The 144,179-nt window shown below is 41.2% G+C and overlaps 7 protein-coding genes across 7 annotated transcripts; 4 read left to right on the plus strand and 3 right to left on the minus strand.

Annotated features, from left to right (window-relative positions):
• Positions 1 to 10,634: 10,634 nt before the first annotated feature.
• Positions 10,635 to 14,112, plus strand: cnrip1b (cannabinoid receptor interacting protein 1b). The gene is made up of 3 exons (XM_034101427.1): positions 10,635 to 10,813; positions 12,233 to 12,377; positions 13,414 to 14,112. Exons 1-3 carry the CDS (start codon positions 10,635 to 10,637, stop codon positions 13,576 to 13,578), a joined length of 489 nt encoding a protein of 162 aa, XP_033957318.1. The 3' UTR covers positions 13,579 to 14,112.
• Positions 14,113 to 15,433: 1,321 nt separating this feature from the next.
• On the plus strand, positions 15,434 to 52,870 carry LOC117460169 (calcineurin subunit B type 1-like). The gene is made up of 6 exons (XM_034101443.2): positions 15,434 to 15,649; positions 27,690 to 27,729; positions 40,667 to 40,843; positions 44,052 to 44,111; positions 48,746 to 48,930; positions 50,560 to 52,870. Exons 1-6 carry the CDS (start codon positions 15,647 to 15,649, stop codon positions 50,605 to 50,607), a joined length of 513 nt encoding a protein of 170 aa, XP_033957334.1. The 5' UTR covers positions 15,434 to 15,646; the 3' UTR covers positions 50,608 to 52,870.
• A 377-nt stretch (positions 52,871 to 53,247) lies between these two features.
• Positions 53,248 to 58,414, minus strand: pno1 (partner of NOB1 homolog). Its single transcript, XM_034101198.2, has 7 exons — positions 58,112 to 58,414; positions 56,279 to 56,425; positions 56,079 to 56,162; positions 55,819 to 55,879; positions 55,581 to 55,698; positions 53,677 to 53,747; positions 53,248 to 53,548 (listed from the first exon to the last, which is right to left on the minus strand). Exons 1-7 carry the CDS (start codon positions 58,307 to 58,309, stop codon positions 53,481 to 53,483), a joined length of 747 nt encoding a protein of 248 aa, XP_033957089.1. The 5' UTR covers positions 58,310 to 58,414; the 3' UTR covers positions 53,248 to 53,480.
• A 137-nt stretch (positions 58,415 to 58,551) lies between these two features.
• Positions 58,552 to 66,552, plus strand: dnaaf10 (dynein axonemal assembly factor 10). The gene is made up of 8 exons (XM_034101196.2): positions 58,552 to 58,911; positions 59,551 to 59,651; positions 59,891 to 60,021; positions 60,383 to 60,484; positions 60,603 to 60,718; positions 61,519 to 61,653; positions 63,451 to 63,548; positions 64,307 to 66,552. The coding sequence occupies exons 1-8, from the start codon at positions 58,726 to 58,728 to the stop codon at positions 64,512 to 64,514; spliced, it is 1,077 nt and encodes a 358-aa protein (XP_033957087.1). The 5' UTR covers positions 58,552 to 58,725; the 3' UTR covers positions 64,515 to 66,552.
• A 48-nt stretch (positions 66,553 to 66,600) lies between these two features.
• LOC117459434 (uncharacterized) lies at positions 66,601 to 80,974 on the minus strand. The gene is made up of 15 exons (XM_034100211.2): positions 80,902 to 80,974; positions 80,524 to 80,604; positions 79,622 to 79,736; positions 77,596 to 77,771; positions 76,540 to 76,761; positions 74,983 to 75,185; positions 73,990 to 74,112; positions 73,570 to 73,707; positions 73,157 to 73,391; positions 72,550 to 72,751; positions 71,495 to 71,756; positions 70,861 to 70,988; positions 69,659 to 69,813; positions 68,913 to 69,135; positions 66,601 to 66,842 (listed from the first exon to the last, which is right to left on the minus strand). Exons 1-15 carry the CDS (start codon positions 80,971 to 80,973, stop codon positions 66,703 to 66,705), a joined length of 2,475 nt encoding a protein of 824 aa, XP_033956102.1. The 5' UTR covers position 80,974; the 3' UTR covers positions 66,601 to 66,702.
• Positions 80,975 to 82,700: 1,726 nt separating this feature from the next.
• LOC117459780 (uncharacterized) lies at positions 82,701 to 86,301 on the minus strand. Its single transcript, XM_034100889.2, has 5 exons — positions 86,014 to 86,301; positions 84,352 to 84,559; positions 83,869 to 84,035; positions 83,348 to 83,478; positions 82,701 to 82,973 (listed from the first exon to the last, which is right to left on the minus strand). Exons 1-5 carry the CDS (start codon positions 86,170 to 86,172, stop codon positions 82,817 to 82,819), a joined length of 822 nt encoding a protein of 273 aa, XP_033956780.1. The 5' UTR covers positions 86,173 to 86,301; the 3' UTR covers positions 82,701 to 82,816.
• A 331-nt stretch (positions 86,302 to 86,632) lies between these two features.
• c1d (C1D nuclear receptor corepressor) lies at positions 86,633 to 88,966 on the plus strand. Its single transcript, XM_034100890.2, has 5 exons — positions 86,633 to 86,738; positions 86,998 to 87,130; positions 87,717 to 87,783; positions 88,047 to 88,102; positions 88,199 to 88,966. Exons 2-5 carry the CDS (start codon positions 87,002 to 87,004, stop codon positions 88,409 to 88,411), a joined length of 465 nt encoding a protein of 154 aa, XP_033956781.1. The 5' UTR covers positions 86,633 to 86,738; positions 86,998 to 87,001; the 3' UTR covers positions 88,412 to 88,966.
• Positions 88,967 to 144,179: the final 55,213 nt, after the last annotated feature.

Raw genomic sequence — 144,179 nt, forward strand, 5'->3', positions numbered from 1 at the left:
TGGTTGAATGCATAGCGATCATTGCTCTGTTGCAGTGAGTTTATGTTGGAGTCCGTCTCCCGCACGGGTCAGACATCACTCAATAGAGTTTGCCCTCAAAAGGAAGTGCAGAGAACCCCATCTAATGGACGTCATTCGACAAACTAAAAACATACATGTTCACTCACGTGAGTAGATACTATTACAACAGTCCACTTGACACTAACATTGTGCCCCGTTGAAACTGTTTTTTGGCATTTTAACATCTGAGATGCCAATGCCCATAAAACAACACAGCAAAGCAAGTACACATGTTCTGGGATTAGCAAACAATCTGCACTCCTTTAAAAACAATTCCTTTATCTGTAAATCTCCAGGTCTAAAGTGTAACGGTACATGAAGTCGATGTTTGGCTAATGATGTCATTTGTAGTCATCTCCAAAACAACTCAATTAAAACTCTCCCTTTGCAAACATTATTTTTTGGGAGTTCAAACGGTGTTGCATTTATCAGTACCACCGACACTAGAGCTGGTATCCAAATGATTAATTGAATGCAAGAAAACATCTATTATAAAGTAAATATCATCCAATAGCTAAAGAGAAGAATATGTCTGCATATCAAACTGAAAACACAGCTTTGGTTATCATCTGAATCCTTAAATGCCTTTTCCTCAAATCTTCCTGCCAATGTGCTCTCGATATAGGATTATATTCCTAATCTCACTGATGTTTCTTTATCTCACTTAAATGGTTTGTGTAAGGCCGTGGTTGTGAGCAGATGTAACGACTTAACCCCCGCAACCTCAGCTGTCCCGTCTGAGCAAATAAAAGGTCAACATCCGGCCTCGCAGCCCCTCCTCTGACAGTTCCACTTCCTCCTTCTCACAGCGCTCCCCTTCTAAAAGGTCTGCTGGGACGGGAAGGGATGTGGGGTTTCACCACCCTCACCATGCGGCGGTGGGTGGGCGTTCTGGAGCAAGTGTGTGAAACAGATACATAGACCCATGCATAATGTATTTGTTGTCTATATACTGCATGCAGTGATATAAAAGCAGACAGCGAGAAACAGGACATACAGTGTGTATTCTGTTAAAAGAACAGAGCCTGCTTTTCCATGAACCAACTCCCTGTCCAACAATCTGCCACATGTTCATATAAATAATTGTAACAAAGTCACACAGGATATGATGCGATTTATATTGCCAGGTGTTTCAAATCAACTGAGAAACTCCTTAACATGAGCATCGACTGCTTCCAACACTGAGCAGACTCAATCAAATCTCAGACTCATTGTCTACTACGTTTGATTGACAGGTGATCTCTTGGATGTGCAGTGCAGAAACAGCACAGCAAACAGTGCAACACAGAAAAGGATTTTGCAGATGACCAGTGTATTCCAAAGAACAAGACACTATCTCTAAAGATTCGAGCACAGCCAAGATACAAACAGTTGTGGATCGATATAGTCTACAGAAAGCTTGTGTCATGTTGACAATCCCATTGGGACCAAAACAGCATCAGGCAGAAGAGCAAACATGTGTTTGTTTAGACCAGGGGTGGGGAACCTTTTTCCTCTCAAGGGCCATTTCAATGTTATCAACATCCTCCGAGGGCAGTACAAATTATTGACCTCTGCTTAAAAAGACTAAAATCACAGCCCATTCATTTGGCCTTTCTTTCATGCTGTGCAAAGAAAAAGCAACCTCTTAATCCAGATATCTTACCATGACTCACGTATGCATGCACGGTGTGGCATGACCACCAAACAGAAAGATATGGACACAAGATGTGTGCAAATGTATTTAGTTTCCTATCCATGTGAACATGATTTAAGTGGGGAGGACCTAACCTCCTCTAGGGGGGTCCGGGGGGCATGCTCCCCCGGGAAGATTTGTTTTTAAATGTTGAAGTTAAAAACATCAATCTGGTGCACTTTGAGAGCAACATTAGGAGATCTATGGAAACATCTCTCAGCACCCATATGAAACAGAACTGTGAAAAGATTTTCTTTTTCTTTATGGATATTTTACAAATCACTCCCCTTTCAAACTGTATTCTTGTTTATTAATAACAACTTTTTTTTACTGTCATATAGTATTTTATACCTGTTTACTTTATTCTCTTATAACTATAATGATCATATAAAGATGTGCCTTTACCTCACTGGTTGTCGAAAAAGCTTCTTATATTCGTTAGCATAGCTAGCTAACCAGATGCTAATAACAACAAAGTTATTGACTGTATGATCAGTATGACAGATGAACAGATCGCCACTGGGCTTACAACTAAAGACACAGCCGCGCAGAAACTGCCGCATGTGTACGGTTCCTTATGGATACTGCAATTTTGGGAATTGCCGGAGCGGAGCTGCGTTCTGGTGCTCCCCGTCAGAACTACGCCCCTGACAGAGATACCACCTGATGACATGTTAGGCTTGTGTTGTGTTCAAGGACCCTGACCTTGGCCAGGAAAAACAGGCACTCACTTGTTTAATTATTTTGCGGTCTAGATTTCTTTAATTTTTGTCTTTTTTGCGTGTGTTTATAAATTACCTCGAGGGCCACACCAAATTGTCTCGCGGGCCGTATACGGCCCGGGGGCCGGAGGTTCCCCACCCCTGGTTTAGACGGACACGAACCAGAATAGCTCATCTCACATTTTTGGAATAAACTGCAAATGAGTTAATGAATCTGGATGAAAGAGAGGAAACTAAAAAGGAGAATTAAAATCAAATGTTGGCAATTTCACACCAGAGAAACCTATCTGTGGTAAACTGAAGGCAGTTTTAAAATCAGTAACTTAAACTGAATATAGCTTTAAAAGTGTCCCTCCAGGGCTTTTCCCAGAGCCACTCTTTTTAAAGCCAATGTCTAAACCAGTGATGAAAGACTCAAAATAATGCAGAAGTGGATGTTACTGTACATTCACCCTCGTTAACAGGTTGTTGGCCTTCTCCAAGAACCCCAAATCTGTTTTAGCTTCTCGTGCTGCGTAACAATTTGGAAGTGATTGGCCATTATAGGCTATAGTGTCTCATTTACTGACTCCATTGTTGCAATTGAGTCTGCAATACACACATACACACCTGTAGTGCATTCATTGTCATTCAACTCTAAATAATTCAGGTCTGTGTCTCCAGTGTTTTATGCACAGCACACTGTTGCTTGAGCAACAGGTGATCACATCCAAAAGAAATCGCACTGACATGCAGAGATGTAGCCAATACTTAAATCCACAGATATCAGATATCAGATATTAGATATATATGAAATGCAATTATCCTCATAGCCAGGACATCTTAACAGGCAACATCTACAAAAAAATGGTAGGAAAGATAAAAGTAACCCAGTCAAAAATGTATTTGTATGCTGAATGTGTGTGTTGGGGTGGAAAGACATGGATGTGCATGTGTGAGTGAAAAGAGAGTCCACAAAAAAAATGTAAACTATCATGTGTGTGGCCCAAGCTGGTTATTACCATCAAGGGAAAATCAGGTAATAATAAACCTATTAATTTGAAAGAATGAACAGGGGGAATAAAGTGTTGAAGCAAACTGCTATATAAGGATTTAAAGTGCGAGTACTCACACAAACGCATGGTAGACGAACGCCCATTCCCTCGGTCTCTCCAACACATTGTAGAGGTAATTCTGGAGCCGCCGGTATCGCGCGTTCCTGCGGCCGCTCTGCGCGCTGTAGATCAGCGGCTTCCCGAGCAGGCTGAGCCGGGCTCCCTGCTTCCTCTCCGACCCCAACGCACCTGCCGTGGAAGGAGATAGGAGACCGTCACCTACTCGCCCCGCGTTATTCATTTCCCTGCGCCCAGACTCCACATCTTTCAGTGCGTTGTCCTGCGCCCTGCTTCCAGTCGAGGTCTTCAGCCAGAGCCCAGTGCCGCTGCTCTCGTCTCCGGTGTGACTGCGCGGCATGGCATCACCAGCGCACACACACACATGTAGCCTCGTGCGCCAGAGGGTGTTTGACTACTTTCACTATACAGCAAGTAAAACAAAGCAGTGGTTAAAGAGTTAACTAGCTGCTCTCATCCTGTCATCCTGTGAGCAGATCCACCGTGCTGTTTGGGAACTTTGGCCATCTGCGAAAAGCTGGAGAAGAGTGGGGTTATGAAGGAGTGGGTCCATTGGAGACACTTGGCTGGGGGAGGGCTCTCTCCCACCCTCCCTCACTCTCTTTATTACCCTCACTCACTCTCACTTTCCGTCTTGCTTCTTTCTGTCAAAGTGTGTTGAGGCTGCCGGTGCCGGTGCTGCCCCGGACCATTCTCGCTTTTACGCATCGGGCAGAGAAAGCCACAGCTCAGACAACACCACCAGAAACACAATGTTAGGTGATCTCCACATCCAAAGTTGCGGCTTTATCTATAAATGTCCTTTTTGAATAACACATGAATTGAAAAAACGTTAAAAGACAAAAGTGCACCGATGACGCAGGTTTTACGCAGGCAATATTTCCCTATGTCCTAAACAACCAGCGTGATATTGATTTATTTATTTTTTAAAACATCAAGGCCAACACGGCGCATTCATCTGTCACTTAAGTTATGCTTTGAAAGACTTCTAACTGTGTTATTTTAGCATTTTATTAAGTCAGACTTAACTGTCAATTCAACTTAATCTCTAAATCGGTTGAACATGCATCATCAACTCGAGAATATACTCAGAGAATCGAACGGAACCGAACCGGCTTTATACATATTAACTGCTGCGTCACTGTCCACCGATCATGTGACCCATGGAAAGCACGGGCTACTTTGGCTTGTCTTCTGAGGCTTTCACGGTGTTACTGAATAGGCCGACCACACGAAATATCCTGCTCTAAAATGTACAGCTTGATGCATCCATTTCTATTCCTAAAGTTTTTATGAGTTGTTTTTTTCAATGTCTATGACTGATTTCTTTGACAATAGTTAAGACATATACAAACAGTTGTGATCTTAAGGCTCAGTTTAGTATTGTTCAATCAAATACCTAAGAACAGATTTGTTTTTATGCAAATGTTCCCATTGTTTTGGCTTCGTGCAACTGAGAGAATTTGTTGAAGAGAATTTTACAATTTTTTTATTTGGACTTTCCGACTTTATCCACCCAACACTCGAGATGGCGTCAGCAATATAAAGCCCTCGTTTTCTTTTTGTAAATGTGAGCCCATCACATGGCCAATATGAGCAAGACATGTTTTGTTCTCCTTGTTGGAATTTAAGACTGTGATTATAGCGTGACATCTAGTGGTCAAACATAAGCATTACACGAAGAGCCCATGGGACATCAATCTGGATTCAATTTGAAGATAACTAAACCGTAACTTTGATATAGAAAACAGCAATATAAATTAAAACATGGAACAACAAAAATAATAATAAAAACTTAATATTGACCAGCAGTATATTGCAATAGTATGCAGTGGCAGTTCTAGAACATTTGACATGGGGTGGCAAGAGGTCATGCCAGGGTGGCATGGGAGGGCCGACAGTACGTGGTATTTTATAATGTTTAAATAACCTATTTATTGTTAAATCATGCCCTAAACAAGGTGTTCAGACCAACAAACTCAAATATAGTATAACACTGCAGAAAATACTCATGATACCCTAGAATTCTGTTTACTGTAAGTACAGTAAAAGTACTTAAAGGTGGGGTAGGTAAGTTTCAGAAACCAGCTCGAGATACACTTTTTGTTATATTCCATGGAATCCTCTTAACATCCTGATAGCAATGAATATCTTAAGTGCTTTGACAAAAAATCCATTACAAAATGTCATCTGTAGAAGCCGTAATACTGTAAAAAGCACGACCAATCATCTGAGCCGGGCCGGCTAAACGGATTGGATGGCCTACCTGCCTGTCAGCCTTCCATCGGGGCACAAACTTATCTCGTGCCCTCATTGGTCATGTGCGCGTTCGTGTGTGTTGGAGGAGGAAGTGGCAGATTTTCTCCGGTTGTGTATTTTCAAATTCTAGCGATCTCGAGCCGGTTTCTCAAACTTACCTACCCCACCTTTAAGCTTATAATTAAGTACACAAATGACATCACCCATCTCTTAAGAGAGCTAAAGGTGACCTGTGCAGCAACACATTTCAATACATATATCAATACTAAGAGCCGCTAGATTGTGCTACTGTAATGGAATATGTAAGGAGAATAAGAACATACCATGTGGTCCAGCTGGAGCTTCATCTGCCTCTGTCCTTCTTTCTGACACCTCATCTTTATTCCTCACATACATTTCTTTTTCTCCACTAATGTCTTCATCTCCTCCTGGCTTCCTCCTGCTCTGACCCTCCTGGTCTCTCAGTGAACTCTCTTTTCCTTTTCCTCTTTCTGTTCGTCCTGATCACTTGCAATGTTTCCATGTTGTGATTGGACATAACAGACTCAACTTGCTGGACGCTAACAGTGTTTATTCACCAGTGCTGGCTCACACACGTTATACATGCTTACTGTGCACTTCATCACTGCTCGTGTATCTATATGCTGTGTAGACAGCAGGGGGCGCAGTTATACTGAGAGCACAATACATTCACATGGATATCACATTGCCCTTTTTTTAACAGCTTTAAACATTTGGCTGTTATACTGCATTTAATATAACAGTTATCTGGAACTAGTGCAATTCTGCTGTAACATATCTTTAAGACTTTTGCATTCACATTTTAGCTTTGAACACATCATCCACACAAAGTAGGCTACCTGTACTACGTAATGACAATACGTTGAATCTTCTTCTTCTTCTCAGATATGTCTTTTCGTTGTTGTTGACTCACTCCAGATACTCTGGCCTGCAAGAGTCTACTTGTGAAAAGCACTGGTACAAAATGCTTGTATAACTTCACACGTTAGGGCCAGCTAATAAGCAGGGCCGTCCCTCCCTACAGGCCGATCATGCAGACTGCGTGGGGCCTCATCTTGCGGAGGGGGCCTCATCTTGCGGAGGGGGCCTCATCTTGCGGAGGGGGCCTCATCTTGCGGAGGGAGCCTCATCTTGCGGAGGGGGCCTCATCTTGCGGAGGGGGCCTCATCTTGCGGAGGGAGCCTCATCTTGCGGAGGGAGCCTCATCTTGCGGAGGGTGCCTCAACTGAGCCGAAAATGTGACGTGCTTATGCGATGCAATTAGTGTGGGGCGACACGGTTTCGCCGCTGCACGGCTCCACATGAGGGAGGGGACAGACTGAGTGATGAGTAACACTGTGCTTTGTTTCAGGAGGAAAGTCAGTTATTCAATCAGGAGAGACGGTTTTGATGCAAGAACACATATTTATTGCAGGAATACACAAATGAATGTAATGGAGTTTTGGCGATTAGGCCCCGTTGTGCAGGAGTATATCATTCGGGAGGGGAGAACCGATCCGATGAAACCCCCCGGGGTCTAGAGACTGGTGGTGGTGAAGGATAGTTGGGTTGGTCTGAAGGGGAGGGGCTTAGCTTGACCCTGGATTCAGAGGGACAGGAGGTCAGAAGGCGTGGAGGAGGGTTGCATCAAGTCACCTGAAATGACAGCTGTCAGAGGAGGAGAGCAGATTTAAAAGGGTTAGCGGAGCGCTATGATAGACTTGTGAGAATAGAGCGAAGTGATTGGTTAAGCTGGGGAGTGACGCCCCCGATCACTTATTGAGAGGAGAGAGAGTAACATGGAAATAGTAAATGAATGAAGAATAAGGACGGCCTTCCTGTTTCTCGTTCGCACAAGATACTTTCTCGTTCGCACGAGAAAGTTACCGGTGCGCCAAGTAGGAAGTGGAGCGCACAGGAGACAACCATTTCATTGCAGACTGTTATGTTTGTGGGGAAATGACAATGCATACATTATTTGAGATATATTTCAAACTCGGACTTCATTTTAGGGACATTTCGGCCAGAGGTGTAGAGCCAGCGTTTCGGCCAGGGGGGCGTCTTGCCATCATTTGACGCCCTTATTCAGCTCGGGACGCCCTGAACTCGAGCCGAGGGCGGTCAAAAAATATTTCATTCCATTACATTACATTGCATTGCATTGAGCTGATGCTTTTATCCAAAGCGACATACAATTATTAATAATTCGAGAGAAGATCGATGATGTGTAAATAACCCAATTTGGGTTCTGTGAAACTGAAAAGGATATGACATTGTTTTTGTTGCTTTCGTGGCAGTTGTATATGTCTTAAATGTAATTTAGGTTAACTTTCTGTTTTATTTAGATGCTTTTATATTGAAGGAGAGTTTACGCTGTTGACACGAAGTTGTTGTTGCTATGGAAACGTGAAATGCTACATGATGTGTGTGTGTGTTCGGTGTATGTGTCCGACACCGGCATTTGTTTTCAAATGACCATGAACAGTAATTTACACACATCTGGCTAACTCCATATGTGTATTCCCAAGTGAAAGAAGTCCGTTTAATCTTAATCTCGAAGTAGAGTAGTGCTAAATGCTGTCGTAGTGCACCGGAACGAACGCCACTATCATAATATCTTCTGAAAACAAATGCCCACACATACACACACACACAAACACGCCCTGGCGACCGGACATCTTCTTCATAAAACTAATAATATGGCATAATAATCAGGCAGTTCGATGTGTCTATCCATAAGAAAGTATAGGCCTATCGTGCGAACGAGAAAGTATATCGTGCGCCTCGTTTTATTTAAATTGAGACCACGAATTACATCTTGTGCGCACAAATTAATAAAACGTGGCCTCATTTTATTTATGTTTCTCTCTATTTCCCCTTTCCTGTTGTGTGTCATTTAAGATTACTAAAGGCTAAAATCCCCAAATCTCCTCCAGAGGGAGTTCCTCTCCCTCACACTTCCCCCCTGCCTGAAATGCCTCAGATAGACTCCTTTGTTTACTTTCTTAAAATAGTGACATCACTATATAAGACTTGTGCTTCTATTGGCTAGCGCTGCAACACATTGTACATGATTGGCTAAGGGGCGGGCATCATCTCTTATCGGTTGACCAATCACACCAGAGCCGGTCAGCTAACCAATCAGAGCAGACAGGGCACTGGTTTCAGACAGAGGGTGAAAAGAGGTGCTGCAGCAGGCAGTATGGGAAAAATAAAGAGCTTTTTGAACATTAAAGCATGTAAACGTGTCAGGCTCAAAATACACATGAACATTAGCATAGCCTAACATTAAGCTAATCGTGCACCGCAAAAAAAAACATGTATTGCTCACTTGGTGGCCCGAAGTTATGTGATCACTTTATATAGGATCTGAAATACTATTAACGATATATATTGAAGTAAAGAGGTAAAGAAATGACTCTATTAAACCAGGCTTCATCCATCACATCTAATCTAATTAATATTTGTCTTTGATTAGTTTTCTCTGTATTTATTGTTTATTAATTCCATCATCCTGCAAAACAATATAATATTAAAAAGCCATGCAATAGATAGATAGATAGAGATAGATATATATACTTTATTAATCCCACATTGGGAAATTATTTTGTTACAAAACCAGTGTGCTGAACATTAAAATACAAATACTTAATATAGGTATTTATATTAGTATAGAGTATCCTGAATGGCTGCATCACGGCCTGGTATACTGCACCACCCTCAATCGTAAGGCTTTACAGAGGGTCGTGAAAACACAGAACATCACCAGGACGGAGCTGCCATCATGGAGGACCTTTACTCCCAGCGGCTCAGGAAGAAATCCCTCAGGATTATAAAAGACCCCCATCACCCCAGCCACAAACTGTTCAATCTGCTGCTGTCTGGCAGGCGCTACCGCAGCATCCTGACAAGAACAAACAGATTCAGTGACAGCTTCATCCCGCAGGCAATAAGACTGTTAAACAACTGAACTGCTGAAACAATTTCACAACATTCATCACTTAGTAATTATTTATCTATTATCTAATATATCATTCCAATAACTTGTATATAGACTCGTATTGCACTATTCCACTTTTTTCTCACTTTTTTAAGAACTATTTTTATTTTGTATTACTTTTAATATAATATACTTTAATATTGCTTTAATATTGTCTGTTTATCTGTATTGTGTTGCATTGTTGGAGAAGCTGTGACCTAAGATTTTCAACGACATAATTACTCTGTAGCTATGTTAGTTTGACAATAAAGAACCTTGAACCTTGAACCTTGAAGTAAAAAAAGTAGTTAACAATTACAAATTATTAAAAAATAGTATAAACAATAGGGTCATAAAGGTTCTTTATCACAAATCCTTTTGGATTACCATTTAAAAATAGTGGATTTTAACTTGTAATTGTTATTGTAGGCCTATTATTATTTATATTAGTAGCCTACCACATGCTTTACTATAATCCCCTCCCCAGTGTCAATTAATTTAGGCCTTATCGACAACTTTAATTGTCAGAATTTCAGCACTGCTAAATAGATTTAACTTCAAGTGATCCGAACTAACACCGTAATTAAGAATTAGAAAGGGAGTTAATGGCAAGAGAGAGAGGGGAGGGAGAGAGATAGAGAAAGAGGGATAGAAAGAGCGAGAGAGAGAGGGGTGGGATTACGCTCGTGCTGCAGGTTACACGGGATTACGGCTCGCGGAGTATTTCCCTGAGTTGCTCGCTCTGGTATGGAAATCTCTGCACGGCATTTCTCTGTTGAACTGATTTAACACATTTGATTCTGGGGATAAACAAGCTGTATAGAAACATGGCCGACATCCCTCAACTCGTCAAAATTGGGATTAATATGAAGATGCTCCCTAACAACACGGCGGTGCACTTCAAATCCGACGGTGCCCGGTTCGGACAGACCCGGACCATCAAACTGCTAACCGGATCCAAATACAAGATCGAAGTGGTCGTTAAACCAGGAGCGGTCCAGGCCACGTAGGTAGCGCTCATATTCTGTTTCATGCGTGGATCATCATGACATGGGCATGGACCAAAATGCCATGTTACATCTATTCATTTAAGGGAACAAACATCATGGTATTTTTACTTTACAAATCTCTTCTGAGAAAAAGCCACGGTGATTATTCAAGGCACATAGGAGTGCCAAAGAAACGTTTACAGTCAATTAGGAGATTGCAGTTTTCCCACGAACCTTCCAAAAATAGAGAATGTTGTTGCATGTTGCAGCCACCTATTGTCCCCTTAATATTATAGCGTGGAGTGGAATTAAATGACGGTAAACCTAAACTGGTATTTTAAAAACGTTTGAGCTTCTTACCATTTATTTGTTTTTGTCATGTCATTTCCTTTACAAAGGAAAGCATATGTCTGCTTCATTTCCTGACAATTAACACTTAAAGTATTCTGCTTGATAACACAGAGTCTATTTTACACGATAGGCTATTAGTTAATGGTAATTTCGAGAAAAACTTAAAATGAGGATTTCCTTCCATGGAATCTCAGTGATGACTTTAACAGAAAGCATGTGTGGAGTTAAAGGCACCATTCAAGGACATTGGGATATATAGCCCTTACCTCTCTATATAAAGTGTAAGAAAGAGGTTTTCGTGCTTTTTAAGCTACATAAAAAAAACACAAAACCCCTCAAAACACTTATACATTTTGTTCTGTACGTATCACAGTAAAATATATTTGCGATATATTGTCTGACTAAAAGCCATGCACTTGAACGCTCAACAAGTCATTTTTCCATGTGTAGCGATCGAAAGTAGAATTTTACACGGTGCACATGAAGGATCGGCTGCACATAAAATCCACACAGATTAGGATTCCGTGGTTTTGATTGTGTATAATTATTATTATTAACATGCTGTGAAACTGCTTGAACACTACGGTGTAAAAATAGGTCACATGTGCAATGATGCAAGGATATTTGGAGCATGCTCATAAAACACAGCTGCAGACATAGCTCACTAAAAGGATTTCTCACAATGAAATCTGGAACAAAATTGCATCAGTAAGTAGCTATGAAGCTTGAAGTATTTATCAGTTAGTGCTTTTAAAATTGCATGTGTAATTTCTTAATACATCCAATCAATGACATTATTTTGAATACATCTAGTCTTTGTTTTATTAAAATTAGAATCCGGTGTTATAACCAGGTTTTCACATACAAGACATTTGCTTGGGTGAAAACCAACAAATTAATGTTTACAAGAAATATAAATACACACAAATAGAAAAGTACAAAAAGAACATAACAAGTTACTCTGAGAATAAATATATGCAGTATTTTTGAATGTATTAACATTGACTCACTTGTTTTGAGGATCCATCTTCTGTGCACATGGACCTTTAATTTAAAGATTAGTCTGATGTGTTGTGTACCTGCAGCTCGATGAGTATCGGTGCGGTGACCTTCCCTCTGGAGCAACAGTCTAAAGACCCCCAGTCCGTCGTCTATAGCGGCCAGTACGACACAGAAGGGGTGACACATACTAAGAGTGGAGAGAGGCAACCAGTTCAGATAAACATACAGGTATGGATATACTGTGCACAGTGCACCAAACTACTAGGGATGCACCTAAACCTTTATTCGGGTCGATACTCACTCAAATAGCTGGATTGGTTTTGGCGACAATGAGATTTACCTATTAATTTCAATCTCATGTTTGTATATTGCATATAATATACAGTACACTGAAATGTACTTCCTGGTAAAGGCTTAACCAATGTGTTCCTGCATTGAAAAGGATAACACTAGTAGTACACATATATAGAAGTAATTCCGTTTTTTTTTACCAAGTTGCTGGTGTACAATTCAATATTCTAATAATTAACTATACAAATACGGATAGATTTACTGGAATGAAACACTGGTGTTGGATCAGTACCCAGTACAAACCAATGCTGTATGGGGACATTTCGAGATCCGCTCGTCTTTTAGAGATGTGCATACTAAAAATAAAACAAATATGTTCTTGTTTTTAGTGTTCAAGTCTCCTCAGCTAGCAGCAATTAACAGATGCTTTAAGCTTCAGTGATGTTTCTTAGTAGCATAAAGACAGGATCATTCTTAGTTACAACAAATTATTGCTTGACCTTGATTAAAGTTACATGACTTTCCGGTTTGTGGTGGAGGAACAAATATAATTTTTACTGACAACATACAATCTGCGTTTCAAATGTTTGTTTGAATTTTTATTTACGAGAGATCAAATGCATCAGTGCAGCCTTTAGACAAAAGTGTGTGTGTGTGTGTGTGTGTGTGTGTGTGTGTGTGTGTGTGTGTGTGTGTGTGTGTGTGTGTGTGTGTGGTCAGTATGCCTCCTCTTCATTTCCCCTTCACATGATGATATAGTGCGAGTGTGTGTGTGTGTGTGTGTGTGTGTGTGTGTGTGTGTGTGTGTGTGTGTGTGTGTGTGTGTTTGTTTATGTGTGTGTGTGTGTTCCGATCTGTCCACTCTGTATGTCTTGTCATTAGAGCATCAAATGATGCCACTAAGATGCTGAAAACATTTTGTGCATATGTGTGTGTGTGTCTTTCCTCATCTGTGCATGTGTTTCTCCTCCAGTTCACAGAGGCGGGTCTGTTTGAAACGGTGTGGCAGGTGAAGTACTACAACTACAACAAGAGGGACCACTGCCAGTGGGGAAACAGCTTCAACCGCATCGAGTACGAATGCAAACCCAACGACACGCGCACGCTCATGTGGATCAACAAGGAGATGTTTGTCTGACGGAGGAAGAGCTTCAAATGTTTAGTGTTACTCTGCAAAAACAAAACGTTATTATCCTTAATGTCACGATGAGGTATTGTCTTACCTTAAAAGGAAATGCAACCACTCTCCCTTTGTGCCGTAAATATCAAATGTAGTCTTTCCACAGGGGTTTATGGTGGTTAATCAAATGTGGCACATTACGTGTATTACGTGTAAGAGATTCATTCCAGAATCACTTTCCAAAGAGATCCAGAAGTGTTCTCCTTTGCCACTGACTGCACATGGATTAATCAAAAAAGGGACCATAGTGTTTTGGAATGAAACCCTCTGCAGCTGTGTGTATGAGTATTCTCTTGTGGTACTATTTTGTGTACTGTATGATACAGTGTTGGATGTAGGAATGTTGTATTTGGGTGAAGTCGTGCTGCTATTTACAGTGTGTTGTTTTCTCTACCTCTTCTGAAGGACCTAGCCATAATAATGAATTGTTTATTCAAGCTAAATAATTTATTTGGAATACTCAAAACGTACAAGATAATGACATTTCAGAATATATATTTGTAGTCGTTACTTGTATTTTGGACCATTTTGTACAGTGGAATATTTAAAAGTGTTTTCATATTATTGTTTGTATATTGGTAAAAGATAACTTTTTTATTTTCTTTAAAATATTGAAATGACCTATGCAAGAAACCAGAGCAACAGACATGATGAAATGGTCCAATAGTGGTGAAAATTAAATGTCACTCTGACCTTTTTGTGAAATTGCTGTTTATAATGTTATCAGTAAAATTGAAAATATTTTGTGGAAAATGTATTTTTTTGGACTGATTCATCGTAAACCTACTGTAAACTACATCAGATTTAGATCAGGAACACTGTACACAACTCAAGAAACAAGTATTGTAAACCACTACAACAAATGAAAACTATGTAAATGTATTATATAAAACAAAAACACTGCAGAAAGATGCAACTTGACAGGAAGGGAAAAGTCCAATAAAGCATGTTGATAAAAAGGTCAATCACGGCAGTTAGACGTTAATCGCACTGACAAAACAATTATTATGACATGTTCTGAATACTCAAAACAACAAAATGAGCAGTTTAGCTAACAGAAATTCCATTGTTGAGCTCTACTAGAATAGATTTACATTGTGCAATGCTCCAAAATCACATTGGTTTCTCATACCGCATCTCTGTATAATATGTTTATTCACTCTCTGTCCTACACGCCTTGTTGGAGCTCCTGCCCCCCCTGCCTGCTTTAAGAGAGAAACACACTCAAAGGTGCAGGACTATGTTTTCCTTTCCTTCATTATCTTTGTGAGTTTTCATGTTTTGAGAGATTTTTTTGTTCTTGCCAGCCTAAAGGGGACACCCCCAACTGCAAGGGACGAAAAAAAGGTCATGTGATCGAATGACTTCAAATAAATCATGCCTGCTCAAACTGCTGTCTAACTCAGAGGTTCATACAGGCACACCATATTCTGATCTCTGTGACACATGGGTTCAAATCTCCATCTTGGTAGGACATTTTGGGCTGTAGCCTATATTAAAAAAAAAAAATCTGTCTGGCTATAAAACATAATTTAAAGAAATACTCAAATTAAGTACCTCGAAATTGTACATTAGTACAGCACTATCCTAAATGTACTTAGTAGTAACTCTCCACCACTGCACACACAGTGCAGAATGGCCTAAGCAAGGTGTCGGGTATTCCTGCAGTACAGCCATAGCTCCAGTGGAGAGAGCCCAAGCACAAGCAGCCGTAGTGAACCTGTAGTTCCCGGATGTACAGTAGCCTCCAGCAGCACCTCCCCCTCCTCTCTCCTCCTCTCCGCCACCGCCTGCTTGTCAAGCCGAGCCTCCTCCTCCGTCCCCTCCCAGCAGGTCTGCCTCCCTTTGCTACAGCACAGAAAGCCTTGGTGAAGGAGCCTGAAGCTGGGTTTTAAAGCCAGGACGAGAGACCTCAGAGAGCACCACAACCATATATTTTGTAGTACTTCTCGCCACATCTCGGCGACCTACCAACTCCCCCTGTTGGACCTCTTTTCCGCCTGGATTTCATCATCCGACCTGCAAGATGGTAAGCACTTAATTTCCACCCCTCCGACGACTTGTAAACACACCAGTTTGCAGGCCTGTGTCGATAAATGTGGCTTTTTGACAGGTTGTTGTTGTTTTTGTACGTAAAGTTAAAACACGTAGAGTTCTCTTGAGAAGGAAACGCTTTCCTCGCCCACTTTGTGCAACACCCCGGGGCTGACAGTAGCCTAAAGCTTGTGGCCCATATACAGTATGTCTTATCTCCTCTCAGTATAGCCTTCACTCTTATAAGCAACACGGGCCTGTGCAAATTAGTTTTCGTGGCAAAAAATACACTCGTAAATGGCCTTTGCTTGGCGACTAATTGTGGCACAGTTTGCACCGCAGACAGGAAAATGTCACTTAAGTTTTGCTTTGCTTTCGCACTCACACATGAAAAGTGAATGCATGTCTGTTTTTTATCTCAATGAGTTTTCGGGGAAGCATGGCGCTGTGTTGATAGTTGCAACAGTGTTACATGTGAGCTTTAATAAATCGACTGAGGTTACACTTGTATGTATTTACAGCGGTTCTACTGGCATATCAGGCCACAGTGCTTTCAGAACCAGAATCTGTAGTAGCTTTACACAAACGAGTAATGTACTTTAGTGTAAATGGTGCATACAAAGACACAGAAAGAAGAATACGTTTTAGTCTATTTTAAAGACAACACATTTAAAAATAAAGACGGTATTTACACAAATATAAATATGATATAAACTATGACAAATACTATATTCAAAGTGGAGAGCTGTGTTATGTTCCTTTTTAATTGGTCAGGGGCCTATACAATGTATACCATATAAACTACATGATATGATGTTGTGTTGCCTAGTAACCGTAAGGCATCCATGTAGTGACCAATAGGAGTGTGTTTGACCAGGGCTTGATCCATATTTAATTTAGGTCTACTTAGGATTACATTTGACTTGTTGTCAGTGTTTATTTGCAAGGAGGTGTCCAGGAATTGTGGGTTATTTGTACACGATTTAAACCACCTTTGTACCTGCTTTCACTTTCCCTCCAATTCCTCCTTCCAAACATGATCACACACATGGATCCATCCATTTTCTGATCAGTTATTGATGTTCTTATAGCACAACATTGGCAGCAGCAGGCTTTTGTTCACTGATACACATTGTCCTGGGTGGACAGGAAAAAAAAAAGCTTCATTTAATTTCTTATTCCACTGTATTTGCTTTATTATATATTAAGAAGCCTTTATTTGTTTGGGGTTTTCTGGATCTGGGTCGCTCTGACCTTTTGTTGACTGTTAGATTTAGATGTCTATAAATATTGACTTGAGCAAATAAGCTGTCATTAAGTTTAACAACTTGAGCTGGGCGAATAAATCAAAAATGTAAGATGTATATTGGACCAACCTACTACTTGCAAAATATAAACAAAGGAATTGATGTTCATTATACAAGACTGCCGGTAAAAATGCAATGAGGAACAGTGTAAGTACAAAACATACAAATAATAGGGTTATTTAAAGAGAGAAACTAAAGAAAATGAACACATGAAGGCCAAAGAGCAGCATGTTCTGTTCTTGACAGCAATGAACGAGCCGTACCAGTGGCTTCTTTTCTGTCCTATACTAAATGAATTACCCGGAGATAGGTGAGCTTAAAATGATCAGGACACCTTGTTACATTTACCCTGCAGCACTCTTAACTCTGTGCCAGAGGGCAGAGACTCAGGGCAGGCATGTTGTACAGATAGTAACTTACGTCCAGTTGAAGTGTATTCTTCTCTGCTGAAAGGGGGGGTTGGGGGCAGGGACTCTCAGTCTCTTAAGCATGTAGTGGAATGATCTGATGCTAAGGAGACCATATGCTGCAGAGCAATCACGCGCCACCCACATAAAGATCGAGCCGGAGCTAATGTAAAAGAGATAAAAGCCACAGCGCACCACCAGCACAAGTGATGATCAACACGACGTGATCCACAGTGCACTCCCCAGCAGCCCACTCAATCTGGATGTATTCTCCTCATTTGTTATGGCATTGCTGGAGTGCTATGCTTGCACTGTGTCCAGCAGTCACCAGCACAGGACACACCATTGTCATTTGGAAATCTATTTTTCTGGTGTTTTTAGCATCTTTGACAAGTTAAAATATTCATTTTTAATGTTAAAAGTACATTAGAGACTGTTTGGATGTGCTCAAAGGTAAAAACAAAATGGAAGTATACACATGCAACACATACGCCACATTATGCCACTGACATAATGTAGGATGGGGGGAAGTTACATACACCTATAGGGTTGAGCAATAGGTTAAATACATCACCTGTTTGCGAGAAGCAGCATCTTTGACTAATTGGTTTTATATGGCTGATTTAAATATCAAAATCACTTTCTATGTCTGCCTTATCCGCATTTAAGACCTCAAATGTGCTGGCTAAATAATCTCTTCCATAAGTCAGGTTATGGTCATTTATGTCTTAGTTGACCAAGATGTCGATTAGTAGTTGTTTTAGTATTGTATCCATATTTCCAAGAACCTAATAACACATTATTATTAGATTTAAAGAGATTATTTTGTATAAAGTCTGCATGGATTACAGATCTGTTGATTAAACCAGATGTTCAATTACTCAACAAAATCATATATTGGTCAATTTAAAAATCTCTATATTTGAGACCCGACATGTTGCACACTTTCAGTGGAAGAATTGGAACCAACAACACAGGGCTTTGCAGACAGCTTTGCTTGCAGTGTCTTGCCCAGCATGAAGCAACAACTCCAGGCCAGACTTTAATGCCTACTATCAGACATTAACCACTTCCTATAGAGTAAAGAGAGATTTGTATATAAAAGTACAAGTAAAAAACAGTTGAAAATAGGGTTTTTATTGTCATTATACTGATGCATCTAGTGATGTGAGAAACATGATTTTTAATATCATTGTGTCCCTAATTTGACACCTCTGCTGGAATAGACAAGCGTTGATGTTGAGCTGTTATTGAAGCTGCTGTTTCAACACATTCATCTGCAGCTGTGACGTTTTGCATGAATCCAAATAACAATAGTGTTGGTTTCTGTTGAAATATAAGTACAGACAAAACAAGGAGATATACAGTTGTCCAAGTTCTCCAACCAGTAAAAAATAACTGAAGGAATGTGTCTCTTTGCTCCTTAAGTCACTGGATTGTGGCCCTGCACCATTAATATTAAGAAAAACACTTTTCCTCATGTTTTCAGCATTTAGGAAATACTTGGCTTTATCACCACGAGGTAAATGCATAAGACGATTTAGGCATTGTTAGTTTACATAGCATGAGGCATTCAAAACCCTTTATAAGTAAGCCTAAGTCAGGGATAGAAATGGCTGGCAGGATTAGCCCTAGTCGAGGTACTTCAGGCAGCTAAGATGTTGGTAATTATTTTCATATTTGCACTTGACTTCTAAATCTGGCACAGATCCTTCACTCACATGTCTGACAGCTCAAAATGTCCATAAATGATCTGAAGTGAACAGCTACTGATTTGAAACATTGGCCTCACATTGACATCTCACCTTCTTGTATTATTCACAAAGGAAAAACACACACATACAGTAGAAGGGAAGACAAAGAAAACACACCTCCACATGCAATATTTCAAAACAAGAAATGCAGGTGAGCGGTGATGCCTTAGGAACAAAGGAGAGTCAAATCTATATGTGTGAAAGACGACAGATGACTGTAGGCTTGTAGTAGCTCATCCAAATTCTTCCACACACCGCCCATGGCTTCTCAGTTGTGTCATACAGTGGTTATCTGCGATCTTTCGTCAGCTGGTTATTGGCCTGGCCTGGATTGCCGTACAAAGTTAGGGTGAGAAATGGAGGCTCTATTTAAAGACCAATCTGAAAGCTCAGCTATGCATGTGAATGTGACTCTGGAGGGTTGAGAATGTTTATCATGCGATAAGCTTGACACTTGCAGACACGTCTGTGTGACTGAGACTCTGGTGATCCTTGAACAAATCATGCAAGCAAGCAAAGTAGGAAGAAAAGGCACAAGCAACACACTTTTCAGTTCAAAAATAATGTGTCAATAACATGCTAACTTAACATGCCAAGCTAGACACACGTTTTGAATACATCCCCCACATTCAGTCATATTTGCTTATCGGCAGGGTCCTAGAAGACAACATCAATTTGAATGTTTTCATCCCTTTAACAGACCATTATATAACCTATTCAATTCACAATGACATAAAACAAAAAGAGAAAAGGCAGCGACCTTCAGATTTAAGAAGCTGGAAACAGGAAATTATGCAAACCGAATTCCTAAGGAAAGATACTGACCGTGTGTGTCTTGTATGTGTAGCTCAGGCTCAGCCAGTACTGGTACAGACTTTCTGAGATGTCCTGTAGTTATTGCTGAGATCTGTTATAATAATGAACTCAATGTAGGGCTGGGCGATTTGGCCTAAAAATAAAATCTCGATTTTTTTTCTAACTAATGGACAATTTTCGATTTAAACCTCGATTTTTTCTGTTTTTTTCTAAACAAACCAGACCAAGGCAACATTTCAATACATATTTTCTTTAATAACACAATAAAAATAAATGAGATTACCAAGTAGTCTAGGCCTATGTGAACAAATCAGTTGTTCAAGAATAAAAAAAATAAAATAAAAACAGCACCACGGCACTTGCCTGTCATTAATGTGCAAAGATTTTTTTTAAATCAAACTGAAAAAACTTGTAAAATGAAATACAACAAATAATAAATAATGATAATGAAATGAATAATAAAAAAATACCCTCAAACAAAATAACATCCCATTAACTTTCTAGGAAGTTGTCTTTCTACAGACCTTACACAGAACAGTTGTTTGTTCTAGATGTATGACCGCTTGTACCCGAACCACTTCCATACAACTGAAGTAGCACCTTTTTTAGGAATGAGTTCTTCATCTGTGTTCGTGGACATTTTTATGGTACGTCTGTCGGTGAAGCGGTGAATGTGATTGTAGTAGGCTATGTGACTACCCGATCTGCAGCTCTGCACATGCGCACAGTGTTATAAATTAAAATCAATGTTTTTGATGCCATAAAGTACCTTAAAGTACCTTAAACATACCGTCAGTTTAAATGCTGTTTTATACTGAAAAACCAGAAGTTCTCGTGCGCAGTTGTTAAGCTTTTATTCTGAAAATCCTTCATCTCCGGTTAGCATTTAGCATGTGGCTAATATACCATTTACTATAGAGGTGAATTTAGTAGCGATATGACACGGAGTGTTGCACACCGAAACCTACTGATTCCAACACTACAACTACTGTATAGACGTCGAGATATTATTATTGCTGAATATTAAATGAAGGTACAGTTTATTTGAATACGTTTGTTTACAGACGTGGGTAGCATGAGACAACATCCGGAACTACCAGAAATGAAACCAGCCGTGAAGTTTTTCCTGTCTTGAGTATTGATTACAGTGTTCAACACCATATTAAATGAAAAGTCATGAAAGAGATAAGGAGGAGAAAAGGCGTGTTTAGTTATATATGTAATGTACAATGTCTGAGTCCTCTGTTATGCTCAACAACGAACACAGCATAACAACAGCAGAGCTGCAGATCGGGTAGTCGCAGGCAATGTGGCTGAGTTTTGTGCGCGTTCTGGAAAGTGAGAGAGTAAGCTACTACGGAGTCCCTTAAAGCAAAACAAATCTGCGGAGTATAGAAATGTTTTAAAATCGCGATTTTTCGGTTCAGCCATTTCACAAACCGTAGGAAAGTAAACATGCAAATTAATCGTGAAAACCGAAAGAATCGCCCAGCCCTAACTCAATGGCATTTGATCACACCTTTCTGCCGCAGTGATTCCAGTCCTATGTTGGATACTGAATGAGGCGTTTTGTCTGAAGTGGCCCACAATGTGTCACCTATTTAAGGTTAGAGTTGTTGTGAGGGATGTTCACAGGACAGCAGCATCGCAAACCGAAAGCCTCTGTAGTGTTTGTTCAGCAAACCTCTGTCGAACACACAGATTTAGTTTAAAGCTCACAGACTTGACAGAGACACATTTCTAACAAACTTGGGTCATAGAACAAAACATATCAGTTCACACTCCGCTCGTATGCAGGTTTTTAAATGATACGGAGACGTTTAGTGTTTCTGTCATTTCATCCATTATGCACATTGTGTCAGTCAACACCGATGGGATTCAGGAAATGATGCTACCACTGCTTAGCATGTTCTACGTTATGCTAATTGTAATAATACACGATTATACATTTTTATAGGATCTTTGCAAGTCATTGCTTGATTCCAGCAAGCTCTAGGATGCACTGACGGCAATCAGAGGGCTGCACAGTGTCTAAATATCTACCGTACTTTTCGGACTATAAAGCCCACCGCATATAAGCCGCAGCAGCTAAATTGTCCTTCTGTCTTGCTCTCGCTCTGTCTCCCGGTTCCACTTTTACTTTGGCGCGCTACCTGTCTCACTCTTTTCCGGCCTCCAGCTTTTCCTGCTGGAGCCCGCCGCTTAAAGGTGGCGGGCGCGGACCGGTCCTAGAGCCCATAGAGTTAAAGGTGGTTCATTTTACCTGTAAAATCCATAGATTTAGGAGGTTCCCTAGTGGCCGTTAGCTGTACAAAAAAATGGGGAAAAAAGTCGCGGCTTATAGTCCGAAAAGTACGGTATATTATGCAACATTTTGAGTGCCACAAGTCAGGTTTGATGTCATTCTGATGTTTGTCTGTAAAGTGCGCAGTAGCTGAGAAGTTAGCAAAGCAGGCCTTTTATTAAGTTGGTGTAAAGGCCCTGACACACCAACCCGATTTTGGGAGTCAGAGGCCGTCAGAGGCTGTCGGGCATTCGCGGCGCCGTAGTCAGGTTGGTGTGTCCCGCACCGTCGACCGTGACACGCCTTATTTGGACTGCCAGACCCGATGCATGGCCGATTCAACATGTTGAATCGGCCATGCATCGGGTCTGGCAGTCGGACCAAATAATCACTCTGATTGGCTGTTCAGCTAGCAAATCAGTGCATGAGAAGCGAAGCGGAAGTGAGGGACGTAAACAAACGATTTAAGAAGGCACACACAGACTGCTATTCATTTTCATCTCATCATGGCGATCTGGAATGATGCAAACGAAGACCTGCTCATCACCTTGATCCAGGAGAGGCCAGCTCTGTATGATATTACGGAGAAAAGATACTCTTCTTCTTCTCTGTCTTCCGGTTGTTGCCTCTTTTGAATGACGAATACACACTACCGCCGCCTGCTGGTAAGGAGAGTTATTGCCACTCACGCACTGAAGTCGGTGCGGTGTGTTCCCGTGCGACACATGGCCAAAACGCAGGAGAACACGGCCAGGCAACAGCCGACTTCAGCGTTGGCTAGTCCTCTGGTGACTGCTTGGTGTGTCAGGGCCTTTAGATCAACACTTATGGCTGAGGAAGTGACTGATTGCCACTGATATGCCCTTTACTTAATAAAGAACTAAACAACCAAACTGCAGATAAGGCAGCCTCCAGTTTTGGTGCCTTGGATGAATAAGGATTGAATATGAAATAACTAGTTTTGCAAACAGTGTTCAGTTGTATTACATGAGAAAGATGGAACGTTTATGGCCTCCAACATATAATAAACTATCATTTATAACTTAAACTTAATATTTGAAGGACAGCAAATGGAAATATATAAGGATTTAAAGTTTATACTAGAGTACAGTTATCATGATAAAGGGCTCTCTTACTACAAACCAAATGTGAATTCGCTGCCATTTTATTTAGCTCATTGTAGAGTGAGACTGTCAGAGATGCCTCAGGAAAGCCCTCCAAGTCAGCTGCCCATGTCCTCTAGTCTTTCATGTTATGACTGGGTCTAAAATTAGCCGGCTTTTTGGGTCGGCCGTCGCGTTGCTGCTGAACCAGCCAGACTCTTCATTAAGCAAAACGTGTTTTGTGTGCTCCGGCCCAATTGATTCTGAATGAAGCTGCATTATTGATGAGCCAACACGAGCTCTCTATTCCTGTCAGTGCATGCAAAATGCTTTTTCACTTTGTTCACTTCCTTTTCAGTGTGTTTTTTTTATACAATAATCCCATCTGATTTGAGCCATTAGCATTTATGTAAAAAGGCCAGCTAAGCAAGAACGGCATGAAGTGGTTTGCCACGGAGAGCATGAGAGTTACTCCTGACCCAGGGTTAACCACAGCAGTGACCTAAGGCCCTGCTTAGTAAACCTGTAATCCTCAACACCAAATCTGCTTTGCTGTTACCCTGTGTACCTCCAGGGGCCTACAGACGGCGCTTACTGCGCATGAATGAACGGACAGACCCAACACTTGTCCATCATGTTGTTTAAGTATTTCTTTATTCACCGTAGATATATTTATCAAAGGATATTATTTAAAAGGTCAATACCGAAAGCAGACATTTTGAAATGCTTAACCCTAAATCCCATGGATGCATTTATAGATGTCTACATCTGCTTTCTCTTTCTTTGCATTCTTCAACAAATAAATTACATGTTCTTTGTTCTTTTGAAGTAAACGTATCACAACAAGTAGTTTGTTATTTGTCTTAAAGGTGGGGTAGGTAATTTTGGGGGAACCAGCTCTAGTGCGCTAGAATTTGAAAATACACAGCCGGAAGAAATCTGCCACTTCCTCACAGAGCCCCTCCTCCAACACACACGAACGCGCACATGACCAATGAGGGCACGAGATAAGTTTGTGCCCAGATGGCAGGCTGACAGGCAGGTAGGCCATCCAGTTACTTTAGCCGGGCCGGCTCAGATGATTGGTCGTGCTTTTTACAGCGCCACGGCTTCCACTGATGATGTGATTTTTTGTCAAAGCACTTAATGTATTCATTGCTATCGAGAGCATTCCATGGAATATAACAAAAAGTGTATCTCGAGCCGGTTTCTCAAACTTACCGACCCCACCTTTAAGCCACTTTTAAAAAGAACGTTCACAAAACTCCTGTTCAGAAGCTCCACCCTCACCGGCCTTTCTTCTTTACACAAAATACGGGTCAAAAGAGGCGTGACGTGTAACATAACAACGTGTGTGTGTGTGTGTGTGTGTGTGTGTGTGTGTGTGTGTGTGTGTGTGTGTGTGTGTGTGTGTGTGTGTGTGTGTGTGTGTGTGTGTGTGTGTGTGTGTGTGTGTGTGTGTGTGTGTGTGTGTGTGTGTGTGTGTGTGTGTTATTCTTATCTTTATTTGACATAGCATGATTAGCTTATGTTGAGTGTTGCCATGGATTTGTTCGTCAAACCACCAACACAGAAATGCACTTGAATGAAACTTCAAAAACTTGCCGTGTGAATCTTTGTTTGGTGTTTCAATAAACTGGTGGACATTATTTGTCAATGTTTTGATTTGGGAATCACTTTCATCTCAACTCTTGTTGGACGGCACAGGTCGACCCCGAGGCGAGTTATGGTGCTGTGATGACAAGCTTAGACACACATGATCAAACGGATGTTCCCAGTTTGTTTGCTTATCTATCGACTTCTATCCGTGCTACATATTTTATGACAGCTGAAGTAAAGGTGCAGTCTAGACTCATGACATGAAACACCTGCTATTTCTCCTCCTGGCCCCCAGCCAAGATAAAGAAAGTCTTCACACATAGCCTCTGTGCTGAATATGAAGCACTGACTTGTGTTTTTAAATATTATAACTCGGTTCACTTTAAGGATGCTGAAACGCTGTGCACTAAAGGCATCAATGAATACCGTTTCTTTAATCCTGACCCAGAAAAACTAAATAAAGATGTGAACAACGACTTAAGTCTCCTGGTCTCCTTCAGCTAGCTCAGTGTAGTGAAGCAAGCAAAGGGACCTTTTCCTACAGGGGTCAATACATGGTCCGAATGACCTTCAGAGCCACACCTGCAATGGGACTCCCAGCCCCAGTAGAGCTCTGTCACTGGAATACAAGCCCAGCAACAGCCAGCAAATGCTTCCACGCAGGAAAACCATGTCAACATCTGATCACCGTGCCCTCCTGACACAGTGTCAAATGCTAAGTCGCTATCCTGGCTAATCCTGTGTCAGCTCGTTCTCCTCACTGTTCTTAAAATACCCCAACCTCTCTGAGGTAAGTCTGCTTGTGTACGGCAACACAGAGATAAGCTACATGACATAACTAGCACTGGCTTTTTGTGACGAGCTCAGCGTGTATAGTGGAGCTGTGTGTCGCTTTAAGAGCTTTTCAAACCAACTTCCTTGACCAGAAGCTACAGTCAGCAGGGCGGTCAGGAAGTTATCAAAGTCTACTTTATTGTCAATCTCTCAGTTTGTGTGTACAGACAGAGAGATCGACATACCGTTTCACACAATCCCCAATACAAAAACAAATATATATAAAAATATGGATGCAAATATGTATATACCTATCAAAAGACACATTTACACATATGCACACATTAAGACCTAAATAAAAGCACAACAATCAATATACAAAATAATAATGATAATACATCCAGTTTGGTGTTCCTCGATGGAGCTGCAGTTGGGGTTGATAGCTTGCTGGCCTGAAGCCTTTCTCTCTCTCTCGCTCTCGCTCTCTCTCGCTCTCGCTCTCGCTCTCGCTCGCTCTCGCTCTCTCTCTCTCTCTCTCGCTCTCTCTCGCTCTCTCTCGCTCTCGCTCTCTCTCTCGCTCTCTCTCGCTCTCTCTCGCTCTCTCTCGCTCTCTCTCTCTGAGCTGTAGGATCCCCTCGCCCACACAGGAACTCCTCTCTGCTCCATGTGAGCGTTCAGCCTCCCTGCCAGCAATCAGACTCAGGCTCAGTGAACACTGCAGTGTTGTGATGTGGATGTGACTGCTGGACATGAGCCAGATCACACACACACACACACACACACACACACACACACACACACACACACACACACACACACACACACACACACACACACACACACACACACACACACACACACACACACACACACACACACACACACACACACCACTATACAGTCTCTGGATGGTATGGAGAGCACTAGAGTTCACCCTAATCTCAGGAAACATCAGGGTTTAACATCCCTCAACTTCAACACAAGTATAATTCAAACCGATATATCAATATTGGTATTTGTGGGATTTTTGGGGTCTTTTTTGCCTTTTTTTTAAGTTTTCTTTTACAGGTTAATGCCAAAATACACTCAGCACTTTCTCATTTTAACTTCAATCATTTTGATGAAAGAGAATGTCATACATAATCTAGAGTGACCATTACAAATATGCAACAATCTATCCCACAATCTAAAAGGTTGTTCGTATCCAATGTAAGCAGAAAACTGTGCAAAAATATTATCATTTAAACATAAAGTTCTTCTCTGTCCTGCCTCGTGATCTGCGGTAAATACGTCAAGGACATCTTTGCACACAGGCTATCTGAGGAATGCCGTCTCTAGACAATGACGGTTCACTTTGAAAGCACTGAAGCCTCGCGTGGAAAGATTGATGTTTTGATCAAAACAATATCTCAGAAAGTCTTAATGCTCGATTCAGCCGGAGCGTTTCTGTAATACCAACACGGCTTCATTCTTTGCTCATTCCCACAATTCTACATCAATACCCATCGTACTAAACAATACTGTCTGGAGTTACAATCCATCTTTTTATTTAACAGTACAGGGTCCAGAGTCTTAGCCGTTACACCTGCATCTCTGCCTCATGATCACATTCACAGCTGGATTGCTCCATTGTCTGCAGTGTTTCAGTTGTTGAGAAACCTGTGGTATGAAAATGAATTGAACCACCTGTCCTACTGTCTGTTCACTGTTTCCAGCAGGGGCCATTGTTCTTTTGAAGAACAAAGAAACAACTGTAGAAAACGGCAAAAAAACCGTGATGATTAAAACGATTTCAAAATGGGAAAGAATTTACATAATGACGTGTACTCGAATGCAAATAATATGCTATTTTAGATCATATCAAGAATGTATCCTATTGTTATATTTTAGTAATGACAGAAACGTCCCACAGTGTTTCATTCCAAATATTGAACATAATCTGAAGTTGTTCCTGTGCCTTTTTGACACCTCTGTCTCTCTGTTTTCTTTAGGGAAATGAAGGCAGTTTCCCGCTGGAGATGTGCACGCATTGTAAGTATTTTGAATATTTTCCTGCTCAATTTTCGTATCATATCCCCTTCTGTAAGAGACGGGCAGTCAATATATTTATTTTTGCAAAAGCGAGGAATATTACAAGCTGTGATCTTGACCCAAAAGTGCAGCAGTTTAAATACAAAGGCAGAGTAGAAGAAGATGGGAGAAAGGTTGCCTATATTAACTGATTATATTTGTCTTTTCTGCAACTCTGATATTTTTACGTGTCCAACAACACGGGCAGAGACTCGCTTCTGGTGCAAATCCGACAAGGAATCCAACTCAAAGTGGTCAACAGCCAATCAAATATCAGAGATCAGAATCAGAAATCTCTCATATTTAATATTCCATCCCTCACATACTTATGTATATCAAATAACATATATATATTAACTGACTATATTTGTCTTTTCTATTTTTTATTGTCAGTATAATGACAATAAAAACCCTATTTTCGGTTGCACATACATTTACGTTTTCCCATCAATAGTTGATGCCTGCTGGAGCTCAGTGATAGCGCAACAACAGAGGACTTACAGTACTTGTTTAAAGCTTAAACTCTGAAGCATGATGTGTCACTTTGGGGTCATCTGAGGCCTGTCCAACCAACACATACATTACAAACACAAACATATTTAAAATGACTCCTGTTACAGTTGTGAGCACAGTGGCCTCTACGCACTTGGCTTGCTCTGCTGTCCTCGGAGGACCCCGGTCTGCCTCTCGGGCGTTCCTCCTCCAGGATGTGCAACCCTGGTGAGGGGAGAGGGGTTTGGGTGACGTGTGACCCTGAACTGAACCCTGCGAGGACCTCTGCGTTCAGTCTGTGATTTTTCTAGCATCTCTCTTTCCATATTCAAGTCGATCTGTTTATCTCTTCTCCTTGACTGTCCTGCTTTCTTTCATTTCAGTAATCAATAGCTATTTAAGCATCACATAAAAGCTCTTTTCAGAAATGTAAAAACATCAAACAACTTTGTTATAATCAGATTAAGACAAACCTGCTCCAAGATCATCGGCGTGAAACAGAGAGACTTAAATTCCTTCTGGAACCAACAGATTCTGCGGAGAGTCGAGAGCGTTCTGAACTCTCCAGGTCGTGTTCTTTCGTCTGTTGCCATCAGGGCGTAGATATGCTCTGCCTGCTCAAAGGACTAATCGCTTTTCTAAATCATTTATCCCTTCTGCTCTCAAACTTTTGAATTCTTGAAAAGGCTTTTAACTTGATTATTTATTTATTTGTTATTGTGATGCTTTGAACTATTCATAGTGTAAATTGGAATTATCCACATCCGTGCTCCCGGGTGTATCTGTGTGTTTTCCTCTTGTATGTTCCTGCCTGTGTTCATGACATAAGCTGCTGCTCAGAACCAAGTGCCCCTTGCGGGATTAATAAAGTTGTTGGTTGGTTAGTTTTATAATATCCTCAATAAAGAACTATTTAAATAGACACACTTCTGACAAAATGCTAGACTAATAGTGCAACAGGTACTCAGTAATAGACAAAGGTCTGTTCCATGGAAACATTGGGTTTAGTAACGGTTGCTTTATTTATGAATACAATAAAATACAAAAATAATAGCAAGGAAGTAAAAATACTAGTAATAGTGAAATATGTATATAAACTACTATATTATAATAATATTGATATCAATGCTGAAAACCAGATTATTGCTCCACCCTGACTGCAAGCATATTAGCATTTACTTTATTATTATAAGATTTTTTATACCATACCATTTATATTTGTCGTTCTTTTTGCACTCCTCTGTCTCTGAGTTTCTCTTTCTTAGATGTATTTTCCTCTCTCTCTCTCTCCCTCCCCCTCGGTCTCTCTCTCCCTCCTCCCACTGAGCAGCTGTTCAGCTCCTCAAGCGCTCGGACAGCCGCTCATTGGCTGTGAGGAAATTAGCTGTGGCCTTCATGTCCGAAAGATTAACCCGCTGCAACCTCGCTGCCCTCAGTAAGACGGGACAGTCCAAGACCCGCTCACCTGTACCTGTCGTCACACAATTATGACCTCTTTGTTGATGTGCGGAAGATAGACACAAGGAGATCGTCTCAATAAAAGGGATCACAAAGTACGGTATAGAGCAGTGCTGCATTTTCATTTTTAAGAACACAACACATACACAGATGTTTGACTTTGTGCACTCTAGTGTATTGAAACACATTTTCTAATTCAGAAAAAGTCTTTCAAATCAAACGTGTTGTCAGATTATGCCTCTCTTCACGCTGACTGAAACCAGAGCCCTGTCTTCTCTGTTGTGATTGGTCAACCGCTTAGAGATGTCCCGCCCCTTAGCCTATCATGTACAATGTGTTGGAGCGCTAGCCAAGAGAAGCGCAAGTCTTATATTGTGATGTCACTATGTTACAAAACTAAACGAAGGACTACAATGGAGGCATTTAAGGAGGGGTGATTTTAGCCTTTGCAGACCATTTACATGCACACAACCTATACTAACTAACCTACTCTACAGGAAAGGGGAAACCCCAAAAAGCGCAATAGGGCCTCTTTAACTATTATATAATGTAATGCAAGCCATTTTGCCATTAGACAAATAAATATAAAACTTCCAAAAACTATGATTTGATGGAGTAAAATCGATTTTTAAAAGGCCTGTATCTTCAGTGTTTCACAACGCTTGGCTCTACCGAGTTTAGATCAGGCAAAATGTAATGGCCTACTTGTCGGATTTGGCACACACACCACATTGAAACACACACTTTTATAAACTACACATATTTCTCGAGTGCATGCACCCGCCCACTCTGCACCGCCACTCTTTTCACACACATGCCTCACCCCCTCATGCTCTCAGAGAGGATCGCCGCCTGATAGCATCTCAGGCTCGTCCGCTGCCGCCCAAAATAAACGGCGGGCGGCTCGCTGGAGTTCCTTGTAGGTGGGGGTTTCCCTGAGGGCGGGAGCCTCGGTCGGTGGAGGTGGAGGTGGCGGGGTGAGTTAGGGGTTTTCTGATCACAGCACAGCTATAAATACACAGCGTCAGTGTGCTGCCCCCGCCTGCGAGCTGTACATTATCAGAGCAATCAGCTAATGCTCAGCGTCCTGCAGCTCCACTCTGTGGCACACACACACTGTGAAACACACACTGTGAAACACACACTCTATGCTACACACACTCTGTGGCACACACACTCTGTGGTACACACACTGTGAAACACACACTCTATGCTACACACACTCTGTGGCACACACACTCTGTGGTACACACACTGTGAAACACACACTCTATGCTACACACACTCACACTCTGTGGCACGCACACTGCGGCTACTTTAAGGACACCTCTTATCGCCCGCCTAAATGAAACTGAGACTGAGGGACTGAAAGAGAGGAAGTTCAAAATCTTTCTATGACTTTTCCAAACGGTAACGCTTCTGCATTTTGTTAACTAAGAAAACACACGAGGGGAAACGTTCATGCCGCTTCGAGCACTGACACGATTCATAGAAAATCAGTTTGTTAGAATGAAAAAAGCAAAGAAAATTCCCTATCATATCTTGTTGTCATACTTGTGCTGCTCTTGCAAAACCATGTACACAAGTGTTGTTTACACATATTTACTCAGCTATTATGAAATGCCAATTTCCCCACGAGACACATTTAGTATTGTACTTCCATAAAACATATTTCTGCCCCCAGACCCACGCTGACTTTTCATTCTTCACCTGGTTACTTTCTTCAAACCCTTGAGGGCTACAGAAGCACTATTTTATTTATTTTATTTTGCCTTAATTCTATTTGTATTTGCTGAAGGAGCCTGGGATTGAACTTGTTCATTGCCACAAACTAAGCTGTAGCCTTGATGATAAAGTTGATTTGAAAACTTTAAATTAAGTCAAATTGAAAGCAAACGTTGTCTCACGCAAAGCAGTTCTGGTAAACTGATTTAGGAGTTCCTCTTTGATGCAATCTGTGGCTTTATTATCGTATCTGTCTGTATCTGTCTGTCTCCTGACAAGACGACGCTCCACCCTCATTGGCTCAGAACAGCCGGCTATAGTAACATGCACAGTGTCATGTGTCTCATGTGTGTGTAATTACTGAGCTGTGCCTGTAACCTTCTCATGTTCCCCCCCCCCTCACACCTTATCTTCTGGGTTGGGGGAGCTATATAGAGCGGAGGGTCTCGCTGTAACTATCAGTAACATGTCGGCTGACTCTCTCTCTGTGTATCACTTCCTCCCTCTCAGAGTTAATTCAGTCACATGACTCCAGCGCGCTTATGAGAGCAAATTCATTAATGACTTTTTGGAACATTGTGTTTTATAATTGAACACAAATGGGGAGGGAATGCCAGAAGCACTCGGTGTATTGCTTAGCTTCAGCTAGCTGTTAGCTGTGGTTGCAGTAATGATGGGCGGGAAGCAGGCTTAGAATTTCGTCATTTTAGGGGCAAGGCCATTTGGCCTTCCCGTTCACATTTTTTTTAAGGGCACAAAGGCCACATGACAGGGCACAAAGGCCACATGACAGGGCACAAAGGCCACATGACAGGGCACAAAGGCTGTTTGGTTAAATTACGCTGGTCAATCAACATGACTGAAAAGTGTAGCACTAACGTCAACACCAGTCGTTTTACAAACGGCTGAATAGCAATAGTGTTTCTTAAACGTATACGTTAAGTTCAGCCATAAACCACATAAGTCAGTCAGGGGTAGACAGTAAGGGTAAAATGGTATTGTCACTGGCCCCACCATTGTAACCACTGGCCCGGAGCATTCGTCCACCAAAAAAAATCGACTAATAATGAAGAAAATTAACACATTTGTTGCAATAATTTATGCACTAACTGCATTACTACTTGTACTACAGCATTTTAATCATCAGTTCTTCCTCATTTTCCTCAATTGTTCATATTTGGTTTATTAAAATAATGATATTGTGGTCATTGTTAAAAAATGTCTGCTAAAGTATTATTATTTGTATAATGCACTTTCTGCCTTCCTGTCATTAGGAGTTAGACATGTAATGGCTATGTAATAGATTTGATTAGAACCTTCATTATCCTAAACTGGTGGGACATTTCGCCAATACCTTTATATTGTCTACTCTTCACTTACTTGTCAGCATAGGTCGACATTGATGTACAGAGCCGACAGAAGACCTTGTTTATACTGGCATCATATTGAGAGGTGCAGTGACGCGTCCTAAAACCAGGAAGTAAGCTGCTGGTTCCCTCCACAAAAAGCAATGGGATTTCTCCACAGGGTTTTGGAAAATAGCTGGAAATAAGGTCTGTGGAAAACAAACCTGTTTGATAAATGCACATTTTGTTCAGCCGGATAATCTCCACATCCACGTCTACCCTACTGTTATAATTTTCGAATCATAAATCTAATCGATAGATTATAAAAGGGTTTTAGGACGCGTCACTGCAGCCAACTCCCTGTCACTCCTTTAACTCCTCCGGTGACTTTCTTTTATTTGAAGATTTTATTAAAAACATTTTGGCGAATGGTTAGGTGGCGCAATAATCTGTAGTGAAGAAGGAGCGCCCTCCCAACAGCTGTTTGCTTTTCCCCCCAACAACAACAACCGACTCACGAAACGCTATGTTGTAGCGTTGATAAACTTAACAATTTAACTAAATTGCTAGTCAAAATACCAATACCACAGGACATTGTTTTTACTTTTGACAGGGGCACAAAGGCCACTTTGGCCGTGAATTGCATTTTTTTTAACAGGGCATCACGGCCAAAGTGCGGGGCAACGACGGCCATGGCCAGGCGGGAAGAACGTGTGAAGTGCCATCAGAGAGGCTTCCCAAAAAGAAGATTTCATCAATTATGAAAATACTGGTATTGATTTTGATATTGAATATATAATGCTAAATCTAATAAACAATGATTGTCTATTGTATTTCAGAATTTCATGCATTTATTGAAATTAAGATAAAACATTTTCCTTTTTAACGGTGGATTTAATTTATAAAATATAATTCTAAAAACTCAGACAAAAATACATACACAAATTACATAAATTAGAAAAAAATACTGATCAACACATACCTTCCATACAAAAAAAAAGCGTTGTCGTAAAATCATTGCACTTATACAACTTTAATCTACTGAACACCTCTAGATATATTAGACAGAATATTTTAGATCAAATGTGGCACACACTAACACAAACATTTGTTACAAAATGTTGGTAAACTACATTAAACATAGTCCAGTGAGAAACTCAGTGAAAAGGACAGGCGCAGGTGTTCTGTATTTAAAACAGTTATCTTGTCTCATAATGCCCGGTAGCCGAAATGCTAATTTGATTTGAGTTTTTGAGTAATTTCCCAGCCCTAATTCAACACTACAGCAAGAACGGCACAAGCAGTACATTAAGACATGCAAGACAACATCCAGCAGAACGAGGACATTTGGACAAACACTGCAGTATTATTTATTCATGTAAATCGATGCTCGTGTGTGACAGACAGAGTGTGAGCCTGAAGCTGATGACATCTACATATGCATGTGTTTTCAAGCGTTCGCCTCATGAGCAATTGTGTGTGTGTGTGTGTGTGTGTGTGTGTGTGTGTGTGTGTGTGTGTGTGTGTGTGTGTGTGTGTGTGTGTGTGTGTGTGTGTGTGTGTGTGTGTGTGTGTGTGTGTGTGTGTGTGTGTGTGTGTGTGTGTGTGTGTGTGTGTGTGTGTGTGTGTGTGTGTGTGTGTGTGTGTGTGCTACTTCGGCAGGCTAACAGGTTGCATATGCATCCTCTGAAATCACGCAAAGGCTCTCCATACCATCCAGAGAGTGTGTGTGTGGGCTACTTTGTGGGGCTAACAGGTTCCAGTTGCTTAGTAACACAGTTGAGGGTGCATACAGCGCTTATGAAAGTGTGTGTTGTCTGTGTCCTCTGTGTCGGAGTATATGAGATTATCATAATCATCTCACAGTTACATCGGGTCTCCCTCGGAGACGATCATTAGCACAGTGTGTGGGGAGCTCCCGCAGAGAGAGCTGTCCCTGTCACATACAACATTATCATTTTCTCCTAAATCTTCCATTTTGTCTCTATATTATTGTTTAAACCAAATGAATGGACATATATCTTACTAATTAAATCAAAATATCATCTTTTCATCCTCTTGGTAAATGTAAAAATGAATCTTTTGCCATAAAAGGTATATCAAAAATCTACTTTCATGCACCAAATGTGGTTTAAATGTGATTTAACCACCATGTACCACCTGCAGCCTTTATCCATATTCTAACAATCCACACGGGACAAAGATGTGCAGTCGAGTGTCAGTTTTCAACATCGCCCACATCATCGCAGCTGTCTCTCCCGCCAGAGGCTGAAACATGCAAAGTAAGGCCTGCGCTGGGTTTAAAACCATCCGTCTCCTCCTCCTCTGTAGGGGGGGTCAGGAGGAGGCTACTTATCAGCAAGAACAGGGTCCATTTTATCCCACCTACTCACTTGAAATCCCTTCACAACAAGCTGTTTCGTTAAACATAGTAATGAAGAGATGAACTGCACACAGAATGTTAAATATTCCACGTGTTCTCCATCACTCTTTCTGCAAGAGCAACTCCCCCTCCCGTCTGTAATTGCATGTGCAGGTGTTTGGATAAAAAAAATGGAGAACATCTCATCCTTTTCGTCCCTGGCTCTCATATTTGTTCCCACACCTGCGACCCTTTGTTCCAGCGTTGTATTTGGTTCCTACTGTGAGAAAACCAAGGCTGCCGAGCAGTTCATTTGTTGGACAGTTATTCGATGCCTGTCATCGCACCAGAGATGTTGGCAGTCGGTGCTTGTGAAGCTCGAGGACATTTAATCCTTTTTACTGCACTCACTGTAAAGAGTTTGCATGAGGAAATAAATAGTTAAATCTCATCAGTATTCAGTGTCTTCTGTAAAGCCGTAAACCTCGCACTGTGCTGCAGGACTTGCTAACAGTTTTCAGAAGGAGCCATATATATATAGACATTTTATTTATTGGGATAAACCCCTTGAGATGCACCATCTCGTTTTCAAGGGGGTCCCGACAATAGCAACAACTTACAGACATACATAAACAAGAAGACAAAAAGCAAAACATGACACACAAGACAAACCACGCACAGTCTGTTAAGTACAATTTAAGTAATACATACAATCATTACAATTTGAGAGACAGTCGAGCAGATCAGTTCAATATCAGTTCAATATCAATATCAGTTTCATGAATATCAGTTTCATCAATAACAGTTTCATCAATATCAGTTTCATCGATATCAGTTTCATCAATATCAGTTTCATCAATATCAGTTTCATCAATATCAGTTTCATTAATAACAGTTTCATCAATATCAGTTTCATCAATAACAGTTTAATCAATATCAGTTTCATCAATAACAGTTTAATCAATATCAGTTTCATCAATAACAGTTTCATCAATATCAGTTTCATCAATAACAGTTTCATCAATAACAGTTTAATCAATATCAGTTTCATCAATAACAGTTTAATCAATATCAGTTTCATCAATAACAGTTTCATCAATATCAGTTTCATCAATAACAGTTTCATCAATAACAGTTTAATCAATATCAGTTTCATCAATAACAGTTTCATCAATATCAGTTTCATCAATATCAGTTTCATCAATATCAGTTTCATCAATAACAGTTTAATCAATATCAGTTTCATCAATAACAGTTTCATCAATATCAGTTTCATCAATATCAGTTTCATCAATAACAGTTTAATCAATATCAGTTTCATCAATAACAGTTTCATCAATAACAGTTTCATCAATAACAGTTTCATCAATAACAGTTTCATCAATAACAGTTTCATCAATATCAGTTTCATCAATAACAGTTTCATCAATAACAGTTTCATCAATAACAGTTTCATCAATATCAGTTTCATCAATATCAGTTTCATCAATATCAGTTTCATGAATATCAAGTACAGACCAGTTGAAAGTGAGATGATAATGCATGTGAAAACATACCCAATGATGCAAGAGATCTAATAGCAGCAGGTAAAGTATTCCAGTCTGTTGGGGCTTTGAACATGAACGCTCTTCTGCCAATCGATTTTTTTGCAGAGGGGACAGAGAAATAAATCTGGACAGTGTCTAACTTGATGATTTGGCGAGTAGGGTACAAAATACTGCTTTAAATAAGGGGGATAGTTAAGATAAATGCAATGTCAAATAAGTAAGTGAAACTGGATGCTGTAGTAAAAGTGCTGCATCATGGTCTTAGTCATGAGTTTTCCTTGGCTCCTCTGGGAGTCTGTCTGGGTTTCTGGCAGACGAGGAGCGTGTTGGGTCGAGACCAGGAAGGGGACTCAGACTGTGTGAAAGCATGGATAATAGCTGCACCTACTCACTGTGCAGCTGGGGGCAGGAAGGGATCATGTGCTCGGTGTTCAGATGTTCCCCACGCAGCCACAGCACCACGTTTAGTGCAGAGGGCTTTTTCATCTGGGATCCTTCTTATGCCACTCACCTGACTGTAAAGCAGTGGTTCTCAAAGTGGGGGGCGCAGAGGCATGACAGGGGGGCGCGAGAGAGCAGGAGGAAAAATGGTTATTAAAAAAAAAAGAAGATACAAATAAATAAAGAAATAAAATCATATTTTAAAAAAGAAAAAAAAAAAAAAAAAGTATTGATTCGAAAATAATATGATACAGTACTATTACGTGTGTGTGTGTGTGTGTGTGTGTGTGTGTGTGTGTGTGTGTGTGTGTGTGTGTGTGTGTGTGTGTGTGTGTGTGTGTGTGTGTGTGTGTGTGTGTGTGTGGAACAAGCCATTTTGTGTGCGAGCGAGAGAGAGAGAGAGAGAGAGCGCACCGGTACCGGAGATCGTTGTTGTTAGCTTCTGGTGCTAGCGAGCTACGCTAACGGATATAAGGAGTCTTTTCAACAACAAAGTGGAGGAGAGTCCTCTCCTGTCAGACTGAGAGGCTCAGTGAGCTAAAGGACTCTCAGTGTTATCTCAGTGGGTCTCAAACGTTTTGGTCACCATTAATGTAAACAATTATTTCCGAGGCACACGTTTATATGATCATTATAGTTTAAAAAAAATAAGAGAATAAATTAAAAACAGGTATGAAATACTATATGACAGTAAAAAATGAATAAAGTTTAAAAGGGTGATTTGTAAAATATCCATAAAGAAAAAGTAAATCTGTTTACAGTTCTGTTTCAAATGGGTGTTGAGAGATGTATCCATAGAGCTCTTCATGTTGCTCTCAAAGTGCGCCAGATTGATGCTTCAATATATAAAAATAAATCTTCCCGGGGAGCATGCCCCCGGACCCCCCCATGTGAGGTCCACACACCACTTATAAAAATAGCACTTTACCCCTGCTTACACCTATATGCCGTGAGCTGATTATCGTGCCTTCATTGTAACAGTCGCGGGTACACTGTGTATTTGCGTGGGGATTGTTGCAGTAGAACATTCCACTGTAGCGCCCGGTACATTAATGGGAAACCCTAAATGTTTGAGCACCCTCTATGAAACGTCAAGCTGCCCCACAGCACCCCCAAAATAAATCTCTGGCGCAGCCACTGAGCCTGACTATTTGTGTTGGGGGGGGCCCGACTTTTTTTTAAGTTTGAGAACCACTGCTGTAAAGCAACACAAGGGGGCTGGTTAAAAGGTTAACATCAACATGGTTCTACTTCACAGAGTCAGGTGTATACATATTTATAGGATTTAAGATTGATTAATGTCATTGTTGATGAATCTGTCTATTATTTGATGAATCATCTGGTCTATAACATGCTATACTATTCCCATAACAACTTCCAAGAGCCTAGTGGGACATGTTCAGATGTCATGATGTGTCTGACCAATAATCTGAGACCCAAACATTTTGAAGTTTACAATTTAAAAATGGCAAATACATGCTTTTTGAAGAGGCTGGTGCCTTGTTATTTTTGTAAAAAAATAGCTTAAAAATGACTTGAATGACAAATAGATTTTTAGCACCACACACAAATAAAAAAAACAACATACAAGATCAACATAAAACTATTGAGGTTACATCATCCTATTATTTCGTAGACAATAAGCCCAAATGTAGGGTTACTATAGGTCAATGTTTGCACATTAAGACCTTTGGCCAGAGTGGGAATAAAACCCTAAACCCTGGAAGTCTCAATCTGTTGATTTACACTTTCAACATTTTGAGATACACAGAACCGTAGCGCAGTTTAAATTCAAGTTGAAATATCCACACTTTAAACTTAATTATAAAGTTATTGCTGGACCAAAGTAAGAGATGCTATCTCAGTTGTTCTGTGCCGTTGGTTTCGCACCAACATGCATAATGTCAGGTGTGTGTGTGTCAGGAAAAGGCTGAACCCTGAAGCAAAAATACATTTATAACCACACTGCAAATTAAAAAAGTATTGCCTCAGGGCAGCTCCCTTGATACAAGTCCTACCCTTGAATGATTATCTGTAGCTGTGAGTGAGCTGGTGTCATCTGCCGGGAACAGGAAATGGGAGGCTGCTGATAAGGAAGTGTTTTGTGTGAGAGGACAGCTGTGTGCTACGCTCCGATAACTCACTCACAGTGGGACACAGAAACATGGCTGCTTGTATCTGTTTGTGTGCAGATTCAACGTGTATCAGTAGTATTCAGATACATGAGAACAAAGCAGTAAACCAGCGGCTACTCATTCAGAATAAATCCACCTAATGTGTGCAAAGATTATGGAAATGAAACGCAGTATTAGAGGCATCCATTGTACACTGAGGGCTGTTCTCTTGCATCGGTTCACAGGGCAAACAACTGTATTAATTACCAGGCTGCAGTGGCTTTTGTATCACTAATTCAATTTACCAGGTGCAGAGCCGGCCAGCTAACCAATCAGCAGACTGGGCTCTGGTTTCAGACGGAGGGTGAAAAGAGGTGCTGCAGCACAGGCAGTATGAGAAAAATAAAGAGCTTTTTGAACATAAAATCATGAAGACATGTCCCAGTAGAGACACAAAATATAACCTGAAGATGAGCACAATAATCCTCTTGAATGCAGTGGATGATTAAAAGAGTTGCTTTTGAATCAGGTTTATATTGGCTTTTGTTAACATCAAACATTCACTGTTATCTTTCCCTGTCCTTGTGGAGGTTAATAAATATGATATGAATAAAGTCTTCGCCTCGTAAAGTCGCACCTTTCCTTCTCTCTGGTAGATGAATAGATAGCTCCTGTCATATAGGATCCCAGCTCTAGTAGTTTGTGATTGGCCGACAGGATCAGGTGACAAGGTGTGAATAAGCTTATATAGTAATTATTAACTGGGGTTATTAATACTTCTGGATTACTCCTTGCCATTGTGCATTACACCGGCTGCGGAGCTGTTTCTGATGGCAGGGCAACTGCAATTCAATATTATGAAAGCACCGGTAGTCAACAAAGGCTGTAAGTTTGCAAGGTCTATGTGTTTGTCTTTCTGCTCATTCTTACTTTATCACTTCTACCGGGGACTGGTTTAAGGTAACATTTGTTCATCTGTACTAGCTTTTTCAGTAGTTGCACCCAGTTGAGGTCTCTGTAGAGGAGGCAGAACAAAATGTACTGTGGTTTCTGTGGGTCTGCTCGGAGCTCCGTCCTGTGCGGGCCGGAAGTGGTGTCCTTGACCCAGATGCAAATGTTGGCTACTTTAATGTATGACTATACTGTTCATGCATGTTAGTAGGATATTCATATTTGCAGGTGCATTGTGCTGTGTCTCATTTTCCTGTCATTTCGACCCAAATCTTGTTTTCATTTTATGTTCTTTCCGTTCCTGGTTAAGGCTGAGTTTTGAGTGCTATCGGGGCACCATCTGTCTGACCCCTGCACACTTACTGCATTCTTATTCTGACAATTGCTTAGAACATTATTTAAATGTCTGCATGGAAAATGTCTCATCTATTTCCCTCTCTCTCTCTTTGTGTCTTTGTGCAGTCGATGCTGATGAGATTAAGAGGCTAGGGAAGAGGTTTAAGAAACTCGACCTGGATAACTCGGGCTCTCTAAGCGTGGAGGAGTTCATGTCGCTGCCCGAGCTGCAGCAGAACCCGCTGGTGCAGAGGGTCATCGACATATTCGACACGGACGGGAACGGAGAGGTGGACTTCAAAGGTAGGCCATATCAGAATCAGAATACCTTTATTAGTTCCACAGAGGGGAAATGTACATTGTTACAGTGAGAAGAGCCAAAGACAATGTTACCTAAGAAGCATGCATACAAAAGTATTAAAGATAAACAATTATAATAAAAAAAGTTACACAATTGACAAAATACACATCCTGTAACGGTTCTAAGGATTTAGCAGCCGGATACAGGGTGTCCGCGGGGTCTTAAAAAGTATTAAACGGCATTTTCCAAGGTATTACATTTCGTAGCTTGTTTTCAATAAGTATATAAAGTGTTCAAAGAGGTTGTGTTCTACAGTGTGCCTGAATGTAATCATGGCGTAGGTGTGTAGTGTGATTCTGTGTAGTTTATTGATGGCATCCCATTGGATTGGACGTCATCTGAACAGGACATCGTGCGCTCACTGCTTGATAGCACGCGAAGGTCCGTTTACGCCGGTTGCTAAACAACATCGTTATGGGGAAATGCAAGTCCGCGTCCAAATGGTTGGAAGATAAGGAGGAAGGACAATCAATACTGTATATAGTCAATGTGAGGTAAAGTGTGTCGCCAAGGTAACCGGTTACAACTCAAAGTGGCGATGAGGTCTACAAATGTATGGAAAGGGTCTTAAAAGGTCTTGCATCTGACTTCAGGATTCCTGCATACACCCTGATATATAATCTCTGGAAACAACGGTTTTACAGCTTTATTCTGCACTATGTCTGTTATGTTGTGTTTGTGAGCTGATTTAAACACACAAAAACACTGCAAGATGGAATCATATTTCAGAAAAACTCTAAATTGCTCGACACTCATCTTAGGTTTTAAACTCTGAAGTGCCACTTTCCCAGTTTAGCCCTATATGTTGTTGTGACTTTAGCAGAGCACCAAGGTTTAACAAATTAGGCCTCAGTAATTGCTTTAATTTGATCAGAAGGCCTATTCATATTTTAAATTCAGCCAGCTCTCTCCCATGAATGGACTTACTTTGTGAATTGAGTTGGTATTTGGCATCTAGGCTCTAATCGAGTCACGCCTTGCAAGCATACATCAAGCTCAGTAGGTCTTTAAAATAACAGAACAGCTGCCTCAGATTCAAAAGACACCAAATATGTTTCAGCTGAATGTGAACTGTGTGGAGGAAATGTGATGGTAACTACCTGACATATCTTATTTGACAGAAGTCCGGTTGAGTCTCCCATCAAGCAAGTTAGTCACATAGTTATACTGTAAAAGGACTGTGTGCAAGACAACGGTCATCATCGAGAGCAAACAAACAGGAATTACCTTCACTGGAGACCTGGTTTGGGATCGGTCCAAAATGGAAAGCAGGGAATCATATGCTAATTCAATAATGTTTATCATTGAATAAAGATTGGGGAAAGAGTTCAAATACACTGATATATTCTTCAATATTCTTGGATTGTTAAGTTTGTTTTGTGTGATATTCCTTAGCTCAGGGGTGCCCAAACTTTTTTCAGTGAGGGCCACATACAGAAAAACATACAAAGGGCTGGGCCACTCACTAGAGATGAGGTATATCGCCTCATAAGTTAAGTTATAAGTTAGCAAAATCAATCAAATGTAGGTAAATCATGCTTGATACTTGAAAATGTAAGCCCCATGCCCCCGGAACCGGCAACATCTTGTAAAAAGCAGCGTCTGAGGGCTTCTTAACATTTAACAAACTATGAATGTGACTCTGACAATATGAACCATTTTTACTGAAACAAAACACAACTCTAACGCCAAGCCTCGGAATCAGCACTAAGCGAAAGAGTGCTAACGTATTTAGCACATAACTCATGGTAGAAATATGTTATACTTAATCGATTCTGCACAAACAAGATATCATATGAAAGCTGAGATTCCACAGATTCCAATGGTATAAGTATAATCACTGTGCAACCAGCGAAGGCGAAACCAGACAACACAGAACTTAGCTTTACGGGGCCAAAACGGCAAATGCGTCTTACCTTTGCTGTGTTCTGATCAAAAGTTGTGTTCAATGGCATTACAATGATAAAAAAAACGCTGCTGAAGGTTAATCCAATGTGTCTGTGTCACTTTGAAATGATTACTGATAATCCATCATTAACATTATGTCAAAAACTGAGTTTTCATATATAGCTGCTATGAGAGCTATACAGAGTGTATGAGAGCTTCCGGTTTTGGGCATGCTACGCATCACTCATTCACCAATGGGTAATGATTAGATGGATTTAGGAACTTCCCCTCGATTCTATTGGCTCTGACGGTTCAAAAGAGATGTCAATCACCAAAATCGACCGATGGGTTCCAGAGATATGGAAAATGCACCCAAATGACCCCAGAAGTGTTTTTTTTGTTCTAAACCTCTCTAAAAGGTCAACTGTCACTTGTTTTGCATCAATCTTGATACAGGGTACTTATTATATGTTATAGTTTGGATTCCTAAAGCTTCTAGTCTACCATCCCATCATTCAAGGGTGGTTTTCACTATAAGTAATGGTTTTCTTTTGGACGGACACTATAATTTACATTTTTTTACTATGTTCAATCTGAATTTACTTTAAAATAAAAACATCTATATTGATTCTGACTTTTCTACATCCAACTCACAGGTTTATCATTGCTTTGAGAAAAAAGATCATTAATTTACCCATTTTAGAAGTGAAGATATCGTCATTTATTCTGGGCATGTCATTTTCGAGCCCGAGACCTGGAAAACAGGCTCGGGGCTTAACAGGAAACACAACAGCCTACATCAGAGCTTCCAGAGGGTTTCATTTATTTTGTTGGCAGCTCATTCCTTAAAACAGAATCCTCAGATTGCTTTTGAAAAGAAGAAATATAAAGGGTAGATTTCAAGCTTGTAATGTAATTAAGTTATTGGGCTTTTTTTTCTAAGATTTGTTTGAAAATGTTTCGAACTTTAGTTGACTGAATTTATTTGAAAAGTGGGCTTATTTACACATGAATACTGTGTCATATATTTGTACACATATATTTCAGAAGTACGATATATGACAAGCACAAGTTTCATTTGTGGTCCATATTTCATTATACTTTTTTTATTAGCTGGGGGGAAAATGGGACCGTAGTTTGGACACCCCTGCCTTAGCTCTATCATAGGCCTTGTACAGCCACTATCAATATATTATAATAATGCCATAATGTTATCATCAGACTGTTGATACCCAAATCTATGATTGTTCTCTCCTCTCCCAGAGTTCATCGAGGGAGTCTCACAGTTCAGCGTCAAGGGGGACAAAGAGCAGAAGCTCCGGTGTAAGTAAAGCTGTTTCTCCATTAAAGCTGATGGTAGCACTACGGTTTCAAAGTCTCTTATCCCCAAATATACCTGCCTAATTTGCTGCTTTGGGACTCAAAGCAGCCAAGGCTTTGTCCCCTGTGTGTCTCTGTTCTGTTTGTCTCACCACTGCTATTACAAATGAACTCCTCTGGGAACAAATGTTGAGCAGTGTTTGAAAATGACTTTCTGTCCACCACTGAGGGTTTCTATTAGCTTTGCATTGCTGTTCTGCCTCAACATGCTTAAAGTTAGACAAACCTCTCAAAACAAACAGGTTTGGAAAACTTTTAGACTCCTGTTTAATAAGGGATTGTTGTTTTGGTTTGCTCAAAAGTTTATCATGGGGGACAATGTTTAATAAGGGTAATACGTTGAACTTGTAAAAGGGTCTGAAACCTCACTGTCAGTCTGGTAGTTGACTCTCACAGATTAAGAGAGAGATAGATAGATAGATAGATTACATTACATTGCATTAAGCTGACGCTTTTATCCAAAGCGACTTACAATAAGTACATTCGACCAGGAAGACACAACCTTGAAGAAAACAGAATAATATAAGTACATCAGGTTTCATAGAGCCAAGCATTTCAAGTGCTACTCAACTGGCTATAGATAAGCCAGTCCTTTATTAGCATATAAGGTTAGCAGTTCTTTGTTAATAATTCTATCGCTCGAAGTGGAGTCGAAAGAGATGAGTTTTCAGTCTGCGCCGGAAGGTGTGTAAGCTTTCTGCTGTCCTGATGTCAATGGGGAGCTCATTCCACCATTTTGGAGACAGGATAGCAAACCCACGTGTTTTTGCTGATGGGAACTTGGGCCCCCCTCGCAGCGAGGGTGCAGCGAGTCGTTTGGCTGATGCAGAGCGTAGTGCACGCGCTGGGGTGTACAGTTTAACCATGTCCTGGATGTAGGAAGGGCCAGATCCATTCACAGCATGGTACGCAAGTACCAGTGTCTTGAAGTGGATTCTAGCAGTTACTGGAAGCCAGTGAAGGGAGCGGAGGAGCGGAGTGGTGTGGGAAAATTTAGGAAGGTTGAAGACCAGACGAGCCGCTGCATTCTGGATGAGCTGCAGAGGTCGGATGGCACATGCAGGTAGACCAGCCAGGAGGGAGTTGCAGTAGTCTAGGCGTGAGGTGACGAAAGCCTGGACCAGAAGCTGCGTCGCTTTCTGGGTCAGCTGGGGACGTATCCTCCTGATGTTGTAAAGCGTGTATCTGCAGCAACGGGTTGTAGCAGCGATGTTTGCAGTGAAGGACAGTTTGTTATCTAGGATCACATCCAGATTCCTTGCAGTCTGGGTCGGGGGAAACAACAGAGGTGCCGATGTTGATTGTCAGGTCAAGAGTGGGACAATCTTTTCCCGGAAGGAAAAGTAGTTAAGTCTTGTCAAGGTTGAGCTTGAGGTGATGAGCGGACATCCACTGAGAGATGTCAGCTAAGCAAGCAGAGATGTGTGCGACGACCTGGGTCTCTGAGCGGGGAAAGGACAGAATTAATTGGGTGTCGTCAGCGTAGCAGTGATATGAAAAACCATGCGGGCTAATGACAGATCCGAGCGAGTTTGTGTACAAGGAGAAGAGGAGGGGACCAAGAACAGAGCCCTGAGGGACCCCTGTAGTTAATTGACAAGGGTCGGACTCGGACCCTCTCCAAGTAACCCTGTAGGTACGGTCTTTGAGGTATGAGGTGAGGAGGGAAAGTGCAGAGCCTGAAACTCCAAGTTCTTGGAGAGTGCGAAGGAGGATCTGATGGTTCACCGTGTCGAATGCAGCAGACAGGTCCAACAGGATGATGACAGAGGAGAGGGATGCTGCTTTGGCAGTGTGCAGTTCCTCAGTGACAGCAAGGAGGGCAGTTTCTGTGGAGTGACCTGCCTTGAAACCAGACTGGTGCGGATCCAGAAGGTTGTTCTGATGGAGATAGCAGGAGAGTTGTCTAAAGACAGCGCGTTCAAGTGTTTTAGACAGGAACGGGAGAAGAGAGACAGGCCTGTAGTTTATAACATCAGACGGGTTGAGAGTGGGTTTCTTTAGGAGAGGGTTTACTCTTGCCTCCTTGAGACTGTTTGGAAAGTGACCAGAAGTTAGAGAAGTGTTGATGAAATGGGTGAGAAACGGTAGAATATCAGGAGCGATAGTCTGAAGGAGGTTTGAAGGGATAGGGTCCAGAGGACAGGTGGTAGGGCGGGCAGAGGTAATGAGGGTAAGAACCTCACTTGGAGAGAGAGGGGAAAAGGAGGTCAGTGTGCGGGTGAAAGGAGGGTCTGGTGACCCAGCGGTGAGTAAAGGTGAGTCAGAAAAAGAAGAGCGAATATCATCAACCTTTTTTTCAAAGTAGTTAACAAAGTCGCTTGACAGAAGTGAGGAGGGGGAGGGGCTTTGGGAGGGTCCAAGAGGGTGGAGAAGATGGAAAATAGTTTTTTAGGATTGGAATAGGAAGATTGGATCTTATCTTGAAAGAAAGTGCTTTTTGACTGAGAGATCGAAGCAGAGAAAGAGGAGAGCCTGATAGGTTAGGAGGTCGTCGCGGTGTTTGGATTTCCACCGTTTCCGCTCTGCTGCCCGAAGGACGGTTCTATTAGAGATTAGTTTGTTATGTTTGGAAAGGGGTAGAGAGAATGAAATGAAGAAGTGATCGGAGGTGTGGAGCGGGTTTACAGAGAGGTTAGAAGTAGTGCAGTTCCTTGAGAATATGAGATCAAGGACATTGCCAGCTTTATGAGTTGGTGGGGACGGAGACAGTGAGAAAGCAAAGGCGGTTAACAGAGATGTTAGTTCGTCTATCTTCCCCGTCTGGAGGTTGAAGTCTCCGAGAAGTACAGCGGGAGGGCCAGTTTCAGGGATGTGTGAGAGGAGATGATCTAATTCCTCCAAGAAGTCCCCCAAGGCGCCTGGTGGACGGTAGAGAACAACAATGGTTAGTTGTATAGGATGGGTTACTGTGACGGCATGGAATTCAAAGGTGGAAGGAGTGAAGTTAGGTAGCTTGAAGAGGGAAAAGCTCCATTTGGGAGAGAGCAGGAGACCAGTGCCCCCTCCTCTGCCAGTGGTCTGGGTGTATGGGAGAAGGAATATGCTGTGGAGAGAGCTGCTGGGGTGGATGTGTTGAATGGAGTAATCCAGGTCTCAGTGAGAGCAAGGAAATCCAGGGTCTGCAGGGAGGCGTAGCCAGAGATGAAGTCAGCCTTAGGAACAGCTGACTGGCAGTTCCACAGGCCGCCTGAAACTAGATGTTGGATCTCAGTGGAGCACGTGGGATAGACGAGAGCAGGCCGGTTATATCGATTACGAGATACACGGGGCCCGTGATAATTGCGAGAAGACACATGAACAGGAATGGAGAAAATACACATGATTATAGCATGAGGGGCTAGAAAGCTAAAGAAAAGAAAATAAGACACCAGCGATATGTAGCTCAATCAGAGTAGCATTTGCCTCCTCTTTGCCACCCGCAGGACTCCAATGTCTTTGTCAGTCTTCGGCTGTCAGACGCTGACGCTCCAGGAAAGAGCTACCTAAAATGGACGCCTGATTGCTGAGTTCTCACAGCTGTGGGGCCATGCCCCTCTAGTTAGTTAACTCTCTACAGCTGATGGGCGACAGCAGAGAGGCCCTGCCTATTGTAATGCAGGCTTGAATGCCTACTGAGACCTGTGTAACAGGTTCACGTGAGCGGATCTGAGATTTAAAATCTCTCAAAAGCGCCGTTTTAGCTACAATTACTACAGAACAATTATACAGAGTAGAATAAATGAAATAGAGAAGTCTAATTACAGATTATAGATAGATGGATAGATGGATAGAGAGATGTATAGATCGATGGATAGATGGATAGAGAGATGTATAGATAGATGGATAGATAGATATATGGATAGATGTATAGATAGATGGATGGATAGATGGATAGAGAGATAGAGAGATGGATAGATAGATAGATGGATAGAGATATATAGATAGATAAATGGATAGAGAGATGTATAGATAGATGGATAGATAGATGAATAGATAGATAGACAGATCGATAGCTAGATAGATAGGTAGGTCGATGGATAGATAGATGGATAGATAGATAGATAGACGGATGGATAGCTAGATAGATCGGTAGGTAGATGGATGGATGGATAGATAGATGGATAGATAGATAGACGGATGGATAGCTAGATAGATAGATAGATGGATAGATAGATTTTTTATAGATGGATAGATAGATGGATGGATAGATAGATAGACGGATGGATAGATAGATAGATAGATGGATAGTATTTTATTGATCCCAATTTGGGAAATGTTTGTGTTGCAGCAGCATAAAAAACAAGACAATGTACATAAGAGAAATTGAGACACTAGAAATAAACAGTCCAAAATATTTCAGAAATAGAAATAAAATAGCGTTCAAAAAATATAATCAATATTAAATTGAATATGTAAAATGTACGGTGGGAGTTTAAGTCCAGTTATCAAGCGAAGCTATGGAGCAAAGAACAAATGAACAATGAGACAATACCTCCTTACATTTGGTGCTTGGTTGCTGTGTTAATGATTTACTCTCTTTTCTCTCCCTCTTTATTTGTTCCTCCCCTCCCTCACGCCACACCCTGCGCTCACAGTCGCTTTCAGGATCTACGACATGGACAAGGACGGCTACATATCCAACGGCGAGCTCTTCCAGGTGCTGAAGATGATGGTGGGCAGCAACCTGAAGGACACGCAGCTGCAGCAGATCGTGGACAAAACCATCATCAACGCAGACAGAGACGGAGACGGCAAGATATCCTTCGAAGAGTTCTGTTTAGTAAGTCTGAGACACAGTGGGGTTTTATGGGAGTGGGGCGGTGGGATTTCTGCTGATGAAGCATGTTATGGTGGGCAAACAACTCTGGAAACCAAAACAGCTTTTTGCTTAGGCTCAACAGCTCTGGGTTTTTAGTCTCACACTTGAAATACGATGTAAAGGCTGAACATATAGCCTGGTGACTGCTTGATACATCCGATTTGGCATTCAAAAAAATGCTCAGCTAGCACTTGAGGACCAAGCCACGAATCAATTATATTATTTATTCTACATTTAGGGCATCCAGTTGAAGCTAGTGTAACAATATTTTCATAGATTACAACTGTAAGATAAACGTATATATTTATATTCATAGTCATACAGTCCTGTCAAAAGCCAAACCGGGACAATTTTGAAGATTAATAGCAAAAAGAACCACAGTATATAGATGTAGTCCAAACTAATAATACATATTGATTAAAAAAGGTATAATAATGATATTAAACTGTATTTCTAAGTTTTAAGTACAAAGTGCATCACAGATCAAATATTTTTTAAAGTATTCATTCTTAATGAATGATGAATTACATGAAGGGCAACATTTAAATAGTAAGCAAGACATTAAAACATTAATAAATTCATTTCAGATAAAATGAGGATATGCTTTCCAAAGAGACTTTAAAGGTCACCTATCATGCTATTTTTAGGCAATAGCATAGGTCTCAGATATATACAAATATATAAAAAACATGTCTATAAAGTGTTTTGCTCAAAATACCAAACAGATCACCCATTCTAGCCATGCCCCATATCCCTCTATTTCACTTCCTGTTTCAAAAGTGCTGATCTGGGGTATAAAGCTTTAAAAAAAAAGATTGATACAAAAATAAAAAGGAGGGGTCTGAGCTCATGCGGGACCCGGCAGCTACTGTCTAAACTAAATACTGCCCTGATGAAACGCCATATCATGGATTATCAAGGATTCTCTCTGAAACTCACCTTGTGGTATAACCGGCAAGAGAGAAAGCCTTTGAGCTGGAGCTCAAAGGCTTTCTCTCTTGCCGGTTATACCACAAGGTGAGTTCCTTTTTTATTTCCTGCTTCTTCACACACATGCTCTCCAGTACAGGTTAGCTCTGAGTGTTAGCGATGCTAATGTGAACACCGACCATATTACGTCCAAAACAGTCGGGCATTGTTTCTGATAGCAACTTTCTGATTGGGCCGTGGGCGTAAAGCCAGCCTACATTTCCGATATTAAGTCATATCGGACGCAAATCTGGATCAGCTCCGTTGTAGCCCCGTTTTTGGAGATTTGGGTACGGAGGAAAAGAGTGGGTTTTAATTTCTGACGCTGCGTGAGTTCCCTGACACACCGGGGACACATATTTATGTATACAAAACTTCAAAAAGTGCATTTAGCATGATAGGTCCCCTTTAAAGTAGACGTCACTGCTCTTTTACATGACACAAAAAAAGTTATAAGATATCATTTAAACCTAAAAATACTTTCCGCATGTGTCGTTTGAAGCCTGCTTCACCCACATAAAACACACAAGGTAGACAGAGAACCAGGATTCTGCTGATCTGACTAGAATAATAAATGTATTTTCTTTTTCCTCCCTCCCTCCCTCCGTCTCCTCCCTCCAGGTGGTCGGCGGTCTCGATATACACAAAAAGATGGTGGTGGACGTGTGAGCGCTCCCTGCTCGTCGAGCCTCCCTCCTCCTCAACACTCGCTTTCTCCACCATCTCTGAAGATGTGCTCCAGACGTCCGGCAAAGCGCTCTCTGTGTAACTCAATGGAAGTATTCTCTCTCTCTCTCTCTCTCTCTCTCTCTCTCTCTCTGAAGCCACTCATTCTGTCAGAAACCACAGGCCTTGTGAAGCCACACTGAAGTGTTATTGAACTGTAATCCTCTCAATAACCAGGTCGTAGCACTTTAAGAGACTGAAGGACTTATAACTGTCATTTTTGGATGGGGGGGGGGGGAGAAAGGAAAGGGGCTCGCTCATTGGCTTGTTCATAATTCATCCTTTTTTCTTTTTTTTTGTTAATTGTTATTTTTCATATTTATGTTTTTGTTCTTGTCTTTTATAAAGAAACACAAGTATATCTACGGTTGTCTCTTGAAGGGGAAGTGTATAGCATATTATGAACACTTGACTTACAGTACAACAACAAAGTAGGGTATGAAGTGCCAACCAGAACATATCCAGAAACCAGTTCAAGTTATTACTTTTCATCATTCATGTCCCGCAGACCGGCACTCCCTCCAGTCATATTACATGCAAACTACATTTCAGATTTTCCTTCCTCTGTTTTGATTAGACCAGTAAAGCAATCCATGTTTGTCTTTGTCTGCGAGAAGCTAGTGTTAATCATACTTAAGAATGTGTTTTTATTGTTGGAGGTTATCCTTGTTTTCCTGTCATGAAATCATATATTAATGCCAAGAAAATGTCTTTCCAGAAAAAATAATGTGTGGCTGCAAACTGGTTTACTCTCTCATTTAGCAGTGTGCATCCATGAGACAATCTCCCAAGTAAAGAAAGGCTCTGCGTTCACACTGAGATTTGTATTTAATGACAAGAGGCTGGATTGACTTGGCTAACAACTGGAAGATATAGTGTGAAAAGGTGGGGTAGGTAATTCCCTTCAGAAACACTTTTAGTTATATTCCATGGAATGCTCTTAACATCCCGATAGCAATGAATACATTAAATGCTTTGACAATAAATACATACAAAAGTTCATCTGTGGAAGCCGTGGCGCTGTAAAAAGCACGACCAATCATCTGAGCCGGCCCGGCTAAAGTAACTGGATGGCCTACCTGCCTGTCAGCCTTCCATCTGTGCACAAACTTATCTCGTGCCCTCATTGGTCATGTTCGTGTGTGTTGGAGGAGGGGCTCTGTAAGGAAGGGGCAGATTTTTTCCGGTTGCGTACTTTCAAATTCTAGCGATCTCGAGCTGGTTTCTCCATTCTTACCTACCCCACCTTTAAGAGACTTATCTGCAGGCAGCGTTTTATAACCATTATGTGTATATTATCAATGCACACCCATCTATTACAGCAATTGGAGCTCTTCTGAATATTTTCTCAGTGGATGGGTCAACACTTCAATTCTTACCACGTTGGCATCAGTGTGCAAAGGGATGGGCTGTATACTTTAGTTTTTTTGGAACGTGTCCATTTGGAAAGATGGCTTCCTCTCCCACTTCTTTGTTCTGTCTTTTTCTCCCCTCACACCCAGTAAGACAAACATGGAGAAATTCAACCACATTTTGTATTTATTATAGGAATATGCTTCCTATTATAAACATAATTTTGCTTTTGAGGCCAGCTTCAGGTTTGATCAGCAGTTTTCCCAAAAGCTCTGCATCGCCTGGGTCTCCCTGTGCTTGCATGACATGGAAATATATATTTTTTGGTTGTGCATGTAGATCCATTTTTTTTGGAAATAATCCTCTTGTTTACACATGGATGGTGATGTTAATATATTTAAGAATGTAATGGTATACAATATGGATGTTGCCAAACGTTGGTAAATGTACACATACCATGAGAGGTAATCCAAATGAACTGAACTACATGTTTTGTATTTAACCGGGTCAGCCAGATGCTTCTATTCCAGTAAAGGTTGCATATCTGATCCCGTCTCAAACTGCCACACACTGTACTCAGCTTAAAGGGGATATTTTAATGTTTTTCTTTCTTTTGTATATAAGTATTTGTTAAATGCAGTTCTGGCTCTCTGTTCTCTGTATAGTTCAGACCGCGCTTTAGGTTGTAAGTGCTATTTTTCTCAGAGGGACTCGGTTTCTTTTTAGTTTGTGTGGGGATATCTGAAGTTTTTCCTTTTCTCTGCATGCTGCATCTTATGCTGTGGGACTGTTGGAAACTTGATACTGTATGAAATTAAATACATTTAAATAAACTTTGAAATGTTGAAAGTTTTAGATTTTTCCTTTGGGATGTTATTGACCAGATTGCCTCATGCTCTAATATTGTATTTCCAGGCATAGTTTCCTCAAATTCAAGGACCAAACATTGCATAGTGGGAGACACACTAAGGTTATTACATTTCTCCAAGCAGGAAGTGTGTAAAACTGACGCAACTGCGGGAGAAATGCATGCAGACTTTGATCGTTGTATTTTAATCCGATTTTATACAAATTCAAGTACTTTTAATGACTCGTGTCTTTTTATGTGTATTTTAAAAAACCCTTTAAGGATGGGATACTTTTTCCAAAAGTTCAAAGTTTCAAAGACCTGTGGAAACCCTGATGATTTCTACATTGGATACACTTCAGTGACACAATCGTACTCATTCGTTATTAGTGGGGATTGAAATTATTTATTTACACAAACAACCGATACTTGAACTCTGCAAATCCATTTATCCTCATGTTTTGGTTCAACTGATCCAAAAATGTTTCAGCTTAATTCATAGGGCCATAAAAGAGAAACCTGAGGTGACAGTCCAAGAAAAAAAGTCCCAGATCAACGAGGGAATCCCACCAGCCAATGGGGGACAGCAAAACACACACACACACACAGCAGCCAATCAGAATCTCTCTGCAGTCCGGCTAGCCACCACCCTGATGTTACCGTAGACCTTTGAAGGTGGGCTTCCTGTCGGGGCAAAAAGGGGTTTAAAGGTCACTTCTCAGCACTGCATGTGGGTACAAAGAGCTCTTAACCAAATACGACATCAACCAAAATCTTGTATTGATTGTTCAGCATATAAACATCTTTCTTACCTAAGATTAAGTTACAAATCGCTGTCCTGGCCATCTTGATGTTCTGGAAAGACCCTAAAATGTGAACTTTTCTGTTGAGACACAGAAGAAGGAGTGTTCATCAGTTAAGAGAAACAAGAGATAGACATTTCTCTGTATTTTGTACACCAACAAGTTCATTTCAGTTTTTCAGGTTGATATGTGAAGCTCAGTAGCTAGCCAACATGTATTTAGCAAATGTTTAGCAAAATATTAGAAGTGAGGCTACTAGACTAACGTTAGGTCTACTGTAATAGCCTCACTTTTAATAGTTTGCAAAACATTAGCTAGTACTAATGTTTTGCAGTTGCTAGCAGTTTATTGGGATTTTATGCTAGATAGACAGATATAATAAATTAAGCATTATTGTTAGTTAAGCATGTCAGCCTGCAGCCTCTCTCTCTCTAACTCATTGCAGATGACTGCAGTGCACTAAAGAAAAGGACACAGAGAGGAAACCAGAAGTTGTTTTGGAATTTGTGTTATTCTACATTTTGACACCAAGATTTTCTGATTTTACTGCAAATGTATATCGGTTCCAAATATCGGTTATCGGTCTCCTTGATTACTAATAATCGGTATCGGCCTTGAAAAAGCCATATCGGTCGATCCCTAATATAATGCATAATGTATGCTAGCTAGCCAGCTCAACGATAATATTGCGACAGAAACCCTTTTCAGTGCACATCACGCTCTGCGCTCCGACAGGGAGCTCTGCTCTGAACACCTGAACGGCCGTTCTAACAGCTGTTCACCAGCGGTCCAGTCTGTGCCACAGTGACTCCGGACCGCACAGTTAATATTAACGAACGCACCCGTAGGTAATGTGGCTGCTGAAGGTAGACCATCATCGCGGAGCAGCAGTGCCGACAGTCAGGAAGACTCGAGCACACAGCTCGCGCTGCATTATAATATATAAAAAAAGAACACCATGCGTGTATGATGGCACATAACAGCTCGCGGCCACAGATTACTCCAGATCTACATGAATCACACAAACGACCTATTTTGGATTCAAAACGGCGAATTTCGCCGAAAGGTGAGTAATTTTCATGCCTGTATAATATAATAAAAAATAGTTAAAAATACAATGGAACATGTGTCACAGTTACGGAAAGCAAAACATTTATTTTTAAAGAACTTAAATTAAAGTGGACCTATTATGCTATATTGGAAACATATATTGTAGGGCCATACCTATACAAAACATGTCTGAAGTTTTTTGCTTAAAATACCAAACACCCTAATTGTAGCCATGCCTCATACTGCTCATACCCCTCTTTTGCAGCCCTGATTTTGGGTCCTTAGCTTGAAAAATAAAAATAAGAGGAGGCGGAGCTAATGCCTGATCAGAATTCTACCGGAGATAAAGTTAAATTCTGCTGTGATAAAACGCCATCCTGTTCTAAACCACATCAAAGATTATCTCTGAAACAGTATGGAGCTCAAATGCTTTTTCTCTTGCGGGTTTATCACAAGGTGAGTTCCTTTTTTTATTTCCTGCTTTTTAAACACATGTGCTCACCAGTACAGGTTAGCTCTGAGTGTTAGCGAGGCTTGCTAATGTAAACAAAGACGAAATTATGTCCAAAACACGTCAGGCATTGTTTCTGATAGCAACTCTCTGTGGGTCCACCATCCGAAATGACGTAATATCGGCAGCAAATCTGTATCCGCTCGTTGTACCCCCGTTTTTAAAAGATTTGGGTACGGAGGAAAATAGAAAGGGTTTTTGACGCGGCGTGAGTTCCCTGACACACCGGGGATATGTATGAAAGACATCAAAAAGTGCATTTCGCATTATAGGTCCTCTGTAAATCGTGATTAATAAACATGTTAATACAATTGTATTGGTAAAATGATCTGAAATAATGAAGAGTACTCACGTCTCTGCGAGCACAATGCGAGTCTTCGTGACGTTTTCAATGGTGAACTTGGTTTTTCCTCCCTTCCCTGCTATCCTTCCGATGGCTCTGGATAAGTGATCTCCCTTCAGAGGTTTCACTGCAAAGAAAGACACCATGAGAAACAATGAAATACTCACCACGATTTCAGACATTCAGTTCATTTCGTAGCAGGGGACATCAAGTTTTAAAGAGGCAAATATGTATCATGACATCTTACCGTCTGTAACATCAAAGCTTTCAAGGAAAAGCTCATCTAATCTGAGGAGAGCGAGGGAGTCCTGGGGAGAAAAGAGGATGTTTTAATCTTGATTTCAGTCCAAAATGAATCAAACCAATAATGAGATCTAGTCCTAACCCTAAATCTTAACCACTGGCATCTTTATATTGTCTTGACATATATAAATGTTGAATAGCCATGCCAGAGCCATGACATGAAAACATATACATCTCATCAAAACCTTCCATTAGTTCACTTACTTCCACATTGAATCCCAGAATAAACGCCCTAACAAAATCTGAAGCTTTTGTGAGCGAGCCGATGTCCTTTGTGTCTTTGCACGTCTGGAAGAAAGAAGGCATGTTATTAGAATTTTGACAAACTTGTGGGTACCAGAAAGGAATCATTGTAAAAAGGGCCACTAAAGTCAACTTCGCCTATATTTAAAGGGTAAACTTACTTTGATTTCAACATGCCTAGTCTTGAGGTTGAATCTAACTTGAAGCTGTAGGTTCTCTACGATAGGGGTGAAAATCTTCATCCAGTTTTCCTTCAGGGGGGTGTATCTGTGAGCCGGGACAGCGACTTTGCGCATCTCATCTGCGCCCTGAAACACACACATAACAATCCTCATCGTACTGACACAACATTAACAACAAGTATTACCATTACCATGAACTTTGGTATTAACAATTAAAGCGCACTTGTCACTGTGTGTTTGATTGTGCTTTTTCTACATTTCATTACTGATCCATTCATGTGCAATGCTCATTTTTAAATTGTGGGTGCTCTTATTAGGCCTGTTACTGCTGTGTTTGTTGTGATTTTGAATGCCTGTGATAAACTTAAAAAAATAAACAAAATTGTTACAAAAACAAAAGATGTGTGTGCATCAAAAGCACTTAGCAATGCAGCAAAAATAGGAAAAATAAGAGCAGGTTGATGGCCAACAATATCAGAGATTATTACTCCTGTTCTGGCTGCCTTACACTGGCTCCCTATAGAACACAGGATAGAATTTAAAATTCTTCTTCTCGCCTACAAAGCCCTTAATGGGCAGGCGCCATCTTACCTTAAAGAACTCATTATACCCTACTGTCCTACTAGGGCATTGCGTTCCAAGAATGCAGGGTTGTTGGTTGTTCCTAGAATCTTTTAAAAGTACAATGGGAGCCAGAGCCTTTTCTTATCAAGCTCCACATTTGTGGAATCAGCTTCCAGTTTGTGTTCGGGGCGGGCAGACACCCTATCCGTTTTTAAGAGTGCGCTTAAGACCTTCCTTTTTGATAAAGCTTATAGTTAGGGCTGATTAGATTCAGCCCCTAGTTTTGCTGATATAGGCTTAGTTTGTCGGGGGACATCTTACTTCTTCCTTCTCTCTGTCTATACCCGTGTACACTCATGTTCCGATTAACCCAGCCTCCCCAAATGTCTTTCTTTTTGGTGTCTATATACGCTGGGATCCGGAGTCATGGATGATCCTGCGGTCCTGTGTCCTGGATCGCGAGCGCTGGATCTTGAGTCGTGGCTGTGGTCCTGGATCATAGGTCCTGGATGGATATCCTCGTGGATTCATCTTCCTATTATACACACATGCATTTCCAAACATTTGGACTACCTATGTTGCAAATGTATTATCTTTTCAATTTACACACGGCATCTATTGCACGTCTGTCCGTCCTGGGAGAGGGATCCCTCCTCTGTTGCTCTCCCTGAGGTTTCTCCCATTTTTCCCTTTAAACTGGGTTTTCTTTGGAAGTTTTTCCTTGTACGATGTGAGGGTCTAAGGACAGAGGGTGTCGTATTGTCATACTGATATTCTGTACACACTGTGAAGACCACTGAGACAAATGTATCATTTGTGATATTGGGCTATATAAATAAACATTGATTGATTGATTGATTATAGTGAAACACTGACACTGTACTGTACAGTACAATCAATACATTATTTATAATACTTTAAGTACAGTTTGCTAATAATACCTACATGCTGACTTATTATTTCCAATGCATGACCAGAACTAGTAATAGAGTAGTTTACGTTGTTGTAAAAGAGATTGTATTTAATCAACTGATCGGATTACTTCTTTCACCACCACCAGTGTTGTGCCATTTATACAACATACAGTGGCTTTATTTAGTGCAGTAAGAAGACCATACTGCGCAAGCGCAAAACTAGTTACTTGCTACTTTGTGAAGGAGATTAATAACATCAAAAAACACGTATTTCTGTTGATATTGAAGAACACATATATAACACATGTATAGAGACAGTTTACTCTTTCTTTACCTTTAATTTGTCGCTTGAAATAGGTGGAAACTGCGGTCTCTTGCTCGCCACGGGCGCCTCTGTGTCCATGTCCGCTCCATCTTGTTCACGTTTTCGCTTCTGAGTCTTTTTAGACTTCACCATTGTGAAAGCCTCCGTGTCTTCTTTACTCTCCATGGCAACGCCAGCGTCTGGGGTTGGAATTGTTTCAGTGTCCATATCTTAAACTGATATAAAATCCAATTAAACAGCTAAATATGCAGGCAGACTGTGGATCCAGAGGCATGTGGATGTCCTCGTGTAACGAAAAGGACCCAAAAAGATACAACATTGACGCCTGTAGATAGAACATTGTAAATGTTGGAATAGTAACAGACAAATATCTCACGTTTGAGTCCTATTATTTATTTTAAGGCAGTTGAGTGAATGGGTAAATATTTGGTGTGTTTAAAATACGTATAATATGTACTTACATTTAACATATTTGTCAGGCATATATTTAGACACCCATACGCTCAGCTGTAGGACATTCTCAACGTCATTTGTTTTGGCAGCGAGCTGCATCGGACTTCGGGTTTCTTGGTACTTTTACAAGAAAAATCTACTTTTAACATATTATCAACCAAACAGCCACGATGTCATCGCCACTAGATAAGCCTCAGATTATTTCGCATTTTCAGAAGAGTTTGAACTACACGGTGTTTGACAGTAAATGGATACCTTGCAGCGCGAAGTTCGTCTGCCTGGGGAACTATGCGAGAGGAACTGGAGTAATGCAGATATATGAAGTGCAGCAAGGAGAGGCTCAGCTTATCAAGGAGGTACAGAACAAGTCAACATTTTACTTTTTGTTTGCCTTTGTCCTATATTTTACTCAGGAAAAGCGCTCTGAACCCCGCTTGTGTTGGGGTTAGCTTAGTTAGCCAGAAAAGTCTTGCTAGGTTACTGTCTCCATAGCAACAGGCAATGTTAAGAAAGACAGCCAACGACATTAGTAATAGTTCAGGCATCTTTTTCCTCGTGGGCTTTATATAATGTATATACCTTTTTATACATATACACAATTGTGTGTGTGTGTGTGTGTGTGTGTGTGTGTGTGTGTGTGTGTGTGTGTGTGTGTGTGTGTGTGTGTGTGTGTGTGTGTGTGTGTGTGTGTGTGTGTGTGTGTGTGTGTGTGTGTGTGTGTGTGTGTGTGTGTGTGTGTGTGTGTGTGTGTGTGTGTGTGTGTGTGTGTGTGTGTGTGTGTGTGTGTGTGTGTGTGTGTGTGTCTCAACATAAGAACATCAACAGTGTAGAGAAGGCGTGAAAATAAGGATTAATAATGTTATGTAGCATATCTGTACCACGTTTAGGATGGATGAGACCCTGTTCTTAATCATGTGAAGTAATGCTTTTTGGGCAATTGGTTCAATGTCACATTCTATATGTGTAGTTTAAACTTAACTTCTCATATGTTTCAGCAAGAATTTCCTAAACCAATCAAGTGCGGGACATTCGGGGCCACATCTCTTCAACAAAGACACTTAGCAACTGGGGATTTTGGTGGAAATCTCAATATATGGTATTTAATCCACATCCACCTTTATCACACCATCTGTTTATTGCCAGTATTAAAGTGATATGATGAAAGAAAACCATTGTGTGCTAAAGCTGGTTGTCCATTTGAAGATGTTCAAATGGACAATTAGTTGTGGAATATGTGAAAGATTCATCACTGTCTGACTGAATTGAAAGTGGGGTCCCACTGACCCTGTTTTTAAGCTGACTGTTTCCGTCACTGGATGCTTCTGTTGTCCACAGGAACCTGGAGGTGTCTGGTACTCCGGTGTTCAGCGTTAAGGCCCACAAAGAGATCATTAATAGTATTGATGGTGTTGGCGGCCTGGGGATCGGTGATGGCGCACCTGAGATAGTCACTGGAAGCAGAGACGGTAAGAGCGATAACAAAGTTGAATGTAGTTTACGAATACAACTTTTCAAAGCAATCGCAGTTTCATCCCATTCATAAGACTGTTAAACACCTGAGCTTTTGAAAGAACATCCATAACATTCATCTGTTTGCAACTTATGCAAATCAATATTCCAATTACTTGTAGACTATTCTGCACTACTTCTATTATATTATATTATTTTATTTACTTGCACTATTATCTGTTGTATTGTGTTGCACTGTTGGAGGAGCCTGTGACCTAAGATGTTCATTGTCATAACTACACTGGAGCTGCTGCACACATGACAATAAAAGCCTTGCATCGTGAAGAGAGCTTAATGTAAAACTCTCTGGTGTTACAGGGACAGTAAAGGTGTGGGATACCCGACAGAAGGATTCACCTGTAGCCAACATGGAGCCCGGGGAAGGAGAGACTAAGAGGGACTGCTGGACGGTTGCATTAGGTGTGTGAAATACAAATCTCTCCAAAAGACCAGCCCTGTTTCAAACTTCTGGTTAAGTGTTTTTTAACCATTATGAAGGAAAGCACTGTTAATTGTTCCTTTGACCCTTTCATCACAGGTCATGCCTTTAATGACCAGGACCGCTGTGTGTGTGCTGGCTACGACAACGGCGACATCAAACTCTTTGACTTGAGAAACATGTCTCTCCGGTGGGAAACCAACATTAAAAACGGGGTGAGGTGAACATAAGAAAACATGTTCTAATAAGAACACTTCAGGAGAACATTTTCAGACAGCGTGGCTCCACGGCAAGAGCATGACGACCACTTCTGAAGAAAAGGGGAACAAAGTGACTCAGTGAGCGCTGAGAGTAGTCCTCATATTAATACTCATGTTTCTATTCGGACAAACCGTGTAAACATACATTTGTTTTCTCTTGCACTGCTACCTGACTGAATCATAGACACACACTGAGACGGCTTAACATGACTTCCCTGCCCATGAAACCACAGAGGAAGTCTGTATGCATGTTACCCTCACACACCATTTACAAAGCACTGCATTGGTTTCAAGAGGCAAGTGAAGGCAAGGCATGTTCATTTATATAGAGAGAGTGCTTTACAAAATAAACATTAAAAGTGCAAGAAAAACAAATCATAAACTTCACACTTCAATCCATTTAAAAACATTCATTTACAAATCAAGATGGTTACATTTTGAAGCAAGCTAACATTAAATAAGATATAAGATACAAGAATAAAAGTTACAGTGCAGTTAAAGATATTAATAATGATTTGCTTTTTCCTTGGTGCAGTATTTAGAGAGTTTTCCGCAGATATATGGAGCATAATAACTGAACACTGCTTCGCCATGTTAGCTTTTACTCTGGGGAGAGAACGCCTTCTCTTATTCATCACCTCCATGACCCCACCAGGGGTTTTTACGTCCATTTCAACACACATTCTGTTGTAAGGATAATAGTTTTTGGTGAATGTCCAGCGAGTGACTGTTATGTTTTCTTGCATCATGGCCAGGTATGCTGCGTGGAGTTTGACAGGAAAGACATCAACATGAATAAACTGGTTGCCACGTCACTGGAGGGAAAATTCCACGTCTTTGACATGAGGACCCAACACCCCACCAAGGGCTTCAGCTCCGTCTCAGAAAAGGTAATTGACCCGGGCGCAGACGGATGTTTGGCTCCCCCGAATGGGAAGAATGTCAAACGGTTATTATAATTATTATTATTTTTACATTTGTGTGGTACAGAGGGGAACATTGTTTTGCCGTTTGGGGTCGTGTTTGTCTAACATTCTCTGGGGCTGTGTGACACCGAGCCGGTCAGCAGAGAGAAGTGGGGCTTGTTAGAAAATGTTAGAAAAACACACTTAAACTGGGATTAGTTCACAGCCCAGCCAAGTGTTTGCGAGGTCTGAGAGATCAGAGGCGATCAGCAGTCTGCACATTGAAACCATGAGTCATTAGCATCCACCCTTTATACAGTCTATACATCCACCAGATATTTTTGATCTAAAAGAAGATATCTGCGTAGCTCCATACAGTCGCACAAAGCTCTGATATTGTTTCTATCATTATGCGAAACACCTTAAAACAGTCGAACAAACTGGCAAGTGGATTCTGAAGCTAGTATGTATGCTATAAGTTTGAGTTAAAGTAGGATATACACTGAACAAAAATATAAATGCAACACTTGGCCTTTTATTGTGGCCAGCCTAAGGCACACCTGTGCAATAATCATTCTGTCTAATCAGCATCTTGATATGCCACACCTGTGAGGTGGGATGGATTATCTCGGCAAAGGAGAAGTGCTCACTATCACAGATTTTTTCAGATTTGTGAACAATATTTGAGAGAAATGGTTATTTTGTGTGTATAGAACATTTTTTAGATCTTTGAGTTCATCTCATGAAAAATGGGAGCAAAAACAAAAGTGTTGCATTTATATTTTTGTTCAGTGTAGTTATTTTATTATTACAGGGGGTCCGCGGGGTCTTAAAAAATGTCTTCAAAAATTGAAGACAAGCTACATTTCGTAGCTTGTTTTCAATAAGTATATAAAGTGTCCAAAGAGGTTGTGTTCTACCGTCTGCCTGAATGTAATCATGGCGTAGGTGTGTAGTGTGATTCTGTGGAGTTTATTGATGGCATCCCGTTGGATGTGACGTCATCTGAACAGGACGTCGCACGCTCACTGCTTGATGGCGCGAAGGTCCGTTTACGCCGGTTGCTAAGCAACATCATTATGGAGAAATGCAAGTCTGCGTCCAAATGGTTGGAAGATAAGGAGGAAGGACAATCAATACTGTATATAGTGAATGTGAGGTAAAGTGTGTCGCCAAGGTAACCGGTTAAAACTCCAAGTGGCGATGAGGTCTTAAAATGTATGGACAGGGTCTTAAAAAAGGTCTTGAAAGGTCTTACATCTGACTTCAGGATTCCTGCATACACCCTGATGTATGCTATACGTTTTAGTTAAAGTAGGATATAGTTGTTTTATTATTGTCTCTTTTCCATGGCATCATAGTTATGTGATTAATAACCACATTGATCGTTGAAACCAGACTCGGTGGTGTCAAATAACTAATTGTAACTGTTCCACGTATCTTAAAGCAGTTTGGCCAGTTGACACAAGTTTATGGAAAAGTGTGGTTAAAGGAAAGAGGCCTGATAGCAGAGATTATACAAGGAAATAATCATTATAATAATTATGAAAACTACTGTGTCAAAAACAGTCTTTAAAAATGTAAGACAAAACGGAAATAAAAGGGGAAACACTTTGGGCAGAATAACACGTCAGCGATGCAACATCATTTAAACCTCAGCTGATTAAAGTGATTTACAGCTGTTCTAAAATAAGGCTTTGGCTTGAAAGGGGCTGGGAATGAATGTTGCCCTTACTAAGTGAATTGTTTCGGGAAGTAAATTATGCCTGTTGTTCGTTTTAGGCTCACAAGTCGACCATCTGGCAGGTGAAGCACTTGCCTCAAAACAGAGACATCTTCATGACTACCGGGGGGGCAGGCAACCTAAATCTTTGGAAATAGTAAGTAACCCAGCATTAACTATTATATTAAGTCCTGTTTAAAGGACTCGTCATGATTGTTTTATTTATGAGAACCAATTTCCATGCTTTACTATAAGTGATGCTTTTTTGTTTTGTTTCTTTCAGTTAAAGGTGGGGTAGGTAAGTTTCAGAAACCGGCTTGAGATACACTTTTTGTTATATTCCATGGAATGCTCTTAACATCCCGATAGCAATGAATATCTGAAGTGCTTTGACAAAAAATCCATAAAAAAATGTCATCTGTAGAAGCCGTAATACTGTAAAAAGTACAACCAATCGGTTGGATGGCCTACCTGCCTGTCAGCCTTCCATCGGGGCACAAACTTATCTCATGCCCTCATTGGTCATGTGCGCGTTCGTGTGTGTTGGGGGAGGGGCTCTGTAAGGAAGTGGCAGATTTTCTCCGGTTGTGTATTTTCAAATTCTAGCGATCTCGAGCCGGTTTCTCAAACTTACCTACCCCACCTTTAACTGTCAAGTGGGAACTAAGTATTTTTGTTTGTATGTTTTTGTGTTTCTCTCATTTTCCTACGATACTGTTATGATTGGCTGTGAATAAGAAACATTTTATTTTTGAGAAAGGGGCAGGTAATATAAGATTATATTCCTTTCCGGGTATGGCGTGTTTATAGAGACATGTTTTGTAAATAATTGATATACATTAAGTTGTGCATACCATGAACGGAACAAATGAAAAAATGAAATAAGCTAATCCATCAAATGTTTGTTTTTGCCAGTGAGTATCCCTCTCAGAGAAGCAAGACGGACTCAGACGACTTGGCCGTGGGCGTCGCTGGCTCCGTCACGCTGTTACAGAACGCCACGGTGTCCACGCAGCCAATCGCCAGCCTGGACTGGAGCCCCGACAAGAAGGGCCTGTGTGTGTGCTCCGGCTTCGACCAGACTGTGCGCGTGCTCATCGTCACCAAACTCAGCCAGGTGTAAAAGAAGTAGAGCAGAGACTGAAGGTGAACATCTGTGCAGCCGGGTGCAAAATGAGACGCAACTGCAACCTCCAATACATCTCTGCCTGTTTGTGAGGATGAATGGGTTTTTTTCCTACTGGGAGTTCTGTCAGCTGTAAATCTCAATGTTGTACGATTAACAATCATCTTGTCATAAAACTATTGAAGTCAAATGAACTTCTTGGTTTGTGTTCAGCTGCTGCGTCTCATGCTATCCCCAAACAAATGTGCAGTGCTTTGCTTTCCTTGTCGAGTCATTCCTAGCATTCGGTGGCATTTAATCAAACATTATTTAATATCTCTGCATTTAATTATTTAATCTGAATGATGGCTTATTAAAGTATAAGAAACATATTTTGGTCAAGCTCAAGATATTATGTTTTAAAAGCTTTTGTTTAACATCCCCTGTTACTGTGTGTCCACCCTGTTACTGTGTGTCCACCCTGTTACTGTGTGTCCACCCTGTTACTGTGTGTTACCGTGTGTCCACCCTGTTACTGTGTGTTACCGTGTGTCCACCCTGTTACTGTGTGTCCACCCTGTTACTGTGTGTTACCGTGTGTCCACCCTGTTACTGTGTGTCCACCCTGTTACTGTGTGTTACCGTGTGTCCACCCTGTTACTGTGTGTTACCGTGTGTCCACCCTGTTACTGTGTGTCCACCCTGTTACTGTGTGTTACCGTGTGTCCACCCTGTTACTGTGTGTCCACCCTGTTACTGTGTGTTACCGTGTGTCCACCCTGTTACTGTGTGTCCACCCTGTTACTGTGTGTTACCGTGTGTCCACCCTGTTACCGTGTGTCCACCCTGTTACCGTGTGTCCACCCTGTTACCGTGTGTCCACCCTGTTACTGTGTGTTACCGTGTGTCCACCCTGTTACCGTGTGTCCACCCTGTTACTGTGTGTTACTGTGTGTCCACCCTGTTACTGTGTGTCCACCCTGTTACTGTGTGTTACCGTGTGTCCACCCTGTTACCGTGTGTCCACCCTGTTACCGTGTGTCCACCCTGTTACCGTGTGTCCACCCTGTTACCGTGTGTCCACCCTGTTACTGTGTGTTACCGTGTGTCCACCCTGTTACTGTGTGTTACTGTGTGTCCACCCTGTTACTGTGCAAAATAGTAACATGGTGGACATGTTATGCTAAACTTGGCTATTGCTACATGTGATATATATATTTGCCATATTTTCTAAATGTAAAACAAATGATCAGTTTCCACTAAAAATGAACATAACAGGGTGGACATTTATGCTTTACCGCAACAGTTAAGTTCTTTAAAAAACGTTAAAAAAACGTTGAGGGAAGAATGCACACACTCTGCTTCTTGAAGATGATTTTCCCACTCAAAATGTATCCTTCCTCTTGAGTCATACAAATAGTAGAATAGTAAAGGGGCGTGTCCAGAGGGATTCAAATCAAAGTAACAGAGGTTTAAAAAGAAAAAACTTTAAACAATAAAAGTGAATTAATAACAAAAAAATAAATAATTGGTGAGGAATATTAGCAAAAGGGTTATGCAACAGTGACAAATGTAGAATTTGTTTGATTTCTTTTTTCTATCCGTTACAGAAGTTGAGCAAACATGATTGGGGACACAGCAATTTGGCCTACTTGTGCTAAAATCAGAGTAATTATTTAGAATGTTGAATACCCTGGGTAAATACAAAATTGTTATGGTAGAGGGGGATAAACATTTAAAACCAAGCTTTTATAAGCATTAGACCTTTTAAATTCAAAATATATATATATAAATATGTGTTGGGGACCTAAATGGCACCGAATGCTAGGAATGACCCTGTTATTAAAAGCCTCTATTGGATGACTAAATATGTAATAGGTTTGATCTGAAAGACTTTGGATATCAAGCTTTCATTTCTTTATCTGTTTCCATTGTTGTAGTATGCTCACTGAAATCCCCGTTATTTTGTTGCACTATTGGCAAAAGTTTCCTCCTGTTTTCTCTATTTAAGTCTTCCCTTTTCACATGCTTTTCTTTGTGGAGAACGATCACTTTTTAAAATAAACGTGCCTTTGCAGAAAAAGATAAAACATTTCTCAGTATCCTCTGTCTAATAAGAACCGTTTATTAATAACATCAGTTGTATGCAGGTCACTTCAGGAAGCAAATAGATAAATACAGGTATCTGTTAGTGTTTCAAGCATCATCATATCCAGCATTTGAACTTGAAGAAGTCCAGCATTTCCTGATCGTCCTCCGGTCGGTCGTTGATCTTGGCGTACACACTCATCAGCAGCTTGGTCATGGACTTATCATCCAAGATGTCGATGTATTTCTCTAGGCAACCTACAAACACACATAACCAAATTCATATTTAAATTCTTTATATATGTTAACATACTAAAATAATCACTAACCTGATTTGCATTACGCATAGTCAGTTACTATCTGACTTGATGCTGCGTCGTGTCATGAGTCATGACAGATTATCATTTAAAAGTGTATTTATTCAACGTAAACAGCCCTTTCAAGGTCCCCTATTCTACTGTTTTTCATCAATATATTATAGCTCTCAGATATATACAGAGCCTGTCTCTGACTGGCTGAAACACCAAACAGATCATTGTAGCATTACCCATAATCCCCTCTGTTTCAGCCCTGTTTCCAAAGTGCTGATTCTCTGTCTGTCACTTCAGATGAAAATAAGGAGCCCCTCCCCACGCCCCTCTGAGAGACATTTGGTTAGAAAGAACTCAATGGTGCTCTAGAGGAGGTTCAGGTGATAAGGTGGGGGGGGGGGGTTACCTTGGTTGCTGATTGGCTAATGGTTACACAAGACAACAACACGTTATGACATCACAAAGTGGCCAAAATCTGATCAGCTCATTTTCAGACAGGTTTTAATAGAAATGGATCAGAAAGAGAGAGAATCTTTGTTCCTGAAACTTTCAGAGTCTCTTTCCACAGAGGGGACACATGTTGATGTAGAAGAGACATGAAGAAGAGGGGACACATGTTGATGTAGAAGAGACATGAAGAAGAGGGGACACATGTTGATGTAGAAGAGACATGAAGAAGAGGGGACACATGTTGATGTAGAAGAGACTTGAAGAAGAGGGGACACATGTTGATGTAGAAGAGACATGAAGAAGAGGGGACACATGTTGATGTAGAAGAGACATGAAGAAGAGGGGACACATGTTGATGTAGAAGAGACATGAAGAAGAGGGGACACATGTTGATGTAGAGGAGACATGAAGAAGAGGGGACACATGTTGATGTAGAGGAGACATGAAGAAGAGGGGACACATGTTGATGTAGAAGAGACATGAAGAAGAGGGGACACATGTTGATGTAGAAGAGACATGAAGAAGAGGGGACACATGTTGATGTAGAAGAGACATGAAGAAGAGGGGACACATGTTGATGTAGAAGAGACATGAAGAAGAGGGGACACATGTTGATGTAGAAGAGACATGAAGAAGAGAGGACACATGTTGATGTAGAGGAGACATGAAGAAGAGGGGACACATGTTGATGTAGAGGAGACATGAAGAAGAGGGGACACATGTTGATGTAGAAGAGACATGAAGAAGAGGGGACACATGTTGATGTAGAAGAGACATGAAGAAGAGGGGACACATGTTGATGTAGAGGAGACATGAAGAAGAGGGGACACATGTTGATGTAGAAGAGACATGAAGAAGAGGGGACACATGTTGATGTAGAAGAGACATGAAGAAGAGGGGACACATGTTGATGTAGAAGAGACATGAAGAAGAGGGGACACATGTTGATGTAGAAGAGACATGAAGAAGAGGGGACGCATGTTGATGTAGAAGAGACATGGAGAAGAGGGGACACATGTTGATGTAGAAGAGACATGAAGAAGATGGGACACATGTTGATGTAGAAGAGACATGAAGAAGAGGGGACACATGTTGATGTAGAAGAGACGTGAAGAGGAGGGGACACATGTTGATGTAGAAGAGACGTGAAGAAGAGGGGACACATGTTGATGTAGAAGAGACATGAAGAGGAGGGGACACATGTTGATGTAGAAGAGACATGAAGAAGAGGGGACACATGTTGATGTAGAAGAGACATGAAGAAGAGGGGACACATGTTGATGTAGAAGAGACATGAAGAAGAGGGGACACATGTTGATGTAGAAGAGACATGAAGAAGAGGGGACACATGTTGATGTAGAAGAGACATGAAGAAGAGGGGACACATGTTGATGTAGAAGAGACATGAAGAAGAGGGGACACATGTTGATGTAGAGGAGACATGAACAAGTGGATTTTGCATAATAGGTGACCTTTAAAGTAACTTCCCGTTTGCATTCACTTCACTACTATGATTATTTTTGACTGGTTCTAAGAATGCGATTTTCATAATAGTAAAGGAGATTACTTAGGCCCATGACTTTGCCGTACGCCACCAGGCTGGGGCCCAGCAGCAGGTGGTCGTACAGCTCCAGCGCCATCAGCAAGCGGACGATCTCTCCTGTGATGAAGGCGTCCTCGAAGCTCTGCTCTGCTACGGGCTTCAGAGGGAACCTGCAGTACACCTCCACCGCAGCCTGAGGGTCGCACTCCTCCAGTAGCTGCACCAGCTCAATGTAGGCATCATGGACCTACACAGAAAAGTGGATTCATGAATTACATCTTACTTGAATAACATCAATTGAGGTAAAAGAAAACGAGAGATGTACGTGCTACAAACATGCATACAAACAAAATATGTTAAGTTTCAAGGCAAGTTTATTTATATAGCACCTTTCAACACAAGGCAGTTCAAAGTGCTTTACACAAATGAAAGACATTTAAAAGCAAAGATAATAAAATAAACATTAAAAGACAATACATGAATGTAGTGCAAGATATGAATAGTTCAATTAAAAGCAGCGGCAAAAAGCAAAGTCTTCAGCCTGGATTTAAAAGTAATCAGAGTTGCAGCGAACCTGCAGGTTTCTGGGAGTTTGCTCCAGATATTTGGAGCACATCAACTCAAGGCTTTATTGTCATTTGCACATTAGCTACAGTGTAGATATGGCAATGAAAAATGTAGGTCACAGGCTCCTCCAACAGTGCAACATATATATATATATATAGAACAGAAAAGAACAGATAATATAAATGTAGCAGAACCAAACTGACCCCTGGTGCCATGGCGATGACCTCCTGGTAGAGCTGCCTGGCCTGTTCCTGTGTGTCTGCAGAGCGGGTCAGAGCGCGGGCTAAACCCAGCCGCGAGACATGAGAGCTGCGGTTCATCGGACCGGACACGATCACTGTGTCGTCCACAGCAGGCTCTGAACACACAGAAATATAACTCTTAAACTCAGGAGGAAAACGATGCTGACAGACGTCTGATACTGATTTCATATCCCATGCATGAGGTTTTTACAATAATTCAATTGTTGTTCCAATAACAACTGGAGTATTTCTTAATTTGTACTATATGTAACTACACTGAACAAAAATATAAACGCAACACTTTTGTTTTTGCTCCCATTTTTCATGAGATGAACTCAAAGATCTAAAACATTTTCTATATACACAAAATAACCATTTCTCTCAAATATTGTTCACAAATCTGAAAAGATCTGTGATAGTGAGCACTTCTCCTTTGCCGAGATAATCCATCCCACCTCACAGGTGTGGCATATCAAGATGCTGATTAGACAGCATGATTATTGCACAGGTGTGCCTTAGGCTGGCCACAATAAAAGGCCACTCTGAAACGTGCATTTTTGCTTTATTGGGGGTTCTGGGGGGGTCCGAAAACCAGTCAGTATCTGGTGTGAGGGTTAGGGTTAGGGCAATGTTGTGAATCGAGTGGCCCATGGTGGTGGTGGGGTTATGGTATGGGCAGGCGTATGTAATGGACGACGAACACAGGCCACTCGATTCACAACATTACCCTAACCCTACCCCTCACACCAGATACTGACTGGTTTTCGGACCCCCCCCCAGACCCCCCAATAAAGCAAAACTGCACATTTCAGAGTGGCCTTTTATTGTGGCCAGCCTAAGGCACACCTGTGCAATAATCATGCTGTCTAATCAGCATCTTGATATGCCACACCTGTGAGGTGAGATGGATTATCTCGGCAAAGGAGAAGTGCTCACTATCAAAGATCTTTGCAGATTTGTGAACAATATTTGAGAGAAATGGTTATTTTGTGTAAATAGAAAATGTTTTAGATCTTTGAGTTCATCTCATGAAAAATGGGAGCAAAAACAAAAGTGTTGCATTTATATTTTTGTTCAGTGTATATATACACTTGTAATATATTTATTGTCCCCAAATCATGTAAAACTAAGACTTTGGAGAAGAAGATTTTCACGTGCCTTACCCTCTGCTGCTTTAACAGTATTTGATTGACCTTCCTGCTGAGAGCTGCTGGTGGGCAGCTGAGGTTTAGTGATGCTGGTGGAGGGTTTAGCTGATCTGTCTGGCTTGCCTGCTGCTCCAGCTCTCCCCCTACAGGAGGGACAGCAAAATACATCAGATCTGAAGTGGATTTCAAAATGAAAGACACATTTACTTTGTGTTCATACATGAGTCATGACATATTGTGTTCATACACATTTCTCTTAATGTTGATGCCATGTGGTCAGGATTATACTTTTCTGTGATATAATACACAGAAAATCCAGTGACACTTCCCAAGCTGACAAAAAGTAAAAGATTGTGGTTGACATGAATAAGAAGTGTGAAAAATACATATATAGCCACATTCCTAAATTCAAGATTCAAGGTTGTTATTGTCATGTGTGCAGCAGCTACAGTGTAGTTATAATACAGCTAGTAAATAAAATAGAATAAAAATAGTGCAGAGTAGTCTATATACAAGTAATTGGAATATTGATATATATAAGTTGCAAACAGATGAATGTTATGGATGTTCTTTCGTTCGTTCTAAATGCTAACAAACATCCGCAGACAGCCACATTAAAGGTCAGTGAAACCCTGCAAGCGAGCCTCACCTGGCTGCAGGGGCTCTGGCTGCAGGCTGGGCGGCTCTCCCTCCCCTGATGGGGGCTGGGGGGGCCGGGGGGGCAGGAGCTTTGGTCCCAGCTCCTGCCCCCCGCCTCTGACCGGGCCCCCCCCGGCTCTGCTTTGCTCCTCTCCTGGCCCCCCCGGTGTCAGAGGGTCCCTTCACCCCCACTGGTTGGCTGATTGAGGGCTTTGCAGCTTTCTGGTTTTCAGCCTCCTGCCGCTCCTGCCGCTCCTGCCACCACTTTTGTTCTGAACAAACAGGCACGGTTAATATGGGCGAGGAGGATATGCCATGAGGATTGTCATATTCTATTTAATATTGAATAATCCTTTCTTGCACAATAATTTACCGCATTATATTTTTTACTGGAAATTTGTATTTCCACATGTATCTTTTTTATTTTATATTCTTTAACTTTTTACATTTTTAAATGCTATTTTATTTCTATTTCTGAAATATTTTGGACTGTTTATTTCTTGTGTCATAATTTCTCGTATGTACATTGCCTTGTGTTTGTTATGCTGCTGCAACGCAAACATTTCCCAAATTGCGATCAGCAAAGTGTCAGTCAGTCAGTCAGTCAGTCAGTCAGTCAGTCAGTCAGTCAGTCAGTCAGTCAGTCTGTGTGTCTGTCAGTGAGTCTGTGTGTCTGTCAGTGAGTCTGTCTGTCAGTCAGTCTGCCTGCCTGCCTGCCTGCCTGCCTGTCTGTCTGTCTGTCTGTCTGTCTGCCTGTCTGTCTGTCTGTCTGTCTGTCTGTCTGTCTGTCTGTCTGTCTGCCTGCCTGCCTGTCTGCCTGCCTGTCTGTCTGTCTGTCTGTCTGTCTGTCTGTCTGCCTGCCTGCCTGCCTGCCTGCCTGCCTGCCTGCCTGCCTGTCCGTCCGTCTGTCCGTCTGCCTGCCTGCCTGCCTGCCTGTCTGTCTGTCTGTCTGTCTGTCTGCCTGCCTGCCTGTCTGCCTGCCTGCCTGTCTGTCTGTCTGTCTGTCTGTCTGCCTGCCTGTCTGTCTGTCTGTGTATCTAATAGACTAAGACCATGTAGACTCACTGGTCAGCTGCTCCAGTGGCTCCCCGCTCAGCGTCTTGTGTTCCAGCTCAATGCTGGCCTGGAAGCTGAGGCAGGCGTCTCGTAAGGCTTCCTTTGACTTTTCTGAATTTGGGTTGTTGTCATATTGAGCCAGCTGTGCCCGGCCCAGGAGACAGAGGGCGGGGCTGTCCCTCGGGGTCGTCAACACTGCCAGCTGACATACCTGCACAAAGAGCCATGGAGGTTAGCAGAAGAGATGTTATTTATCTGACATATTCGGTACTGGAAACAAAGTCAATACACCTGAATCAGAAAGCCTTTATTCATCCTACAGCGGGACATATAGGGTCACAACTGCAAAGGTCCTTGGTAAAAAATAGTAATAGCAGCATTATACAAAGTAAGTGAACCTATAAAAGTATTGAAGAAACAAGTAATGAAATGTATAAATGAAGTGTTTATTGCACATAAGTAGTGGTATAGCACAACAGTTTTTTATAGTCAAAGGCAGTGGACCAACTATAGTGAATGAATGCATCGCAACTCAAAACACTGACAGATTTCTGAGGATGTGTCAACTTCACAAACTAAAACAGACGAATAAAATACGTTTCCTCGCCTAGCTTACCCTCTCCTGCATGTCCAGCAGCTCCTGACAGGGGGCGATGGAGGCGAGGCGTATGAGCGCAGTGAGAGCCTGGCATCTCTTGGCCACCAGGGACTGCCTCTCCATGCCAGCCTGATCCTCGATCAGCCTCTGCAGCAGGGCGAAGTGAGCATCCAGCAGCACCCACTCCAGCTGCACCACCGCCTCGCCACGACACACACACTGACTCACACTCTGGGCAGACAGCACTGCTACACTGAGAGGCATTCCAGCACAGAGACAGGGATTTCATTCAGCGCTTCAACACGTTTTAAACAGATGTAAACGATGGGAGTTTTCCCTTGAATCACATGTTCTAATATGAGCTGAGATCCACCACAAACACCGATACTGGGCAATGTTTTACTTTAGGAAACTTCTAATTTGTAACATACATGTGATAGACCTGCTCCGCGCTCATGGCCTGCAAAGACAGAGTGTGTTTCTGCTGCAGCTGACCCAGAGTGAGAAGGCCTCGCAGGAACTGAGTGCTGCGGCTGGAGAGAGGGTCCGAAGGGTCCTGCTCCACCCTGCTGTAGACAGAACATTAGGCATTCAAAACAACCATGATAACCAAGACAACATCAAATAAAATCCAACAGCAGAAGATACTTGGTGGTTTATCCAATTAACCGGGACATTTTCAAAATACTAAATAGCCACCCAAACTTTCTACACATAACATTTAATTGTGTTTTGCACAGGTATGACGATAGTGGGTTATTATGATGATGTCCAGCATCCTTGTTCACATTACTATAACTGTCCTGCCCTCACACGATCTCCCTCCAAACCACACACAAAAGAACGCAAACCTCTTGCTGCAGCGCTGTCGGACAAAGTGCTCCAGTCCCTGGTGTAAGAGCAGAGCAGCCTCTTTCTCTGTGTCCTCAGAGGCTTTCTGCTCCTGGTGCAGCAGAGCCAGCCCGGTGAAGAATCTGAGAAAAGAAGGCAACACAAAACAAATGTTGAAAATAAAACTAACTGTTGAACATTAGGCAGGACCCTGTTGAACTGTTGGGCCTACTTCTTGTGGAGGAAACGTCTGTGTAGCAATGCAGTGGGAGTCACAGACTCATGAAGGAGACACGGGACGAGCAGGAGTTCTGATGTCAAACACTGAGATTTAATACAAGCATCGGCCGGAGAAATTCACATCACAAGTCACACAGTCAAAGGTTCTGACTGCACGGGTGGGTTTCCATGTCAAATCTGATCAGCCTCGCATCTTGGTAGACCCTTTGACTAGTTTACCGAGAGCTGATCAGCATATTGGGGGAAGGTATCCGTGAACACCTGGAGACACCGAATCACTCATCTGACTCTGTGGCTCTTGTGACCGAGAGTTGATCGGTCATAAAACTGATAATGTCAGCAATAGCTGAGACTTCCCATTCCTTAAGACAGATAACAGACTTAGGCTTCGTCGTAAATGTCAACAGGCCGAAAGGTCAAATATCTTAAGTAAAGACAAAATGATTCCCTAACACTTCTGTTTTTCTTACTCAATCAACTGTATGATCATTTGTAAAGCAGGTTGACAGGTTAGTCAAAGCTGCTCTTGTGTAACAGTGAGAGGAAAGGATCTGCATGCATTCACCTCTTTATACTTAATTCCAGCTAAAGCAACACGTCAATACCCAAGCTCCGGTTTGAACAAAGGGATGCTTTTAGGAGTTGAAATACATGAATGATGATCACTTAATCTTTGTTACTCTTATCACCGTCAACGGTATTGAAGTTTAGGTAAGTAGCTTTGAATAAACATGTCAGGTAAATACGATGTTGTGCTTCCTGTATGACCTGACCTGAGAGCAGGGTGCAGCGGGCGCAGGGCCAGGCCGCTCTGGAGGTGCTGCAGGGCCTCGCCCCCCCTCCCCTGCAGCAGCAGCAGCCTCCCTGTGTGGAGGCTGAACTCCCAGCTGTCAGGACTCAGAGACCAGGCGTCCAGGTACTTCATCAGGGCGCGGTGCAGACCACTCCCTTCATCCCGCACCGCTGCACTGCTGTCCTGCAACAAGAGGGGAGAGAGAATTATTTATTTATTTGTTTATTCCAGTTATTTTAAAACAAAGCATGTACACTTATACCAGAGGTCACGTTAACCGAATATTTTCTGTCTATGACGGATTTTTTTTAACAATGACGGACAAATCTGAAAGCAGTCTGTCATTTTGACGGATTAGAACAAACTCGGAACAGCGCCAACGTTTCCCCGCAGCGAGGCTCCGGTGTTATGCCGTGTTATGCATGCCCTCCAAAAAGGAAATCATACCGTTTCCAAACCTAACTGTGCCGTACAGATCATTGAAATGTCCGTGAGTTTTGGCTTTACGCTGTGCACGCTCCCGCGAGGTGCAGTAGCCATGCATAACGCGGCGCATGTGAACTCTCCCCCCGGGTGACAGTTCACGAGCGTGCTTTCCTCCCCCGTCAGAGTTGTGTAAAGGCCGACGGGTAATTCTGGATTTTGACAGAAGTTTTACGACCCTGTCCGTCAAAATGACGGGCAGCGAAAAAGTCTAGCGCAACCTCTGACTTATACTGGTTGTTGTTTTTTATAGCAGGGAGAAGAACATCTTATTTTACCTGCCCCTTCTTAAAAATAAATATTCTTTGAGTCACAGTTGCTTACAAATACTGAAACATAAAACCAGAACACAATCAAAAGTCAACTTCATACTGTCTAATTATGCTTTCTTTATACATTTTCTTAAACATACACATTTTCTTACAGCCCTTTAAATCATTCAGCAAAGAATATATATATATATATATAGATCAACTTCATCTGGGTGCTTTTACTAACCAGATTTATAGATGAATAAGTATGTGTTATTTCAGTATCACTGCAAAACATACATACAAATGCATAACACTAGTATCAATTCCTTATTGCTTCTGGTCTGTAATAATAAAAGAGGAGGCTCTCCTTAATCTACCAAAAGGAAATCCCATTATACGCTTTAAAAATAAATAAAGTAAGATGATACAAATTTGTATTTTGTAAATTGTGTAACATTTTTTATTATAATTTGTTATCTTTAATACTTTTTTACGCATGCTTCTTAGGTAACAACATTAAGCTGTCTTTGGCTCTTTTCTGCTGTAACAATGTAAATGTCCCCTCTGTGGGACTAATAAAGGTATTCTGATTCTGAAAGTGACTAATTAGTATTGGCTGTATTCCATGATGTCAGAGAAGTAGATTATTATTACTGCATTACTCTGTAAACAGCGACTGTGGTTCTACCTTAGACCCTGAACAGGATAAGCAAATCATAAAAAGGTTAAGATGGCTGCTACAAGTCAGTCATGTTGTAAGTCATACAGCATGTGAAGTAAACTGCTTATGACAGAGTTACCTTGCCAGATTTCTTAGAGAGCCAGATATAGAGCGTCTGAACGTAGTCTGCTCTGCCAGACTGGCCCTGGTCTCTGAGCTGCTGGTACTCTTTATCCAGGGCCTGCAGCTGGTTCTCCGCAGTGGGCCTGCCGAGGAATCCATGGAGCTTACACACCGCCAGGATGTCGTCCTGACGGGCCGTCGACTTGGCATCGCTCAGTTCATCTCTGCCTCTGTCAGCCTGGGGAATAATGGATTCAACGGTGATTTTGGATGTTCTCAAATAGGAGAAGCATTTTCACCTATAATATGATTTGTTATAAACTTTCAAAATAAACCACTCAGGTATTTCTTTAAAACTTTTTCATACTTTATAAATTCCTTAAAGGTGGGGTAGGTAATTCACTTCAGAAACACTTTTTGTTATATTCCATGGAATGCTATTAACATCCCGATAGCAATGAATATATTAAATTGACAACAAATCCATAAAAAACGTCATCTGTGGAAGCCGTGGCGCTGTAAAAAGCACGACCAATCATCTGAGCCGGCCCGGCTAAAGTAACTGGATGGCCTACCTGCCTGTCAGCCTTCCATCAGGGCACAAACTTATCTCGTGCCCTCATTGGTCATGTGTGCGTTCGTGTGTGTTGGAGGAGGGGCTCTGTAAGGAAGTCTGAAGGAAGGGGCAGATTTTGTGCGGCTGCGTAGTTTCAAATTCTAGCGATCTCGAGCCGGTTTCTCAAACTTACCTACCCTACCTTTAAGCTCCACATGCGTCACATTTATAAATATTTATATTTAAATGGATTTTGTATGGACATTTCATAGTGGTACACAAGAGTGACTGGAAACATGTGGGAATGCCCTTGAGCTTAGTACATAAAACATATTTCCGTCAGGGTGCTTGAAGGCCACCTTTAGGGGACACTTGTTCTTGAGCAAATGCCCTGTGTGAATGTGTGTAACAGTGTCAGTGCTAAGGGAGAACTGTAATTTACAAAATGTCCTCTTGTGTTGGTACATCTAGTTATTAAAAGCTCACATTTCATCACTTATTGTTGCCTGGAACTACCTTCCTGCTGAGGCCGTACATCTCGGTGGCGTAGTGCTGCTCCTCCAGAGAGAGGCCCATTAGGAAGTGGAGTCGGGCCTCTCTGGAGCTGAGTCTGATGGCTGATGCATGGAGGACAGCCGCCTGCTCCAGGCTGTACAGAGGAGACTGTCCCTCCTCATACTGCAACACATCCCCTGGGGAAATGTCAGGAACAAACACTGTAGTATATCAGACAAAAGGGCCCAGGGAGTATTTGCATCTATTTGTGAGATAATTTGCATTAATACGGACCTGAACAATATCATTTCACAGTACAGTATTACCTGCTGTGTATTACAGTAAAGTTTTCAGTATACTTTAAATGATTAAAACCCTTTTTATAGTTATCATTCCTGTACTTAATTAAATGTATATGTAAAAATTAAGAGCCATAATGTTTTGTATAACTTTTACAACACGTATTAATGGTGATTGTGAAACCACTGTGAAACACTGTGGAGAGCGTAAGGGGAGGTTTTGCTCCAAAACACAAAGACTAAGAAGCTGGCAACATTTGCGTACTTTCAAATTCTAGCGCACTCGAGCCGGTTTCTCCATTCTTACCTACCCTACCTTTAAGACACAAAGATTTAATACAAAAATAATAAAGAAAAAGATGACTAACTCAATTTACAAAGATGCCAAATGACTGATGTTGTGGAAGATAAGTCTCAAAGTCTCATTCTGAAATGTTGGAACACAAACACTTCACAGTACACCAGATAGTGAGTAATAAAAGGATCTCCCGTTTGGCCGCCTTCTCTATTTCCCCTAAGAACGATTGCATGCGTCCTTTGCATGAAATATTCAGAGAGTGCAGCTTCCCTTGGCAGGATCTCTTATCCGTCACACTGCACTGATGTCACCGCTTTTACATTACCAGAGAATATTACAAAACATATCCGAAAAACCCAATCTGCCGCTGATGCAAATAATATAATATTAACCGATATATATAATCAGATTTAAAAAAAGTCCTCTAAACTAAATGTTCTGTGGGCCATGATCATATAGGATAGCATGCAGCTAATGTTGACATGTTAAATATGATAGTATATAGTCTCTTAGTATTAAAAATAAATGATTGAAGCGTCCCTCAGCCTTGATACAACTCTACATAATTGATAAAACATGATCTTTGCGTTTTTGAGGTCAGAATGAGCCTGATCTCGTACAACAGAAAACACTTTAATATTTGTTAAGAGGTGAAGATGAGCTGTTTCTATTGCTCCCTTTAACATCCCAACTCTCTCTCTCCCTCTGGTGTTACGTCTCTGTTCGGGTCTTTCGTTCAGTCCTCTGGGATCTGTCTCGAATGTCAGAGTCATCAAACAATTAGCGCGGTACAAGTATGAGAAAAGACGAGCAGTAACACGAGTAACTGGCACGCTAGAAAGACGAGGACGCTTCAACTGCTAACGCATTTCAATGTTTTTTTTAATGGCTGACGCTGAGCTGAGCCAAGGAGTGGCAAGGAAAATGATATAACAGAAACTCTCTGTTAGAGGGTTTGTAATTTAGAAAAAAACGATAAGTTAAAAGTCCATCAAGAGTGGGTTTTAGTGCAGATAAGGTATGGAGTAAGATACAGATAAGTTGTATAAAAATGTAGAGGCATATAACTATTTGTATCTGGATATGTATCTATATATGTATCTATATATGTATGATATGGATTTTTTGAGGCTTCATCAAGCATTTCAATCCAACAAACATAAAAAGAAAATACTCTGTCAAGTGTTTAACAAATAACATTGGCATTGCTTTTTCTATTTCAAATAGTATTAAAGGTTTGGATGGTAGGGTAAATTCATTTGGTATATGGGTCACCTGTACTTTTTGTTGTAGCAACTGCTTATTTGCCAAAGAGGGCAAACTGGCCGTTGCTTGGGCGACTTAAGCCCTCACTGTAATAGATACTCGTTGCTTAAACAGACTTTGGTAGATCACTTGTCTTCCCTTTCATTTCTGATCCTTAACTCTGGGTCTGGAAAGTGCTTCATACCGGGTTTAGGCAGGCGTTGGCGGTAGAGTTTCAGGTGATCCTGGGCCGAGGCACACAGTTCCTCCACACTGTCTTCTCCTTCTGTAATTTGAAGTCTTTTCTCCCAGTTACGCACCTGCAGTACACAGAATACAATCATCTGTTCATCCATCACTTATTTGTGAGTTATACCAGGGTGTATGCAGGAATCCCGAAGTCAAATGTAAGACCTTTTTTAAGACCCTTTCCATACATTTTAAGACCTCATCGCCACTTCGCGCTATCAAGCAGTGAGCGTGCGATGTCCTGTTCAGATGACGTCACATCCAACGGGATGCCATCAATAAACTCCACAGAATCACACGACACACCTACGCCATGATTACATTCAGGCAGACGGTAGAACACAACCTCTTTGGACACTTTATATACTTATTGAAAACAAGCTACAAAATGTAAAACCTTGAAAATGCCGTTTAATATTTTTTAATAGCCTTAATTTTTGCTAAATTGATTCATCAACTTTTAATACTTTTTAAGACCCCGCGGACCCCCTGATAAAAGGAACAATTTTTAGACATAGTTCCTTTGTCTAAAAAAGACAAAGGAACTAAAGACAAATTATTCATAACTGAAAAAGACAAATTATTCGTAACTGAAATCATAGTTCATCAACTTGTATTTACCAATAGAACTGTGGATGTGTCAATGTAACAGTATCATAACCACCAACACAAATCATGAACCAAAAAAGAATTACAGGAACTTTGAGTCTGCACACGGCCCTCAATTTGATCTCTACTCTTCAAAATGGCAAAACTTGCAAAATATAAGGTTTAACAAACAAGAATGAATAAACATTAAGGGAAATACCCCTTTAGAAATCTAATTAGATGGAGAGCATAGTCAAATACATGTATTACCTCCAAAGTGTGTTTAGTGTCGATCTCCAAACAACTGGATGATGCAAAATGCTTCTTGTACCAATCAGTCTCCGTGACATCCTGAAAATGAGAGATCCAGATCTTAGATAAAAACTGACCCAGCAAACTGTTTCATATAAAGAGCTTGGCATTCCTATTCAAGGTTTAATAACAATCTACTGAAATGTGAAAACACTGGCACACCTCGTATCATATCCTCACATGCACTGCACACAAACACATGAGATACTTTTACTGTGGAACTCAAACCAGCACTTAGTCGCTGTGAAGTGAGTGCTGACTGGTACATAAAGGATGAGCAGAGGTCGATGGCATGGTTCTGGCTCTGCAGAGCGATGTTTAATCTTTCGCTCTGACCTTTGCATCCAGCTCCCCTTTGGGCCGGTGTGGACAGTCCAGGGAGTGTGACGCCAGCTCACTCAGCTTCATCTCACTGACACATCCTTTGTTAGAAAAACACATCAGAGCCACAAAATGTCACCAGGCGTGGGGAGGAACAGATCACAAGTTATGGGATTACGTTTTCAGGAGATACATTTTTTGTACTCCTGAACCGTTACATACAAAAATGTGTCCGCATTTTAAACGATACAATTCTGTCGGCATTTACTACAATTTAAGAAGACACATTTTTACAACTAAATAAATATATATTCTTTATAGGGTAACTAGTCATTGTAATGGAATACATTCTTAAAGTAACCCTCCCAGCCATGTGTATCACACACTAGAATGGATAGCGTTGACCTAAACTACTGAAAAGTGTAACAGACTAGACCACTTAAAGGTGGGGTAGGTACGTTTCAGAAACCAGCTCGAGATACACTTTTTGTTATATTCCATGGAATGCTCTTAACATCCCGATAGCAATGAATATCTGAAGTGCTTTGACAAAAAATCCATAAAAAAACGTCATCTGTGGAAGCTACTTTTTAAAGTAACTGGATGGCCTACCTGCCTGTCAGCCTTCCATCGGGGCACAAACTTATCTCGTGCCCTCATTGGTCATGTGCGTGTTCGTGTGTGTTGGAGGAGGGGCTCTATAAGGAAGTGGCAGATTTTCTCCGGTTGTGTATTTTCAAATTCTAGCGATCTCGAGCCGGTTTCTCAAACTTACCTACCCCACCTTTAAAGGTACTGTAGGGTAGGTAAGAATGGAGAAACCGGTTCGAGTGCGCTAGAATTTGAAAATACACAACCGGAAACAATCTGCCCCTTCCTTCAGACTTCCTTCCAGAGCCCCTCCTCCAACACACACGAACGCGCACATGACCAATGAGGGCACGAGATAAGTTTGTGCCCAGATGGAAGGCTGACAGGCAGGTAGGCCATCCAGTTACTTTAGTCGGGCCGGCTCAGATGATTGGTCGTGCTTTTTACAGCGCCACGGCTTCCACAGATGACGTTTTTGTTATGTATTTATTGTCAAAGCATTTCATGTATTCATTGCTATCGGGATGTTAAGAGCATTCCATGGAATATAACAAAAAGTGTTTCTGAAGTAAATTACCTACCCCATATTTAAATTAACTCTTTAATCAAGAATTGCCTCATTTTTTTACAGAATAAGAGGAGCTACTGATAGAATTGTAGTCTTTTAAATTGAGTCATAACACATGTGTCTAATTACTATAGTCTATTAGCTGTTGTCATGGTGGCATTTTCTGCACTGTGTAATTATCCAGAACCTCAAATAAATGGATTAGAAAGAGGTCTTAGTTGTCCAGAGACCAATCACTCATGTGACTAACTAGGCAGGGGAAAGCTCAAATGAGGCCTGATACCAAATCCAGCCTTGGATCTGAAACAGATAGATCACAAGGTCTTAGTTAAGTAATAGTATCCGCCTCATTACAGTAACTAAATAGTTGTCTACAGTAACAGCATGTCACATGATAGTTCAGGGAGTGTAATCAGGACTGTCAAAAGGTAAGACAAGAGCGTGCCTGGCTCATTACGGAAGTAGGTCTGTCGGTAAATCTGCTATGGAGACAGACATAATTAAACTGTTCTAAAATCTCAATGAAGTCAAAGAATCTGATTGTAGGTCAATTTCGTACCATTTTTTATTATTTGATGAATGATACAAGGTAGGAAGTTGGCAAGCTGTTACCTTCCTTCTTTACTACAACTTTCTATTTGCCTGACTAATGGTGTTTGATGCTTCACTCCACTGACCTTTAACCCACTGAGCAATAGCTTTGCCTCCACAGCAGCTCTGCTTTAGAAACATCTATTAAAGGACCTAAGACTGCAATATTCACCTCTGTAATTAAAAGCACTTGACCAGAGCATCCGACATCTTCCTGTCGAGGTCCATTTCAACGACCTTCCAGCCGTCTCCCAGCGGACCGTCGCTAAGTGGGTCGACTTTTGATCTGCGTGCCAGCATCTCGATATAAGGCCTTGAGAAGATGTGCTTTGGGGCACTGCAAATCAACAGGAGAACCAACATTGGCTGTATTTCTTTAACCAATACAGAATGGGCAATGTGTAGTATGTGCATATACATATAGCTACTTCAGTTTATATTTCAAATGATAAAAGATATGAAAATGATCAAGCACAATGGCTATGATTATTCAAAGTTAAACAATTACAAGTTTCAAATTAGGGAATTACAAATGTGTGTTCCAATTGGCAAACTGAGATAGATACTGGTTCAATCTATTTTACTTGATTTCTTTTTATAATTATGATTTCATTGACTCTAAAACACTGGGTTTAGCAATATGATGAAGGGGGTAAGTGCAGTTAGAACTGCTAATGTTTTCTCTTAAGTGTCTTTGTATTCAGGTGTTACCTGTGCTTGATAGATATGGGTCTATAAAAGGCAGTCAGAGATACTGGACATTCGTAGTCCAGCTGCTGCTTCCCATCAGTGAAGGTCACAGCCATGGGAATCAGCTCTCGAGTCACCAGCAGTGTGTACACCTGAGGGGCAGCAACACAGGGAAACAGCACCATGTGTATCTGTTTTATGTATTCATGTTGCACTGTTGGAGGAGCCTGTGACTTACGTTGTTCATTGCCATATCTACACTGTAGCTAATGTGCACATGGCAATAAAGCCTTGAATCTTAAAAATGTTGTAATCATTATGTAACCTAAAATGACCCCAGAAAACTATCCTCTTGAACGCCTTCTCACATTCTGTGATACAGGAACATGGAGCACCTAACAGTGTGGGTGGAGCTCCAAAATCTACAGGTTACCAGTTTGTACCGTAGGTGAGGATGAGGTGGTGAACCCATGAAGATGATAATATAATGTCAACAAGTCAGTGTGCTGAAACACACAGCCCCCCTCTCTTATGTGTCATACCTGTGAATTGCTGCCATCTGCTGAACGGACTGAGATCTCCACCACAGAGTCTCCGTAATTCAGAGGGACTGGCTGTGAGCTCTCTCCCTGATTCACCGCAACTTTGATGTTTCTGTCCGGCACCTTGGGAAGCAGGGTCACCGCGTTGCAATGAAATGGAACAACACCTGCAGGAAAAAGAGTTTAAAGTTGATGGCGAAAGAGACACAAAATACCAACAAGATACAAAGGTATCTTATATGGACATGTTACCACCAGATACTTATAACAAAGACAATATAATGTATGTACACCTCAAATACTATATTTCGTTATTTTTGTATCATTATTCATATACATGCTATTACTGTACATGTTTGACTTTTTCCAGATATGTTTTTGTTGCAAATAATATGTATTCCTTAATAAAAATATGTAATAATGTCCCAATATTCTGGTACTTTAACTGGCTTTTTCATAGTTTCACAAGAAGGCTGTACTCACTGTTGTATTCATAGATTTTGGTACAGAATGCAGGATTGCGTGGAATATCTCCATCCAAAGCCAGATCACTGAGTGCTGCGACCTTTGCAGACAGCTTGGTGATTTCCACACAGTATTTCTTAACGGTGCCATCCTCTGCTATCACCTCGATGTCCACTCTGGTTAACCCATCATTCAGGTGAATGGTGCTGGAACCATCTCCACAAAGCTGTACCAAATGGGTTATACTCAGAGGTGGGAAGTTACTTTTACTCAAGTACTAAACTTAAGTACAATATTGAGGTGATTATGCTACTGTATACGTCTCTTTAAAAGAGAAATAATGAAATAACTAACCCTAACCCTTCTTATAAATTAAACTAGTGGACTAACTATTTAAGTGACAAAAGAGTCAAATTAGAGGCAGCTGATAAGTCAATCAGAACTTTATCATAAAATAAAATGCTACTTGATGCAACAATATCATCTAGAAATGTCACATAAATATAATTATATACACACATAATGGCAATTTTTCTGCACAGGTCCCTCCATTAAGGAGGCGGGTGTTAAATTACAGGCTGTTTTTAACATTATTCAGACTCAGCTCTCTGAACTAAAGCTTCTTTTAAATGTTGAGAAACCAAGGTAATGCTCTTTTCTAATGCAAAAAAGACACCAGAGCCTGTTTTAGATATTGTAACTACGCAAGGAATAAAACTTGAAGTTGTTGCCTGTTACAAATACCTTGGTATCTGGCTTGATGATTGTCTCACTTTTAAACTTCATGTCAATAACCTGCTTAAAAAGCTGAGGGTTAGTCTAGGTTTCGTCTACCGGAACAAGTCCTGTTTCTCGCTTGAGGCCAGGAAAAGGCTAGTCTCTGTGACCTTTGACCTGTGCTATGGTGATTTGATGTATATGAATGCACCTGCCAATTGCCTGGTCAAGTTAGATGCTGCGTATCACAGCGCACTGATATTTGTGACAAACTGTAAAGCATTAACCCATCACTGTACCCTGTATGCAAGGGCTGGTTTGCTTTCACTAACTGTACGGAGGCTCAGTCACTGGTACATTTTTATATACAAAGCCATGCTAGGGAAACTTCCATCTTATATCTGCTCCCTGATCTCACGGAAAATTGTAAGTGGCTACTGCCTGAGATCGAATGCTGTGGTTTATTAAATGTGCCAACTGCTAGGACTGTCTTAGGGAAGACATCTTTTAGATGTGCAGCTCCTCTGTCTTGGAACAGTCTGCAAATTAAATGGAAACTGAACACTCTGGTGCCACTAAATGTTTTTAAAGCTCGGTTGGATGCTAGTCAATCGGAAGCTATTGGTACCTGCTTATGTGGATAATTATGTAAATGATGCTGTAAGATGTCCTTTTGTTGTTCTGTTTATGTTTCATGTGGAACTACTTGAGCAGGTCTCCTTTGAAAAAGAGATCAATGATCTCAATGGGATTTATCTGTAAATAAAGGTTTGAAATGAAATGAAATTACTTTTTATACTTTAAATAGGCTACATTTTGCAGATAACACCTGTACTTTTACTTTTTTAATGCAGGTTCTTTACTTCTAATTAAGTATTTTTACAGTAATGTATTGGTACTATATTGTATGTTCAATCATACAATATTATAAGTATAAAAACATATTGACAGGACAGTACTCACAATATTGTATGAAGCTCCACAGTCACTGGTGATCAGCTTCAGACTCACTTTGTTCACATTGCTCTCCACCGTCACTCTGTAGTCTGTGACTTGCGGTGTGAAAGCAGGAAGGAGCTTCCCAACAGACACAGATAACTTCTCCAAATCACAGTTGTCCATGTCCCAAGCCTCTTTTTTTCATTTAATTGTACACCTGGTTTACTTGTGTTCAGGTATACCTACAACATCAGTGATACGGTCCAAGTCCTAAACGCACTTAAAACTGACATCCCATGACACCAGGATTCATTTACCACACTGACGCCAAGTTTCCATAGTAACGTGAACAACTTTGCTGCCTTCAGACTAAGCTAAAGCTAAGCTAAATATGTATACGTAAATCTCCGATGAAGAAACAGTTATACAAAACTCACAACATGTTGATTTTAAGGCGTTAACGTTGGTGTAAAAAGTATGTTTAAATGTGTCAAAAATGAGCATTAGTTAACAGCTAACTTAGAGGATAAACTGGTATACAACGGTGGTCGAGCCACATATATGTTTTTTTTCAGATACAGCAGTAACCAATCTAATAAAATACTACAAACAGTTTAAGGTAAACATGTCATAAGTGGATAATGTCCTCCTCCAAACGGCAGACGGCAGTACAGAAGAAAAAGAAGACTGGCTGTGTTGTTTACTGACGTCATTTCCGGTCTGTCAAAGCGTGGTGTGTGCTAAAAAAGGTAATACAGAAATAGCTTACTTTACCGTTAACTTCTGTTTCCAGTGGACTTGTTTAGACATGTAACCAGTTTCAAGTGTTGTTTAACACATAATACACAGTTGCCACTCAATTTCTGCTCTTTGAAACGTGTGCCCTGATCCTTTTAGCAGCATGTGTTAGCTATCTACTAGCTACAACGCTAACACTACAGATTTGAATGGGATCTTTTTGGTACAACAGGACTTCATACTATTGTCGGATCATACTTATTTTTACAGGAACATGGCAGCGGACGGCAAAACGGAGGACTACCCTCACGAGATAGACGATCAGCTCACAGGATTTGACTCCTCCGTGACTGCGATCAAAACCATGTTGGACAAGTTGCCCAGGAACGACGTTATGCATAAGGTAAAGTTAGGCTGTTAATACTTTTCACAACACTTGTTAAGATTTAAGGAATGAAGCAAGCATACACAGCTTTTAAAATGATGGCATGGACAAGTGACAACGTTACCACACCAATAAGAAACAAATATAATGTATGTTATTAGCTACACTTGTTCTCTTCTATAACATGTGAACATGTCAAATGTGAGAAAAGCCTATATGACAAGATATATTGAAAATATAACATATAACTAAACATATGTGGTTGTTTTAATGAATCACTGCATCCGCAGAACTGTACAGCTCTCTTATTCCAAATACAGTTATATTCTATCTATTACAGCTATACTGTACATACATGTTATCGTTTCTTATAGAGAGTATGTATAGTTACATTATTATTGTAATTTGTATAATTTGTTTCTTGACTTTTGCGCTTAAAGCTCCTAAAATATGATGCTTGGGTGTATCCAGCAGTCTGTGATTTGGATAAATATAGGGCACATTATTGTTTTGCTTTGCTTGTAAGTTACTGTGCTAATGACATTTTTGCGACAGAAGGAATTTGACACAATGACTGACAAAACTACATTTGTTTTATTGACAGCTGGAGCCTTTGGACCAAGCCAAGCTGGATCTGATGTCTGCCTACACCCTTAATTCATTATTCTGGAGTACGTTTTTTCTGCTTGCTGTTATTTAATCTATGTAAATGATCAATCACATAGTTATTTATGTATTAATAACACCAAATGGGAAAGATTGCCTGTTTTTTATTGACTGCACATTTTATACTATAATAAGCATATTATTTTCTGAGATAACCATACATGCTGATTTATTCATAAATGTATTATATAATTGAGCGTTGAATTTGTATTTGCTCGTATTTGTGTCTGTATTCTCTATTAACATAATTGGGCCTTGTTGTTTACAGTGTACTTGGTTTCACAAGGAATTAATCCAAGAGAGCATGGAATCAAACAGGAGTTGGTGTGTATGAATTCTCTGTTCTCTCTTTGACATTTTAATAATTTCTTTATTTGTTTGCATTGTCTAACTCCTCTGTAACAACTCTCTGTTCTCCAGGAGCGAATAAGGACATACATGAACAAAGTGAAAGAGATCACAGACAGGAAGAAAGCTGCCCGTCTGGATAAGGGGGCTGCGGCACGCTTCGTCAGGAGTGCCCTCTACGAGCCAGACGAAAAAGACTCTAGAAAAAAATCAGCATCCAAGAAAGCAGCAGACGCAAAACCTGACACCCCGCAGTTTAAGCGTCCGAAGCAGAGCAGAAGTTAAGAAGGAGCTTCACAGTGTGGTCTCACTGCACTTTGAACCACTTTAGGACACGAACATTTCTGTCTCCAAAGAAACGAAGCATCTTCTATGGTTGTGTTACTCTGTGCAAGACCAGTCAGATTTCACCAGTCAGTTGGATGTATCAAAACACAAGACTTTCTGCCATCCGTGAATCACCTTTCAGATTTTGCTGAACATATTTCTGCTTCAATAGATTCAAGGCTATAATATTTTTACAATGCAATTTCATCATTCAGTTATTGCCTAAATCTTATTCAATTTCCTTTTTAGAAAGTGAGGAAAACTAAATACTGACATATTTTAAAACGTGTGTGTACCATGTGTTGAAATATGTCATTGAAGATTGTTCCATTCCTTCTTTTAGAGGAATAAGACTTTTAGATTTCTCTTTCTTTTTTTAAAGTGATTCTATGAATCATTTGTTTTTTTAAGATATGTTGTTTTTACCAGTGCCATGTGTAAAACATGTATTCATACAACGTTGTTGGTAATGTAATACTATCTTACTGCATAAAACGACATGACTCACCAAAAGACGTTTGTTATATCCCCATTTGTCTATTATTCTATTTATTCCTCATGAAAAAAAGTGTGAAAATAACTATAATTTAAAACAGTCTAATGCAAGCTGTTTGAGATGTTGGCATGTAACAGAAAGTCCACTGATATAAAAAATGGCTCAATTCCATTGAACTGCTTCGGTTCCAGGGCCCTGGTATTGTGCATGCTGGCTTACTGACGTGCTCTTATGTCTTACTGGGACATACATACAGAATAGTTGTGCTTATCAAAATGGAAATACAATGTGTAGTGCAGTTAACACCAAGTGTACCGTTTGAGCTTCATCATCACTCATTAACAACAAATTAACAACTTTGTGGATGTGATTTTAGTACCTGCATACTCTAAGCCAGCAGCTTCGCAAAGGTTTGACAGACTTGACAAAGACTGGATTCGTGGACTTGCTCAAAAACGTGGACGTACTGTATCTCTGATTGCACTGTACAATCTCTTGTAGATTTCTTGCCAATATATGGTGTTGTGAAGATTATTGGTTGCACTCTGGCTTGAAGGCAAGGCAAGTTTATTTATATAGCACTTTTCAACACAAGGCAATTCAAAGTGCTTTACAAAAAATGAAAGACATTAAGAAAATGGCATTTCAAATCAGTCATTAAAAAGAAAAGCTAATAAAATAAACATTAAAAGAAAAAATACATGGATAAAGTTACAGTGCAGTTTAAGATGTGAATAGTTCAATTAAAAGCAGCGACAAAAAGAAAAGTCTTCAGCCTGGATTTAAAAGTAGTCAGAGTTGCAGCGGACCTGCAGGTTTCTGGGAGTTTGTTCCAGATATTTGGAGCATAATAACTGAACGCTGCTGCTTCTCCATGTTTAGTTCTGACTCTGGGGACAGAAAGCTGACCAGTCCCTGAAGACCTGAGAGATCTGGATGGTTCATAATTTAGCAGGAGGTCAGAAATGTATTTTGGGCCTAAACCATTCAGTGCTTTATAAACCAGCAGCAGCATTTTGAAATCTATTCTTTGACACACAGGAAGCCAGTGTAAAGACTTCAGAGCAGGAGTGATGTGATCCACTTTCTTAGTGTTAGTGAGGACTCGAGCAGCGGCGTTCTGAATCAGCTGCAGCTTTCCAATAGATTTTTTAGTGAGACCTGTGAAGACACCATTGCAGTAGTCCAGTCTACTGAAGATAAAAGCATGGACAAGTGTTTCCAAATCCTGCTGTGACATTAGTCTTTTAATCCTAGATATGTTCTTTAGGTGATAGTAGGCTGATTTAGTAACTGTTTTAATGTGACTGTTGAAACTCAGGTCAGAGTCCATGACTACACCTAGATTTCTGGCTTTATCTGTTGTTTTGAACATTGCAGACTGAAGCTCAGCGCTAACTTTTATACGTTCTGCCTTGGCTCCAAAAACTATTACCTCAGTATTATCTTTGTTTAATTGGAGAAAGTTCTGACACATCCAGTCATTGATTTGTTCAATGCACTTACTCAGTGTTTGAATTGGAACATAGTCTCCTGGTGAAATTGTTACGTAAATGTGTGTGTTATCTGCATAGCTATGGTAACTTATTTTGTTGTTCTTCATTATCTGAGCCAGTGGTAGCATGTAGACGTTAAAAAGAAGAGGCCCCAAAATGGAGCCTTGAGATACCCCACATGTCATATTTGTCAACTCAGATTTGTATTTACCTATAGAAACAAAGTTGTTTCTGTCCTTTAAGTAGGATTCAAACCAATTTAGAAAGTCCCACCCAGTTATCCAGTCGGTCGAGTAATATGTTGTGGTCAACAGTGTCAAACGCAGCACTGAGATCTAATAATACTAACACTGAAGTTCTGCCACTGTCTGTGTTTAAGTGGATGTAATTGAAGACCTTTGCAAGAGCAGTCTCAGTGCTGTGGTTTGGACGAAAGCCTGACTGGAACACATCGAAACAACTATTTAAATGCAAGAAATTACTCAACTGTTGAAAAACAACTTTTTCAATGATTTTACCTAGAAATGGGAGGTTTGATATGGGCCTGAAATTGTTCATTACTGAAGCATCTAGATTATTCTTTTTTAAGAGCGGTTTAATGACTGCAGTTTTCAGGGCCCGTGGAAAAATACCTGAGTGAAGAGATTTGAGATTGAAGATTGCAATATATATAAGTACAATTTATTCTTCTGTTTTAATCTTCCCCACGGAGTCTAAACTGATAACCCGTAGTGAGTGTCTCAGTAACAAGTCCTTATGTTACTGCCTGTTCACTTTGTTTTGCTGTCTTTATTTTTTATTATTTTTATTTTATATATTTATTTGACAGGGACTGTGCACATTGATTGACATTTCTGTAAATGCGCCAGAGTTAGCCAACAGGCTATTTTCCGTCTGTAGTCCCTGGACAGATGTTGAAAGTCATCCTAAAAACAAAAATTCAGAGACAAATATTTGTATTTGAACCTTTTCCTAAATAACCACATGATTGTTATTATATAATAACTGGCAGTTAATATTTTTCAGCCATTGTGAGAATTATCGAAGTGACCTGTTTAAATTAAGGTGAGATGTTGCCTTTACAAACTAGGTAAAACAGTGTTAAACATTACATGATTCATAGGAGCAATTTGGACGGGCCCCTGTGAGGGTCAAACCTGTGACCCTATGATTACAGAACGGCCTTTGTTTCCATCACAAACAGCACTGTGTAGCTGCATGGCTGCACAGTATAAGCATGGGCTGTAATGAGACTTCCTTTTTATAAAAAACAACGTCACATTTGATAAAGACACCCATATAGCTTCCTTTTTGTAATTCCCTCTGGACAACCAAGATCTTAATCTAAATGTAGCCGCAAGTCCCTGCATCCCTCTAATCAAGCCCAGGAAACAGCGAGGCCAAGTGAGATTCTCAGGAATGTATCTTTTCATTCTTTTCATCATCTTTCCTTTTCCCCGTCCTCCCTGCAGCAGCGTCCAAAAATGACATTTGTTTAGCCAAACCACCCGACTCCAACCTTTTACTTCTTTCCACTAGTTGTTGTTTCTAACTGTTCAAAGACATGTGTCAAACTTTGCCTGATGAACAGCCCCCGTCTGCATATTGGAAGAATATGGATTTTTCCACCCCCACCCCCTTCTATAATGTTCGCCTTCCTATGCCCTTTTCCCCACATGTGCTCCGTATGAAAGAGTTAGGTCACTGCACTAGCACATTTGAACAAACAAACTCTCATGTTGAAATCGTGCGCCCTAACAAGCTCCAAACTCGGGTTTGTCCTGTGGATGTTTATTTATGCTGTTTGTGAGCAGCTTGTGGTGAGGAAGTTATATTATGTGGAGTGAAAGGCATCAGACCAAATGACCTCCGCAGGCAAGAAGAAGGGAGAAGCAGCCGTCCTTTCAGACTCCTCTATCTCCTAAAAGGAGGAAGTGTGCTGCCAACAGACTCCATTAAAGGCCTGGAGGTCAACCCATCAGGGCAGATCACATCATTTGAGGTAAGTTGCCAGTAAGTAGATGTTGTAAACAGACGTGGGGTTCAAGCACTTGAGTGCTATTTTCACAGCATCCTAAATAAGAACCAGCAATGAATTCCATTTAATCACAAACTCTGAAGTCATTTCTGGAGTTTCCTGCAGTTTAAACATGATCTCCAGTCAGATAAAGCGGGGAATTCTGATTTTTGATGGCCTGTATATATCAACAAGTTTTAATGGAATAAACAAAAAATGAATGTCTCAATCTGCTCTCCTCTCTTTACTTTGGGGTTAAAGTTGAAACCAACGTGTCGATCTATTCTTTCCATTCATTCTTCAAACTAACCAGGAAGATGCCAATGCTTTTAGGTCATGCTAATCTTCCAGTTTAAAAATGGAAAGTTGTGTAAAACTCCTGGAATTTCGCAAACAAAACACTGTCGTTTAAACAAAGTAGCCTACATCAACATTTTGGAGATTCAAAGTTGATTTGTGATCTTGGAAGCAGCAGTTGATAACATAATCTCTCCAAGAGCTTAGCAGATGTTCCTGTTCATCACGTGGCCTTTATCAGCAGATGGAGTTTGTCACGAATCGTAGATGTTAATTTTTTCTTTTCTGCAGCACTTTAAGGACTTCTTGTTTATATTGGCTTAAATGTTTGAGATTGAAGAATACGTTATGACTTCACACAGGTGCAGGACAAAAGATATCAATCGTCAAACAACCTGGCACGGTTTCAATATCTGAGTTTTGGCTTGATGAAGGTGGGAACGTTGCATTAATTAAAAAGAAGTTTGGAGCTTTCACATTTCATTGTGTGGACAGCTTCTCCTCTTCAGTTGTTCATAACACCTGTCCGGAGACTGAGGTGTGATGGAATCTGAAAAAGCTGGTGGCGATCAAATTAAATATGTATTTTGTGTCCGATGTAGAATTAAATACTTAAAGGTGGGGTCACTTCAGAAACACTTGTTATATTCCATGGAATGCTCTTAACATCCCGATAGCAATGAATACATTAAATGCTTTGACAAAAAACACATACAAAATGTCATCTGTGGAAGCCGTGGCGCTGTAAAAAGCACGACCAATCATCTGAGCCGGCCCGGCTAAAGTAACCCGATGGCCTACCTGCCTGTCAGCCTTCCATCTGTGCACAAACTTATCTCGTGCCCTCATTGGTCATGTGCGCGTCCGTGTGTGTTGGAGGAGGGGCTCTGTAAGGAAGTCTGAAGGAAGTGGCAGATTTTTTCCGGTTGTGTATTTTCAAATTCTAGCGCACTCGAACTGGTTCCTCCAAAATTACCTACCCTACCTTTGATGCAGTTTAACGAATGAAACATGGTTGTGTCTTTGAGCAGTTTTTGGGCTGTCATGTTTCTCTCACTCCATGCATCAAATCTGTATTTTGATGGGGGATAAGAAAATACAAGATGGTATGTATAGCATGTAATCCTGTGTCTAGGTTATGTTTAATGATATACAACCCTCTCCACAGACATTTGCTCACACCACAGAGAAATAAGATGTATAATGAAGCCCAGTGGAACAGGCTTTGCTTTGAATAAGTGGGTGAAATGGAGAGTGAGTGAATGACGAGCATTGCAGCTTTATTCTGTCTGACACATCAGGAATTCCATGCAGTCATTTGTGCCACTTTCTATTCACCTTGGCCCCGCTGACAGAGCCGCTGATTAATCATGATAACAATGTTTTCCTTTTATTTAGCCCTCACCTCCCAGCGCCGGGACAAATTACTTGCTGTGAGAGTCAGCAGGTGAGACTGAGGCCCGGACCACCAGGGCGTCCAAAAGAAACTGAGGTTTGGTTATTTAACTTTTTCTTCAAATAGATTCTGTTATTGTAGTTTTATTTGTAGTCATAAATCCGGCCAAAAAAACGACTTTATATTGAAAATGGAGCTATATGTGCTAGTTTTAATGCTTTGAACAAAAGCAAAAAATGGGGTTTGCCATTTTCTTACTTAATGTGTGTGTGTTCACTACTATTGTAGACGCCTTTAGACAGGCGTCTGTATTTCCTTTTCCAGGTAAGTATCATATCTATGTCAAGTGCAGTGATTTGTCCTGGAGATGTTGGCCAAGATAACACACAGCTTGTTAAGGGTGTAATCTGACACCTTAGCAGGATTGTGTTGCCCCTTTCCCCTTTCTATAATTCCATCTGTTGAGTTCCTGCAGGGTGTTACTTCTCACTTCAACCCCACTCACTTCTCTGGGATTGTTCAAAACAATTTGTCAAAGAAACGGCAGCAGCAGTACCTGGACAACTTCATCCCAAAGACCACGAAGCTCCAGTGCACCTTTCTTAATTTCTTCACGGCTCTCCCCCCTTTACTCCCTCCTTCTCTCTCCCCCATTACTGTACGTCCCAGTGGGGATTTGGCAGTATAAGAAAATGACGGCATGCTGGAAAACATGTGCAGAGCAAGGCCTTGACCCTCCTTGCTAAACACATCACATCATCATCACACTTTAGTGAGTTTCCATCTTTCTATTACCTTACTCCTGCCAGTATGTTTAATCTACAGAAAGAGACAAGAAACAAACAAATATAGTTATGGTTTCCCTCTGTCAGCTTAAACGGACTATTAGGACCGTAACAAAACAAAGGGTTATCGGTTCAAATGTAGGAAGGAGCGGAGAGGGACTATTTGTGAGTAAATACATTTTCTTAAAGTTAAAGAAAAACATATTCTAATTTTCCCAAGTTCATAATTGTATTTTGTGCTTTCAATGTTCAAAAAAGCTCTTTATTTCTCTCATATACTGCCTGTGCTGCAGCACCTCTTTCACCCTCTGTACTGAAACCAGAGCCCAGTCTGCTCTGATTGGTTAGCTGGCTGGCTCTGTTGGGATGGTGAACCGCTTAAAGATATCCCTACCCCTTAGCCTATCACGTGCGATGTGTTTGAGCGATAGCCTATAAGAGCGAAGTGTTACATAGTGATGTCACTATAAGCTTTTTTAGCTTTTGCAGACCATTTACGCACAAAACCCTTTGTAACACAGGAAATGAAATCCCCCCAAAAGCTTGGATATGGGCCTCGTTATTGTTGATTATGTAGCTGAGGAAATTACTTTCAATTACCTTTTAATATATACCCACAGTTTTGAAAATACAACATCCATATGAAACATGTGCAGACCAGCTTCACGGTGATGACACTCCCACTCTGTGGTCATTTGAAGACCTCATCTATTACGGGTGTTTACCTCTGCTCACTATAAGCACTCCATATGGCTGCAATGTGAAATCAGCGCTTTCCCGCTTTAAACCATGGGCTTCCGATACATAAAGCCGCAGGATAACTGCGCGGCCATCAAAGAGAGAAACTATCTCGGAGTCCTCCACACACAAGCACACGCGGTGCACATACACACAATTACTCACACAGAGGAAGAGCAAGCAGCTGCAAGCACGCTGTGAAAGCAGGAAAACACTCACCGCTACACATGCTGAGGGCCGCACAAAGACACACAGAGAAAATGGCTTACACGTGCATCTGTGCACACTGGAGAGCTGACTGGAGGTGTGTAATGGATTGGATCCCCCTCATAATTCCTGGGACAGCGTTGTCTTCCAGGTCCGCACAGAGGCGGATGAGACCACAGCTGTTTGGACATAAATTTCCAAAGGAATGCCGTAAATCCGAGCCCTCAGCAAGTCAGCATAAAGAGCATGACTGAAAATCCCTCTCCCGATGACAAATGATCGCCCTGAGGACATGTATGTGTGTTTGTGAATGTTTGTGCAAAAGGTTTCCAATGCAGGCTTTTACAAGGATACTGGTTTCTAAGTTTTTTTTTTTTTTACATGCACGAGTATACGTTATCTGTGCATTCCTTTGCAGGAGGAGTTGTGTGTGTGCCGGGTTGAAGAGCATGATGAAATGGCGTGCAGACAGGAGTGGTTCTCCTCTGTTGGATCAGGAAGAGTCAACAGCTGGGGAAGGAGAGGAGGGCAGCGGGCCAGGACTCACAAAAGAAGACTGAATCTCACTTTCCTCTCTGGACAGTAGCTAAGACTGGAGTCATGTTAGCATACAAGTGTGCAGTTTTATAGGGATACTTTGGATCCATTGGGTTACATGCAGCTTGTAAGATTGTTTTTCCAACGAGGGGTAGTCTCAATGATATGTCTCTCTGGAGTGTGTGTCTTTATTTGGAGATATTGCAGGGCTTCATGCATATTTCCTTTCGCTCTGATGGTAATGTGGTGAAATGACCAGGTATTTACAATGTAAATTTAAATCAGATGAAACATGCTTTTTCATTTCTAAACAATCCTCATGAACAGAGGGTTAGGTGTTGATCTAAATGAAATAGCATTTGCAATCACTGGGGAAATATCACATGCTTGTCCAAACTGCTAAATTGAATTCTGGGCTTGTTGCAGGTTTACGGGGCTCCTGAGCACGCAAACAAAACAAGCTCCTGCACAAACATCTCCTGTTTTCTCCTCAGTTTCCTCACTCAAGACACACCTGATGGAAATGGACAGGCAGAGTGCCCCCTCTCCTCGCTTCACGCCCTCGTTTCCTCTCTCCTCAATAAACTAACGGGGTTTATAGCCACATCAATAACCCCTCTCCCCTCTTCCATTCAGAGCCGAGGTTATACAGCCAGCGTGGGGCGGAAAGCTGCAGGCCTTGATGTGAGAGCCTGGGGCTAACGGTAGCGTTGGGTACTGTAAAGTGTGATGAGGGCCTCCGCTTTTACGATGATGTGAATGATGTAGCCTAGAGAGAGTAAAAGAGCTTCTGAGAGAAGCAGTGTGTCCATACTGTTACATGAGTGGACTGCAGCGAACTGAATAGATTATATGCCCTGCTACAAAATATTTACATCCCCTTTTAGACTTTTTGCAGATACCATAATCCCAAATGATGTACGGTAGCAACAGTGTTGACTAAACCTGTGGAACGAATGAGACAATAATAAGGATTTCTACAAACATCCGTTCTTATATAAGTGTTAAAAACATCAAACCCCCAGCATGTTAAGTATTTACATTACATTAACATTGCATTTAGCTGACGCTTTTATCCAAAGCGACTTACAATAAGTGCGTTCGATCAACAAAATACAAACTTGAAGAAACAGAATCATAAGTACATCAGGTTTCATAGAGCAAAAACATTTCAAGTGCTACTCAAACTGGCTTTAGGTAAGCCAAGTCCTTTATTAGTATATACGTGCTTTGTTAATAGTTATATCGCTCGAAGTGGAGTCGAAAGGATGAGTTTCAGTCTTGCGCCGGAAGATGTGTAAAACTATCTGCTGTCCTGATGTCAATGGGGAGCTATTCCACCATTTTGGAGCCAGGATAGCAAACCCACGTGTTTTTGCTGTACATGACCTACCTGACACAACATCCAGAAAGTACGGCTATGCAGACAATCTAGCCATCATGCTGAAACGACCAACATGGAAGGCAATGGAAGATGGCCTTAACGATGACATGAGCACCCTGGTAGCATACGTTCAAAGGTGGCGTCTACAGCTCAACATCGGAAAGACAGTAGCAGCGGCATACAATTTTAGCACCAGAGAAGCTAGAAGGGAACTTGAGGTGCGTGTCGACAATAAACGTCTGGAGGTCCAGCAAGCCCCGAAGTACCTCGGTGTGCGTCTGGATCGGACATTGTCCTTCAAACAACCCCTTGAAGAAGTCAAGGCTAAGGTAACATCAAGGGTCGCTCTGATCCGCCGCCTCGCTGGAACAACCGGGGAGCCTGCGCTAAGACGATGCGATTATCGACCCATGCCCTGGTCTTCTCTGCAGCGGAATACTGCGCCCCAGCCTGGAGCAGAAGCCCTCACGCAAGTAAGGTTGACGTGGTCATCAACAACACCCTCAGGATTATAACTGGATGCTTGAAACCCTGTGTCCCTCTTGCCAGTCCTCGAGGGAATAGCTCCGGCCGGCCTCCGACGGGAGGCTGCCACCCTCACCCTGGCCAGGAAAGCCCAAAAGCATGACTGGCACATCCTGCATAACACGACAACGAGAGCAGCGCCTCTAGTAGACTCAAGTCCCACCTCCCCTTCAACAAGGCAGCACAAGATATTCTCAATTCCACTTCTGAGGACCTCTCCAGAGATGCATGGTTGCTTGGAAGCAGGAGTGGGAGATAGCCGGGCCCTCCCGCATACATCGCTACATCTGGGACCCAGGAGATGGCGCCGACCTACCACACCGGCAATGGAGCACACTAAACCGTTGACGAACTGGGGTCGGTCGCTTCAAAACATCAATGAAGAAGTGGGGCCTGGCAGACAGTGCTCCATGCGAGTGCGGTGACCCTGAACATACTGCCGAACATAATAACCACCTGCCCTTTATATAGACCACCCTTGGAAGCCAGCCTCTTCGACGTAGGACCAGAGATGCGGGCATGGCTACACGACACCGAGTTGGACCTCTGACGTTACACGAAAGAAGAAGAAGAAGTAGAAATCCACTGAGGTAACAAAACCATTGATCCACACTGACATTATCCAGTTTGCTTTCAGTAAACATGAATCATCACTCACTGAAACAACATTTAGACAAAAGATGACAAAGCTGCACAAATAAGCACAATACACAGTCCAGCTAGCTTAAATAGAAAGTAATCTTCATCAGCTGTAGCTAGGCTTTGGTCAAAATACAACAGACCGATTTAAGAAGTCTATAATCAAGTATTGTTATTCTTATTTTAGGCCCCTGTTACAAATGTGGAATATAGTTAATCATCAACAGAGGAGCATATGATATGTGGCAGTACAAGATGAATGTCTATTAGATCTTGATAGTAGGACCAGTTGCAAGCAGCATCACATAATCGTATACAACATTTTAATTTTAATAGAAAAGATTATATAAGTGAATCAGGGTCAGGGTGTGGTTCCTTGCACTCGGAGTCGGGCTAACGTCCACGCTAGCTGCTACATGCTTTGCATTTAGGTGATACTTTAGGCTTGATGTGCTGCGGTGATATGCAAATTCTTTTTTGCATAATTTGCACACAACCGTGATCTTATCGACGCTTCCATCCGTCCGTTTTTTAAAACAAAATTTCCCATCCACGGGGCCGACCAAAGCGGTCTCATCAGCTTGTTCGTTCATGTTTGACTATTGTTCACCGTGGTTTGTTGTTGTTGGAAGTCCCATGCTGAAGTCATGAACGTTAGTTGGTGCTCCAGTATAATCGGTACGCCTGAAACTCATCCAGTGAGAAACGTTCCGCTGTGCAAAAATAAGTGTGATTAAAGTGCGATTAAAATGCGTTAATTTTTTTAACGCGTTAATTTTTGTGTAATTAATTAATCTTAATTAATGCGTTAAAGTCCCGGCCCTAATTTTTTTGAATTGTTTACAGATGAACCACTAATTTATATTTCTGCAAGTCTAAAAACTTCTATTAAAGGTGGGGTAGGTACGTTTGAGAAACCGGCTCGAGATCGCTAGAATTTGAAAATACACAACCGGAGAAAATCTGCCACTTCCTTACAGAGCCCCTCCTCCAACACACACGAACGCGCACATGACCAATGAGGGCACGAGATAAGTTTGTGCCCCGATGGAAGGCTGACAGGCAGGTAGGCCATCCAGTTATGGTTGTACTTTTTACAGTATTACGGCTTCTACAGATGACATTTTTTTATGGATTTTTTGTCAAAGCACTTAAGATATTCATTGCTATCGGGATGTTAAAAGCATTCCATGGAATATAACAAAAAGTGTATCTCGAGCCGGTTTCTGAAACGTACCACCTTTAAGTCCCAAACAGGGCTTTTTGTCAGCATGCAGGTAAAACCCCTAAACTTCCAGTTTCCCGCCACAGGGGGGCAGTCTCACTCCACAGAGCAGCCTGTGTTCTGCTCAGGCTTCAGCTCTAAACTGAGGTTTGTTTTTCTTTCCACCGCAGAGCAGATTGGGGAAGATTAGCCCTCACTTGGCCGGTAATCACCCTTATCACACGAGAAAACGACAACAATACCGGGAGTTTAATGATAGAAGTAATTGTTGTGGAAGTCCCACGTTATGCTGCGGTGGCGTGATGAATGACAACCACAATGCACCGCGCTGTGCGGAGACTTACTGCATGCTCGTTATTTAAACCCATTTGTTATGCTTGCAACTTTACTCTGGGCTTGTTTAGCTGAGGGGAGTGACTTGGTTTCAAAGAGGAAAAGTTATTTTTGATGAATAAATAAAGTTGTGATGAAAATGAAAAGTGATAGCCTACAAGGGTTTTCTTGCACTTACATTTTCTGTGTTTTTCTTTCTGGACATATACTTTGTGTATATAGGCCTACTATACATTTGAAGTTGTTGTTTTTTTACTGTAAAATATCCAATATTCTACACAAATGTAGATGCATTGATAATCATGTTGGACTTTAATCTCTCTTTCCATACATATAGCAGTAAGTGCATTTTGTATCCACTGTAAATTATCTATTCATAACTGTAAATCTGCAGGAGTACAATCAAACTGCATGTATTGAGGAGAAACAGAATCCTTGAATGACAGTTGATATAAGACTTTCAATAACAGTCGCTGGTATTATTAACCGCATAAATCCCCCAACAAAACGTCTGGAGAGAAAATCTGGATGTTCCATGTTCCGCTTGCTGCAGGCAGTGCGGGCTAATCATGATCTAATACACAGGCACTGCATGCTTGGACTGACATCAATTGGCTGTTTTCTCTGCGCATGTGGCCGTGTGCATACCCATAGTAGAACTGTGTGTGTGTGTGTGTGTGTGTGTGTGTGTGTGTGTGTGTGTGTGTGTGCGGTGTGTGTGTGTGTGTGTGTGTGTGTGTGTGTGTGTGTGTGTGTGTGTGTGTGTGCATACCCATAGAACTGTGTGTGTGCGTGTATGTGTGCGCGCGTGTGTGTGTGTGTGTGTGTGTGTGTATGCACAGGTGTGTTTGAAAACCAGTTTGTGAGAGTGCTTTTGCTCATGTAGCTGTGTTGTTTTAGTGTGTGTGTGTGTGTGTGTGTGTGTGTGTGTGTGTGTGTGTGTGTGTGTGTGTGTGTGTGTGTGTGTGTGTGTGTGTGTGTGTGTGTGTGAGGAAGAGATTACAGTGCTCTTCAGTGAAGGTTTGGAATGCTTCTCAGTGGGACAGCTGCAGTCTAGACTGTCATTCTCGCGTCACTTTATCGCTTCGGGTCTAAAAGACAAATAAGGAGGAGAACACAGATATATGGCCTCCTCTGATAAGAGAGGTGGTAAGAGGATCTGCTGATGACTTCTTCAAACTAGCATGAAAAGGCAGCTCTGGTGTCTGATACAGCACGATCAGTCAAAGGGCAGGCGACGACTGAAGAGCATGAGCTGTCCAGCTCCAGTGTAACATGGAAACGTATATTATGTGTGTAAATCAAACGATAAAGAGGTTTTTTTACATAACTTTCACTTTTTTATCATATGTTCTAAACACCGCTGTCTCAGTCTTAGATTGCCATCATAAAATCTGCTCCCGTTGTCGAGCAAAAGAAGAAAAGTCAGCAAAACTGCAGTAAAACTGAGTTACTTGATTCCACTGGTGAAAGCTGTGAGAAACCTCTCCCAAGCAGCCTGCGAAGGAAATTGCCAGTCCTAATGTCAGAGGGCCTGCTCTGTCCTATTATGGCAAATCGAAGCAGAATGTGTCATTAGCTAATCGAGGGCTGGTCTCTCCTCCTTTCAAAATAGCAGACAGAGGGCAGCCTCTGTCCCTGGCGCTGCAGCCTTCAAAGGCCCCCATTATACTTCAATGATGGGTAAACAGCGGCTCCCAAAAATGACGGTCTCCAAAGTTTAAAGCAACATCATTTATCACCCCTGCCAGCCTCTGCAGGTGTGACCCCGTTCCCACAGCCTCTGCAGCAGCCCGGGCCATGTGCACCACCGTTCAACCAGTGCGCCCATAACAGCAACAATATACCTACAAAACACGTTGCCTCTGGTCTTTTGTATGTTAACATGGGCTCTGGAATTCAGTATGTACTTTTTGACATTAAAATATGGAGAGTATATATCCTTGAGGCAACCAAAACAGTTTTGATTAGGACGTATTTTGTATTACATTTTCTTTTCATTTTTCATTTTATATACAATTTTGTGTGATACATTTTCTGTTGTTTTTGACATGCAAAAGTTCAACACCAACCAAGGCAAGCAGCATTTATCACTGCAGGTCAAAAAGCATGTATAAGTTTAGGATTGTTTGACTTTAACAGCCTTTTATTGAAACTCTTTTCTGCACTGCTTTGTGTGTGTCTTCACATTTGCCTAAAAAGTTAAGGATACAGCTCTAACCTTTAAACACACGATAGAGACATTTGGCTCGAGTAGAACTACAGATGGCATCTGAATTTTATTGTTGACCGTATAATATTTATGCGGTTTTTGGATGCTCAACAACTATTAAATGTCAATGGCATTGGTTTGCATTAAGGGTTTGGCAGATATCGGAGCCAAGTTAGGAGGAGAGCCTCTTTGCCAGTGAGTTCAGTTTCCACCAATATGTCTGGGCTTTTGCCTTTTGGTTGACATTTGAATTCACGGTCTTCACATTGCCCTTGGGTCATGCATTTTGAGTGCGGATGGCTCAAGCAAAAACAAGAAACTTCATCCTGGCAGCGATGGAAAGAACACCTTTTGCACATTTGCTTTGTTTCAGCAGTATTTCTTCCACCATTAGGCAGTAAATAATGTATGTATATTTCTTTTTACTGTGCACATAGACACAATGTAAAGATGGCTGACTTGGTCTTTTAACTTGCCTTCAGAACTTTCCTCCTGATTTAGCCGGTGAAAGGATGACTTAGAGACGTCCTTGTAGCGTTGTTTTTAATCTGACATGTTTCCATTTGTGTGTAACAGAGCAGAGAAAGAGGGAGAGTTTAACAGTTTATTAAAGTCAACTAAGCATGCTTGGTCTATTCTATAAACATTCACACCTGGGACCAGCTCTGCACAGTCTTGCACTGTCAGGGTCGGACGTTAAGCAGCTCAACGGGAGCAGTTGGTCCTCAGCCACCTGGCTTTCACACACATTGTTTTATTGGATAAATCTAACCAATTTATGTCGGAAGGGCGAGTCATCCTTACAACAAATGGTTGGCAGTTTAATCCATGGATACACATGTGTAAGTGTCCTTGAGCTGGATACTAAACCCCACGTTTCTCCTGATGGCCAGGCCAGATTCTTTCATGGCATTTCCGCCATTATTGGTGTAGGAATGGGTAAATAAGAGGCCACTTATTAAGCTTTTTGTCCAGGGAGGTTGAAAGGCGCCTCATAATAAATGCACTCCATCTTTGCAACTTTTTATTTTTCAACCTCAATAAATTGTTTTCTCAACATTAACCTATGGAAATACCTCTCTATAGGAGCCCCTCTGCAGCAGCTGTGATTGGCAGAGTTACTCATTCACCTTCCCTACCTATATGTTCCCAGATGTGACCGTTCAGTCACAGTGCTTCTTCTGTAACATCTCAAATGTGTGTGTGTGTGTGTGTGTGTGTGTACTACGCTCCCAAGTGTGTGTAAGTGACTGTCTTTATCTATGCATGTCTTCGGTTCAGTTTAATTAACAGAGGCCATGTGAACAGATCCCATCGGGGTCAAGGTGATCGAGGCGACTGAGCAGGTGGAAAATCGATGAGATTGGCTCTCCCGGAGCGTATCGACCACTGGTCAAACAGAGCCACTATTGATTGACGTGTTTACAGCGGAAGTGTGTTTGTGTGTGGAGCTCATGTGTTGAACACACATTAGGTACAGATAGAGACAGAGAAGTGGTCCCTGCTAGGACAGATCACCTTTGTATACATTTTCTTTTACAGATTTCAAAGTTCTGGATATCAAATATGATCCTCTCTAGAATTCACAAACTGTCCAGGAAAGAAAACGCAGATGATGCAACATTTTCCCCATTTTTCACCATTTTACTTCACTCCTCAGATCAAGTATGAGTTGCACAAAAACACCTGAACTCTCAGTTATTCATCATGCAGGCCCCGGGCATTGGGAGAGAGATGCAGAAAATAAGATAGTATGGGAGAGAGAGGCTATGGAGACTATTGAAGAAGGGTAAGAGACGGGAAGAGGGAGGCGAGACCGACGAGGGAGCGGATTAGGTAGTTTTGAAAAGACTGGTTTCCACACACACATATAAACCCCCTGTGAAAACACAAGCTAATTATTAAGAAAACAAAGGGGGAACCGCAGCGACGTGCCAACGCACACAGATCCCCGGCAGAGTAATTGTGCGTGAGCTATTTGGGCCGAAAACAGCACGATTTGGTGCTCTTCCTCGGCACAGCCAAGCAGAATGAACAACATCTGTTCCTGGGATAGGGTTTGAAAACAAGCAAGGAATGAGTCTCTCTTTCTTTATTCCGTCCTTTTATATCATTACTGCGATTCAATGGTGTCTGACGAAAGACCGTTGTTGGTTTTTTATTAAGTCACTCCGAAAAAACAAAGGAGAGTCCAAGTATTTGTGGGTTTTCTGCTTCCCTGTGCTACATTAGCATGCTACCGCTAACATGGAGGTCATTAGCAAAAACAGTCGTTCTGCTATAAAGGGATCCCATCATCATCACGAATGGCCAACGCTCATAAAAGCTTGGCTTCAATACAATGCTATCACTCCCAACGAGGCCCAGGACCTCGACAGGGTTAGTATGGGGTGAAAAAAACCTTCAGTGTTTTCAAATAGGCCCTGAATGTTTCTGTATTGCCTTCTTTCATGCATGATTAAATTGTACAATTTGAGAGGCCTTTTGCGCGTCCCCTGTGCTTTCCCAATCTTTTCACAGTACCAAAATGATCTCTGTCCTACACAGCTGAGCATATTACTTCCCAATCTCACTCTGCATTTTAAGCGGTGAGGGAAGTGTGGCTGGGAATTTGATAATACAGTGGATGCCTTGGTGGAAAGCCATGTGCTCTGAAGCTGAAGCATTAACCTTAGCAAGACACCTACAACATGGTTCCATTTGATTTTTAACGGAGTCAAAACAGTTGATGTCAGCTCATGAGAAATGGTGTAGCCGACCGGGCTTACTTACCTTAGCACGCTGCATGCTAGAGATGGTAACATTTGCTTCGGTGAGGGTTTTTTTTTTTTATATACTTTATTAATCCCCGTGGGGAAATAGTTTCTCTGCCTTTGACCCATCCTACTGTTAGGAGCAGTGTGCTGCCATTTTGAACGGCGCCCGGGGATTGTGAAGTGTCTCGCCTTTCTTGTTTTTACTGTACTGTACATCTCTCGTGTTTATCTGTCATTGTGTCTTTCTCCATGAAGCACTTTGTGGCTTTTAGCTAAGCTCGGCCACACTTGCTAAAAGCACTTTTCGAGGAATTCTGACTTGACAGATTGATGACGACAGAAAGTTTGAATGCTGTATTGAGGTGAAATTGTTGGGCGGGAGGTTTCAAATGACAATTGTCTTAGTTTGACTCTTCCTTTCAATGCACCAGTTCACTCATCATGTCAGGCAGTTTCACGTGTGTGTGTGTGAATTCTACCTGTGTGTGTTTGACAGAGAGCCGCCAATCAAACCAGTGATGAACAACTATGTTAAGTGCATCAGTGTGCTGTGTTGTTCGAGACGTGCAATCTCCGGACACACCACATGCTCCTCAAACACACTAACCCAGACTCTCATTTGTGCACACATCCTCTTTTGAACATGCACACATTCTGGCCCTGTATAACTGATTATATGAGCCATGGCAACAATTAGATATAATAGCCAAAGATAATAACAGCAATTTTTATACTTACGGGAATGATTCAACGCTGGCAAAATATGCAGTGAGTTATGCTTTAAGTAGCATGTGGCGGTTTGTTTGTGTGTTTTATTCGGGCATGTGTTTTCTTTATTGTCTGAAGTGTCAGTCAAAAGACAAAAAGGCCGCCAGTTACTCGAAGCTTTATGGACAGATAAAAGTCGTTTTTAGATAAAGTTTTGCTTATTATCTAAGGATCATAATGCCACACAATCACAATGCAGAATGCATTTATTCTCTGCACTACATAAGAGCAATTTTGTAATGTTGTTCAAGTCGATTTAGCTCCAAATAGAGTTAAGCAATTTCCATCAAACAAGTGAGCAGATTTGCAATAAAATAAAAATCACATAAAGCCAGATACATTTGACAAAGGAAACATCACTTACTGCCTATTTTAAGATAATCGGTACCACTTTCCAATAAGACTACCCTTATAAAGGATTCATAAAGGGTTTATAATTAGGTTATTAATTAGGTTGTAAACACTTTATTAATCATTAAGAACTATTTATAAACCAGTCCTAACATAGTTTTCATTCATCAACACAGGCTCACTATTTGGCAAGATGACTAAGCCTTATATTGGCTACTTAGCGGGAATCAAGTCAGTGAACAACAGATACCAAGGATGCTGGCTGATGAAGGAGACGAAGTAAGCTAGATAGCCAATATAAGGCTTAGCAGTGCAGATGCATGTGGGCTCACTATTTGGCAAGTAACCGGTCACAGTTGCCCTGTTTATCTCATAAAAGCTTATTAATGAAACCCTTTATAAGTGTAGTCTTGTTGCAAAGTGGTACCAGATCATCTTTATCTTGAAGTGCAAAAAATAAACTTAGTATTTCCTCTTTTCCTAATGAACAAACTAGAAATATGGCACTTACAGCTCTATGGAGATTATATGTTATTGTGACCAAAATAAATCAGCTTTTCATGTAAAAGTTTAAGGCAGCCATCTGTTAAAAATAAAGGAGACTTTTGTATATTTTGGGTTATTTCATTACTCAGATAATCAGAAAAAGGAATTAAATCTGAAGAGAATCAAATCCGTATCTAAACCTACCAGATGGAACATATTTATATGTCCATGGTAGCAAAACGCTACTTACAGTTGGTGGACGCTGTATCAAAGAGCGTGAACCTAACCCCAAGATACTTCAAGACCAGCAGCGGGAGAGTGGGATGCTAATTTATGGATGAGGGTGTGGGACCACCCAAAGTCGGGGGCCCCCTCACAGCTGCTTACAATGATTCAATGGGGGAACACATATACATTACACACACACCTGCAAAGATACAAGTGCATATCTAAACACATGCATACATACACAATACACACTTGTGCTTAGTGACAGACAAAGCAGTATTAGTGAGAGGAACGGTCAAATGTCAGGTGAGCAGGTAATATGACAACATGCAAGTACTTACAGTTTAATTTAAATGTTTTGTGATTATTGCTGCCTTCAATTAAAATATATTGGCTCTTAGTTTGGATAATGGAAGTTGTGTACAGCACATGATATGCTAGGAATTAATTGGTTAAGTCGTAAGATGTCAACGTCTAGATACAACTGAGTCAAATAATGAGGCAAGCGGATAACATACGTAGAAAATGCAAAGGCGTGACAGAGTATTTTGGCCGCTTTTGAATAAAAAAACTCCATTATAACTTTACTAAAGAATGCATTGTCTAGCATGGCCAGGAGCTCGGCACTTAATACCCCGCTCAAGCCTACTGAGTCGGTATTATCAAAGCTACACATTTTGTTAGGTGTGGGGTACAGGCTGGACTTCTTTGTTGTCGAAAAGAAACAACATGTTATCCATTATGAATACTTGTAAAACCAATGCCCGGCTCACTCCCACAGCATACTTACCGCAGCACAGACTCAAAACGTGTGCTTGAATGGGCTTGTAATCTGTAAACCCAGATGTGCTTATGCTCACATTTCATTCTGGCACACACACAACAGAGGTACAACCAGGGGTACGTCTCTGATCACTGAACCTGCTTTGGAAAAGATGGCTCTGCTGGCCCGTGGTGAAAAAGGCTCGGAATCCAATCGCTCCCCCAGTGATAGAACCCGCAGACATTTCACCTGCTTCTATTCATGCCGGTAGGTTGCTGTCGACGACGGATCATATCTGCTGGGAGAGGGACGGGGATTAACTTTTTACAAATGAAAGACAGGGACTGGGAGCTTAGATGACTCTTTTCTTGAAAACCAACTCGTCTTTGGCTCCAGGCACCCTTCTCATCCTCTTATCCTCTTCTTCTCTATCGCTCCCATCTTCTGTCCCTCAGGACTTCATAGAAGGAGGGCGGTTTAAAAAAAAAAAAAGCCACATGTAATTGGAGTGAATTTGTGTCGGTGCAGGTGAGGGAGCACATGTTGCCTGTGTGTGGTGTGTGTGTGTGTGTGTGTGTGTGTGTGTGTGTGTGTGTGTGTGTGTGTGTGTGTGTGTGTGGGTGTGTGTGTATGGCACTTTTACTTTCCTGTGCTTGAGCTTGATATGTCTGTGTGCAATTATGCTCACCTCAGATGTCTACTGGGTAATGAAGTACCATTGAGCATGTTTTGCATCTATGTCTTCCCTTCATGCTTGCTTGTACACACTTGCCTATACATATCCCCGTAAGTTTTGCCATGGCCTGTGTATGTCTACATGCACAGCAGTTTCAAGATGTGTGTGTATCTGTAGGGCTTCTTTGATCCTTTAAGAGCCCGGTGAGATAGGAGCTGTAGTATATGCCAGTGCTGTATTCTGTGAAAGGTCACTGGGGAGGTGGAGGTGCAGGGGAGGGCACGCCTGTTGTTCCCTCTGGGCCAGACTCCACTCTCTACAGCTTGTCTGCTGCTCTTTTACAAATCCACCAAGACCGCAGCGCCTCTACGCCTGAGGTGGCACACCAGAGGAAACGTGTCAGTGCTCAGTACTGTTGTTGGAACTGGGTTACAAGGTGACGGATCAGAGTAAAAGGTTTGTGCGCTGTGGGGTCTGTTTACTTTTGAGTTCAGCCCCCCTTCTCCCTCTGTGGGTTTCACTATGTTGCTATCATTTTACAATATCAGTGACTTCTGTTCTTTATTGACAGGGATAGGTGTCTCTGTGCTACTTCAGGTATTCCTTTATCAATGCATCTGCTCGAAAATCTTATCGTCAGTAGAAGTTTTTGCCCAATTTTCTCTCATGCTTACTCCCTTTTAACAGTAACACAACCTCTGTAAATATCAAGCAATGCAGAAAGGTGGCCTCATAGCTACCTTACCTTAATGTATCAATAGTGGCCTCCACCAGGGACTTCAGATGGATATTAGATTGTATCTGACTGGTACTGAATGTGTTGTACACAGTGTTGTATCCGCTAAATTGTAAAATGTATTTAACTTCTGTTAGACAGCTATCATACTGAATACATATTTACTGTGAATGTATGCAAACATGTATGGCATATGGCTGTCTAACAGAAGTTACATTAATTTCTCACTTACTTTTATAATGTACTTAACCCCAAATAAAAGAACCCAATAAAAAGAGTTGTTAAATAATAGTGAAGTCACGTTGTAATAACAATAACTCATCTCTCTCGAGTTTTCCTTTTGAGCTTTTGCTAAAAGCCACTGTGTCAAGTGTCCATCTTGGGTTGCCGTCCGGAGTTGTCCAATATGGCGGACCATCTCGCACATGCGCAGTACCGATCGGGCAGGGGGACGGATCGGGTAGTGACAGAGTCCTTGAAGTACTGCTGCAATGCACGCCCAATGAGGGCACGAGATACATTTGTGCGTGCACGAGATGGAAGGCTGACAGACAGGGCGGCAATCCAATCCGTGTAGCCGGGCCAGCTAAACAGATTGGTTGTACTTTTTACAGTATTAGCCTACGGGTTCCACAGAGGACATTTTGTAATGGATTTTTTGTCAAAGCACTTCAGATATTCATTGCTATCGGGATGTTAAGAGCATTCCATGGAATATAACAAAAAGTGTATCTCGAGCCGGTTTCTGAAACGTACCTACCCCACCTTTAAGCAAAGTATCTCTTGTACACATGTTAACATGATAAACAGAAAAATGGATTACTACAAAATGCCTGTCAAATTTACAAAATGATGTAGGTTATATTTTAGCGGCATTTAGGCAAAATCTCAGTTTGCTACATTACATTTTAATTAAGTTTTAAACTAACATCATTGTTGTGTTTGGATATGTTGGTTCTTTGCAGGTGTGCGAGTTGTGCGTGTATACGTGGTACTATGTGGCTATGTGTATTTGATGAAAGCTGTTTATGTGTATGAGCTATGAGCTTGCATACTTGTGTATTTTCCCACATACTAAAAGTGATTAATCTCATAACAATTACAAAGTTAAAAGCATAGCTTATCATGACCCTTCTCTGTCACTCATCATATATAGGAGGGAGTTTATTTTCTCTTCGCTGAACTCCGATTAGTGCTCATTTATTCGCGGCGCAGACAGATTGTGGCTGTGTTGAGGAGTGTAATATTTCGGCCTCTTTGACCTCTAACTGATTCCAGGAAACACTGCTGTATCATGTGTCCCGACGGTCAACGCACGATGTTGCTAACATGGAAACACGGTCGACCAATAACATGTGCTTGTTTACGAATATTGGTTTGTTGCTATATGCTTTGAAATATGAGTATTGTGGCAGAATGCATGGATTCATTATTTTTGTTTGCAGAGTGATTTGGTTTATGGGTTGGCACATTGTGAGTTCTCTGTCACAACTGCAATATTGTCCTCATCTAAGCTCATGTACAAGAGGCTTTATATTTCATAATTCGTTTTCAATGTTTGACTTTATCTCCCAGAAAGATGATGATATGAGAGATAAATGACATTACATTTAGCTGACGCTTTTATCCAAAGCGACGTACAATAAGTACATTCGACCCGGAAGAATTAAATGTGTCTTGACTTGCGTGTTTTTAAACTAAAGGTAAGGTTTCACTTCGATGTTTGTTGTGTTAAAGAGCAAAAGGAGAAATGCTTATGGTATATTCCTTACTTTTAAATCCAGGCTGAAGACTTTTCTTTTTGTCGCTGCTTTTAATTGAAACTGAGCCGTTGTGTTCATCAGTAAAGTGGAACTTCTGTGTGAACTATTCATATCTTAAACTGCACTGTAACTTTTTATTCATGTATTTTTTCTTTTAATGTTTCTTTTATTATCTTTTACTGTTTTTAAATGCCTTTGTCTGAATGTCTTTCATTTTTGTAAAGCACCTTGAATTGCCTTGTGTTGAAAGGTGCTATATAAATAAACTTGCCTTAGTATTGTTTGATTAAATAAAAGCTTGATTGATATGCAAGAACGCTTTTTTATCATCTTCATCATGCAAGAGATATCCAATGACGCTTTACTAAGAAGAGAAGAGTCGACTCTAAGCTATCAACAGCTGTTTTGATTATTTACACACTGAATATTATATATCAGAAATGTAATGATGCATTTCATATGTATGTAAGAAAAGCGCCTGAGGACACATGCATGCTCATGGGTGTAATTGTGTGTGTGTTTGCACGCACGGGAAAACCTCTTGGAAGTCTTTTCCCATACTTACCATGTCTGACTGAAATCTATCTGTCTCCTCTCTCCTGCCTCTTCACAGGAAGCTGTCATCTGCCTGCTTGATGATAACTTATTACGGGCCGTAACCCTCCCAAGTATGAGTCCCCATGCCTTGGGTTTCACCTCTGTAAGGTCTCCACCTTCACCATGTCACTCTGCTTTCTGCTGGGTAAGCACACACACTCAACATGCTGCCGGCCACTTCTCATGTATCGTTTACATGCTCACATAAATCCTAGTTATACATACACAACCACAACATAGAAACAACACGACAAATATGCCCAGAACACTGAAACAAATCTACAAAGCTGTTTAGCCTGTGGAGTGGACCATGAACATGCATTGACTTGCTCTGGCATTGTTATATGATCTATGGATGTACAAACGCACCCTTACCCCCAGGTTTCCTCATCATTGCCTGGACCATGCATTGACAATATTGAAGGTTCTTGAAAATGATTAATCCAAGGAAGCCACGAGTTAAAGGTGGGGTAGGTACGTTTCAGAAACCGGCTCGAGATACAATTGTTGTTATATTCCATGGAATGCTCTTAACATCCCGATAGCAATGAATATCTTAAGTGCTTTGACAAAAGATCCATAAAAAATGTCATCTGTAGAAGCCGTAATACTGTAAAAAGTACAACCAATGGCCGATGGCCTACCTGCCTGTCAGCCTGCAATCGGGGCACAAACTGATCTCGTGCCCTCATTGGTCATGTGTGTGTTGGAGGAGGGGCTCTGTAAGGAAGTAGCAGATTTTCTCCGGTTGTGTATTTTCAAATTCTAGCGATCTCGAGCCGGTTTCTCAAACGTACCTACCCCACCTTTAATTGGAAGGAAATATATTTAAATGTATATGCATGGTATTGGAATTCCTATAATTATAGTTGTGACACCAGATGTAAAGGTTGTTGTTGCTGCTTCCTGTTGTGTGATTCAGTCAAAGTTTGATTTGGTCAATATTTAGTTTCACATCTTAAGGAGTGCTTGTCATAGCCACCTGCTGGGAAATGATCACTTCCTCAAACAGATTTCTTAACATAATTATATTTTAGGACATATTTTTACCGTGTGATGTTTTATGTGGGCCAAGAAGCGTGTCAAATACAGAATCCTGACATGTCACGATGTTATTCCCCGCAGTACAGAGGATGTGATGTTACTTCTAAACGAAAGTTAACATGTTAAATACCTTGTTTGATAGTTTCGGCGAAAGGGATGTTTGAGATAGTCGCTATAGGAAAAGAACAAGAGCCATTTTCATGCAGTTTGTTTGTGATAGTTTCTAATCAGGCAGTGTTTGATGGTGTGCACACATATCTTTATTATGCATATGTATGAGTTAAATCGTTAAATATTCATCAGAGAGTGTCATTGTTTTTGGAGGACTACATATGGGGTAATTAGCGCAATAGTTTATATCTACATAAACAACTGCCTTCTGGTGCAGAGGGACTCGGCTTTAATGTCAAACAGGCTGGGACAGAGCTATTGTGTGTGTGTGTGTGTGTGTGTGTGTGTGTGTGTGTGTGTGTGTGTGTGTGTGTGTGTGTGTGTGTGTGTGTGTGTGTGTGTGTGTGTCTGCATGCTTGTCAGTTAGGTTCAGATGGATGTATGTGTTGTATGCATGCACATGTGTATGTTTCTAATGTGAAACAGGCAGTGTCAGTGAAAGCATTTACATGTGTGCATGTGGGTCTCCTGATTTGTGTGTGTGTGTGTGTGTGTGTGTGTGTGTGTGTGTGTGTGTGTGTGTGTGTGTGTGTGTGTGTGTGTGTGTGTGTGTGTGTGTGTGTGTGTGTGTGTGTGTGTGTGTGTGTGTGTGTGTGTGTGTGTGTGTGTGTGTGTGTGTGTGTGTGTGGTAGGGTAGGGGTGCCATGTTAAATGTGAAACAGACAGTGGCAATGTGTCAGGGGCACAGAGGGAAAGGCGTGACCATCTAAACTGCCCCCTCGGGAACCAGAGAATCCATCCCGAGCCACATCCCGCATTGTGTGTGTGTGTGTTTTGAGTGTGTGTGTGTGTGTGGGTGTGAGAGAATGCAGCTGCAGGAGATGTAGTGTAAAGGGTCATGTGATGCATTAGTGTTGGCATGAGAACAGTTGGAAACCAAATAATTGGATATCCTTCCTATAATTATGAGGTTATCATCATGATCACTTCTTTTGTTCTGGATGTTCAAACCGAGCCAATAAAGCAATATCAAGTCTGTAGTTCTTCATGGACAACATGATGCCGCATTTTGACCGCATCTTTGTTGGTTTATCAACTATCAAATATTTGTTTTAAGCTTTACCAAGTAGCTTTAATTGCCCCACCTTAACTCTACCATATACCTAGTCAATGCCATACATGCATATGGTATAATTAAATCTAAAACATGTGCTCGACAAATATAAATGTTGTCATCAAAGGTTATCTGAGGTATGCAGCATCGTTTAAAAGCGATCAATCATTGCTATTTGATTCTGAAAGGCTTATACCGAAACCTCTTTTGGACTATTTATTTATTTTCACTTGCTCAAGGTCTGTGTGTCCTGCCTCCAAACTCCAACACAGCACCCTCCCACCCTCCACCCAGCCTGGGGCAGAGTTGAGGTGGCTGATGAAGTGATGTCTGTGTGTGTGTGTGTGTGTGTGTGTGTGTGTGTGTGTGTGTGTGTGTGTGTGTGTGTGTGTGTGTGTGTGTGTGTGTGTGTGTGTGTGTGTGTGTGTGTGTGTGTGTGTGTGTGTGGTGGTGAAGGTCAGCTCTCCCTGGTGTGTGTTGTTGTGAAGTTGGTCGACCACAGAATTGGGTGTTTCAGGAACAAAAGAGTGGCTTAGAGCTTTGTCTGTGTGAGTCGAGATGCATTTGTATATGTATTATGTCTATGAGCAAAGGATTACTGATTTGCTATATGCAATGTTTTGAGTATTGAGAATGTCCAATTGTGCGCTGTTGTTGGTACTGTACGTGAGACTGTACAGTGTGTGTTTGTGTGTCCTATGCATTGACTTTGCCATCACATCATCAAACACCTCCCAAGGTCTTTCCCTCCGCTGCTACTGCACTCCATGAAACAACAACACTACCTGCCCTGCCTTAGGACAACCCCACAGCAGCAGCATTGTCCTTGTAAGTCACCGACAAATCACGACACACCAACAAGAGAATGTGTGTGTCTTCGCATCGTTAATATTACGGCAAGCACTTTTCAGTTTATGGGCGGCGACTCGACCACTGCAAATTTGATTAAAACTGGGAAACTACGCAAAAGAGGGAGAAGTAGAAAAATTGTTCAGGCAATAAATCAGAGCGAAAGTGGAGCTTTCAATTTTGTCGTAAAAGTCGACAGTGTTGTAGTCTTGGAGTGAATTCATGCAGTTCATCTTTTTTATTGTGTTATGGCATCTTCTGAGTGGTTCACACCCCGTCCGCTCTGCACACTTTTTACTCTCTATTATTTAATTTGCTGCTCTTTCACTTCCCTATTATTCTTGTTCTGTCATTCTGACTTTATTATTCTCCCAAACTGAAGTGCCCAGAAACAAATGCTTTAATCATTTGATATGACTATGGATTCAAACCCGTGGTAGAACATAGCATTTTCTCTCTTTTAGGATACTTGCTTGGGTTTACTAGGCATCTGTTGTACAGCTAAGTCTTTACTCACACACATCTCGGCAGTGTGGAACACGTTCTTGACGACCAAATCAGAGTGCTTTGCTGGGTGTGAGAGTATGTCATGTCTTGTCCAAATGTTATTCACGTCGTTGCTGCATAGATCTGAGCTTTTTCTAATGTTTTCCTGACCCAGAAGCTTGAAATCTCTAAAGAAAAGTTTTTTTTTATTAATTAGGATAAGTGTAGCCATATCAGGGTCAAACTATTAATGGTAAATGTCATGTTTTGGTCCAAATAATCAAAAGACAAGATCAAATGTCTGCCGTATTGTCCTCATAAATCATAGGCCGTAAAGTGGTAATAGAGAAGAGTGGGAACTTATAATTCACAACATGATTTGAACAAAAAGCCATGTGTGTTTGCTGCTGACCATGAAGACTCAATTCCTCGGCCTGTTTCTGTCTGCCTCTCACATGTTGCACTTCAGCTTTCGACGGACTTTAAATGCCGAACACAATGAGAACACAGGAACCTGTTCTCAGTGACACCGCTCCACAGACACGCATGGTTCAACCTCACATACTCGACACAGTTTCGCATTGGTGACCTGCCCCATAAATTCCACTGACCGCGTTTCGCTTCATCGTGAAACATTGTTTTGACTCTGCAAAACAATGGGTGAAATTCAAGCACCACATAAGTCACATAAAACCAAAGAGCAGAGTTTTGCGGTATTGCTCTTTCTCTCTGTTTCACTTCCAAGTCTGAGCAAAGTTCTGGGTCTGATTTCAATCTGCAGATACTATTGCAGCGGCCAGGGCTTTCAGTTTCAGGGGAAACAATCTAAATACTGTACATTACAACACGTAATCAGATATGCCATATGACATTTTCTTCGCCCAAACTTAAAGTGCATTGGCTTTTTCTCTAACACACACACACAGACAGCAAAGCACTCACTTGCACACACACAGATGCAGACACAAAGTATGCTCCAGTAGTCCAACACAGACAGACTCAAACAGTACAAGCATAATAACACACACACACACACACACACACACACACACACACACACACACACACACACACACACACACACACACACACACACACACACACACACACACACACACACACACACACACACACACACACACACACACACACACACACACACACACACACACACACACACACACACACACACACACACACACACACACACACACACACCATGTATACATCACTTCAGGGGACATTACATTGACTTACATGCATTTCCTGGAGACTTATCCTAACCTTAACCATAACCAACACATGTCTGACCCTAACCCTAACCAAGTCTTCACCCTAAAATTAATGATTCCCTTATGGGGACCTCCAATTTGTCCCCATAAGGCAGGGGTGTCAAACTCAATTTCATCGCGGGCCACATTAACATTATGGTTGCACTCAAAGGGCCGGTTGTAACTATATAAATATAAATATATAATATATATATAATGTATTATATTACATTATTGCCTCTGAATTTGATTATTATCGGATAGGATAATAACATAGTAATTAACTACGTCTGAAAGCAGAAGTCCAAGGCAAATAATTGTAAGTCTCTTCAGTGCGCATGTCACAAAACGAGATGCATTGTGGGACATGTAGTTTATGGGCAACCTGCTTCTGTAAAGTGGCATGTAACCGTATAATAAACATATTATATTCTTTGCAAGCTCTTGCGGGCCACATTAAATGAAGTCGCGGGCCAGATTTGGCCCCCGGGCCTTGAGTTTGACACCCCTGCCATAAGGGAAGCCAGTCCCCACACGTGACTATGTAAACAGATTTAGGTCCCCACAAGTATAGTAATGCTAGTCCACACCCACACACACACACACACACACCCGCACGCACGCACACACACACACGCACGCACGCACGCACGCACGCACGCACGCACGCACGCACGCACGCACGCACGCACGCACGCACGCACACACACACACACACACACACACACACACACACACACACACACACACACACACACACACACACACACACACACACACACACACACACTGTCTGCCTGTCTACCAGAGAGTCAGAGCCTTTTTCCTCAGACAATCCTTCACTGTTTCCTCCACTCTCCTAATTGGCTTTACCCAGACCCAGCCCACAGTCCAGAGTCAGAAACAATTAAAAACTCCATTTATATTCCCGCAGTGAGCACATGGGCTCCCACGGCGTGTGACTCCCCACATCAGCCCTCCTCATCTGTGTGTGATTTTAGACTTCAGGCCGCTTTCCATATTTATTTGAACGTGGCCCGACTTGAAAGCTTTGCGGACCGAACGGCGAAAAGTGCTTTTTGATCACACAAATAATGTGAAGCTCGTCCAGTTTTTGCCTCTTAAATAAATATCTGATTCAGAAAATATTAGCTTTCTGAGCTGCCTGTTTATTGTTTGACTTTTCTGTGGGTTAAATCGACTAAAAAAACACTTACATCGGCATCAGGGATTCAAAAGCCTGGGATTTCAAAAGGGGGCCTGACAGATGTAATACAACGTTTGACAAATAAACAATCCCACATGAATTGGTCCAACCCTGAACTGGACTGGAGCTTTCCAGTCAGTAATTACCTTTTGCCCTCACAGACATTCTTACGTACCACAAAAGTATAAATGTCCACATTCCAAGGGAAGAAAAGGAAATAATGTCAACTTGGCAAATCTTAGTTTTACCCATGTAACCAAATCCAGCATGTGGACATAGATTTTTATCAGAGTCCATTTGGTTTTTATTTGTAAAGTGGGCAGCAGTGGTCTGATCTAATGAGTGGTTTTAAAACGGGATGTGGCATCGTTTGAATCAGAGGTCTAAGATGAAGCTGTCAGCATCACAGCAGCGATGACAATCCGAGTGTCTTGTGTACCTTTTGAATCCCGTGTTGTCACTTGCATGCATGTCAACACACTATCATTGTTTAAGAGCACTTTTAAGTGATGACAAGATTACTCTCATTGAACTACTTTTACATCATTTGTTTTATTGTCTTTTAAGATGTTACTTACTTCAATAGGACGTCATGACTTAAACACAACGTTGAGTTATTTATAAAAACAACATTTACAGAATTCACTGGCAAGACGGAGATAGCAAATAAAGACACTGGCAAAAGTAAAGACATGACATAGACAAAGCTAAAATAGAGTTTGTGTGTGTGTGTGTGTGTGTGTGTGTGTGTGTGTGTGTGTGTGTGTGTGTGTGTGTGTGTGTGTGTGTGTGTGTGTGTGTGTGTGTGTGTGTGTGTGTGTTTATAATATACGAGGTGTTAGTGAAGATGAGCCCTGCGTGTCAGAGGCCCAGCAGGTGCAGCTCCTCTCTGGAGTGCGGTGTCCTAGTACAGTATGTGTTGGGCGGGTGGTGGTATCCTTCCTCCTCTTCCTCCTCCTCCTCATAATCTCAGCTTCCCCCACCTCCTCTCTCTGTCGATATAAATAAAAGCAGACAACTCACCACAAAGCATGCAGCTTGGGTCCTCTGCAGAAAAAGAGCTCATTTTGGGAGACAGGGAAGGGCTCACACTGAGTCCGTTGGAGATGTTCTGTGGTTATCTAAGGACACTTGAACACAGCCACTTTAAAACACTCTGATAGGACGTTTGCACCTGTTTTCAGAGCAGTTGGATGTGGTTTATAATGCACTTTTTGTAATACTTTTCTAATGATGCATTATAAGATCTTTTCAGGACTGTTGTGGTAGGAATATATATACTAAGTCATACGTTTACAGTAGAGCAGGATCCTGTTTTGCATGCATTTCTTTCTTTTTGAACAAGTCCATCGTGGTGCTTGTATTTTGTGAGAAAAACTGAAGGGAAATCCACGTGTGTTTTGGAGCATATCAAAATAAGTTACTGTGACACAATGACTGCATTTAAACAAATACTTTACCATCAATTTATAATGTTAAAATAGCATAACCGTGTTGATAGTGTATTTTGGAGTCTTGCATCTGCTTCTCCGTCAGTTGTTTCAAAGGGTTTTTTTGTTGCACATTTCTCCTCTCAGCCTCCATGTTGCTGCCAGATGTGGTTGCTCGAAAACATACAAAAACTATCCTAATGCCCTTTTGAATAATACAGCTAATCCACTAGGAGTAAGTACTTTTATTTGCACTGAGAACTAATTCCTTCGAAGGCTCAAAAGCAACCGGCCCCCACCCCCCCCCCCGTCTCCATTTGCCTGTGGGAGTCCAGACCTGTTATGAACTGTTACAGACTAGCAAAATCCCCTTCCTCCAGCCGTCCATCCCACATCCCACATATCTCCTGCCATCTCCATTCCTCCTGTCCACTCCTCTTTCACCCCCACATATTCCTTTCCCTCCTCTTCCTCCGCATCGCCCTCCTCCGTCTCCTCTAGTAATGGATTACATGTCTCCACTCAGCCTTTTTCCTGTCCTCTGTGAATCATGAGGGCCGAAGCCAAGGGTGGACCTCAGGGGTGGGTGGGAACTCCAGCAAAGCCGGGGGAAACTCCAGATATTGGGTTACTGTGTTCGTAGCTCCAGATATGATGTAGTGAGTGTGAGAGCGGTGCATAGTGGGTTTAGTGTCCTACACATCCATCGCAGCGTCAGTTCGAGGTGGAAATATGGGATGAATCTGTGGCAGAAAGTGATGCTGGAAGGACTCGACAGGGAGAAAATAGAACTGATATTTTATATCTTAAATTTGATACCTAACACGTGGAAAGAAGACACCTTAATACTCTAATCACTTTTAGTAAGGCTTGCAAATCCATCAATATCAATTGTGTGATTTGTCTATTTCACTCAAAAATAAGTGTTTTCATTTTTATTTACAGCTGGCTAATAATGTAGATTAGAACGAGCAAATTACATTTTTATAATTGTGGACACCTTATAGAATTGGATTGACATGAAGGGAAAAAAAGGATATTACGAATGATTAACAACCAGGAAAACTGCAACAACATCCATATGAAATTAATTCTAAGTCGTTATATTTATCAGACATTTCACATCAGACGCTAACTATTAGCATTGTTTATGTGCCGTTAGTTGTGTTGTGGTTGTGAGGTATACATCAGGACTTACTTGGCTTTGTTTCCGTCTCTGGCTGAGAATCCTGCACACATGAAGCCCCAAAGCCGATGCTGCAGTAAATGTGTTGGGCGGCAGTAAAATACTATTACGGCGGACAGCGAGGACAGCGCTGAAAGCTAGCATAGCTCTAGTTCATCGACTAACATCTAAACTCCCCCTTTTCATCCCCTGTAAATCAGACGAGTCAGGGGCTTAAGTGTCTGACACAGCCAAGGGATACTCCAGTCTGGATGAGGAGAGATGTGTGTGTGTGTGTGTGTGTGTGTGTGTGTGTGTGTGTGTGTGTGTGTGTGTGTGTGTGTGTGTGTGTGTGTGTGTGTGTGTGTGTGTGTGTGTGTGTGTGTGTGTGTGTGTGTGTGTGTGTGTGTGTGTGTGTGTGTGTGTGTGTGTGTTTGGGGGACACACACACTGTGTGAGCTGAGAAGACAGAGTTGTTCCATTGCACTAAATATCAACACTGAGTCTGCTCGGGGGGTGTGTTGCAAAACGGAATGGGTCTTTCGCTTTCAATTGAAATGACTTTTTCTTTGTTGAATGAATGCCTTTAACAAAGTAACTTCTCATATATCCTTTGAGAGGGGACAAATAGTGAGTTGCATATTAATGAAGAACAATGGATCATCTTAGTATGGGGAATAGTTAAGTTAAATATGAGTACGAAAGGCAATCTGCATGCGTTTGCTTTAATTTCCACCCAATTTACAGCAAGCAATAACTTTTCATTTCTTTAATCACATATCAATTTCTCCTTGTTTGAATAGGTACACAAAAGTAGAGATGAGGAATTGTGTATGAGTACTCGGGCATGATACAGGGAAAGACACCACATGAACAAAATATAAATGAATGAGTTCTCCTGTACTGTTTGTGTTGAACAGCTGCCGGGGTTCGAGGAACACGGAATCAAATAAAATGTGATAATTGGCCCACTTGCTCTTAAGAAAAAAGGAAATAAGAAGCTGTTTTATGTACAGTTTAAGTGTGTGTGTGTGCGTGTGTGTGTGTGTGTGTGATACCCTATGGTTATAGCTGCCTGCCTGTGATCAAATTAGCGATAAAAAGCATGCCACTCTTGCATAAAGTAATGAGTTTTTATGCGGTATACGATTTTTAAGGCAATATTTTAGAGGCAGCATCAAACTTAAAATATGAAAATGTTTTAATAAAGTGTCCCATCTGTCTATTGCTATGTTTCAGCTGTAATCAAAGGCAGATATGCAAATATGCAATGTGACAAGGACTTGTGCTGTTTTCCATGTAGGATGCCATTGTGACATTGCAAATAAATACATGTAATCCTCATGAAAAATACGGCCACTCTGAATATATTATAGGGGCTATAAGTCTGCCAGAATGGAAGTTAAGTTAAATAATAATAATACCAATTTTACAACCGTTTTTATTGCAGTCAACACACCCCTAACGTGTTGACTGCTGCGACGAGGTTTGCAATCGACCTCTTGGCAGCTCACTTCCATAAACGACCGAGGAGTTTATTTCTGTCAGCTTAATTTATATTCCAACGTAATACAAAGCCAAAATAATGACCTATCATTGTTTATGTGCTGCAGACGGTGTTCTGGGTCAAACTGACACAGACATCAGCTAGCCTAAACTTGAGAGTTATAACGTTGGACCTCGACCAAGCTGTCATAGAATGATTCCTAAATGATTTTCTCTTTTGGACTGTGAAGAGCAGCATGCTGAGTTAAGGTCACCAAAGATTGTTAGAATAAAATAAAAATCCATCTGTGATACTATAAAACTTGTATTCTGTTTTGCTAGTATACATAAGTTCAAGGTTCAAGGCTTTTATTAGTCATATTACGTAGCTACAGTGTAGTTATGACGATGACAATCTTAGGTCACAGGCTCCTCCAACAGTGCAACACAATAAAACAGACAAACAGAACAAATAGTATATACAAAAAGACAAATATATCTGAGGGAAATAGTGCAATAAGAGTCTATATACAAATTATTGGAATATGATATATTAGTTACATCATTTCTAAGTAGCTGCCAGATTAATGTTACGGATGTTGTTTCAAAGTTCAGGTGTTTAGTAGTCTTATGGCCTGTGGGATGATAAGAGTGGTCAAGAGGGAATGTCTGAATGTCTCTTTGAATATTAACTATATTGTATTTTGTAACCCAAATCATGTTCTTGTTAATTTAAGAAGCTATAACTACCATGACGTATATCTCATACACTCAAACCCGTCCTGCAGCTAACATGCTCCGTTTTAATTGGCCGTCAGTACGAGAAGTCACGCTCGATTCCTCCTCAGTTTGCTTTCGGACTCGTTCACCTCTATAAAGGTTTTTCTGTTCTCCTGCATGAAATTAATTAAACTCCCCTCACGTCCTTTCCCAACTTCAAATGGACAGAAAGTGTCTGAAGTGCCAACATCTGTGAAACACAGAGTCCTTAATGAGCTCAGAGCTGCCGTGTTTCGCCTGACTCCCCACTATCTATTACCTGTGGAACATGTGGAATAATTATCTGGCTTTCAGCGTCTTTTCACCAGAGAGGTGCGAGAGGTTGCATCAACTGATTACACCCCGCAGCCAGAATAAACCTCCACCACTTTAAATATGATACTCGGGTAGGGACAGGGGCGGACTGGGACTAAAAATCAGCCCGGGCATCTCGACCGGCCCACTTCGGTACCACTAGTAAATTGTCAACGGGGGTGGGGGGGGGTGCTAGTGACTTATCCGACCGGCCCACATCGTCTGACCCCGGCCCACTTCGGTACTGGCCCATCAGGATTTGTCCCGAACGTCCCGATGTCCGGTCCGCCACTGGCTAAGGACATACTGTACTGTATGAGAAGCAGCTTTCATTACATAATAACGAGAATTATAATTTAGATTATTATTTATTTTATTTATTTTTTAAACAATATCTTTCTTTACTTTTTCATTTTTTACAAACACAAACAATGACATCCACAAATACAGATATTAACATTAAGTGAAAAAGACATGTAGAAATGAGTTGGCAATCCATGTATAATATACAACATTTGACTTACTAATACGTAACCAACCAGGTAGCAAAAAACAAAGACACACCAGGTGACAAGACCAGAAAAATAACATTGATTATTTAAAATAATTAGATATATATATATTTTTTTGTGTTTATTGCTTTCTATTTACTGTACACGTAAAATCTTCGAATTTTACTCCAATAAAACCACCTTTTTATATCAAAATTTATTCAGAAAAATGTGTTATCATTATCATATACAACGACTTTGTAAGAAATATTATTTATCCCTACTTGTTCCTTTGTCATATACTTTATTTAATTGAGGCTAGAAAGCAGTACTGGAGGCAGAATAAAAGAAACAAATGATGGAAATAAAGGCACTCTAATAAAAACATTTAAGACTAAAACCTAAAGCTTTTTCAGTAACTATGGACGGCTGTAAAGTGGATGCTGATGAATTGTGTTTTCCAACTTTACTTTATTTTGCAAAGGCATGCAGCACCTTTACGAGGCGAACGCTCACTTTCTCCCCTTCACTTCCCAGATTAACTGGCCTGCATGTTAAGAGTCTTGGCTTGATGACAATGACTCTGTAAAATAAATGAAATCAGCTAAATTGAGTTGGATTTGCAACATCTGTCCTCTGCAAAAACGAACAAATAAAACTGTTAGTACATTTGCATCTTACAAATTGTTCTGTGCACTCTTTCGGATTAAAAGTGTCCCTGTTGCAAATAAAGAACTTGACCAAATGCATTTACATTTTAAACAGCTAATGCGCTTATTAAGGATGACCTGCAGTGAGTGCAATGGAATTGGATTTCTAACACGACACGCTATTGCTTGTACTGCAGAAACTATACTGAAGAAAATGTTAAGAAATGTAGATAACAAGAGGCGCGTTCACACCGGATACTTTTACCCGTACTTTTCCCGTTTAGTTCCGTCAGCGCCTGGAATTTTGCGTTCACACCAAAAAGAGAATTTAGTTCAGAGAACTTTTACCCCCATTGTTAGTGCCTGCTAGAGAGGTGGTACTATCCTGGGGAGAAAAAATTACCAATTTCTGATTGGCTGGGCGAATTGCAAACCACGCCCCGTAAAACTCTGAAACGTTTTGTGAAGCCGCCATTGTATTTGCTAGCATTAGCATTATTAGCATTAGCCCCGCGCACCAACGCAGAGAGAATAACTTAGCAACACAAAAAAAACCATGGGAGCGGTGGAGTGATGAGGAGGTGTCGGCGTTCTGGCGATTTACTCGGAAGGCTACTGAAGCCTTCCCCAACTCCGGGGACTTCCGGCCGGGGACTTCGGGTGGCAGTATACGCCGTGAAGTGGTTTGTTTGCGGCCTGCCAATAAGATCAGTGCAAAACCTCCACAAATACATCAACACAGAGTTCACCTTAGCTCAGGTTTGGTATTCCCCTTCGACCACCATCGCCTTCAGACAGTTTTATCTTGACGAATGGGCAGCAGCCCTGATGTTTCCTATATGTGCCATGACTGGTTAAACACACCGATGCGTAGCTAGTAATGAGGCGTTAAAGGAAGAAACCCTTCATATCCTCGTCTACTCTACTTTCCATGATAGACGTCTAGATCTTCCTTCACTTCATGATTTAGCTATCATGCAAAATATTTTAACCATTTCTCCTTTGTTCTTGTTGTCTCCACAGAAAGACAACTTTTTGAATGTGTTTGTCGGCGATGTTAGATCTGCGTAGAACACCAAAACACATTCAAAGTTAGTTTTAAGTATCACAAAAATACTATCAGTGGCTGGACTGATCCTGACAATGGATGCATATGTTCTGCTTTATTTCTCCTGGATTATTATGCTTAAAATGTGTAGACGACACTGAATGTCTAGGTTTCCGCACGTTGATTATTTGTGTCCTGCTGGGATTGTCGCTTGTTACCATTTGTCGCATAATTCAGAGCCACGAAAGGATGTCAAATAATCTTGGATGTTTGTTTGTTAACTAAAATAGATGCAACATAAAACATGTGAACAGGAACCTGGCACCTCTTTGTATTCCTGGTATGGAAGGTTTGCTGTTTACTGTCCACTAAAATGGCTTTTATGGAAGAATCTTGTGAGAATAGTTTATTTATCTTTTGTCTTTCCCCCATCAAGGCTTTCGGATATGCTTAACATGCTTTTCCTTTTTGAAATCAACCCTCTTTTTACCAGCCAGAAGTGTAATTAAGACCTTCAGGCGGCTGTGGATGAATGTTCCCCATGCTCCGGGGTGAGTGTGAATACCGTTTGATTGAAACAAGGTGGCGTGCTCTCGATTCAAGCCCTGAAAGGCGTGTCGGTTCAAAATCTCCCCTATTTTGACTAATAAGAGTCTGGCCTGTCACAATGGCCCCCAAAGCCAGAGCAGCCTGAAAAATATGTGCCTCGACTGGCCTAATGACATTTTACACGTAATAAACTTACTCTTGGACACCATTTAACACAACAGGGAGCCGCTCTGAGAATTTGACAAGACTTTTACAAGACCCAGGGCAGTCACCTTGCTCGAAACTGCCTTTTCCTGCGGTGAAAATGATACTGAAGTAGGTGATTGAACCTGCATGTGAAGTGTCAATGCACTGTGTGCGGCTGATTGGTAGAGACTAACGAAGGGAGAGAAATAGGATATTGATGCATTACTGTGGGCTGTTTTATGAATCGTAAATCCAATATAAGCAGGTTTAGCTTATATTCCATTGATCATGTCACGCAAGCAAGTAAGACTTAATTATTATTTTGAATTTAATCAGTTTTAAAACACTTAAAGAAATGGGGTGATCATGCCGGTGTTGCAAAATTAGACTGTTTGGAAAACTGCAGTACCGAAAATATTAAACAACGGGATTAATTGTTGTCTCAATGTCTCGCCAGTGATTGTCTTTAACATTATTAAATACTACTAGAAGAAAAGGAAATGGGAAACTCTTTTTTTGGATGTACTGTTAATTTTATAAAGTTAATTGACCGTTTTTTATGGTAGCCAATAAATAAAAATATAGTTTTTTGCTTTCTAATTGGCTGCTTATGATGTATTATAAGAAGTGAGGGGAAACTGTTGCCCTGTGTTGAGATTCATTATGGTGCGATTTTGACTAGGAACGTTGTAAATTGCCATATTATCTGTAACTGTTATAGTGATCCTAACAATGAGAGAGAGAGAGTGAAAGTGATCGAGTGCACAGGAAAATTGACCCCCCAAAAAGCTGCCATTGTGGATGATGGATTCCTCCCTAATCGAAACAGTTTGCCCAGTCGCCCAGCTGGGCTTCATGTGCTTTTGATTACTCTCCGCCATTTAGTTCCACAAAATTACATGCTGCCTAATAGCCTTTTAATGGTTATAGGTTTCTCTGCTCTTTAATGAGCCTGCACCAGTTGGTTGCTAATGCCCTATGGAAATTTGGCAACCGTCCAGTGTGGTTAAGTATATTTCCCCCCCGTTTACAACTTTGTTGTGTGAAATCACAAACAAGGAGGCTGGGTGTGAGATGTGGAAACGCGGCTGCTGCCTCTCCTGCTGGCTTGTTTTGTTTTTACTGTGGAGGTGATCCACACGGCTCCATAATCGGGCTATTAGGCGTTTGATTGTTAGCACCCTCATGCTCCCTGCGATTTTTCTGAGGTGATAATGTGGCAACTACGCCGTATTAACACACACATGTGCAGCACACCAGCCGATGGTAAACAACGCACATTAAGACACACAGGAATGCGAACAATCCTTCTAACGAGACATGTATACAGTGGGAGGCTCTCAGGTGTCTGTGGGGGTCAAGAGGTCAAGGTCAGAGGGTTCATCTGACCTTAATCATCAGCACAGACATTACTGATGTGTTTGTTTGATTTTTATCTCTACGGCACGGCTGTTTTTGTGTCCTTGTGTGCACGTTTATCTGTGTGTGTGTGTGTGTGTGTTAATGGGGACGCTAGCAGCTGCTTTTTGATGAGTGCTTGTTTACTGGACCTAATTAAGCAGAAAACGGCCACATATCTCCCGTGCTAAAGTAGGACCTCAAACAGATGGCCTGAGGACCCATGAGGCCGTCTGACACCTTGCCCGCCCTGGATGTCCACTCAGCAGCCAGCCAAAAAACAAAACAGGCCAGTGCACAGTGTCCATGTCACACTATTACATTCAAAACAAGGTCATTATCATTGCAAAAGTTCCCCTCTGATAAAATCAATACAGAAAGACATTTGGAACATTTCAGTTCCGCTCACTGCTGTAAACATATCAATCTGATGAGATTAGAACGTGTCCGGTCTTTGGGGTAGAACATATTTAGCATATTTCCAATAAGTTATAACGCTGAGCGTCTGTTTTTTGTCCCGCGCCATTCACTCACCTCTTGGGGTTATTCCCTCTTTTGAGCCTTTCTTCAGATTTGACAGTTCTTGGGCAAAAACAAACTGCCCGATGGCCTCGAGGAGGAACTCTGGGATACGTCGTCTGCTTTGTTTTTCTTCACCCTGCTTTATCTGTCTGGAGTCTGACAGAGGCTTACCTGAGGGGACGTGCGTTACTTCTGCCGACACTAAACAGTCGCGGAAGCAGCTCGCGACACGCCTCGCTGATGAAGACATCACCACATCGCTATGCACAGGAAGACCGCAGGCACCGTCATGTTTAAAGAGTGCTTTTAACTATTACAACTGTGAACTGAGGAGGACTGTAACTCTTCTGGGACTGAGGACTCGACAAGTAGCTCAAACGACTTCCACACTTCTACAACTTATAAAATACACTAATTCATTAATTAGTTATGATCTGTTGTTAGGAAAGTCAATTTGATTCGATTTGAATATGTATTTTGTTTTCAGAAGGATAATTTATAATTTCCTGTGTGGTCCAGGTTTCTTTGAGAAGTGCTGAACGCCCCTAAACAGGTTCCCAGTTGTGACTTATTTGGACTGCCATTGTTTCATCAATCTACGGTGTGTGTGTTAATGTGTGTGTGTGTGTAAGAGGGAGGAGCAACAGGGCTCTAGAGGGCAGCAAGAGACCATGCAGGATGAGTAGCAGCTCTATGACCTTTTAGTGGCTGAGTATTGTAAAAAACTTATTAGGGTGTGTGTAAAGATTGCACACGCTTTTTTTAAATGCATATTTATTTTGTATACATCGATAAAGTACAACCTGTGTGGCTTCCACTTGCACCTGCATCGAGACTAATGATTTGCAGTAGCCAATCATATTCCAGCAATAGATGGGTCGGGATAACCAACCTGTGAGAATGTATTAATTAATTCATTATATCTTTGCAATAGAATAACATATCTCGGTCACCTTCAGCTCGCTTGAGACAAAAACAAATAGTCGACCATAAAAGGTAAACTATTTGTGAATAATTGAAATCGGTAATAATTTACAAGTAAAAGTCCCTTCAGTTTTTCATTTCCAGCTTGTACATTTCCCAAAAAAAAAAAACTGTCAAAACATACGCGACCCCATCAGTTTACAGCATAGTCGGATCAATCCGTACATCACATGAGATAAATAGGCCGACATTCCCTGTTAGTCCATGAAAACCACCTTCACACACGTCTCCGGCATGTTGACAATAGGAGCTGAACTCTATTACCGGATTGTCCGCTGTCATCACAGTCCCAGAGTGGACGGAGAGAGGAAACCCGACTCGTCTGTTTGTGAGTCCAGGGACGAACAAGCAGGATTAGTCTTGGAATGAAAAGGCCGCCGAACATTGTGAACCCGCGCAAACAGTCTTTGAGTCTGTATCCCCTGCCGACAACGCGCTATGTTTTAACATTATGTTCCCGCACCGTGCCATATATCACCGTATCAAAGAGGGGGCATCGGCAGACTCAGTTAGAGAGGGCATAAGAAGCTATTGGCTCGTGGTGGTTTGCTTGTTTTCTCCTATTATGCTATTTTTAGGCATATATTATGTATTATATATCAAAATATATCATGCATTTCAGACATCCCTCATTCCCCTCTGATTCAGGCCTGTTAGAGAAAGGCCATATTACGTCCAAAACACGTCAGGCATTGTTTCTGATAGCAACTTTCTGATAGTGCCGTGCGTCCACATTGCCGATATTACGTCATATTGTACGCAAATCTGGATCAGCTCCGTTGTACCACCGTTTTCAGAGATTTGGGTACGGAGGAAAAGAGAGAGTTTTGTTTCCTGACACTTCGGGGACACATATTTATGCATAAAAGACATCAAAAAGTGCATTTTGCATAATAGGTGACCTGGGAAATGGGCAGAGGTGGGAGAAGTACTCATATCTTGTACTAAAGTAAAAGCTTGTTACAAGTAAAAGCCCTGCATTCAAAATGTTACTCAAGTAAAAGTATTAGCATAAAAAAATACTAAAAGTACCAAAAGTAAAAGTACTCGTTAAGCAGATTGGCTCGTTTCAGAATATTAATTATGATATGTTTTATAATGATTGATCATGAAAGTGTTCTCAAAGCTGGTTGTAATGGCTTTGTATACTGCAGGGTAGCTTGTGAGTTTACTCCAGGTGGAACTACTGTAAAGTCTGATTTAACACTTGATTATATTTCATCATCATTAATCCAGATCTGTGAAGTAACTGAAGGTATTAAATACATTAAGTGAAGTAAAAGTACACGCTTTAGCTGAATTGTAGTGGAGTAAAAGCACAAGGTAGCATAACATGTAAATATAACTGGCTCCAAGATGGTGGAATGAGCTCCCCGTTGACATCAGGACAGCAGAAAGCTTACACATCATCTGGCGCAGACTGAAAACTCATCTCTTTCGACTCCACTTCGAGCAATAGAACTATTAACAAAGCACTTATATACTAATAAAGGACTGGCTTATCTAAAGCCAGTTGAGTAGCACTTCAAATGTTTTTTCTCTATGAAACCTGATGTACTTATATGATTCTGTTTTCTTCTAGTTTGTATCTTCTTGGTCGAACGCACTTATTGTAAGTCGCTTTGGATAAAAGCGTCAGCTAAATGCAATGTCATGTAATAAGTAAAGTAAAAGCACCTACAAATTGTACTTAAGTACATTACTTTACTTTTACTTTATACCAATGCAAATGGAATGCTGGAATCGAACAATGCACTGGTTAGGTTGGTTTAAGAAATCCTATTTTGAACATATGTAACATGTTTAATTTCTCCTCATAGTCCGTAGCGTGACATTTCTGAATGCAAATATAAAATCCGTGCGCTGTAAACTGCGTCCGAGCAATACAACAGAATACTCCCTGTCTCTTTCAATACCATGCAGTTTATAAGCATACTTTTAAGTATACATCTGACCGTTCCTGATGTAAACACGGTCCCTGTTGCACCAGCTTTATTCTCAAATACTTTTCTGGCAGAAAAACAGGTCAATGTCGGGACGTCGGTCAGTTTGGCAAACGCTGTCGCCATAAACCGAGTGATCAGTGTGTAAATGTCACCAGTCTTGGGAGCTGCACAGGGCTTTTAATTTGTGAGCTTTTATGACCTATCACACAGACACGATGCCTGTTATGAGCTGCCAAACACACTCGACATGCCCGAGCGGCCCTTGACCTTTTATATCCCAGTTTACAGCAATGGAAATCTAGCCATACAGTACATACATGCAGTATACGGTGTCCCATAACTTAGCATATCATAAATGTATCCTCTGTCACAGGCTAATCTGGGGAGCTGTTAAACGTCTCAATTTAGGATTTAAACGGAGCCATGGAAAATGTGTTTGTGGTACTGCCTACATGTATTGTGTTTTACATAGAAAATGCTTTAACAAGGGTACACATCAGCATTTTAATTAGTTTTAAAGTACACTCTTATACAATATACTTTAAATACAGCCATTACCGTGTGAGATATTGGTTCAATGAGGATATGAAATGTCTTCTGTCTTCCTCTCTGTACTGCACAACCACACATGTACACACTGACGCTCTGTATGTGGGTAAAATGAATGGAAATTAGCGCCGTGGAATTGGACATTTTCCCCGCTGAGAATCTATTAAAGCCGCACACAGTCACACTGCAATCTTCATTTCATTTTACCGGGCGCCAATTGAGCAGAGTCAAGCAGAACAATGAAATTACGTTGTGTATTTATTCACACATGCACGTTAGGCATGTGAATAAAAAGCAAATAAGACAGATCTAATTTCAGGAACATCAGCGCACAGCGGCACATTTCTTGGATACACTTTGGATTACGTCGGGACTCTCTAATTAAATAATAGATCTTAGCAGCCCCGAACTCTGATTGTACATCTGTCTTCTATTTGATTTGTTTCCCAGCTAAATTTAGATTCCTTGTAATTACATCTCGCTAACCTTGTTACATAGTTGTGCATGAGCTGGTGTACAACTTTGATGTTATGCCCTTCAAGGCAGCTCTTAAAGCTAACATTAGTTTACTTGTGTTGACGTTTGGCTTTACAAATTAGTTTGATGACTTTAATCCGTATTCGACACTTGAAATACTTACAACTGTGCAGATGTTGCAGCTGGTCATTGAAGACGAATTATTTTAAAATCCATTTCAAGGTCATTAAGTACATTATTTATTACCAGACATTATTTCTGAGCTCTGATAAATATCATTCAGCAGATTCGCTATCCGCTAAGACTTGTGTGTTTCACATTTCAACAACACATAAATAACCTATATCAGTAGGTGTCATTAAACACATCATATTCTTGGAAAGTGACACAAATGCGTGCCATCTGAAAGCAGTCACAGGCAGTGTGGAAAACGACACCTTGTGCTTAAAGAGTGTGTCCTTATTTAGCGAGATGCTTTCCGTGGAGGCTTTATGAGCTGAATGCTGTCCGTCTGAATCACCTCTTTTAGTTAGAAGGGCCATTAACAGCTAATGCTATCCCGTGCTAAACCGCGCGGGAGGTAATGAAACCTTACAGTCACGACACTCTCTGCAGTTACTGCTCCAACATGGCCGCCAGCATGGATCCTATGAGAAAGTCAAGACGGTGTGAAATATCAGGATCTCAGTCCCACACACACCACCATCTTGTGCTTCGGAATCAGAAGAAATCAGAAGGTAGGTTGACAGGTACAAGGGATTTGACTTGATGGCATAGTGCTTACATACAAGTAATCAAAATAAAGTTAAAAACACAGATAGAGAACTATTTTAAGAAAACTATAATAACATTAAAAGATATCAGAGGCAGGCGGGCTAGTTGTGGTGGAGGAGGGTATGCCTGGCACTGCATCCCATCGTGCCAGGGAGTGTAGCGTGTATACTTAAACCCATTTGTCTTCCAACACATTGAGCTGTCGAGGCGTCACAGTGACAGGCGTCAGCGAGGACAGCTATCTGTCTCTGAAGGTTTATCACTGGAGCTGTAAAAGAGGATTGTATGAGTAATATTACTAATATAAAAATAACCTTACAGAGTACATTTCTCACACAGGAAAGGACAACAATATTAGCATGCATGTGAAACAAGTCATACATCCATGATTAACTGCACCTGATGCCGATACTGACGTCTGAACCAGCTTTAATGGTCTGAAGTGAGGTCATGAGTTATGCTGAGAGACCGCACAAGAAAAGCACATGCTCAAAAGTATCCTTAGCTGCTCGCTAGCCAATCAAACATTTAGGATTATATGATAAGCTGCACCCCATGACACAAATTCAGCCTGGACGAGCTAATGATGGGCACGATGTATGTTGTTTTGGTCAGTATTTATAATTGTATCCATGCTTTTTGTGCTAAAATATTAATAATAGGAGGCGTGTGGCGCAGTGGGTTCGTGTGTTGGTGATCAGATCAGGGGGATCAGGGGATCACAGGTTCAAACCCCACTGCAGTCAGCATGTCGTTGTTGTTCCTGACACTTCACCTGTGGGGATTTCCCACAGTACTGAGTGTGTAAGTCGCTTTGGATAAAAGCGTCTTTCAAGTGACATGTAATAATATACCAGTCTATGAATATCGGAAAGATATCATAAGTTTCCTAAAAATATTGGGACAGAGAGACAAATGTAATCCCGATGAAATGTTTGTTTATTAGCCAAGATGCTGGGTTGTATGCAGTGGATATTACAAAACCGCATAAAGAGACTACAATACAAACACTTGCTAGAAATAATATCTGCAATGTGTGTTATATCTATACATTTGACCATTTCCTAAAATAATTTCAGTTTTTTTCTAAGTCCAATTATGACATTCAGAAAAAGACTGAAGGTTAGAGGCAATTCAATCTTTCTCTTAAACTCAAACATCTTAATTTCTCACTTTCTTAGAAATCTGATATCGAGTAATAATCTTAATATATTGCATGTTAAAATGAGGATTGATACAAATCCACACACGTTGTGCATCGAGAGGTACCTGCGGTGAGGAAGGAGAAACACTATTGCCTATATATACGGTTGAATAAAAGCCCCGAGTGAGCTGCCCACACAATCCGACAGATTAAAACTCTGAAACTATAAAAGCGGTTTCATTTCAGCGTAGTCCTGCTGACTCGGCACGTTTGCTGGTCAGAAGAGGTGTTAAAGAGGCGAGGCAGATCCTCGTGGCGTGAGTTACATGAGCTCCGGTACTTAGTGAGGCTGAGGATTTGGATGTAAGTAGGAGCAGAGTGATCCGGGGCAGGGGTGATGACTCAGGGTGGATTTGTGACACAAAAAATAGTTTATGGATATCCTTCATGGCGCTCGTTCAGGGTTTTAACCGAGGCTTAGGAGCGAACGACACCTAGCTTCTATCCTTATTTAGGAATGAGTCATCGTTTGTTTACAGATCTTACAACGCTACCTTTCACATCACTTTAATCAGTCTGCTGTTTCAGTATACCAGCCAGCACAATGAATATCCAACGTACCACGACTTATTTATAAAACATGTCAGAGGGTATACCATTGAAAGAGGTAAAGCTTATTGAATCCTGCTTAATCTAAATATATGTCTGAAACAATAGTTTGTATGATCTTTGCTCGACCAATACAACATGGTTTGATGTTATTATTACGTCATAAATAATTAATTATACTGAAAGAATAACTGATTAGACCATACTGTGTGATTTGTAAATATATCTACGCAAATATTTTAAAAAGACTTCTGATATTTAGGCTTTTGGTGCAAAAACTGTAATTAAAGTAAAAGTTAACCGCTTGTTTTGCACTCGTGTTGAACACACGGATACAGCTATAGCAAATGTAAAAGGCATCTTAATGCAGATTGAATCACTTTAGTTTGACAGCAGTTACTCACATGGACAGTTATTTAGTAAAAGATCAGATAAGGTCACGTTTGTATGGGCTCAGAACAGTCTCATAATACACACATGCGCACAGAAGGATTCACACTTGTATTTCATGATCCGCAAAAGGATTCAAACTTGTATTTCCGGATCCACTGGGGGCGCGCTCATGTGATTGGCTTAGAATTGAGGAGACATCTGATTGGCTATAGATAGAAATAATTACAAGTACGAATCGGCTGACCGTCAGGGGAGTCTCAAAAAACCCACACACGAATGCACAGCGATCCGTGCACAGAAAGCTGTTTGTGTTTGCAGGTTCAGAGGATTTAAACGGGAAACTAATAAGTGAGGATCAAAAATACACATGTAAAACTTTTTTCTATATTTGGATTTTATTTACATGTATATGAAACGGAATACATTTGTGTGTGCATTGAAAAACACAAGTATGGATCCGGAAATACAAGTTTGAATCCTTCTGTGTGCATGTGTGTATTATGAGACTGTTCTGAGCCCATACGTTTGAGTTTTGTAGAAGCTCCAACAGTCTTATCACTATTTGTTATATTTTGGCTTCAAGCCAAGAACGGGTGGCAGGAAGTTATTTAAACATTTAGTAATAATATCATCACTTCCCACCCTTACTCACACACACACACACACACACACACACACACACACACACACACACACACACACACACACACACACACACACACACACACACACACACACACACACACACACACACACACACACACACACACACACACACACACACACACACACACACACACACACACACACACACACACACACACACGTTCTCACTCCCATCCCGTCACATATTGACGGACGGTCAGGGCCCCTCCCCGTCGCTATATTACGTACAGGGTACCCCTTTCCCGTCATTTTCTACGGGCAGGGCGTCCCATAGACCTTCATTGCGGACACAGCGGACCCCTTGCCCGTCAGGCTTCTACGGGCAGGGCGTCCCATGGACCTTCATAATGCCTATTTTAAGGTTCATTTGGCCATTAAAATGCGTTTTGATGTCATTGTATGCGAGTAATGAGTTTTTATTTCTGATTATTTGTGCAGTACATGTACATGATGTTTAGTTTGCTAGTTATGACGAAGATTACCTTACGTCTGTGAGGAAAATACACGGGGCTCAGAGCCTCGTATTTTTAAAATCTTTTTTTCCTTCTAATTTATTATTCTTTTCAAAATAACACACTGTTATTTACTCACCAATAACACACAATTATCCTTGCTTTTATTTATTGGTTTAATTCCATAATCTCGGTCTTTTTTGGCGTTCGTCAGGAACTGAATTTAACAATAAAAATAACCGGAAACTGACGTGGGCATTTCGAGCGATTACCCAAGATTCTCAGCAACGCTGATTGGATGTTTTACCCGCAATGCATGCTGGGGTTTGGCGTTTATATTAGATGAAATCCGGAAAACATTTGAAAAGACTAAAATAATACTTAATTCCGAGTGTTCTTGCTTTTCTCTTTGGAAGTCATCACATAACGGCATTGTAATACACGGTTCGGCTGCATTACATATTACAGATATGCCGTAGTTCTTTATTTAGAGCGCCCTGATGAGAAGACCTTTGGAAAAACTGAAGAAATGCCGCCGAAACTGAATACTTGACGTGGATCATAAATATATCAACAATTAAAAAACTTCTCAATTTCTCTTCACACAATACGTCTCCTTGCAGTATCAACACTAATTCGGCTGACTTTTACATTTGATGTAATTCATAGATAGGTTATATTTACACCATAACGGTGCACAGCTGATATAATAGGACTTGTAGTTTTTAAAGATATTACTGATTTGAATTGGATTGAATTTTGAATGTAAGAATGTAAATACTGAGTCTGAAATAGTATAGCAATATGCTGTCAAATTATGTGAAAGCATGAATAAAACTACACATCTTCAGATGTTGTACATAAGTGTCTGTGTGTACCTTGTGTGCCTAGTGGTTAAAGCACGTTATTGAATTATTGTTTTTACGTGTTATATTTGATTAAAAAAATATTAAGAGTACATATACTTTCATAGGGGGAAAGTAGAAGGTCTGTGATAGAAATATAGAATATAAAAAATCAAGAAGATACTATAAGTGATCTCTTCAATAAAACAGTTTAGTGCAGGATGTACAAAGATATTAATAGGAGGAGGTGCAAAACAGAAAAACGAATTAACCTTTATTTAAACATTAAATAACAGATTACGGTCTTCTTTTAAATAAGAAAAAAACGTTGGGGGTATCTATCTACAGATAAATACAAAGTACTTAACGTCTAATATATTGCTTTCCTGCAATGTTAACTATGTTGAAGCACTTATTTTAACTGATATTATACATATGGATTATACTCTTATGTATGTAGATAGAATAAGAAATGTGCAGAATATGACAGTTTAATGGTGGAGGTACACACATATTGATAGATGTCTTGTAATGCACTGTTGAGGGACCTGTGACCCAAGTTTTTCATTCATTTCATAACTACACCGTAAGTTGTGTATGATATGTCAATACACCTTTAAAATCTTGAAATCTTGAAAGGGATGTGCAAAATAGCCATAATATATAGTCTTTAATTAACTATTAGTAGAGAATAACGAGTAATTAATATACTTTATTACTCATTTCCATTAATGTCAATTGCAGATACATGTTTAGTCTTCTCAAGCACCAACTATCAAATATCTCTCCTGATTGTTGGCACTTGACAATCACCTTCCCTGAATTTTACTCAGGTGTAACTAAAGTCTGATTTAAGGGTTGTTTATATTTCACATCATTAATCAGAATCTGCAAAGTAACTCAAATAAGTGTAGTGGAGTAAAAATACCAGGTTACCCTCTGAATTGTAGTGGAGTAGAATTACAAAGTATCAATGAGCGGTCATGTGGGTATATTAATGCTATATATTGATGCTGCGCATTATGGACAGCGATTTTCACCCATTTATTAATTATATGTTTTACATTTGATAACACCAATGTGTTTAATACTGTAGTCCTAAACGATAGCTGGGGATTCTGGGTAGTGTAGTGTAGTGCCATCCTAAACTCAAACATTTTGACAATCGCAATGATGCTCGAAATGTCCCTTATAGGCCTACGTCTGTTTCCGGTTATTTTTATTTTGAAATTCAGTTCCTGACGAACACCAAAAAAGACCGAGATTATGGAATTAAACCAATAATTAAAAGCAAGGATAATTGTGTGTTATTGGTGAGTAAATAACAGTGTGTTATTTTGAAAAGAATAATAAATTAGAAGGAAAAAAAGATTTTAAAAATACGAGGCTCTGAGCCCCGTGTATTTTCCTCACAGACGTAAGGTAATCTTCGTCATAACTAGCAAATTAAACATCATGTACATGTACTGCACAAATAATCAGAAATAAAAACTCATTACTCGCATACAATGACATCAAAACGCATTTTAATGGCCAAATGAACCTTAAAATAGGCATTTTCACCGAGAACAACACGAAGGACAGCCATTGTTGTTGATCACGTGGTCTGGGAGCTGTTGCAGCGTCCATAGCAACCACCTTAGCAACCATGAATGTGTACACATTCATGAAGTAATCTTCGTCATAACTAGCAAACTAAACATCATGTACATGTACTGCACAAATAATCAGAAATAAAAACTCATTACTCGCATAAAATGAGATCAAAACGCATTTTAATGGCCAAATGAACCTTAAAATAGGCATTATGAAGGTCCATGGGACGCCCTGCCCGTAGAAAATGACGGGCAAGGGGTCCGCTGTGTCCGCAATGAAGGTCTATGGGACGCCCTGCCCGTAGAAAATGACGGGAAAGGGGTACCCTGTACGTAATATAGCGACGGGGAGGGGCCCTGACCGTCCGTCAATATGTGACGGGATGAGAGTGAGAACGTGTTGCACACACACACACACACACACACACACACACACACACACACACACACACACACACACACACACACACACACACACACACACACACACACACACACACACACACACACACACACACACACACACACACACACACACACACACACACACACACACACACACACACACACACACACACACACACACACACACACACACACACACACACACACACACACACACACAGCTATTCCATGGTAACACATGCTGATCGCTGCTCACGGGGTGTCAGTGTATCCCAGCATCTAAAATAGGCCTCTGCACAGCTGGGGCTGCAGGAATGGAGGGAGAAGCAAATCCCCAGCTAGCTCCATTTTGCAAAGACGCGCGCACGCGCACGCACACACACACACACACACACACACACACACGCACACACACACACACACACACACACACACGCACACACACACACACACACACACACACACACACACACACACACACACACACACACACGCACACGCACACACAAAACACTCGCACTGAAGCGGTTGTCATGCTTCACGTGGCGTCTTCCTGCACTGATTCATGCAGAACCGTGCTTTAAGTTCCCTGGCAGCGATCAAGGACAGACGCTGGCTCGCTGATCAAGAGCAGGAGTTAGCCTTCGCTGTGTTTTGCTCGACAATGTTGCACCTGTCTAATGGTTATGTACAGACTCCCCCCTTTGATGTGCACGTGCTATTGTTATAAGTTACCGAAACTCCCGGGTACTTCTTGTTGGGTAATTAATTTGCTTGTCGAACAAAATGAAGGATATGGCTCTTGAACAGGCGCTCCACTGGGAGGCAGTGCACACTGTGGTTTAGAGATATGATTATGAGGGGGTACTCACCTGAGTTTTAAGCTATAAACCTCAGCAGACTCTTGCTTTGATAATGCCTTGATGAGTTACAGATGTGCTGCCTCCTTTGATTCCAGCTAAAGGTAAACAACATTTCCCTCTGTTGTCACATTTCCTCTGCGAATGACAAGTTTCTGCTTTTAATAACTTTAACACTGTTTTGCTTTATTGATTTAATAGGAGGTGAGATGGAAAAAAGTTTTTGACACTTTACATTTTCCACTTCAGATGTGGTGTAATTTAGTGAGTGACTTCAACACATGGAGACATTTTGTTTGAGTTACAGAAATTACATTGGAACAATTAAAATAAATCTTGACTTGAACTTCCATTAACCTCGCCTTGGTTTGGGTTTCAGCTCTCCGGGCCCCGAGGACGGAGGCCCTTCATTTGATTTATGTCATCCTCCTCTTTGTCTGAACTAGAAGAAGGGGAAATTACATAGTTTCACAAAATAAAAAGAAAGTACGGTAGAATAAATCCCCTTCTCTGTTTTAAAGGAGGGAAGTCTTTCCTCCCTGCGAAACTTCCATTAGTTTGAGCAGTAAATCTCCCAGCAGCGGATTAGATCAGCACCGTGTGGAGGGATAATTGTTTTTTTGTCACTTTTGCTCTTTAAATTGATAACAAGTGAGGCAGTCTAAAGTCTACAGCTCCAGATTAAGAAGAAGGAGGAGGTGAATTATCCTGCACTTACAGTTAAAGTCTACTTTTCTCCTTAAATGCAAACGTTTGTTGAGCTCCGATCATCCTTTAGTTACAATATCATTCTTAAGTGAGGGTTTATCACAGGACGCTTGGTTACTTGTTGTTCAAGCTAGAATACATTTTGAATACATAATGTTTTAGTATAAAATGGTGTAGACCAGAGTGAGGAAAGTTTCAAATGGAAAACAACCTGCATTTAATTCAAAGATATGCCTATCAATATCCCTGGGTGTCAAACTCAAACACACAGTGGGCCAACATTAAAAAATGGGTGCTAGTCGAGGGCCGGACTGGTTCAATGGCTATCGAAAAACTTATTGAAATGAACTTATAGCACATATTAAACCTGGAACTAACAAAGGTTAAATTATTGCCTATAAAATACAACATTAAACATTAAATAATCAGTTGCTTCCATTTCTTATGATTACATTTTTCCACAGGCCAACAACAGCTTCAAAAAAACTATTTCCCTCAAAGAAAAAAACAAACATGCCCTGTTGTTGCTTGCTAGTTCAAGCTGATACTTGGCATCTCATCTTGGGGGCAAGTTCATCAATGTTTGGGCTCAGGCTCTGAGCCGAGGAGACCCTCAGGATGGAGTGAAGGTGTGCGTGCAATATACCGGCGGGCCAGATCTAATAGTAATTAGAAATTATCCTGCGGGCCGAAATTAAATCCACCAAAGGGCCTGATTTGGCCCCCGGGCCTTGAGTTTGACACGTGTGCCTTAGAGGTTGCAACAGATAAGATAAAAGCTTTTCTTTACATTTAAAAGAGATTCTTAAATAGTTTTTGGACAGAAAGTAATGTACAGAAGGTGAAATTATAGTTACAGCTGGGACAATGATGAACAAATCAAGAGAAATCCACACAAGTCACTAAAACACACTACATGTGTATCTGAGCACAACCTAGTTCACTGCATGCATGGCAGAATTTAAACACACAAAAACATAGGCTAATTACTAAGAGAACTTACAACAAATGCCACTCTAAGATTGCGAGCCACATATCTAAAGGCCAAAAGTAAAATGTAATTCATCCACCTATATGTCTTTATCGGTAGATCCCCTGTGTTTACGATGATGCCTCACTCGTGTGGTCAGAGGCTCCGGTGAAACGCTGTGTTGTAAACCCTGCTGTCGGCTCACGTTTCAGCCTCGAAGGCCAAAGGTGCACGTCTGTGTCCAAACATATAAACACTCACATGATGTCACATAACATCTTCAAACACTCACACATCCACGGTGAGCTGAACGGAAAGGCACTGACCACGAGGAGAGAGAGGAGCTGTGGGTCATCAGTGAGTCTGGAGGTCAGTGCGGCAGAGTATCATAAATGAGTGTTTCCTGGTCAGTGCATTCCCAGCCAGAATAACATCACTGAATGTGTGCAAATAACTGAGCTGAGGGCTTGATTTACCGGGCGATGTGCGTCTGGGTTTGCTTTTACTGCACATTGTGAATGCAGCTTGTAGCGAGGGAAATAAATATGTTTTTTAATACTAGTCGAACATAATTTTTTTACATTTGTGTGTTTTTATCATGTTTTTAACTGTTTTATAATTTTACTCCCATTGTGTTATTGTCATATTGTATGTATTCCCTGTACAGCACTTGTGCTATATAAATAAATAAGATTAATATAAAAATTGTTGGGGTGTATTTGATTTTTTTTTAAAGAAATATATAAATCTAAATAACCCAACATCTGCTACAATGACCGATTTTCGTTTCTAAAAATTGAGTTATGGATTTTTTCAGTTAAAATAAAGAAACACGTTTTAAAAAGTATAACTTTTCTAAAAAAAAAATCCAAAATATTGTGTCACTTGGTTCAACTTTGAGAATGAATTCCCAAAGTTGCTCTCCTGTCTCTGATATTCGAGCCAATCCAAGTCTTTTGTTGACTCTGGAAACCGTCTCCTAAACCAAACTGCCAGACAATTCATCATCAATAATTCCTCAAGCTCGTGCACAGCTCTTCTCACCTGCTGTTGTAAAACTCTGTGTACACTTTTCTTGCCAAAACAGTGATTTGGCAAACAAGTGTGGGTGTGTGTGTGTGTGTGTGTGTGTGTGTGTGTGTGTGTGTGTGTGTGTGTGTGTGTGTGTGTGTGTGTGTGTATTAGTCAGACACAGGTGCGGTTGAAGAGTACAGTTTGATGTCGTCACCCACAGGCAGCAGAATGTGTCTCACACTTTGTCAGAGACGCAAATGGAGCACTACATCAACATTTCATGCTGTGTCCTTATCTGAGATCAGCCACCTGTCGTTCTGTCTCACTGACACACACAAACTCACTCACACCTTTGCACAACCCTTACAAACAATATCAACACATGTATTACCTTAAAATCTAGAGGGTGCCCTATAACACACACGCAATTTCTAGGTATGGAAAGATATCACTTTTTACCAGGTTGGGATGTGAAAATTAAATTAATTATTGATGATGCATGATGGGAAGTGTAGGATCCATCTTTTTAGTTTTAAGGGACTACAGTAAATGTCAGGCTATCTTTCAGAGAGGGAGTTTCTCCTGCCTGAAACGCCTCGATGTGACTCCTTTCCGTAACATAATGACATCACTAAGTAACTCTTGCGCTTCTGTTGGCTAGCACGTCAACACACTGTCGGTGATAAACTAAGGGGCGGGATATCGATAAGCGGTTGACCAATCACAACAGAGCCGGTCAGCTAACCAATCAGAGCGGACTGGGCTCTGGTTTCAGACAGAGGGTGAAAAGAGCTTTGAAACGTGAACATAGCATATCGGTTCCCCTATAAACACTGGCTTTTACATTTTTGAAAGTTTTGTTTAGGGTTATATGGTTCACAACTAATGAAGCTTAGCGCAAGTTCAGACAGGAAGACCTAACACTCCGTATTGCGCGTCATGGCAATACTTGCTCCCTGCATCTAAATGACAGGGAGCGCCTCTCCTCAGCTAAACCTATCACGCCCCTTCATTACAGGGCTAATCATCGCACCTGTTAACCCCTCTATATATGCTCTCCCCTGTTCTATCAGCTGTCTTCCAGGTGTCAACGCGCAAAGCTGGTAGTTTATACTCCTCTTACGCCTTTAAACACTGGATACAAAAAACAAAACAAACGCTCAAACATGCCTAATTCAGACTCTTCAGAGGACTTACCTTTTTCGAAGGATCTCGATCCCATCTCCGATACCCTTTCAGAGGCAGCATCCAACTCTGTAACTCATCGTCGCTCCAGCTCCCGTCTGAGCGCCCGCAGTGGCTCTCGCTCAGCAGAAGCAGAATTCCTCATCGCCCACCTCCAGAAGCAGGGCATCACCCCAGCCCCAGATCTCCTGCTGTCTCAGCTCCGTGATCTGGCGGACCAAGCCTCCGGCGCGGTCTCTCAACCCAGGCCAGCAGCCCCAGCCAGCCCCCCCGGAAGAGGGCGAGGGCGCGCTCGCGGCCGCGGGGGCAAAAGGCTTAAAAAAGCGAGTCCTCCAGGAGCTCGCCCGGCCAAAAAATCCCACACTCTCCAGGTTCACTCCAGCGGGGCTCAGCAGCCCAGCACCGCTCAGCCCGGGAGCTCCGGCACTCAGCCCCCGTTCGACAGTAGACTAGCCAATACGCTGCAATCTTTGGCAAGCTCCATGCTATTAATAGACGCTCGCCTCCAGTCCATGGAGAAAAATCAGGCCGGAGCTTCAACCTCTCTGGCGGCCCCGCCGGGCCAGGATTTTACAACCGGCGCGATAGCTCCCGTTTACACCCTGACTTCCGCCCTCCCGGCTCCTCTCTCAGGTAGGCCCTATATCCCCCAAGCCGCT

The sequence above is a fragment of the Pseudochaenichthys georgianus genome, chromosome 15 (assembly GCF_902827115.2).
Source record: "Pseudochaenichthys georgianus chromosome 15, fPseGeo1.2, whole genome shotgun sequence".
Classification (NCBI taxonomy): domain Eukaryota; kingdom Metazoa; phylum Chordata; class Actinopteri; order Perciformes; family Channichthyidae; genus Pseudochaenichthys; species Pseudochaenichthys georgianus.

What these genes read in the sequence shown, in the direction of transcription:
- cnrip1b (XM_034101427.1), top strand. Translation starts at nt 10,635, where the DNA reads ATGGCCGACATCCCTCAACTCGTCAAAATTGGGATTAATATGAAGATG. An exon ending in CCAGGAGCGGTCCAGGCCAC is followed by an intron (nt 10,814 to 12,232) that starts GTAGGTAGCGCT and finishes GTGTACCTGCAG; the next exon opens with CTCGATGAGTATCGGTGCGG. An exon ending in CAGTTCAGATAAACATACAG is followed by an intron (nt 12,378 to 13,413) that starts GTATGGATATAC and finishes TTTCTCCTCCAG; the next exon opens with TTCACAGAGGCGGGTCTGTT.
- LOC117460169 (XM_034101443.2), top strand. An exon ending in GCTGGAGATGTGCACGCATT is followed by an intron (nt 27,730 to 40,666) that starts GTAAGTATTTTG and finishes GTCTTTGTGCAG; the next exon opens with TCGATGCTGATGAGATTAAG. An exon ending in CAAAGAGCAGAAGCTCCGGT is followed by an intron (nt 44,112 to 48,745) that starts GTAAGTAAAGCT and finishes CTGCGCTCACAG; the next exon opens with TCGCTTTCAGGATCTACGAC.
- pno1 (XM_034101198.2), bottom strand. Translation starts at nt 58,309, where the DNA reads ATGGACACTGAAACAATTCCAACCCCAGACGCTGGCGTTGCCATGGAG. An exon ending in AAGCTTTGATGTTACAGACG is followed by an intron (nt 55,699 to 55,818) that starts GTAAGATGTCAT and finishes CTTTCTTTGCAG; the next exon opens with TGAAACCTCTGAAGGGAGAT. An exon ending in GATTTGTAACTTAATCTTAG is followed by an intron (nt 53,549 to 53,676) that starts GTAAGAAAGATG and finishes TTGCCCCGACAG; the next exon opens with GAAGCCCACCTTCAAAGGTC.
- dnaaf10 (XM_034101196.2), top strand. Translation starts at nt 58,726, where the DNA reads ATGTCATCGCCACTAGATAAGCCTCAGATTATTTCGCATTTTCAGAAG. An exon ending in GGTGGAAATCTCAATATATG is followed by an intron (nt 59,652 to 59,890) that starts GTATTTAATCCA and finishes TGTTGTCCACAG; the next exon opens with GAACCTGGAGGTGTCTGGTA. An exon ending in AACCTAAATCTTTGGAAATA is followed by an intron (nt 63,549 to 64,306) that starts GTAAGTAACCCA and finishes TGTTTTTGCCAG; the next exon opens with TGAGTATCCCTCTCAGAGAA.
- LOC117459434 (XM_034100211.2), bottom strand. Translation starts at nt 80,973, where the DNA reads ATGAAGCTGAGTGAGCTGGCGTCACACTCCCTGGACTGTCCACACCGG. An exon ending in AAGGGGAGCTGGATGCAAAG is followed by an intron (nt 80,605 to 80,901) that starts GTCAGAGCGAAA and finishes TCTCATTTTCAG; the next exon opens with GATGTCACGGAGACTGATTG. An exon ending in TCTCTAAGAAATCTGGCAAG is followed by an intron (nt 75,186 to 76,539) that starts GTAACTCTGTCA and finishes CTCTTGTTGCAG; the next exon opens with GACAGCAGTGCAGCGGTGCG.
- LOC117459780 (XM_034100889.2), bottom strand. Translation starts at nt 86,172, where the DNA reads ATGGACAACTGTGATTTGGAGAAGTTATCTGTGTCTGTTGGGAAGCTC. An exon ending in CAGATGGCAGCAATTCACAG is followed by an intron (nt 83,479 to 83,868) that starts GTATGACACATA and finishes GCTGCCCCTCAG; the next exon opens with GTGTACACACTGCTGGTGAC. An exon ending in CCCATATCTATCAAGCACAG is followed by an intron (nt 82,974 to 83,347) that starts GTAACACCTGAA and finishes GTTGATTTGCAG; the next exon opens with TGCCCCAAAGCACATCTTCT.
- c1d (XM_034100890.2), top strand. Translation starts at nt 87,002, where the DNA reads ATGGCAGCGGACGGCAAAACGGAGGACTACCCTCACGAGATAGACGAT. An exon ending in GGAACGACGTTATGCATAAG is followed by an intron (nt 87,131 to 87,716) that starts GTAAAGTTAGGC and finishes TTTTATTGACAG; the next exon opens with CTGGAGCCTTTGGACCAAGC. An exon ending in CCTTAATTCATTATTCTGGA is followed by an intron (nt 87,784 to 88,046) that starts GTACGTTTTTTC and finishes TGTTGTTTACAG; the next exon opens with TGTACTTGGTTTCACAAGGA.